Below are 130,134 nucleotides of genomic sequence, written 5' to 3' on the forward strand. Positions count from 1 at the left end.
TATCTCGCTTGCAGGCATACTATGGGAATTAAAGCACTCTAGATTATACTTGAAAATATTTTAAGTCATTTGCTATATTTGTTTCCTACTAGCAACAGAAGATAGCAAGATGAACAGAAGTCTCACTCTTGGGAGGAATAAAACAAGCATAAAATATGAGATGGCAAAACAAAAAAGCGAGATAGAATAAATAATAGGAGACAAAGTCCTACAGGGTTCTACTAAATTAAATCCAGAATAGACCTTTACAAAAATGTGACCATTTAAGGTAATATGTAGAGAAAGGTAGTCATTCATCCATCCACTCACTCATCCTTCCATCAATCAATCAACCCATCCAATTTTGTCCTCATGTAGCTTCTAGTCTAGGTAGGAGAATAACTGACAACACAAATGGGCTGAATGGGAAATGATGGGTTCAGTAGTAAATTAATAGGTGTAAACTACAAAATCTGGAGTGGAAAAGTCCTAAGATGAGTGGAAAGGCAAAACAGAGGTAGGGATTGCTTATATTACTAGAAGGCTCTTATTAAGAAGGCAGAGGAACTGCCATTATATTTGGGGAACAGAAACCAGGTCTCAAAGATAAAACATTTAAAGGAACCATCTGGAATAATGGAGACATTGTGTGTTCCATATACTTGGTCATGCCTTCAAACATCCTTCTCAGAGCTCTGGAAGAAGAGCACAAATGACACTGCATACAAAGCTGTAGACTTATAAATTACACAGTTGAGTTTCCTTTCTTCTTTTTTTTTTTTTTTGTGGTAAATCTTAAGAGTCCTCCTTTCTCTCCTGTCCCTATATATCCTTGAAAGCTGATCATCCAAGGGCCGGGAGTTTGGCCTAATAGTTAAAGTGCTTGCCTAGCATGCACAAAGACCTGGGTTCGATTCCTTGGTACCACATATATAGAAAAAGCCGGAAATGGTGCTGAGGCTCAAGTGGTAGAGCTCTAGCCTTGAGAAAGTCCAAAGATAGTGGTCAGGCCCTGAGCTCAAGCCCAGGACTGGCAAAAAAAAAAAAAAAAGGAAGCTAATTATCCTTACATGAGGAAAACGAGTCAAGTGCATGAAGAGTAATATGGGGCAACACTCATGAAACCATGTTCCTTAGAGGTGTGGAGGAAGAAAGCTAAGAAGGAAAAATGGGCTGATGGCATTGACTGGCTTTTACATACAAGAGAGCTGTGGAATGTGAAGGGAAAACTATCTGTACCTTTCATAAAAAGTTCTGTACCTCTCATAAAAATAATAACATGAGAATTAAAAAATGTTAAAGCTAGCTGGGTCCAGTGGCTCACGCATGTAATCCTAGCTACTCAGAAGGCTGAGATCTGAAGATCGAGGTTCAAAGCCAGCCAGGGCACTGAAGTTCATGAGACTCTTATCTCTAATTAACCACTAGAAAAAAAAGTTAAAGCTTAAATAGGTCAGGAAGCATGTATTATTCTTCCATTTTCCAAGAAAGTAAGGAAAAAATAAAATGACCATATCCTTCTTGGGGCCTAATTCAGCCTTCACTTCTGTACTTTTCCTCTGAGTAAAGAATAGAGAAATGAAAGCAGTTTTACCTCCTTATTTGGTCAATCACAGATGTCCTCTGCAAGCCAGGGATAGTGCTTTGCACATGTAACACTAGCCACTTAGAAAATTGAGGCAGGAGAATTGTGAGTTTGGGCTATCCTATCCTATATAACTAGAACTTGTCTCAAAAGAAGTCCCCTACCCCATCCCCTGGGACATAAAGGTAAATAATTCCCATCTAAAATCTCATTATCTATCAAGAGAAATTAGTTACTTGACTCTACAACAGTTCTCCTACCCTATCCTTCAGCCCAACATGCTCCTTTTTTATTAAAGAATTTATTAATATTGATTTTTACATCATACTTCAAATGTCATGTTCAACAAACAAGTATTCAAGAAGGGAATCTCTATATACCATCCTCCCTTTTATTCTATGCACATTTTTTAATTTATTTTTCCTTAGAAATAGCTTTAAAACAGACTGACATATCTGATAACAGGTTCTTGACCAGATCAGAACATTTCTAGACTCATGTTTCAGTTTAAATATGAAGTACTGCTACAGGCTCCCATGTTGAATCCTGGCCTCCAGTTGGCATGTTCCCTTTTTAACCGAGGTCCTTAAATCAATCTTTGAATTTTAACATACCTATATCTCTTGTTAGTTCATTACCCTTCATGATTCAATCATATGGCCCAAAATACATACCCTATGAAAACTATCTGCAGTGCAACTCAAAAGACTCAGGAATGCTTAGTGGGACATGATACTAATTTGGAAGAGTGATACAGTAATTTTGCAGAGATAATGAGTTTGAAGACCCAGAGATGAGGAATTACCCTGAAGTAGCTATGGTCTAATCTAGTAAGATGAGTCCTTGAAACTATACATCTTCCTCCAGCTATAGTTAGAAAGATGTGCTGGAAGATGGGCCAGAGGAATGTTATGCTATTTGCTTCGAAGATGAAAAAAAAGGCACAATTTGAAGAATAAATGCAAGCTCTAGAAGATGAAAAGTCAAGGAAATTCAGTCTCTTGTGTTATATTTCTAACCTAAGTAACTCGTTTTTTGTGATTTTTTAAAATTGAGATTAAGTGGTTATATGTTTTACAGTGTTGTGGCATAGCTAATACCATAATCACTATTTTTTTTTGTCTGTCATAGGACTTGAACTCTGTCCCTGAGATCTTCAGCTCAAGGCTAGCACTATACTCCTTGGGCCACAGCGCCACGTCTGATTTTCTGGTGGTTAATTGGAGGTAAGAGTCTCACAAACTTTCATTTCTAGACTGGCTTTGAACTGCAATCCTCAGATCTCAGCCTCCTGAGTAGCTAGGATTACAGGGGTGAGCCACTGGCCATAATCACTTTTTTACATTCATAGTACCAACCATCACCATTCTGGTCTACAAAATTTGTAAATGTTAAAAAAAACCCTCTAGTCTTACATAGAATACAAGGTTTAACTCTTTGAATATTACAATAAAACCATTTCTTCCAAATCGTGTGTTATGTACATTTCTTCCCTTTGCGAGGGTACCAGTTGTTCCCTCTTTCTCTCTGATGCTCTCCCTCTCAAAACTGCCCTGGCATTGCTTAGTTTCTTTTCATCAATGTCTTGTGCCACTGATGGGACCCACTGCTGCACTTTGTCACTTGCTTACCTCTGATTCTTTGTCCTCCTCTCATCATCCCTTAGGTACACTCGTGTATACTCTATATATGAGTTACCCAAATATACGGAGTCATCTAATAGCAATAAGACAGATTAAAGAGGGGTCCTTTGTTTCCTTGTTGTTGGGTTTTTTCACATTCTGGTATATTATTTTGTGTTCTGATGGAGAGTTGTTTGGGTCTTACACTTCGGTGCTTTTCTCCTGAGAATGTCTTCCTTTGGTTTGATTGGCTACGGGCATCTAAGTCCAGTTTAGTTTGTCTTGTGAAGTTTTAAATCTAACACTCAGAGAGACCATGTGCCCATTTGTCTCTTTGGTCTTGGATTTATTTCACTCAACATGATTTGCTCTAGTTCCATCCATTTCCCAGTGAATGACATTATTTTATCTTGTTTAATGGCTATGTAAAATTGACCTAAATAATTCTAAGGTGATAAATTTTCATTGTTTTAAGCAATGAAGTCTTGGTAATTTGTTACAGTTACCAGTAAAAAAAATACAGGACATATATCCCAGTTTCTGTATCCAAAACAAATATACACATTATACAAAGTTCAGAATTGTGATTATTTATGAATAGGGGTGTTCTAATTTCTAAGCTGAGGCCTCATGTATGGTTAAAATAATACAAGCCTTTCTTGTATTTTGGAATGGTCAGAAAAGTAACCAAGCTTCCCTTTACCCTGGTAGGCAATCTAGGAAGAGGTGAAGATGATCTAATCCATCTCACCTTCACTGAGTACAATTTTACAAATATAATCTGCAGGTGAATGTACAAAGGGATTTCAATGTCCGTTTATGAGTATAATCCATCTTGATCAATGTCACCCCGTTCAGCATTTTCCCCCATTTCTCCCAAACCTATCCACCTGAATGTGATATGAAGGACAATAATGTTACATTTTTAAATTACCAAACAAGAATGTGATTCAAAGAACATTGTCAAACAAACAAGACTTAAAAACAATTTAATTGCAAAATTAGATGGCTCCAGCCAAGTGAAATACTAGTTTGACTGTTAAACAGAGCCTAAGCTTTTCTCAAATTAGAAATTTGAATTTATTGGTTAAATTGGACGTACAAAAGCTATTCTTTTGACCAGAAGCTAATATAAGAGTGGGAAGTGCCAAACAGAAAAGCAGGCATGGAATGCACACAGTAAAACTTGCCACACAGAGGAAAGAAGCCAGTCTTCTAACAAAGCTCCAAGTGACATTTCAGAGAAAGGATATTAGAGGGTGTTGGGAGGGGATTATGAAAATCCCCACGTAGAATCTGAAATTCCTCTGGCAACAGTCATGGAAAGAGGAAAACTGCACTAATGGTACAGTCATTATTGTTAAGCATGGTAGGCTGAAGTTTACTGCCAAATCTCTGCAGGTTTGTATGGAGCACGATGAATAATATATGTAAATTCCATGCTTAAAGTTCCCTTGTTTAGAAATCTGGCTTGCTTGATTTATGTCTCCTTAATCTACTTAGGCAAAGACCTTTCCTTGTGTTTTAATATCAAATAGGCTTTAGCTTAGACAGCTCTAATGGGACTTGGCCATTGGTGGGAGTTTAATAGGGCATCAGGAGAATGTAAATAAATTTCATTAAGGGACTACAATCTCTCTACCTCAAGAAAATGTGTGTGTGTGTGTGTGTGTGTGTGTGTGTGTGTGTGTGTGTGTGTGTCTTCAGTATGTCCCTGAGATCTGTTAGAGCAATATTCTAAAAATAATCTGCAGAGATCATCTGTAATTCTGTAATGTCCCTTCAACTGTCTACTTTTAGTCTTTCAAGCCACATAGTGCCAAGATCAATTTGGACAACTGAGGTTTCCCACATTTAAACCAACAGCTGTTAAAAAAAATATACTTACTGGGGCCAGGAGTTTGGCCTAATGGTAGAATGCTTGCCTAGCATGCACAAATGCTTGAGTTCGAATCCTCAGTACCACATATATAGAAAAAGCCAGAAGTAGTGATGTGGCTCAAGTGTGGTTCTAGCCTTGTGAAAAAAAACCAAGAACAGTGCTCAGGCCCTGAGCTCAAGCCTAGGATTGGCAAAAGAAAAAAGTACACTTACTAAGCTAACTATAACAATAAAACAATGCGAAATTTATAGCATAAATAATATAAAATATAAACTCACAAAATAATACAAAGCTAAATAAGCTAAGGGTAATTACTGATTGCACATGGATTATGACAGAAAATAAAAGGGCACATGAATTGTCTTTGACCAGTTACTGTGTGTGTAGAATCCTAAACTTCTATCTGATTGTTAGGAAAGAATTAAAAATACAGCTTATCCCAGAGAAAGGGAAGCATTCTTAGTTTGGCAGGAAAGCAAACAGGAAATTTGTTCTTTAAAACAAATTGAAAAAGGCTTCTTGAATTAAATATAATTTTAAAAAGCAGATACAGTTAAGAGTTTTATGGTAAGTTCTTTATTCAGTATAATGTTTTGACTGAGTAGGAACAAGAATTAGTTGAAATTAGTCTTAAAAGGCAAAGAGGTATCATTCTGACTCAGACTATCACTGTAATATGAATAGGGTAAGACTCAATGAAGATGGCAGATTGCCCAGAACTGGGTGATAGAAGCAGCATCTCAGGACAAGGACATAACACTTAATCACTCTCCGTGAAGGGGATTCAGGTATTTCTAGAAGAGAGATTACATAGAAACAGCAGAAATGGAGATGGGAATGTGGCTTGGTGGTACAGTTCTTATCTAGCATGCAAGAAGCCCTGGGTACCATTTCTCAGTATATAAACAGAAAAAGCAAAAAGTGGTACTGTTGCTCAAGTAGTAGAGTGCTAGTAGCCTTGAGCAAAAGAAGCTCAGGAACAGTGCCTGGTCCCTGAGTTTAAGCCCCAGGACTGGAGAAAAAATAAAGAAACAGCAAAAATGCATATTGCTCATTTATTTACTTAAAAATAAATAATGCCTTCTTGGGCCTCAAAATCTCGATAGCTAAAGAGGCATAAATTTTTTCCACTCACCAGCTCCCTTCTTTACAGGTAACTAATATTACCAAATCTTGGGCTAGGAGCATGACCTGATGGTAGGGTACATGCCTAGCATACACGAAGCCCTGGGTTTGATTCCGCAGTACCATAAACACAGAAAAAGCCAGAAATGATGCTGTGGCACAAGTGGTAGAGCACTAGCCTTGAGAAAGTCCAAGGACAATTCCCAGGCTCAGAGTTCAAGTTTCAGGACTGGCCAAAAAAAATTACTAAATCTTACACAACTTTCAATGTAATATGAACAAATATGAACATAATTTTCCTTTTATTCATGTAAACTTTATGGAGCTCAGAGAGATTCTTTATTCTATGGACTCTGAAGTTCTTTCTTTTACTAAATTATACTTCAAACATATGATTCAGTTTTTAAAAAAGAATGCTTTTTTCTTCAACAGCATAATATTCCATAATAATTTATTCAACCAGCTCTACAGTAATGGGACATTCAAATTATCTGCATCTTCCATTTTTATGAAGAATATTTCAAAGACTTGTTTTGTACATTGAATATCATTTTGCATATCTTATAAGTCATCTACAGATAATAGGATACATTGATTCAAAGAAAATGTATTTATAGTTTGAGTAAAAAAGAAATCCCTTTTATGTTTTTTTCCAAATTGATGAGTTAACCATGTTTTAGTTTTATTTGCATTTCCCACTATGAATGACATTGAGCATGCTTTCATATATGTTTCAGGGACAGTTATATACTTGTTAATATAAGCTGTGTATATCTTTTATTCATTTATCTTCCTGGCTATATTGGTTTATTTGGAGGTTTTTGGGGGGGTTATTTTTTTTTGCTGCTATTTGATTTCGATTATTTGTTGTGCTAGTTTTGATAGTTTGACATGTCACAGTTGAACTGCAATTGCAGTCTATTTTTTTTTTTTTTTTTTTAGAATTCCTTAAGCTAGGCAGGCACATGGTTGCTCATGCTTGTAATCCTAGCTACTCAGGAGGCTGAGATCTGAGGATCAAGGTTCAAAGCCAGCCCAGGCACAAAAGAACCTGAGACTTTTATTTCCAATTAACCTCTAGAAAATGGGAAGTGGGGTTTGGCTCAAGGGTCAGGCAGAATCCTTGAGCTGAAGAGCTCAGGGACAGCGCCCAGGAGGAGTTCAAGCCCATGACCCAACAACAACAACAAAAAAAACGAAACCAAAACCAAAACCAAAAAACAGAATTCCTTCAATATTTTAAATCTAAAAATACAATTGTAAATTAAGCATTTGTCAGGTGCTGGTGGCTCATGTAATCCTACCTACTCAGGAGGCTGAGATTTGAGGACTGCAGTTCGAAGCCAGCTGGGACAGGAAAGTTCATGAGACTCTTACCTTCAATAAACTACCAAAAAGCCAGAAGTTGGACAGTGGTAGAGCACTAGCCTTGAATAACAAAAGCTCAGGGACACCACCCAAGCATTCACTCAGTTCAAGCCCCAGGATTGACACACACCCCAAAAATGTTATAGTCTTGCTATTTTGTCCAGGCTTGTCTCAAACACTTAGATTCAAATGGCTCTCTTGTCTCCCAAGTAGCTCTACCCTTCCCATTTCTCTTTGGTATAAGAGGGTGAGTGGCTAGATCTAACCAGAGACTCCTATAGTTTGGGCCATCAGTTCTAAAATTCCCACTGTGAGAACATGTTACACTCACCATTTTCTGTATCTGTGTCCTAGGACTGACCAGTCATTTACAAATGGTTCACAAGTTGGAAATGCCAGAGCTACGTATCAGGCTAGCAGCCTTAGGGCTGTCAATTAAAAAATGAGGGTTCAAGGAAGTAGCACTGTGAGTCAATGTGCTAACCTTGAGCTAAATTTAAATTGCTCAGGGACAGTGCCCAGACAAAGAGTTCAAGCCCCAGGACAGACCAAAAAAAGAAAGAAAAGAAAGGAAGAATAAGGGTTCATTAAACTGTTACCTAACCATAATTGACAGCAATAGTCAGTTTCAAGACTCATACCACACTATTTAATCCTCTGCTTTATCAACAGACTTTTTTTTATGGGTCAAGGGGCTTGAACTCTGGGCCTGGGCATTGTCCCTGAGCTCTTCAGTTCAAGGCTACTGCCCTACCCCTAAGCCATACCACTTCCCCTTTTCTAGAGATTAACTGAAGATAAGAGCCTCATGTTCTTTAGTGCCCAGTCTGGCTTTGAACCGTGATCCTCAGATCTCAGCCTCCTGAATAGCTAGGATTATAGGCATGAGCCATTGTGCCTGGCTTTCAACAGACTATTTCTTAAATAATGGTTTATCTGATCACTTGTACTCAGAACCAGTGCAATGCACAACTAAATCTACGTGTTCTGTTGCTGTTAAGACACAGGAAGTTGTGAGGTCTGCATGGTAGTTATGGGCATCTGCAGATTGAATCAGCCCTCTTTGGGATTTGCATTCACAGACATGCTCTCATTTTCCCTTTCTATTTGTGGCTTAGAGTTCATTAGGTATTCTTCTTTGAGTTTCTGTTTCTCATTTTTCGTAGGGAAGAGAGGAAATGCCAATTGTGCTCCATTCTTTTCAAATTCCATAAAGTATATCATTTTCAAATACAGGTTTTGTTGTTTCTAGAAACCTTCAAGTTAGAGTTAGAGAATATCTCGAGTAATATTATGAACATCTGGAGTAATTTTATGGATATCTGACCCAAGAAGGGTGAGACAGTGATTTGTCTGGCTATGGCCATAGAGAACATTACAGAAGAATGAGAAGCAAGCAGCACCTCTCAAAAAAGGAGGTGTGGACCAGTTTACTCCTAGTTGTGTACATTTGTGTGCAGCATCAACACTCTCTGGTTTTCTGATCACAACTACCTTTTCTTTTCTTGTTTTATTTTTTTGGTGGTGGAGGTTGAACTCTGGGCCTGGGTGCTGTCCCTGAGCTCTTCAGCTCAAGGCTACCACCCAACCCCTTGAGTCTCTCATTTGTTCTTTAGTTCTTTAGTGTCCGGGCTGGCTTTGAAGTTCCAACCTCAGATCTCAGCCTCCTGAGTAGCTAGGATTACTGGCATGAGCCACTGCACCTGGATCCTGGATCATCCATACCTTTTCTAACACACATTCCTTCCCACAAGTAGCTGACACTAGAATTTTGACCTAAGAACTCCTTTTATCCTGTTATATATAATTCTCACATAGCTTTTATATTTGTGCGTGTATAGCAGCATATTTTCATTGTGGAAAAGATACTGTGGATTCCACAGGGCCCCAGAACATACCTATGATGTATACATTATATGTGAAATTCCATCCATAGCAGTCAATGTATTTCTGTTAGTAGGGCTAGCAGGGATGCTTCTTCCCCTCCCTCCCCCTCCCCCACCCTGTCCCAGTATTAAGGCTTGAACTTGAGCTTGGTGCTGTCCCTTAAGTTTTTCACTCAAGGCTGGCAGCTCTCTACCACTTGTGCCACAGCTTCACTTAAGACATTTTGCTGGTTAACTGGAGATAAGTCTCAGGGGCTTTTCTGCCCAAGTTGGCTTTGAACTGGAGTCCTTAGAGCTCAGTCTCCTGAGTAGGTAGGATTACAGGTGTGAGCCACTAATGCCTGGCTTGGACTCTTAAGAAGCCCCAGTTTCTTTGAAATAAAGTAAGTTGTCACAAAGATCTTCCTGTACAATATTTTAAAAATGTTATTAGCGGAAAGAACACTGAGAAAGGGCAAAGAGGAAATGTAAATGAAGGAACACCCAAGACAAATATTGTACACTTAACAAATTGATCTAGCTCACCTGGTATAAAGAGAATATGTCAAGTTATTACCCATATTATTTTCTAATACTTAAAATTGCATAACTATACCTGCAGGGAACCCAAAACCTCATGATACATAAACCATTTCTTAAATGCCTATATGTAAGTTCCTATGTTCTTTCCTTACTTTATGAAATTTTTATCCTTTCCATTCAACATTAAGACCAGTTGACTTTACTGTTCTTTATAGAGCTCTGTGGAAGCTTAGCTACAGCTCTGTTTATACCCTGGGAAGCAATACTGGCTGTACTAGCTAGTTGAAGGGAAATGAAAAGGAACTCCACCTTGAGATTTTGCAACACCTACAGCATTTATTTCATCTGAAGAGTGATAGTAGGATTACATTTAAGCTTTCCTGTATTAAGTTGGCATGAATAATAGTTGCTCAAAGATAGAATTATTCAATCAGTTCATATTTAGAAATGGACTTTTAAAAATAAAGTGTAAAGGAAATATGGTCATTGAACATTATTTAAACTCAGCAAGGATTTCAACGTTAAAAAAAGTTTTGCACATTGGAAGCTATCTCTTGACAAAAAAGTTATTTTGATTGACAGCCTCATAAAAGTATAATATAATCATCCATACATTATATAAATTTGCCATCATTTCCAAAGCCAAAAAGAACACATTGTTACTCTGTCTTAAAAGTACTCTTAATCCCTTGGCTTATGCACTGGGGTGATACTGCCAAGACAGTCATTTTAATTTCTTGTCCCATAAACAGAAGCACTTAAACACAAATACTTGCTATAAGAGTGCATTTTAGAAGACACTTTATTCATCATTATGGCTTGGGAAATAGTTACCCTTAATAAGAATTGTGCCTATATTGGGGCTGGGAGTTTGGCCTAGTGGTTAAAGTGCTTGCCTAGCATGCATGAAGACCCGGGTTCGATTCCTTGGTACCACATACATAGAAAAAAGCCGGAAGTTGTGCTGAGGCTCAAGTGGTAGAGCTCTAGCCTTGAGAAAGTCCAAGGACAGTGCTCAGGCCCTGAGCTCAAGCCCAGGACTGGCAAAAAAATAAATAAATAAATAAATAAATAAATAAAAAGAATTGTGCCTATAGTGAATATTAGTTTCTAATGTATCCAGTGACTATTGAGGATTTTTCCAATATTCAACACTTTTTTTGTTGTTGGTCATGGGGCTTGAACTCTGGGCCTGGGCGCTGTTCCTGAGCTCTTCAGCTCAAGGCTACCGCCCTAGCCCTTGAGCCACATTGTCACTTCCTGTTTTCTAGTGGTTAACTGGACTTTAATGACCCAGCTGGCCTTGAACCTTGATCTTCAGATCTCAGCCTCCTGAGCAGCTAAGACTACACTGGAGCCACCATGCCAGGCCCAATATTCAAAACTTTTTTCCCTCATTTCTTATCATTTATGTTTTATATTTTTTATATATTTTTTTGTAATTAATAGAAGGGTTACATGATATTTGCCAGATAAATGGTGCATTAATTCCCATGTCTTGGTCCCCATTTCCCTTCCCCCCTCCCCCACCCCTCATCTTGTTTTCCCCCATTCCCTATCCAATTTCACATAACCAAATACAAATATATCCGATATATCAAGTAGTGTTTTATATTTTAATACTAAGACCAAGAAAAACAATATCCCTACTGTAGAAGTAATGCAAATTTGATATATTTATTACAATGGAATATAATTTGGTACAAAAAATGAAGTACAGATATAACACCTTGAAAAGCATTGTTAGTGAAGGACACTATGCTTCCATTTATAGACAAGGTCAGAATTGGCAAATTCATAGTGACAAAAAGCAGATTAGCAGCTACCTAGACCTGAGGAGGGGAAAGGGATTGGAGTGATCACGAAGACACAGGGTTTCTTTGGGAAAATGAAAATATGTTCTTGCTAGGCGTTGGTGGCTCATGCCTGTTATCCTAGCAGAAAAGTCCATGAGGGGGCTGGGAGCATAGCCTAGTAGAAGAATGCTTGCCTAGTATGCATGAAACCCTGGGTTTAATTCCTCCCGACCACATACTCAGAAAAAACTGGAAGTGGTGCTGTGGCTCAAATGTAGAGCTCTAGCCTTGAGAAAGTCCAAGGACAGTGTCCAGGTCCCCAGCTCTAGCCCAGGACTGGCAAAAAAAAAAAAAGAGAGAGAGAGAGAAAGTCAAATGAAAAAATAAATATGTATGTATGTACGTGTGTACGTGTATACATGTGTATGTATGTATTTTTTTGCCAGTCCTGGGGCTTGAACTCAGGGCCCCTGTCACTGAGCTTCTTTGCTCAAGACTAGCACTTCATCATTTGAGCCAAAGCATCACTTCCGGCCTTTTCTGTTTATGTGGATTACTGAGGATTCAAACCCAGGGCTTCATGCATGCTAGGAAAGCCACTCTCTACCACTAAGCCACATCCCCAGGCTCAAATGGAATTTTTTTTTGCCAGCCCTGGGCCTTGAACTCAGGGCCTGGGCACTGTCCTTGGGCTTTCTCAAGGCTAGCCCTCTACCACTTGAGCCACAGCACTATTTCTGGCTCTTTTCTATGTATGTGGTACTGAGGAATTGAACCACGGTCTTTGTATATGCTAGGCAAGCACTCTACCACTAGGCTAAACTCCCAGCCCCTCAAATGGAAAATACTTTAAAAACTTATTTTATTGTGTAGAAAATAAATAAGTTTTGTTCAGTATAATAAAGGCTATTTCTGACTTTTTAAAAATACATTGAAGCAAATCAAGCCAATCAAACAATAGTGTTTATGAAGGAGGAAATTTTTTTTCTTTTTCTTTTTTTTATTGGTCCTGGGACTTAGGCACTGAGTTTTTGTGTTCAAGGCTAATGCTCTACCACTTTAAGCCACAGTTCCACTTCCAGTTTTCTGGTGGTTAATTGAAGATAAGAATCTCATAGTCTTTCCTTGGCTGGCTTTGAACTGCCATCCTCAGTTGGGATTACAGACATGAGCCATTGGATATGGCCTACATTTTTCTTTTGAATGAGATCATGGTTCTTATACTTACAACTGCTAGTCTTGCGTTCAACACAGGAAACAATGCTTTGCTTTTCTCCCCCAAACACTGGTATCTGATCACATTACACACAGATATTTTGTACATGATTCAAACAAGTTGGCAATTAATTTCTACAGTAAAATCATTGGTGAGATGGTAGTACTAGGGTTTAAACTCAGAGCCTACCATCTGAATCAGGACCCTAGCTCTAGTGACAATGTTTTATCTTAGTTATAAAGTTCTGTTAATTTTAGAATGAAAAATATGAATACATTTAAGTTCCTGATCTATTTTGAGTTTTGTATACGGTATATGGTAGGAGTCCAATTTTATTCTTTTGCATATAGACATCCAATTATGCCAAGAAACATGTTTTGAAAAAACTGTTCTTTCCCACTGAACTGTCTTGGCATATTTGGTGAAGATCAGTTGACGGTAAATGTGAGAGTTTATTTCTGGACTCCTAATTCTAGTCTATTGATCTACATGACTATTCTGCCAATGCTTTTAGTCCTTTTAATCAATGTCCATTTAGTCATGTCTTTGGGTACATTTCACTGCACAAACATATGTTTTATTCCAAAGCAATTTTTCTGCCTGTTTTCCATTCTAAGAGGAACAAAATTAAGTCAATATCCTCATCTTAAGACAGGGAGGACTGCAATCTATGAAAGACAATGTCTACTACTTCAAATGAATAGAAACTCTGCTGGATACCAAAAAGAAGGAATTGGATGGCTTTAACCAGATGAAAAGGAAAACTAAAATTATCATTGCTTCATGTGGATCCCATATGTGGTAGCTACCTCCTTCTAAGAAAAAAAAAAGGAGAGAGAGAAGGGGACAAAACATTGTAATGAAAATATTTATAGACATTTAGAGTACTTAGAAATAATGATGGAAAGCTTTAATATCTTGATGAAAATTAATATGATTAGATCTCCTGCCTTTCTAACAAAACAAATTACTGTTTTTAGGATACTATGGTGTTATATTTTGCCCAAAGCTTTCCACCACTCCTACCTCACTACTCTCATGTCCGGAGTTCCATACTGGCTCTCATGTGAATAATTTATGTTGGTCAAAAGAATTGCTTTTTCAGCTAGGCACTGGTGGTGCATGCCTGTTATTCTAGCTACTCAAGAGGCTGAGATCTGAGGATCAAGGTTTAAAACCAGCACAAGCAGAAAGTCCATGAAACTCTTATCTCCAGTTAAGCACCAGAAAACTGGAAGTGGTGCTGTGGCTCAAAGTGACAGACCACTAGCCTTGGGATGAAAATCTTAGGAACAGTGTCCAGGCCCTGAGTTCAAACCTTACAACCCACACACCAAAAAGGAGGAAATAATTGCTTTCTCTTTTATCCCAAAAGATAATGATTTCAAAAGCATTAGCTTAATTTTTGTGAAAATCGAAATACAAAAGGTCTCATGTAGTTTTGGACCTCATCCTCAAGTAATCTTATCAAAGCATAAATATGTTATGATCAGTCAGAGAACTTCGATGGATAGTACTTTAGAATCTAAGTGGTGCTTTTCTTGTTTGGAGATGCACCATTTCTTAAGTGTCTTAATTCAGTCATACACAAGAGACTGTTTTTCCAAGTAGATTTTTATTTCAAACCATGTGTTATTTACAGAAAATAGGATTCATGTGTTTTTCATACATTTACACTTTACTCATTAAAAAATTTCTGTTAAGCCACTTGGTATTCAAGGACTTTTCAGTTTTCTAAATAAGTTTCCAAAAGCATTCATAAAGATATGAAATGGTGTTAAATAAATATGTACATGAGTTTCCAAACCATGCTCATAATTTTTCTTTAGAATTTTGTGTCTTTAATTAGTAAAATGTGCTTTCCTTCTAGCCAGGAAAAGATTAATGTGTGAAACTTTATCATTTGTCAAAGCAAGAAAACCTAAGTTTATAAACACGTTTTAAATATCTATCAGCAAATAATTTAATTTACATATGTAGTTTATTTTTACAAAATAAATGTCAGATATCCATCACAAATTTTAGAAGATGAAAGTAAATTAATAATGATGGTCACATCTTGGGTGTTAGATACAGGACTTAGTTCCTGATATATGTAGAACTTATTCCTTACAAAATGGGTATTTGCGTCCAATTTCCAAAGACAAGAAAACTGAGGCATAGAGAAGGTTAATATTCTCTCCAAAGTCATACAGTTAATAATACATATCCAAGATATAAAGGTAACTATGATTCTCAAATCCATATTCTTCTACCCATAAATATTACTAGATTTGAAATTTGAGAGACCTAATTTAAAATTGCCATAGTCCTGGTGGGTTGTGAACTCATGATACTCCTGCCTCATCCTCCTTGTGGATTACCTTCATGAGCCTCCATGATCAGTTAAGTTTATCATATTTTTAACAAATGCTAGTAACAACAAGGTGATAAGCCTCAATTTTCTGAGTACAGAATAGAAACAGTAATAACTACTTAATAAGGTTGGTATTAGAGGAAATGAGATATTGTGCATATGAACAGACCTAAACTGAAATGAGTTTGTTTTCTTCCAATTTCGTTCTACTTCAGTATGTTCACACAACATTAGTTAGTTAATACTTTGAAATTACAAATGTAATTTGTATTTTACCTGGCTTCCTCACAATGATTTTCCAAGACTTTAAAAGTTTATACTTATTTTTATTTTGTACTTACATATCAACTCATTTTCCTTTTATTTTTTCCTTAATGAAACTTTAACTTACATTTACATCTTCATCAAAAAATCAACATGTGTATCACTCTACCTTTTTTTTTTTTTTTGCCAGTCCTGGGCTTGAGCTAAGGGCCTGAGCATTGTCCTTGGACTTTCTCAAGGCTAGAGCTCTACCACTTGAGCCTCAGCATCACTTTCGGCTTTTTTCTATGTATGTGGTACTGAGGAATTGAACCTGGGTCGTCGTGCATGCTAGGCAAGCACTCTACCACTAGGCCAAACTCCCGGCCTTCACTCTACCTTTTTAACACTTATATCAAATACATATGAGATAGTTTACTACGTAAACTTTTTTTTTGCCAATCCTGGGGCTTGAATTCAGGGCCTGGGCACTTTCATTGAGCTTCTTTGCTCAAGGCTAGCATTCTGCCACATGAGCCATAGTGCCACTTTTGACATTTTCTGTTTATGTGGTACTGAGGAATCGAACACAGGGCTTCATGCGTGCTAGGCACTCTATCACTAGGCTACACTCCTGGCCCCTATTTAAGCTAATTTTAATCTTGAAATTTAATGGCATTACTAAACAGGATATTCACATTTTGTGGTAACTATCACCACTATTATATTTTCCCAAGTAGTTTGGGCTATACGCCACACGGAGACTTTTGTGCCACTTCTGTTTATTTAACTCAGTCCCTTCTTGGAACTGACTGGGATCTTAGCATTTATAAAAATTTCCCTTTAGCCAGATTGGCCAAGAAAAAAAGAATAACCAAATTAACAATATCTGGATTAACAAAGGTGCTATTAATATAACTTGTTCTTCAGATGTTAAAAAGTTAAAAAGGAAATATTATAAACGAATTCATGAGAATAGATCTAATAGCTTAAATAAAATGAATGCGTAACTTGAAAGATAAGTTTCCAAAGATTAGCCAGAAAGCAGTAGATAATCTACACAGATGTATATTATTTTGAATTTGCAAAGCAATATTCATGCCCAGATTGTTATTACTGGTGAGTTTACCAAACTTTCAAGAAGAAAATAATACCAATTCTAAATAAACAGTTCTTTAGAAAAGATCTAAGAAGAATGCAGCCCTGAGCCTGTGAATCCTAAGTACCCAGGAATCTGATGATTTGAATTTCTAGCCATTTGGGGCCAATATTATATGCAAAAAGTCAGGTGAGTTTCAGGTGGGTTATTCCATATGAAATTAACCTTGTGATGCTTTATGGATATTTTAGTATAGATTTTAATGGCAAAGAGTGGTGGTGATAGTTAACATTTTCCAGACGAAATTACTGCTGCCCTGATTTATGGGCTAAAACTCTACAATATCACATTTACCCAGTTGTATGAAGTTTAGAGGGGACACACAAATTACTTTCTGAAGACATTTTCATCCTTATTCCTGTTACTTTATTTCTCTGGCACAACTCCAAGTACTAGGTGGAATGCCTTTCTAGCCAGTTGGCTTTATGTATGTTTTAATATTCACCAGAAAATGTCAGTGCTACCCCCTAGCTCTGCTGATTATTAAAACATAAGGCTCTGCACTTAATTAGTGACAATGAATCACCACATTCTAGGTTGTTCTCAGGAGAATCATCTCAAATTTAGGGCTGTTCACTATTTCTTAAAAGTTCAGCTAAAATAGCCAGGTGTGCTGGCTCACACTGTAATCCTAGCCACTCAGGAGGTTGAGATCTGAGGATCAAGGTTCAAAGCCATCCTGGGCACAAAAAGACCTGAGACTCTTATCTCCAATTAACCTCTAGAAAAGGGGAAGTGGGGCTTGGCTCTAGGGTAGGGTGGTAGCCTTGACCTGAAGAGCTTAGGGACAACATCCAGGCCCAGGGGTAGTATGGTAGCCTTGCGCTGAAGAGCTCAGGGACAGCCACAAAAAAAAAAAAAAAAAAAAAAAGTTCAGTTAAAAGTAACACTAAAGGACTTGACTAAAGGACTTGTCATTCACTCATTTTTCTTTTCTTTTCTTTTTCTTTTTTTGGCCAGTCCTGGGCTTGAGCTCAGGCCTGAGCACTGTCCTTGGGCTTTCTCAAGGCTAGAGCCCTACCACAGTAGCCTCAGCACTACTTCTGGCTTTTTATTACTATGTGGTAATGTGGTACCGAGGAATCGAACCCAGGTCTTCAAGCATGCTAGGCAAGCACTCTACCACTAGGCCAAACTCCCCGTCCCATTCACTCATTTTTCTAGATACACTGAACTCTATCCTTGGATAGAAGCAATAATCACTACCCATAGGAGAAATTATTATTATTATTGAATGTCCTAGGACTTGAACTCAGGGCCGGAGTACTCTCCTTGGGCTTTCTCAAGGCTAGTGCTGCCAGTGCTATACCACTTGAACCATAGCACCACCTCTGGCCCTTTCATGTATGTGTTACCGACTCAAATCTAGGGCTTTGTGCATGCCAGGCAGGCACTCTACCACTAGACCACACTCCTGGCTGGTTTTAATTAACATATAGCTTTACTTTCTTAAAAAATAATTTTCTGGTTTTCATTCAGACCTAGTTTTTCTTTCCTAAGAAATTAGTTTGCTTTGGTACTGTATTTGAGTAGATCTTGTTTCAGTACCGTACTCCTGGTATAGGACTATGGCTAAAACGAGGGAAACAGAACATACATAGAGCTTTGAATTCTGGTTTTGCCATAGCTACCTTTGATGTACTTGTTACTGACTGATGGAAATGATCATGGCCATGACAAAACATAAACTCACTTGTTTTCTTTATGTTTTATATCATAATAGGAGTATTTTTTTTTGTGCCAGTCTTGGGCTTTAGCTCAGGGCCTGAGCACTGCCCTTGGACTTTCTCAAGGTTAGAGCTCTACCACTTGAGCCTCAGCACCACTTCTGGCTTTTGTCTATGTATGTGATACCAAGGAATAGAACCCGGGTCTTCGTGCATGCTAGGCAAGCACTCTACCACTAGACCAAACTCCCAGCCTCATAATAGGAGTATTTTTGTGCAAACTTTTGTGGGACTATTACTTTGTAAAGGACAATAAAAAGGTAAAAATATCATGTTTCCATAAAAATTTATAAAAAGTTTCATTTTTCTATACTTACCTTGAGGCACAATGGAAACATCTGGTAGAACAACACTGGTTTATTAATCACACTGTCAATAGGACTAGTGCATCTTGAAGAAGCCCCATGCTGCCACCTGGATGTAAAAGGTCTGTAAATATTCAAAGAAAAAAACAAAGCTAAATGATTTGGTGAGCACAGAATATTTTCTTTGCTTCAGCCCATCCCTGTGATCCATCTCTTTTCTCCTCTTTCACACTAACCTACCTCCAGGGTATGTAAGTCACTGTATTTAGCAAAAAATCCCAGGGGGTATACAGACCTCTCCATGAGGTCAAGATGTTACTTCTCTTGGTCTGGTAACTGCTGATGTCCCCTAAAACCCCAACCTTTCCCCAATGCCCTATTACAACTCATACAAAGTCTACAATAGTTGAGGTGAAGGAAAAGAATTACTCCAAAATGTGTTTGTTAAGAAAGAAGAGATGTTGGTGTTGGTGGCTCATGTATGTAATCCTACTCAGGAGGTTGAGATCTGAGGATAATTATTCAAAGCCAGGACAGGCAAAAAGTCTGTAAGATTCTTATTTGCAATAAACTACTCTAAAAAAGCCAGAAGTGGTGCTATGGCTCAAGTAGTAGAGCACTAGCCTTGAGCACAAAAGAGGCCCAGGGACAGCACCCAGGCCATGAGTTCAAGACTCAGAACTGGAAGGAAAGGGAGAAAGAAGAAAGGAGAATGAAAGAAAAAGCAGTCATTTCTCCACAGAAATTCTGAAACATTCTGGTTAAATTTTTAATTTAATTTTTATTAACATAAATTGTACAGTTAGGTTTCACTGTGATAGTTACATACATGCATATGGTATATTTTGGTCAAATTCATTCGCTCTATTAATACTTATCTCCTGTTTCCCTTTAAAACATCCTTAGTGGATTTCATTATGTTATTTTCATACATACACACACTCACAAACACATGCATACACACACATATGTAAAATAGTTTAATCATATTTACTCACCATCACCCTCCTTCTAATTATAAGACAGTAGAGGTTTCTAGATGGCATGATCACGTATATTCCTCAAATTCTCAAAGTTTAAAAAAACCACAGATAGGCTAGGAGTTTGGCCTAGTGGTACCACATACATAGAAAAAGCCAGAAATGGTGCTGTGGCTCAAATGGTAGAGTTGTAGCCTTGAGAAAACCCAAGGACAGTGCTCAGGCCCTGAATTCAAGCTCCAGGACTGGCAGAAAAGAAAGAAATAAAAAAAAAGAGTCAGGCTTTTATGTTAGGTGATTACTATTTCAATCTAGATCCAGAAAAAAGTCAGGAAACTTAAACTGGAATATGAGCCTCAGGAAATGTGGGTTTGCTGGATGCAAAAAGTAAAATAAGGCAGGAAATATGTATCAGTGTCTATCATATTTAAGATACTCTCAGTAGGTGGTAACAGAAAACTAGTTTTTGTTCTGTTGTTGTTGTTGCTCAGGGCCTGGGCACTGTCCTTGGACACTTTTTGCTCAAAGCTAGCACTCTGAGAACTTTTGCTCAAAGCTAGCACTCTGAGACATGAGCCACAGAGCTACTTCCAGCTTTTTCTGAATATGTGGTGCCAAGGACTTAAACCCAGGGCTTCATGCATGCTGGGCAAGCACTCTACCACTAGGCTATGCTATCAGCACTAGTTTTGTGGGAGAAGAAAACCTTCTTTACCCTCTTAGGTTCAATTATTAAGGACCTATCTATTGACACATAAGGAAGATAAAAAGATTTTAATTACATATTTACACACAGGCCTTACAAAGGCCTCAAAGTTATGATTAGAACTTGTAGTTAATAAATGATCCTGAAAGGGAAGGGTGAGGGAAAAGAGAATACTTAGAGGAAAACCAGTAATTTCTTAATGGTAGAGTCAATACTTAAAGGAAAGTAAAATGATGTGTAGGAAGGACAAACCGGACCTTTGGAGAACAGACAATGTCACAATGTGCTGATGATTCTCATTTTCTCTCAGAAGAAGAGTCAATCTTCTCTGGTTCCTCCCTGGAGGGGGTTTATACCAAATTGAGTTCTTCTGGATTCTTTTGAAAGGTTTTGCTTTTAAACAGATAAGAGAGATTTTCAGGAACTCAAATGCATTCAGTTCAAAATAATTGTTTTGCCACAATCACATAATCTGGGCCCTTGGAGTCTAAGCAAAAGGGAATTTATTAACTCAAAACAGGAGTCTAGTGTTAGTATGGGATTCAGAATGGGTTTGATTTCATAGTTTATGACCCTCCCCTCAAAAACTGACTTCTTTTTCCCACTATTGATTCTCCTATGCATCCTGTTAAAACAAATAAAGCCTGATAGCTTTATTTGTAGTTGACTTTCCTTAGTAGCAGAGAAAAAAAGAGAGATGGAACTTTTAATACTGACATTGAAGAAAAGAACTTCTATTTTTCCTCTGAAATCAAACAAAAATCCTGACTTTTACTGTAGCTGGGGGTGGGGGGAACAGAAAAACAAAGGTGAGGTAATTTCTAGTTTGGACCATTTGTGGACCCATTGTGGATGTTAAGGATTCATTCTGGCTAAATTAGAAGGATGAACACCAAAGACTAGTGGAATAGAAGCTGGGAAAATCATCCCTATTTGTTAGAATCTGTCAAGGTTACCGGAAAAGACGATCTCTTTTAAGGAGAGTGTGCTATGAAATAAAAAGGGCTGAACTGACAACAAATTGGAGGAAGGGAAACAATAAAAAGACAATAGGATGGTATGAACAGTAAATTGAGAGAATCAAGAGAGAGATGTTGTAGAAGCTAATGAAGCGTTTTTAGGGTTGGAATAATCAAAATCATTTAAATGACCTTCTATGTGATTTATTCATTTATTTACTTACTTATTTTGCTAGTCCTGGGGCTTGAACCCAGGGCCTTGGCACTGTCCTTGGGCTTTCTCCTGGCTGGCACTCTGCCACTTGAGCCACAGCATCATTTCTAGCTTTTTCTGTCTATGTGGTACTGAGGAATTGAACCTGTGGCTTGTGCATTCTAGGCAAGCACTCTACCACTAGGCCATGCTCCCCGTCATTTTTTAATATTTTTATGTTTGTTATTTTGATTTTTTTTGGTCTTTCTCTGAAAGGCTTATTTACAGGATCAGAAGGAAAGGGAAATCTGTGAAGAGAATTCTATGAACACTGTGAGGACAAGAGTAAGTCATGGCTACTGTGAGTTAATAGGTATGAATATCTCATATCTGCCTCTTTGACATATATATATATATATATGTATGTATTTTTAGCTAAAATCCCATAAGGAGCAGTCAAAAAAAGCTTTCTCTACTCTTCCATATAAAGACAGTGCAAATTCTCTTATATACATAGTTCTTCTGACTGAACCAAAGGAATCTAGAAACAAACCTTACTCTACTTTCTCCCCCTTCCCATGTTTGGAAAGCCTAAAACGTTTTTTTCTTGTCATTTCCCCCATAAATTTATTTATTTTGTTTAAGATCCTATGCAAGCTAGACATGGTTTTGTACACCTGTAATGCCATCACTTGGGAGGCCGGAGCTAGAGAATTTTTGAGTTTGAGGCCTACCTGGACTACATCATGACATTTCCCCCCCCTAATTATTTTTTTTTGCTATAATTAACTTTTGCTGTTAAAAAACAAAGCTTTTATTCAAGTTTCTCCTATATGACCTACTCTGTATATATTAGTAACCTTGTTTTTTGTTAATTGATCTTGTGTTACAAGGCTTTATCCCGAGTGACCACAAACTTAACAGAGGTGAGAAATTATTTTCTTCCAGGACAGCTGTAGCTGTGTCTAGTCATTTCAGATTGCTCCAACTGCCTTCTGGGGAAGATTGTTCTTGAAAGATAATCAATAGAGAGCCTACAAGAATGATAATCATCTAAGCAAAGCTAGGGCTGACTGAATAAGAAGTTTGAATCAAGTAAATAAATCAGGGAAGGCAGAGTTCATAAAATGGGTAGTTGAGAGCTATGTGTGTGCAAGTGGACGAGTATGTGTGTGTATGTAAAAAAGTTTTCAAGACTTGGTCTCTCTTGACAGACGGCCCACACTGACTGCCATTAATCCTGAGAGGACAAAGGTCAGAGGGAACCTGTCCCTAGATGCCAGAATACAATGCTTATGAATTGTTCATGTCTGTAGAACCTCAGAAAGTCTTCTTCTAAATGCAATGGGGTTTTTAAATTTCCAAGTCATTCCAGGGCTACCCATCCAATATGGCAGAGTTAGAAATTAAAGGTAATGGTACGTCTCAAACAAATCTGGCAAAAATGAGTCTATGACCGCAGGAACCTGACTGGATTCCTCCACCTCGGATGGAGGTGACCTCTTCCCTTCTCTTCCGAGCAAGGCCTTCCTTCTTCCCCCATCTTTGCAAGGAAGTCGGCCGAGCACTCACCATTGCACACCTACGAACTGGGGGCAAATGCTTATTTCCGGACAGCGGGCCTTGGCTGGTGTTGCCGCCAGGGGCCCGCGCGTGGTTAGGCGAGGCGAGGCGAGGCGGGGCGGGGCGAGGCGACGCGCGCGGCACCCGGTCTTCGAGAGCCAGCGACGCCTCGCGCACATGGCCCGGAGCCCGCCTTTTGTGTGTGTGGGAAAACCGGGAGCCCGGATGTAGTCGGGAGACTGACCCGGAGCTTTACCCATGAGGCAGCGCGCGTCCGCGCCAGCTTTCTCTCTCTCCCCCCCCCCCCCATTCCCTTCCCCCCACTTCCCACGGCTCGGGCTGCGGGCACCGCTATGGGAGCCGCAGCCGCCGCTGCCGCCGCTGCTGCTGCCGCCGCCGCCACCACCACCACCACCACCACCGCTGCTGCTACCGTTACTGCTGCTGCCGCCGCCGCCTGGTAGTTTTCCGCGCTCCTCCTTTTCCTCCTCCTCCTCCTTTTTCTCCTCCTCTTTCAGGGGTCCAGTCAGGCCGAGCCGGCTCCGCTCACGGTAAGCGCCCCCCGCCCGCCCTGCGCTGCAGCTGGCGGAGGCCTTCCCGCGCGGCCCGCTCCAATCTCACTTCGGGGGGCATCGGGCTCGTGGGGGGTCTCAGGCCGGGGCGGGCCGCCGCCGCTGCCGTCGTCGTCTGAGGCGCCTTGGCGTGAGGGGGGGGGGAAGGGACCGGATGCGCAGTGGGGTCGGACCGCCATCTTGCGTCGTCGTAGCCGTCGGCCCTAGCGCGCGGGACGGACACCACCACCGCCGCCCCCGCCCGCCCCCCCCCAGCCAGCCCCGCGCTGGCGGCCGGTCCGGCCCCGCACAGGCCGCGGCCTCCGCCTCCGCGACGGCTGGTTCCCGGCCTCGCTTTTTTTTTGCATTTGCACCCTGAGGCGACTGCCCTTGATGTTTTGTGTATTTTATGCGGGGTGTTTGGCGAAGACCCGTGTCCCTGACTCTTTCCCCCTCTCCTCGCCGCCCCGGTCACCCCGTCTCCTTAATTTTGTAGGGGGTGGGGGGAGAAAACCGAAGGGTGTTGGGAACTTGTAGGCCCAGGCTCCCTATTTTTGTCCAGCTAACCCTGTGATTGCAAACTCGCTCGCAGCTTCTGGTCAAAGGGACTCTCCTCTCCCCCTCCCGCCTGCCATGTACTAGTCCCGTTATTGTCTCCATGAGAAAGAGGGCCGAGATGATTCGGCTTGGTGTACACCCCCGTCTGCACTCAGCCAGAAAAGAGTGATCCATTGCATTCAAGAGTGTAGACAGATGAAAAGATGCTAGAGATGTCTACCAACTTATCTAAAGTGGTTTTTTTTTTTTTTTAATGCTTTTAGGAATAAAGTCTAGAGTCGGTGGGGAATGGGGAAAGCCAACCCGCTTCTACCAGCATGGGAGAACTTTGGCTAAGGGATTCTCTTTGTTTGCAGAGATTTGTTCTTATTTATTTTAGAAATGCTGCTGTCAGTTTAAAAACCTGGCTCTATTATTTTCAGGTTGGGACTGTGAATCTTAAGCATATGATACCTTTCAGTGCCTTTAGGTGTGATAGTAAAAGCAGAAAGGAGAGTTTGAAAGTCTACAGAAGCCTCTTTGCATTTGTAGTGTTTTGCTTCCAAGCATTGGTGCCATATTTAATCAGATTCTTTATGAGCCTGGGGAGGCATTTGGTTAGAGGTTGTGGTTCTTAATGTGGCTACAAATTCCATTGTGATTGTATCTTGCATTTGTGTCTGTGGTTGATAACCACATAATCTGTACCTATCACCTATTTGAAGTAGTCAGTGCTGGTGTTTGAAGTGGTGTTGTGCAGGCGAGGAAACAGTTTCACAGATGACTTCAATAAGATGGCCTGGGCTAAGTACAGCCAATGGTCCCTGTCCAACTGAATGTCCAACTGAATGTACCGGTGAGAATGCTCCAGGAGACTTACCCTTCAACATTGGAGAACTATAGCTCAATTAGCTTTTCTTTTACATCTTCATTTTTTAGTTCATTTCTTGACTTGGTAGCTTTTGCAGTGATCATGTTATATATTTTTTTTCAGGCATATTAGTCACTTATACTTACCACACAGTTTTAACACTTGTCACCATTTTTGAATTCAAGTTCTGTTGAACATTTGAATGTAAGTTGCAGATACCATAATTCAGTATGTATCTCATAAGATTAACTCCATTTTGGGCTGGAAATGTGGCTTAGTGGTAGAGTGCTTGCCTAGCATGCATGAAGCTCTTGGTTCCATTCCTTAGTACCACATATTTTTTTTTTAAGCTGGAAGTGGTGATGTGATGAACAAAAAAGAATCTCAGGGGCAGTGCCCAGTCCCTGAGTTCAAGCCCCAGGACCAACAAAAAAGAAAACTAATTAACTGGATTTTTTGTATACAGTGCCCTAGTCAATCAAGCATGTTCTTTTAAGATCTGTCTGCAGTGTTGTCCACATTGGCATTTTCCCTGTAATCCCCAAAACATCATTTATGTTCACTTTTTGGTCCAACTATTTTTGAAAAAATATTTGCTTCATTTATTTGTTTGAGAGTTGTGTGTCTTGAACTCAAGCACTGTTCCTGAGCCTTTGTGCTCAAGGATAGCCATCTCCTTGAGCCACTGAGCTACTTCCCATTTTTGAGTGGTTTATTGGAGAGTCCCTTGAGGACTTTTCTGCCTGACTATGCTTTGAACCACAATTCTCAGATCTCAGCCTCCTGAGTAGAATTGCAAGCATGAGCCACCAGTGCCCCACTACTCTCTTTTATTGGTTGTGAGACTTGAACTCAGGACCTGGGCACCATCCCTGAGCTTTTTCACTCAAGGCTAATGCTCTACCACTTTGAACCACAGTTCCACTTGTGGTTTTCTGGTGATTAATTGAAGATAAGCGTCTCAGGGACTTTCCTGACTGGGCTGGCTTTGAACCTAAATCCTCAGATGCCAGCTAGGACTACAGACATGAATCACCAGTGCCTGGCTAATTTGGGGTTTTTTAAATGATCATATTAACAGTCCTGAAAAATATCCCCCATTACCTATTTTGCTAGTGGCTATAAGGCTCAGCTGAAAGGAGAGCTCCACATGATTCAGGCAGATAAAAGAGTTTATTAGGGGAGAGCATACTGCAGGCTTGCACAAAGTGGAGATGCGTAAGGGATGTAGGGAAAGGGAAAAGGAAAAGTAAGGGGCAAGGGAAAGGCTTCAAGGGGCTCGAATTAATGATGGAGACTTATATAGAGAGGGCAGAGGGGAGGTGTGGCTGCAGGGAAAACCTCGGAGCCTGGGAGGCTTCTCATTGTCCCCAGATGTGCCAGTTACCTGGATTACCAGTGCTGGGCAAGAAGGTCTAGGGAAGGGACCATATGTGCACCGAGGAAGAACAATGGAGAAGGAGGGAGGATACCTAACAGTGACTATTCTCATTTTCTTTTTTAAATTTTATTTTTTGTGAGTGGTGGGCTTCAATTTGTGGCTTAGGCTCTGCCCTTGAGCTCTTGCTCACGGCTAGTGTTCTTTCACTTTGAATGACCATGCAACCTCCAGTTTTCTGGTGGTTAATTGGAGACTGGGCTTCTCTGCCCCTTCTGGCTTCAAACCCGAATCCTTAGATCTCAGCCTCCTGGTAGCTAGGATTAACAGACATGAACCACCAGCATCCAGCTTCATAATATTTATAGTTTTATTTATTTTTTTGTCTTTTCTGTACACTTGAAGTTAGAAAGATGAGTAGATTCAAGCTTATTTTTTGTATGTACAAATTATTTTTTATTACCTTTCAAAAATTGTACAGATGGATTTACAATTCATTATGCCCATTCATGTGTACAATGAATCTTGATTAATGTCACCTCTTCCATCCTTTCTCATCTATCCCAATCTCATCCATCCCATCAAGTATTCTAGTTTAGTTCCATATTTACATAAGTACATTGAGTATTATGGTTGTATTCATTCACCCTTCCGTATTTACATATGTTCATTGAGTATTATGATTGTATTCATCTATCTTTCCCCTTTCTCATATGTCTGTCTTTACTCCCTTTAACCCCCATCCTTTTCAGACAAGATGTTTCAGCTTCTTGGTTTTTATTTGTTAAACTGTCAGTTAATTGTTCTAAGATGATACATCACAGAAATCTACCCCTGAATATACCATACTTTAATCAGTTTGATAATGTATATATGCATATGGTCCTGCGGGTATTTTCACTTTTTCACAAGTCCATTCATTTCCCTCACATTTTGTTGATCCATTGGGATCAACATTTTTGTTGATCCAATAACTTGGGTCTGGTCAATGGTTGGCACAAACAGGAATGTGCAGGTGTCTTTGTGTTTTCTGACTTGCAGTCATTTTTTATAAGAATGATATAGCTGGATCATAGAGTTGTTCTACTATTAGTGTTTTGAGCAATCTCCATACTATCAGGCTTAATATTTTTGAGAAGACTATTTCATAAATCATTCTGTATACTTCACGTTTTACAATACTAGAATACATATAAAGTTGTTTATTAGTGATCCTCATTTTGATCTGTTAGAGAAGATGAAGTATTTCTCTATTGATGCATTTCCTTTTTCATTTAACAAGTATGAACGGTAACATTTTAGCTTATGTACTTGGTATGAATTTATCTACAGTTACTTGATAAACATTGGTGGGAGCTGTTTTCCAGGAGTGAGTGGTTGAAAGTTAGGAAGGAAAAAGGGGGCCGTTTTGCAGAGTAATCTGCCTAGAGAAATGGAAAAGGCTGTTACCTCTTGATATTAGAAAGGAGAATAGAGAGGAAACAAAGTCAGAAAAACTCCTGTGTTTGAAAGCTTGCTGAGGGCCTTTGTAGTAGTAAGGAGGCATAGTGAATAGTGAATAGCAACTTCTGAGGTGGTTTATGCTGGAAGACTGTAAATGTCAGAACTCCCACTCTAGTCCTTCTGTCCTGTGCTTTACTTCTGGAGCAGTGACATTTTTAGTAGAGGTGAAATGCCAAGGGAAGGAATAAATAATTTTAAACTCGTGTTTCATTTATTCAAGAAAAATTAAACATTACCAAGAATTGTTTTTGATATATATTTAAACATATATTTATATTTATTCTGATTATAAAAAGTTAACAATACTAACAGCATTGTTATTTGAAAAGTAACTTTTGAAAATTGAAAAATATTTAGGACATTCATTATAATTAAATTTGTAATCACAAATAGCTTTTCTTTTTTTCTTTTGAGAAAAACAAAAAGGTGCTTTTCCCTCATTTTTGTTATCTTGTTTTTCTGACTAGCTTTGAACTCATGATCCTCCTGCCTCAGCCTCCTGAGTGCTGAAATTATAAGCATGTACCATTATGTTTAGCTTCAAATTGCTTTAAATAATGATGTGAATAATAACTTGAGTTACTCCAACTCATACTACAAACTGAATGTTTAGAATTTTGGTTCACTTCTACAAAGCAATATGGTTTTTTTTAATCTGTATTTTTTGGCTTTTTTTTTTTTTTTTTTCCTTTTTTGGTACTGGAGTTGAAACCCAGGACACTTGCTAGGCAAGCACTTTGCCACTGTGTTACATCCCAGCCCTTTTTTTTTTTTTTTGCCAGTCCTGGGCTTGGGCTCAGAGCCTGAGCACTGTCCTTGGGTTTTCTCAAGGCTAGAGCTGTACCATTTGAGCCACAGCACCATTTCTGGCATTTTTCTATGTATGTGGTACCAAGGAATTGAACTAGGATCTTTGTGCATGCTAGGTAGGCACTGTATCACTAGGCCAAACTCCTGGCCAGCAATACGCTTTTAAAGTGTTCTGTTGATCCTCATTATACTAGAAAAAGTTAAGACTTTTTTTTTTTTTTTTTGCCAATCCTGGGTTTTGAACTCAGGGCCTGGGCACTGTCCTTGGGCTTTCTCAAGGCTAGAGCTGTACCACTTGAGCCACAGCACCATTTCTGGCTTTTTTCTATGTATGTGGTACCGAGGAATTAAACCAGGGTCTTTGTGCATGCTAGGCAAGCACTCTACCACTAGGCTAAATTCCTGGCCCAAGTTAAGACTTTTAACTTGGAAAGAATTGTTGTTGTTTTTCCTAGTCCTGGGGCTTGAACTTAGGGCGGAGACCCCGTCCTTGAGCTTTCCTAATGTTAGTCCTCTACCACTTGAGCCACAGCACCACTTCTGGGTTTGTTTGTTTGTTTTTTGTGAAGGTCATATCAAGGAATCAAACCCAGGGCTTTGTGCATGCTAGGCAAGCACTCTGCCACTAGGCCATACTCCTGGGCCCTGGTTTTTTTTGGGGGGAGGGGTGTGGGGGGAGTTGTTTGTTTTTTGTGGATCGTGGGGCTTGAACTTGGCCTGAGCATTGTCCCTGACCTCTTTAGCTCAAAGCTACCACCCTACCCTTGAGCTAAGCCCCACTTTCTGTTTTCTAGAGGTTAATTGGAGATATAAGTCTCAAGTTCTTTTTGCCCAGGCTGGCTTTGAACCTTGATCCTCAGATTTCAGCTTTGTGAGTAGCTAGGATTATAGGCTTAAGCCACCATGCCCAGCTTGGTTTTTTTTAGTTTTTACATTATAAGCTATTTTATATAATTTATAGAAATCAGAGCAAATATAATGTGAAAAGAACGAAGACATAAAACTACTTAAGTTCTTAATAAAATGTAAATACAGCAAACTTCTTTGTACATAGTTAGAATGGTGAAAAACAAAAAATATATTTTATGCATTTTATACCACTGGGCTTAGGCTTAGGGTATGATCACTGTCCTTGGGTTTTCTCAAGACTAGAGCTCTCCTCCTCTTCCTCTTTTTCCAGTCTTGGGGCTTGAACTCAGGGCCTGGGCACTGTCCTTGGACACGTTTTGCTCACTTGAGCCACAGCGCTGCTTCCGACTTTTTCTGTGTATATGGTACCCAAGGAATGAAACACAGTTCATGCATGCTAAGTGCTTACTCTACCACTAGGCTACACTCCTGGCCACCAATCATAGCTACTTCTGTTTGGACTGGACAGAGGGCTAACTTTGATGTCTAACTCAGCCAGTCACCTTCAGAGAGTGCTAGATTTTTGAGTATTTGGCTTATTACACCTGTCACTATTGTAGCTTGGAAGCTTCTAGCATTTTATGAAGTTGTTAGTCTGAAGGCTCTTTTTAATGAATTGTTCTGAATAAGAGTTCATGTTGTAGTATGTACCATCAATTGAGTTGTTATCACTTCCTAAGTTATTGCAAATATAGAATTAATTTTTGAGGGGGAATATATATGGTTTTAGAATATTGAATGAGGTCAATTTAAGCATCCAGATACCAACTATCAGTAGTGACATGCTAGGGATTAAAATTTAATTAAAATGTGAGGATTGGAGGTTAACATTTGGTGACTATATGCTACTGTGAAAAAATGATAGCTGTGACTCTGGAGTTTATTAGATCTGCCCTCTAGGGAGTAGTTTGAAGGCCTAAAATGCATGGAAAAATGTCTTTGTATGACAAAGGGGAATGATAATTGGGAGGATCTAATGATAGGGAGCAGATGAGTAGAGAACCAAACTGAGCACATAGAAAAGTACTAAATAGACTATATCAAGAAATGAAGTTAAAACAGCTGCAAGATAAGCAAGCAAAATTATGAAAATAAGGTAATTTTATTTGGCTATGAGGAGGATTTAGAGGTTGTTTTAGTAGAGTACTCTAAAGTAAAAAAGCCCTATATGACAAAGTAGCAATAAGAGCAAATGGCTTGTAGGGTGGATCAGATTTGCAAGGTTTATGTTGGATGAAGAGATTGCCTATACTGTTGTGAAGAGGAAATGCTCCTTTTATAAAGAAGCTTTTAATAACTTATGATTTAGATCTTGATTTTTTTTTTTTTCCTGGACCTGGGCCTTGAGCTCAGGGCTTGGGCTCTGCCTCTGAGCCTCTTTGTGCTCAAGGCTGGTGCTCTACCTACCACTTGAGTCACAGTGCCACTTCCAGCTTTTTCTGTTTATGTGCTACTGAGGAATTGAACTCAGCTTCCTGCGTGCTAGGCAAGCACTCCACCACTGAGGCATACCTTTCTGAATCAATAGGAAGTAGATTTTGATATTGTCTTGAACAGCTAGCTGGGAGCGTCTTCTGGTTCTGTTTAGATGAAAATTACACTTAGGCAGGCATCTTCAGTGCTGGTAGCTCTGACCTTCTGAGTGTTACATGTTTGTGGGTCAGGCTTTCAAACCTCAAAGTTAGACCTCTAAACCCTGAGAAGAGATGACTTACAACCAAAATCATTCAAAGCTTATGCTGTTCTAAGTGTGCAGTTTAGAGCAAATCTGGGCCTTTGTCCCAGCATCTAATGTTATAGTACCTGAACTTTGGGTGTTGGAATTTGTGGGTCTTAACCCTTGACAGCACTGTAGAACGCTTTCAACTCTTGTCTTTTTAAGTACTCCTGCAGTCCTTTGGAGTCTTGTATCTGGTCTGTTTATTGAAGTTTTTGGGTTTGGTGTTTTGTTTTGTTTTGTTTTGTTTTTTAATCTGATTTCTAGCAGCTGAGTGCTTACAACGCAGGGAGTCCTTGTGGTTTTAATATCTCAGTAGTTACTCTCCAGCTGCATTATAGCTATTGTTGCTGTTGCTGCTGGGGGACTGGAGCTAGAGAATTCTCAGGATCACAAATAGAAAATCAAAGACTGTGAGAAACCTTTATTGGGCCTAATATTGCAACGAGGGAGTGGACTGGAGTTGGGGGGGGTACTGAAGAAGCCTTCCAGATTAACCTGACAAGAGTGGGAAATAGCCTGCTTATATTGCTAGAAATGTGTGCTCAGACTGTAATTCCACCAAATACAGCTTTACATATGCACGGCTTCTATTTTTGCCAATCACGTGACTTAAATATGCACCACTCATTAGTCTTACTTTGGATCCAGTCACAACCTCACACCTTCCAATCTCAGACATTGGGAAGGTGTTCTCACCCATCTCCAGTGAGAATGCCATGGAGTTAGTAGAAAAGTTGACATGGAATTGTGGGATATTCAGCTTGCAGATGTCAGGATAAGCTGATTGAACAAAACTTGCCTCCGACAATGAAATGGGGGAACAGGGCTACAAAAGAATTCAGAAGTAGAAAGAACAAAAGAATAAGGAATAAGGATCAGACAGTAAGTTTTTGGCATCACAACTGTACAGGAAACAAACTGGAAAGCCATCCAATTCTTATTAACCCAAGGCCGATCAATCTCTGTAATTAAGACAGTTGAAGACAGCCCAAGATGGTAGAGAGGTACTAACAGCTGTCATCCTGTAGTATATCTGTGCTTTGTTCTCTTTCTTTGTTCTGTTTAGTAAACATTCAGTGACCTATTTCCTACATTTACATGCAGCCTGAATGTGTCTCTTGAAATATACAACCAAGATTGTTTTAAACTTTCTGTTAAAATAAGTATTTGGTGCTTTTTCTTGGGACGTTAGGGACTAAATCAGTCTTTTTCTAAAAAAGATCTGTACTGGCTATTCAAGAATAGCTACAATCCTCTAAAGTTGAAGAAGACACTGGAAGGTTTAAAAGCCAGTCCAGGTTGCCTGAAACAGACATAACTAGGACAAGTCCTTCTAAAATCAGTGTAGTGTCAGCAGCAGCTTTGGTTTGTAGTAGTTCTTGTGGCTGGAGTGGAGTTCCATCAAAGTTCTGGTGGAATTTTAGAATAGCCAACTGTCCTGGGGGCATTTTTTTTGTGTGTGTGTGTGGGTCATAGGGCTTGAACTTGGCCTTGGCACTGTCCCTGAGCTCTTCAGCCCAAGGCTTACCCTTGAGCCAAGCAAGCCCCACTTCCCATTTTCTAGAGGTTAATTGGAGATTAGAGTCTCAGGTCCTTTTGTGCCTAGGCTGGCTTCGGGTTTGAACTTTGATCCTCAGATGTCAGCCTCCTGAGTAGCTAGGATTACAGGCATGAGCCACCACACCCAGTGCTCCTGAGGGCATTCTTAAGGGTTGCCAAAGAAGAGGCTGCTTGGCTTACTGTTCAAAGCGCCCAGGGAAAGTCTGTCAGCTGTCATTCAAAGAGCCGAACTATGAGTTCCCAACTGTTTTGTTATTCATGCTCAGTAAAAATTAAAGGAGGCTTAAAAAAATAAACATTCTCAGCAGAATTTTTTTTTTTCTTTTTGCCACTCCTGGGCCTTGAACTCCAGTCCTGAGCACTGTCCTTGGACACTTTTTGTTCAAGGCTAGAGCTCTACCACTGAGTCACAGTACGACTTCCAGCTTTTTTTCTATGTATGCATGCTAGGCAAGCCCTCTGCCACTAGGTCAAACTCCCAACCCTCTCAGCAGTATTTAGAAGTGCAAAGGATCTTTGTCATTGGGAGTTCTTTTCTTACATTCTTTCTTTTTTTTTTTTTTGCCAGTCCTGGGCTTGAGCTCAGGGCCTGAGCACTGTCCTTGGACTTTCTCAAGGCTAGAGCTCTACCACTTGAGCCTCAGCACCACTTCTGGCTTTTTTCTATGTATGTGGTACCGAGGAATCGAACCCGGGTCTTCATGCATGCTAGGCAAGCACTTTAACCACTAGGCCAAACTCCCGGCCCCTTCTTTATTTCTTTTCTTTCCTTTTTTTTAACCAGTCCTGGGGCTTGAACTCAGGACCTAGACACTGTCTTTGGACACTTTTTGGTCAAGGTTAGTGCTCTACCATTTGAGCCACAGTACCACTTCCTGCTTTTTCTGTGTATGTGGTACCAGGGACTCGTACCTGGGTCTTTGTGCATGCTAGACACAGCACTCTACCATTAGGCTACGCTCCTGACCCTTTTTACATTATTTCTTTGATAACCTATGTCCATTTTTTTCCTTTGTCTTTCTGTGAATTTTAATTGGGTAAATGTTGTATCTTTGCAATTTATTTTTTAATAAATCTTGTCTTGCCTAATTTATAATGGCTCTCTTTGATATCAACTTCTAGGGATATATACTCAACTTTGCATTTTGGTTATATTTTTTAATCTTGATTTTCTTTTCTAAATATTGCTTTTTTATAACATTTATTCTTGTTTTACACCAATTTTTTTTTTTTTTTTTGCCAGTCCTGGGCTTGAGCTCAGGACCTGAACACTGTCCTTGGACTTTCTCAAGGCTAGAGCTCTACCACTTGAGCCTCAGCACCACTTCTGGCTTTTGTCTATGTATGTGGTACCGAGGAATCGAACCCGGGTCTTCGTGCATGCTAGGCAAGCACTCTACCACTAGGCCAAACTCCCGGCTCAAACACCAATTTATTTTCTTATCTTGCCTTGTGTTATCTCTTCTCTGGGATTTTTTTTAATTAAAGAATTTATTAACGTTGATTTTTACATCATATTTTAAATGACAAGTTTAACAAACAAGTGTTCAAGGAGGGAATCTATTTACAGTCACTGGGACTTAGTATTTAGAACTTAATCAAAATTAGGCTAAGGGTTTGTATGTCATAGAAACATATTAAGTTATGAAATAAAACATTATGTCTATAGAGTCATAGGTTTTTATGTCTATATAGTTATGTTTATATTTCCATTACCATGTCCATAGCTTTGGGTATGCAGTTATTGAGTCCTCGTTCTTGTACTCTTTGGATTTAATAGCCACATATTAAGGATACCATGCGCCTTTTGATCCTTGGGTCTTGACTTGTCTCACTCAACATGATTCACTCTAGATTCATGCACTTCCCTGCGAATGCCATTATTTTATCTTGTCTGTTGGCTATGTAGAATTCCATTGTGTATATATACCACATTTTCTGTATCCATTCATCTGCAGTAAGGCATCTGGATTGTTTCCATCGCCTGGCTATTGTGAATAGTGCAAATTTTTTTTTTTTGGCCAATCCTGGGGCTTGGGCTCAGGGATTGAGCACTGTCCTTTGGCTTTTTCCAAGGCTAGCACTTTACCACTTGAACCACAGCACCACTTCTGGCTTTTTCTATGTATGTGGTACCGAGGAATTGAACCCGAGTCTTCGTGCATGCTAGGCAAGCACTTTACCACTAGGCCAAACTCCCGGCCCTTCTCTGGGATTTTTAAACATATGTTTCATTAATTTTTAATGTTTTAATTTGGAGGCTTTGCTAACATTCTCGGTGTTTATTGGTTGTCTACCCATATTTAAAAATAAGGAATTAACATGCTTCTTAGGAAGTCTGTCCTTGGTCAGAATATCTTAAGAGTGGTATTTATACATTGTTTCTATCAATTTCATTAGGTAAGAAACATCTTATTTCACTTAATAGAATAGGTTTCACTCACATCTGGTATTTTATTTTAGCAACTCATTCCTGCTTTGCTTTGTATCTGGTATTCCAGAATCTGGTTTAGTAATTCTAATTTGGGAGCAAGAAGCATGGCTCAATTGGTAGAATGCCAGCTAGTGAGCAAGGCATCAAGTACCTACTTCAAGTCTGTCTTACAACAGCAGAAGGTGGGAGGAAAGAAGGAATTGTAGTTTCACACTGGTTGCTTCTTAGTCTTTTAATACATTTTTTTTTTTTTTTGCCAGTCATGGGCTTGAACTCAGGGCCTGGGTACTGTCCTTGGGCTTTCTCAAGGCAAGCATTCTACCACTTGAGCCACAACACCACTTTTGGCCTTTTCTGTATATGTAGTACAGAGGAATCAAACCCAGGGCATTTTGCATGCGAGGCAAGCACTCTACCACTAGGCCCTATACCTGTTTGTTTGTTTTTCCAAGACAAAATTATAATTGGATATAATCATATCCAGTCTCTGTAGAGATAATTGTATTCTTTGTAGAGATAATTGTGTTCTAGATGTTTGACTAAAAACTGGGTTTTCTGTCTACTATTAAAAAAAAACTACTGTTATTCTTAATTTTATAGTTTTATCTTTGCTAGTTTCTATCTTTCAGATTGATGTCCCAGTTTTTTTTCTGTTAATACCGTGTACAGGTATTAATCCAGAAATTTCATTAGGATTATTAAATATATGATATTATTTTAATACCATACTATGATACAAAGCTTTTTTATCCTTAACAATAAGGTTTGTTTCTCTCTTTTGGAAAATTAGACAATTCAGACATGGCAGAACTTTTTATGGAATGTGAAGAAGAAGAGCTAGAGCCATGGCAGAAGAAAATAAAAGAAGTTGAGGATGATGATGATGATGATGAACCAATCTTTGTTGGAGAGATAGCAAGTTCAAAACCAGCAATTTCAAGTAAGCATTTCTTTTAGTGAAGCCAAGTTTATAAAGGTGTTTATTTTAAAGGAAAACTTTGCAATTTATCTTTAGACTATCTCTGTCTTTCAGCAGCTCCTACTTAAATTCATGAAACAGGTGCATTTCCCATAGCCTTCGTACTTGATGATGTAGCAATTCTTTTTTTTTTTTTTTTTTTTTGCCAGTCCGGGGCTTGAGCTCAGGGCCTGAGCACTGTCCTTGGACTTTCTCAAGGCTAGAGCTCTACCACTTGAGCCTCAGCACCACTTCCGGCTTTTTTTTTTTCTATATGTGGTACCGAGGAATCGAACCCGGGTCTTCATGCATGCTAGGCAAGCACTTTAACCACTAGGCCAAACTCCCGGCCAATGTAGCAATTCTTATACTTAAATCCTTCTCCCTTTTTTTTGTAACAACCACCTCTGGATCATTAGTTTTCAGTTAGAGTGATTGGAGTTAACATTGTTATATTGTGGCAAAGATACCAGTGCTTTTTCAGATATCTACTCAAAAGTATACAAATTCGAAGGGGAAAGAGAATTTTACCCCATTTTTGTGTTTGTTTGCTTTAAGGCAAAAGAATTCATTAAAAAACATAAAGCATATAATTCTTAATAGGGCAGTGATTGAAGGCACAAGAATTGACTTTAAAATTTTCCAAACGCTTAGTGTTCACTTTTCTTGCCCATAACTTGGTGGTAGTTTTATTAGAGGAAGAATTAATGTAACCTATTGAAATTTTAATACTATTTCTTGTGGCAGGTTAATCATCTTTCATAGAGTGCTATGTGACTTATAATAGGAATTTGCCATGATAGCATTCATATTGATAATATTGGTATACTGCTGTACTTCTGGGTTTTGTATGTTATAGTGAGAGAAATTTTATTTACTGTATGATACACAAGGCTAATGTATAAGATATATATGTCCTTATAGTCAAAGGATCTTTTTGTTTTCAGATCATGACTTTTAGTCTCTTAAGGTATATTTCATATAAATAATGAATTTTAAAAAGAATTATCATTTTTTATAGATATTTTGAACAGAGTTAACCCCAGCTCATATTCAAGGGGAATAAAGAATGGCGCACTCAGTCGAGGTACAGTACTATTATACTACTTGAGCTTAAAAGTGAAATTTTTTGACAAGATTCACTATGTAGAAATATATTTAATTTATTGTGTAATTTTAAAATACAGGTATTACTGCTGCATTCAAGCCTACAAGTCAACACTACACGAACACAACATCAAATCCAGTTGCTGCCTCGACAGTAAATTTTCATCCTGAATCTACATCTTCAGATAGCTCTATTATTGTTCAGCCTTTTTCTAAACCTGTAAGTGTTTTTGAAACTACACAGTCAGCCCAGAGATACATTGGATATTATTTACCAATATAAACAATACCCAGTTAAAAATCTGAACTGTCATAAGTATTCATCCTGTAGAAGCACAGTTGGTGAATCAGAAAACATGACTGTCTTTATGATAGCTTCATTGGTACTCAAAGCAATAACTACAGCAATTAAGTCCTCAACCTAGTAGCAAGTCAGAGAATATATTTTAATTCAATAGCTACAATATCAAAACACTGCTGTTAAAACATGAGTAAAAGTATTTAATGAATGTTGCATAATAACAAAATATTTTAAGATTTCAAACTGGGCCAGGTGTTTTTAATAGTCAAAATCATTGAGAGACCATCATAGCTTTTTATTCTGAAAACACAGCTTCCTGGTTTAGTTTCAAAAACCTTAATGTATTATTATTTATTTAGCTGTTATTATATGTAAGGATTTGTGCTAAATGGTATATAAAAATGAATCATTTAATCTTTAATATCCCTGTAAAGTTGACTTTGTTACTTATAGTCGAGGAAATTGAGGATTATGGAGGTTAAATGATTTCATTTATGATCACGTAGTTGGCACATGATGGGGCTAGGATAAATGATAAATTTTATGCATATCCACACATACATATATTTATGTCATGTATGAATATGTACTTTTTTTCTAATAGGGGCTTGAATTCAGGGCTTTGAATTCACCTGGCTTGCTTGCTCATGCCTGGCACTCTTTAGCCCTGTTGTTAGCCTGGCTGTTTGCTTGTTAATTGGAGATGGGAGTCTCACTAGCTAGTTAGTGCGCTACCACTTGAGCCACAGCACCACTTCCAGCTTTTCTATGTATGTGGTACCAAGGAATCAAACCTAGGTCTTTGTGCATGGTAGGCAAGCACTCTACTACTAGGCCAAACTCCTGGCCCCTAAGTCTTGCTAATTTTATTGCTCAGGCTGCCTTGGAACCTCAATCCTTGAGTACTAGTGTTATAGGCAACCACCACTGGTGCCAATATGAATATTACTTTTGTAAAAATGAAGTATTGCCTTAGTTCAACAATTCTCAAAGATGATCTGTGATACATTAGTTCTCTAAGACTTTTTCAGGGGTTTGGGAGTCAGCACTGCTATCATTACAATTAAAGACACTGTAACTGGTACAATTGTAATTGGTGAAAAGCTGCTGATGCCCTGCTGTGGATGAAAACAGGAACAAATCTGTACTAGTAGTTTACTAGTTCTACTCGCCATGTGCTCACAGGAAAAAAATTCCCATTGTACTCTGTGAAGTATTAAAATGTATCAAACATTGATTTGCATATTAATCACAAATTTGATGTCATTAATTGTATTAACTCTGCCCATTGATACAAGTCTTTTAAAATATTCTGTGATAAAGTCGGTAGTGTACATAAAGCACTTCAAAGTATGATGGTTTCCTTTAGGGAAAGCACTTAGATAACTGAAGTGAAAAGCAAAACAATCTTGACTTTTGTTAATTGAACATAACTTTTACTTGAAAGGATTACTGACCAACTATGGTATGTTTGTTTGTTTACTTAACTATTTTACTATTACCACAGTATGTTACCTAAGACACAACGTATTTTACAGTCTTAGTAAGTCAAGAGTCAGATCATAGCTTAGTTATGATCCTCTGCTTCAGGATTATACAAAGCTGTATCTAAGATGTCACTGATATTGCGTCTCATTTGAAACTCTACTGGGAAAGTATCTATTTCTAAGTTCACATGGCTGTTGGTAATACTTAGTTCCTTAAGGTTTATCAACCTAAGGTCTCTTCAAGTGCTGGTTCCTCACTTCTGTAATTCTAGTTAGTCCTAGAACAATTATTCAATGCTAGCCCAAGCAGAAAAGTCCACTTGAATCTTATCTCCAATTAACCACCAAAAGACAGATGTGGAATTGTGTCTTAACTGGTAGAATACTAGCCTTGAGTGAAAAAACTCAGAAATAGTGGCCAGCCCCTGAGTTTAAGCCCCAGTACTGGCACTAAAACAAAAACAAAAACCAGCTAAGAGTCTTGGAATCTTGCTAGGTCTGGCTCATTCCTACCCAGCACAGCTCTTTGTCTTGTCAAAGCTGTCAAGGAAAGTCCTTAACAAGATGTCATTACACTTTTAGGTAACCTACCAGTGTACACAAGGTCTTGTACATCCTGTCATCTGTGCCAGATTCTGTTGCCTAGAAGCAAAACAGAGGTTGTACCTGTGCTCAGAGCAGGAGGATCAGAGAATATGAGTATCAGGAAGTGGCAATTATAAAGGCCACTTTATAAAGTCTCTCTGCTGCATGCACTTAACTTAGTGTTGAACTTAGCTAATATTTCCTCACAGTGATGCACAGTGCACCTGCCACTTCAAGGAAAAAAAATACTGGTATCTCTGCAAATGACAAAATCTCAAATGATAAAAATCAAAGAAGCAAAAATAGAATTTTAGAATGTTTTTATCTTTCTAATCCTAGCTGCTTTCCTGTATCTCAAGACTTTGCTGTTGGGAATTAATAAGTATGATTTTTTTGATAGTGTAGAATGAGTGTTTATGAAATTGCTCAATGAAACCAAATTTTACAAATAATCAGTGCTTATACAAATAATTAGTGTTTATACTAAAAAAATGTGTGAGTTAGCCAGGTGCAGTGGCTCACACCTGTAATCCTAGCTACTCAGGAGTCTGAGATCTTGATTTAAAGCTAGCCCAAGTCCATGAGACTCTTAACTCCACTTAACCATGAGAAAATCAGACGTGGTGCTGTGGCCCAAGGAATAGGGCAGTAGCCTTGAGCTGAAGAGCTCAGGGATAGTGCCCACGCCCAGAGTTTAAGCCCCATGACTAACCCAATAAAATGTGAGTAAAAGATTCATTGAAGTATAAGATGATTGTAATTGAATGGAACAGCATACAAAAAGTTCACAGATAAAGTTTTCAGGTTTCATACTGTAATAAACCCTTATGAAAGTACTGACCTGGTGAGTTTTGGCATAGGATCAAAATAACATTTTTGCAATTGTTTTAAAATTCTACCAATACACTTCTTTTCTTGATTACATATTGTCATGAGGCCAAATATTCTTCTTCAACTAAAATATGTCCTTCCATATTAAAAGCATAGCAAATCACAGGCTATCGTAGCTTTTGAGTAAGGTAAACAGTAAAGAAATATTCAAAAATGTAAAATAATACCACTCTTCTGTGTTTTCTAGTCATTTTTATAATGTTATTATGTTGCTCTGTAATGGGTTTATTGTTATTTTTAAATAAATTAATAAATACATATTTAAATTTTTTTCTCTGTTTTAATTTCTAGTATGGTAAATATCATAGATATGACTAACTTGAGTTTTAATTTTTGATGTGTAAAAGGATCTTGAAACCAAAGAATTAGAGTGCTAGTGCCTTAGAGAAATGGCAAGAAATTTTCTTAAAATGTTTATTTTTCAGACAATATAAAAAGTGTAGAGATCCACTGTGTTTCTTGGATCCTGTAAGAAGCTTTTATTTATAATGTTTTAAAAACATATAACAGAGGGTCCTGAAGTAACATGAAAAGCTACTCAGAATGTAAAGCTTCTCTGATGAGTTGATATTAAGCTTCTCTGATGAGTTGATATTAACTTAGTGGTTCTCTTCTGTTTGTCATAAGCTGCTTGGTGTTTAGGGGAGGAAACCATGGAGACCTAATTATTTATTGTAGACGAAAATCTTTATAACACTGGACTTGGGAACAGAATAACAAACCAAGTATTGTGCTAAAAAGTTAGAAAACTAGAGCCTTTTATGACTCAGAATGTTTCATTTCTACAGTTATAGTTTTAAATCAAAGTACCTCAATTGGTGGCTCCCAGTCCTGGAATTCTTTTAGGAAAAGAGCAATCTTGACCCTTTGTTTGGGTGTAGTCTCAAAATTATGTGTTTTTAATAAAGCTTAGAGATCTACTGTACAAAGTTTCAAATGATAGAGTTGTATTAAGGAATGAATTGACAAGACTTTCCCCCTAAATTTTGGAAACCACTAGTTTTGATACATTACAATGAATAAGTTTACATTTTATTTCCTTTTCTGTGTGTGTATGTATGTTGTGTGTTTTTGTGGATTGTCTTTGTATTAGCACCTCTTACAGATACGGGTAGGATGTTATTGCCATTATTATTACATATAACATCACTATGACATAGCTTAAGGGCATGATAATACTTCATTCCCGATGCTTATTTTATGTCTAGTCTTAGTTTACCTGTTCATAAAATGGGCAATGCTGTTTTTATTAGTACTGTTATGATAACTGCTGATGTAATGCATTTACTATAGCGAGGAGCAAGTACATTTACCATACATAATTGTGGCTATAGTCATTTCAATTTGAAGGATTAATAACTTGAAGTACAGAAGTGACTTGACATATGTTATGTAATTTTAAAAAATGTGCAAGTCTTCTCATTCCTGTAAAGTATTTCTTTAGCCATTGTTAATTACTATGTTTCTGTGCTCTTCTCAACTTAAAAAATTCTCTATTGGAGCATTATTTTAGCAAATTGTTTTACAATGGGTTACTTGCTTTCTAAAATTTATAGTAATTAATCAGAACTGTTTTATAGGAAATGTTTTAGCAATATTTATAATAGTTCAGTTAATTATTTTGGAAAATACAAGTGAATAGTTTCCAGTTTTAAGGTACACATACTTAGAGGAAGTATTTACCTTGAAGTTAGTTGAGCTTGATTACACCTTAAGCATATGGTATGACTCTTTTTTAACCAAGGTCTTTCAGGCTTCAGTTTCTAGTAGGATTTGGGTTATAACAATAACTTGGTTCCATAACTTCTTAACAGTCTCATGTCAACTGAAAAGTTGGTAACAAAACAAAATGCTTGAATTTTAATTATCCATCAGATTATAAACATATGACAAAACCATTTAATATATATTATTAAGGGAAAGAAAAAAATTGAGAATGCAGGAGAGTATATCAATCAGGACCTTGTTTATTATATGTGATAGTATACACTTACATTTTTCATTGAGAATTCTACTTAGAACATGTCATTGGAACATTTTCCAAAGCTTAATATTCATGGCTGCATGATAGTCTAAAATTTTAACTATTTCTCTGTTAGACATACAAGTTATGGATGTTTTGCTATGATAAACAATTTTCTATCAAATTCTATTTCCTTATTGTGAATTCTTCAAAGTGTAATAATTGGATCAAATGAACCTTTTAGAGACTTTGGAAACTACTGATGAAACTTTTAGATAGACAGATCATGCCAGAATATCACCTATCATTATTTTAGGGGTTTTTTTTTTTTTTTTTTTGCCAGTCCTGGGGCTTGAACTCGTGGTCTGAGCACTGTCTTTGGGTTTTCTCAAGGCTAGAGCTCTACCACTTCACAGCACCATTTCTGGCCTTTTCTGTGTATATTGTACCAAGGAATTGAACCCGGGACTTCATGCATGCTAGGCAAGCACTCTACCATTAGGCAAAACTTCCAGCCTCATCATTTTAATTTTAAATTTGCTTATACTAATATTAGTCTTACAGGAAAACAGTACAAAGAGTTTGCATAGTTTCATCTTCCTTCCTGGGATCCTGTTCATGATCCCATCTTACAGCTTCTTATTTTAAAGTGTTTTTTTTTTTTTCTTCTGTTGATTAACACTGAAGAGTAATGGCTAGTTATAGTACACGCTTTTTTTTTTTTTTTTTTTTTTTTGCCAGTCCTGAGATTTGATTCCAAGGAATTGAACCCAGGGCTTTGTGCATGCTGGGCATCACTAACTAGGCGAGATGCCCAGCCCTACACCATTGTTTTTTAAAGTTTCATTTCAGGAATTAAACAGTGCTGTTTTGTTTTTGCCAATCCTAGGCTTGAACTCAGGGTCTGAGCACTGTCCTTGGGTTTTCTCAAGGCTAGAGCTCTACCCCTTGAGCCACAGCACCACTTCTGGCTTTTTCTATGTATGTGGTATTAAAGAATCGAACCCAGGTCTTCATACATGCTAGGCAAGCGCTCTACCACTAGGCCAAACTCCCAGCCCCTAGTGCTGTTGTTTTTATTTGCACTTCTTTAACAAGTTGAAAAAAGGTGTTTTATGTATTGGTAGTTTATAATTTCTTTAAAATTATGTCTTTTTGCTCATTTTTTTCTTCCTCAGTGGGTATGTCTTTTTTTCCTTTTTATTTTTAACCATTTTTTAAATTTTTTGGCCAGTCCAGAGGCTTGAACTTAAGGCCTGGATGCTGTCCCTGAGCCTCTTTGTCCTCAAAGCTAACACTTGTGCCCTTGAGTTACAGTGCCACAGGTTTTGAGTAGTTTATTGGAGATAAGAGTCACAGGGATTTTTCTGCCTCAGCTGGCTTCAAGCCTCAATCTTCAGATCTCAGCCTCCTGAGTAGCTAGGATTACAGGTGTGAGCCACCAGCATCTGGCTACCATTTTTTAATCTTAAAACTTGGTTTCATGGTCTAATTCACAGAGAACTTTTACTGTCCACAATGGTTATTCTTTATAAATAGTATTGAGAAATAACATTTGTCTATCAGTATACATAATACATAAGAGTATTAGAACATATATTGATCACACTTTTTATAGTTATATCAAATATGTGTATTCTCACATATGAATTCACACTGTTTTATGGATCATTTTTACCCCTTCACCTCTTCCTTTTAGCTTGTGCTATCCTGTTTGCTAATGAAAACATTGAACTTCCATTGAGCCCCAGTCCTGAGATGAGGCCATTGGCTCAGATCATTCCTATAAATAGCTTTTTTTGGGGGGGTGGGATCATGGGGCTTGAACTCATCCTAGGCACTGTCCCTGAGCTCTTCAGTTCAAGGCTACCACCCAACCCTTGAGCCAAGTCCCACTTCCCATTTTCTAGAGGTTAATTGGAGATAAGAGTCTCAAGTCCTTTTGTGCCTAGGCTAACTTTGGACCTTGATCCTCAGATCTCAGCCTCCTGAATAGCTAGGATTATGGGCATGAGTCACGGCATCTGGCTAAATAGCTCATATTCTAAACCCTATCTGCCTGACATTCTTAATTTTTACCCCTACTGGCCCAGTTGCTATTGTATTTGTCATAAGAGATAGGAACATCTCTGGCCTGGGAGTATCAGCTTCCTATGGGATGGTTGGAAGAGTAAGGAGCCCTCTCTTTCTCTTTCTCCAAAGAAGGTGGTTGCAAAATTTTAACAGTTGATATATTCATCTTAATGCTGATGTACAATACCACAAGTTGATTCCAAATTTGCCATGATATTTTGGATATGGGATTTTTAGAAGTATAGAAGCTTTTATTTCATATTTGTATCAGTCATGTTTTCTATTTTTCTTTTTGTTTTATGCCCAAAGGATCTGCTGAGTTTCATCATTTCCTTCATGTTAACATTGCATTTTTAAAATACTTCAGTTTGTCCAACTTACTGAAATAAAGTTGAATTAAAATTTGTTCCCCGTAAATCCCCTTGTGTTTTTAACTTACGTTGTGTTTTTAAGTTATGAGAAGTAATCTTCAGAATACTGGTATATGATTTTTTAAAATCAGAGTTTTGCACCAAAGTAACTATAACTGTTGAATAAATGCAATGTTCTTCCTTTAAAATATTTTAACAGGACTATTTAACAAAGTCATCCCGAATTGTATCTAGTAATTCTTCAGAGTTACTGTTTGACTTGACCCAGGATACAGAATTACCACAGTACCAAGGGGTACCATCAATTTCTGTAGCAGGTTGGTTTTAGTAATTTTTCCTTAAAATAAAAATAAATTTGAGGAGTATGCCTTTGGCATTGGTTTTCTGGTTTGAATCCTATTCTTGCATGTGAAAGTTTTCATGTATTGTTATATTGGCTGCCTTTTGGTTAAAATCTTGGTTAAACTATATTAAATTCATTCCTCTTTGGAGAAAACATAAAAGAAAATAACCTTAAAATAATTTGTGTGAATTAAAGAATAACCTTAAGTGTTGAGTTTCAACAGTAGTAATGTGAACTAGTATATGGTAATGATTGATTTCTTAATTAGATTAATGTCCAGTCACTAATTCCATATAACAATTAAATATGATTTTAAAGTGTTATTGAAAAGTGGCTGCAATGAAGAATGATATGTACATAGTGGGCATTCATTAAATGCCTTTTGAAGAAATAATGTGATTTACCTATTGAAGATTTAGAGTTCATTTATTCTGTTGTGAAACATAGTACTTCATTAAGTTGTAAAGAAATTTTGTCTTACTAGAAATTCCTTGTAATTCAGATAGTTTAATTCTTGTACAGTAGCAATTCAGATATATTTGGAAGATTTAACTAAACAGAGAAGGGTGTGTGTGTGTGTGTGTGTGTCTGTCTGTCTGTCTAGGTGTGTCTTTTTTTTTTTTTTTTTTTGCCAGTCGTGGGCTTGACCTCAGGGCTTGAGCACTGTCCTTGGACTTTCTCAAGGCTAGCACTCTACCACTTGAGCCTCCACACCACTTCCAGCTTTTTGCTGTGTATGTGGGGTACCGAGGAATAGAACCTGGGTCTTCGTGCATGCTAGGCAAGCACTCCACCACTAGGCCAAACTTCAGGCCCCTGGTTGTGTCTTTAAAACAACTCTGGAAAATAAAATCTTATAACTTGCTGTATAAAAGAAACTGAGGCTCAAAAGAAGTAAGCTGCGAATGCCTAAGTAGAGTGACAGAATCTGGATTTGAATTTCTGCTGTCAGATTTAAAAGCCTGGAATGTTTCTCACATTCACTTTTTCTCCTTTTATTATATAATTGGAATATATAAAATGCAATGTGTAGGCCAGGTGCCAGTGACTTATGCTTGTAATCATGTCTGCTCAGGAGGCTGAGACCTAAGGATTAAGGTTCAAAGCCAGACCAGGCAGCAAAGTCCATTAATTAATTGATAGGAAACTCCAATTAACCACCACCACCACTAAAAAAAGGAAGTGTAGTTGTGGCTGAGGTGATAGCATACTAGCTTTGAGCGTAAAAATTCCAGGGACAGCCTCCAGGCCCTGAGTTCAAGCCCCGGGGCCAGCAAGAAAATAAAAAAGTAAAATGTAGTGCACAAAGTACAATGTGTGATTTTTTTTTTTTAAAGAACTTTGCCTGGTCTGGTTATTGCCTAAAGACCCTCATCAGCTAATGCTGTGAATAAGGCTAAAACCCGCCTTTTAAATGTGAAAGCATTTTTAGGAAAGAAATTTCTATTCAGATACAAGTTTATGCCAAAGTCTGATAAATAAAATGGAAAAGTTTTCTTGTTAAACATACCCAATATATTTCCTGCTAAACTGTGAGGAACATACATAAAAACCCCTATATATTATTTCTATTATATACCTTTTTTAGGAATGAGCAAAATGTTATTCAAGATTAGTTGTTTTCTTTTAGTCCAAAACAGTAAGTAGGTAATACTCTGTGAAGTTATGTGAGGAGACCACTTTTCAATTTGTTAGGTAAGAAAGGACTAACATATTAGAAATTGAATAAAAAAGTGTTTTAAGGGTCTTGAAACAAATATTATTGTCATTGTATTTTGTGTTTGTTTACAAATTCAAGCATTAAGTATCTAAAGATAACTAATTTGTAGAAACTTCAGATAGTCTCAAAGTTTTCATTCCTTGGTTTATATGGACCTGCCTGTTTTTAAACTATGTTTCTGTTTTTTGTTTTTGTTTTTTTTGTCTTTTTTGTAACTGAGGTTCTGCCTGTTTATAGAAAGAAATAGTTATTTATATTTTTATTTGAAACATTGAGAACATTCTTGCATAGAATGATTATTTTGCAGATTTCAATATTTGAATACATGTAGCCCATCCTACATGCTTGTGCCATTTCTTTATCCTATATGAGTATATATAATTGAGTTTTTATTCTTCTGTGATTTAAGTCAATTATATTCTGTATAATTTAGGTCATACTATTTTACTGAGTTATAATCAGTTTCATTAAGTATCTTAAAATATTCCCACTACACTATTTAAATCATTCCAGGTATGAATGAAAATTTGTTTTTATCAAAACGTCCTTCTGCTTCTGAAGTAAACAGTGTAAACCCAAAAAAGCCCAAGCCCGGTGAAAGTGTCTCTGTAACAGATTCCTCAGCCGTGTTCCCTGTAGTTAAATCTCCTTCACTGATGTCTCCCCAAGCTATGCCATCAAAAGGTAACTATGGAACTTAACGTATAAAAAGGAAATTGAGATACATCAATTTTGGAAATTGTAAATTTAAACGTTTTTCTTAGAAGATTTTTTTTTTTCCATGGGAGTGTTGGTATTGGGGTTTGAAGTCAAGGCCTCTTGTTTGCTATGCAGGCACTCTACCACAGAACCAAACCTGTAGCACTTTTTTGTGTTCTTTTTAGTAGTATGGGGGTGTAACGTACTGGGGCTGTCATGAAACCACTGAGCCATTTCCTCTTTTTTACTGAGACTGTTAGGATAGATTCTTGCTTCTACAGCTCAGACACACATTCAGCCTCATTCTGCCTACATTTAGACTTCCCAACATCACTGGGATCACACGTATGCATCCTGAGACTCTTATATATAGGTGGTAGTTGCTGAACTTTTCTGTCTGTCCATGATCTTCACAATGTCAGCCTTCCATATGGATTGAGATGTCAGGTGTGTGCCTTAGCACCCAGCTATGAGTTGGGAATAGGTCTTTCAAATTTCTGTCTGGTGGGCTGGGATCATGGCCTAGTGGTAGAGTGCTTACCTAGCATGCACGAAGCCCTTGGTTCGATTCCCTGATACCACATACACAGAAAAACCTGGAAGTGGTGCTGTAGCTCAATTGGTAGAGTTCTACCTTGAGAAAGCCCAAGGACAATGCCCAGTACCTGAGTTCAACCCCCAGGACTGGCCAAAAAAAAAGAAAGAAAAAAGAACTCTATCTGGGATGGCCTAAACAGCAATACTCTCATTTTCAGCCTTCCAAATAGCTAGGGTTGCAGATGTAAGACACTGGTGCCTAACTGTATTGGTTATTTTGAGATAAGTTTTCCATTTCTGCCCAGATTAATGCCTAGACTATGTTCTATTTTACATTTACCATTGGAGCTGCCATAACAGGCATATGCTACCATGCTCTCCCTCTACATTGAGATTCAGTCTTGTGAACTTTGTTTCCTGGACTGGATTGAAACATTGATCCTCCCAATCTCAGCCTCCCACATAGCCGGAATAGTGTGAGCACACATTACCCTACCTGCCTATTGTTTGGAAAGTGGTCTTGTGAACTTTGTTTCTGGGCTAGCCTTGAACCATACATAATTCTTCTGAGTAAGGTGATAAATTTTGAATCATAAATATTGTGAATTTATTTTAGGTGAAAGTACTTCATCAAATCAGTCTAAAGATGGAACACCTTTTCCACGAGCTTGTCCAAAGTGCAATATTCATTTCAATCTTCTGGATCCTATGAAAAACCACATGCAGGTAAAACTCTTCAAATTTTAGTTTTTAAAAAGTTTCAAGGGCCGGGAGTTTGGCCTAGTGGTAGAGTGCTTGCCTAGCATGCACGAAGACCCGGGTTCGATTCCTCGGTACCAAATACATAGAAAAAAGCCAGAAATGGTGCTGAGGCTCAAGTGGTAGAGCTCTAACCTTGAGAAAATCCAAGGACAGTGCTCAGTCCCTGAGCTCAAGCACATGACTGGCAAAAAAAAAAAAGACTCCAGGATATTGAAACAAAAGCCATATAATGAACAATTGTTGTCCTTAATGCACTATGTTATCTCTCATCTCTTTTGCTGTTCCTTGGTTATCTCATATTGTTACAGTAGCTCACTTTGTTATCTGATACATTGGATTTATTTGTATTTGATTATTTGAAATTGGATAGGGAAGGGGGGAAAAACCAAGATGGGGGGAGGGGGGGGCGATAATGGGGACCAAGACATGTGAAAGGGTATCAATATATGTGAATTAATGCACCTTCTATCTGGCAAATATATAACCCTTTTATTAATTACAATAAAAAATATATATTAAAAGAAAGTTTCAAAATCAGCTGGGAAGGTGCTTGCCTAACCTGTATGAAGCCCTGGGTTCAGTTCCTTAGTACCACATAAACAGAAAAAGCTGGAGGTGGCGTTGTGGCTCAAGTGGTAGAGCAATATACTTGAGCAAGTGAAGCTGAGGGACAATGTCTAGGCCTTAGGTTCAACCTCCAGGACTGGCAAAAAAAAAAAAAAAACCACCTTAAAAATCATTGAAAATATTGATTGATTGATTATGGGTCTGACATTTGATTGATAATGGGTCTGGTAATTTTGATAAGTCTTGGGGTTTGAACTTAGGGCCTGAGCACTGTCCTTGGGCTTTCTACACTTTGAGCCACAGCACCACTTCCTCAGGAGTGAAGCACTGTTGCCAAGTTTATTAAGTCTTTTTTATTTTTCTGATCTGTTTACCAACTACATGCCTTTACCTGATCTTGGCTACTTTTAATAGTACTTTTATGCGCTATGGTGTCTTTGTTTTTTATCTGGATCTTAGTTTCAGTGAAAATCAGATTTGTGAAATTTGGTTTTCATAGCTTGTGAGTGAACTCCAGAGGAGTCCTAAGTATTGACTTAGGATATTTACATGTGAAATTATGTATTGTTATTTAAAATTTGTATTCCACTGAGGGTTAAATGGCTCATGCTTATAATCCTAGCTACTCAGAAGGCTGAGATCCGAGGATTAAGATTCAAAACCAGCCCAGGTTGGAAAAGTCTGCCAGACTGGTATTTCCAGTTAACCACCAAAAAAGACAGAAAGGTGGAAATAGAGCAGTAACTTAAATGTAAGAGCTATTCAGGAGATTTGAGATCTGAGGATCAAGATAGCCTGGGGAGAAAAGATCCCACTAGACTTAATTATTGAGACTCCTATTTCCAATAAACTACTCAGAAAAGCCAGAGCTTGTAGCTCAATGGTAGAGCCCTAGCCTTGAACACCGATACTCAGGGACAGCACCCAGGCCATGAGTTCAAGCCCTAGGCCTCAAAAAAAAACACCTCAAAAGCCTCATGGCCTTTCCTGTCCTGGCTGGCTTTAAACCACTGGCTTCAAACGCATTATCATCTTGCCTGAGTAGCTAGGATTACAGGTGTGAGCCATCAGTACCAGCTTGGTATTCGTTTTTTGTTCATTAAGATAATGTGTAGTATTTGAATTGCATATATTAGCATATGCCCAACGGCTTTTGGTGACTGTTTTTCCAAGTGTATTACCAGCCATAGTTTTATATGGTCTTACCTTAGTTGTAAACACATAATCCAGTTTTGCTATCTTCTTTCAAGTAAGAAAAGTACCTGTTATTTTCTCCTCCAGTATTGTTGTCCAGATATGATAAACGACTTTTTGGGACCAGATAAAACAGAAAACTCAAATACAGTAAATAAAACAATGACTGTTGATTCAGAGAAAGGAAAATTGATCATGTTAGTTAATGATTTTTATTATGGAAAACATGAAGGAGATATCCAAGAAGAACAGAAGACTCATACAACCTTTAAATGCTTCAGTTGCTTGAAAGTTCTCAAAAATAACATTAGGTATGTTAATAATTTTTATTTCCATTTGAAACTTGAAGTACTACAGACATAAATGTTGTATCTATCTCACCTGATTCTCTGCCACTCTAGATGATGAAGTCTGATGTTCTACTTAAGAACAAAAGCAGATTTTCTTTTGTTGTTGTTGGCCATGGGGCTTGGATTCTGGGCATGGGCACTGTCTATGAGCTCTTCAGCTCAAGGCTACCACCCTACCCCTTTGAGTCTCAGCACTACTTCCAGTTTTCTAGTGGTTAATTAGAGATAAGAGTCTCACGTTCTTTAGTGCCTGGGCTGGCTTTGAACTGTGATCCTTCAATCTCAGCCTCCTGAGTAGCTAAGATTACAGGCATGAGCCACTGTGCTTGGGCAGGTTTTCTTTTTTAAAAGCCCGCTTGCCCTTTCTTGTATATTGTAATTTGATTACTGACTACTTATTTGTAATTCTTTCACATAGCTTTAGAAAGAACGGAGTTTAAGACAAAATGAACTAATTTTTTGAGTAACAGTCTAGATATTTTTACGTTTTTTTCATTTTTTACACTTTTCATTTTTACACTTCTGTTTTAGAGTCTAGGTTGACCTCCTCTATAGTAATTTTAATTAGTGCTTAAATCTTTTAATTCATACTTGTAAATTTTTGAACCTATATCTTGTGAGAAAAAGTTATGTTTTAGATTATTTATTTATTTTTGCCAGTCCTGGGGCTTGAATGCATGGCCTGAGCACTATCCCTGGGCTTTCCTCAAGGCTAGTACTCTACCAATTGAGCCGCAACACTACTTCCAGCTTTATTCTATATATGTGGTACTGAGGAACCCAGGTCTTGGTGCATGCTAGGCAAGCACTCTACCACTAGGCCAAACTCCTGGCCCTCTCAGTAGAATTTTCAAGATCATAATATGCACAATTTTTTAAAATTTTGAGTTGATTTATATATTAAGGAAGATAGCATCTTATATAAGTGAATCGAGTAACAAGTCGTACTGAATTATATTTTCTTCCTTTCTTTCGGCCAGTCATGGGGCTTGAACTCAGGGCCTGAGCACTGTCTCAAGGATAGTCAAGGCTTTCTCAAGGATAGAACCCTACCACTTGAGCCATAGCACCACTTTCACCTTTTTTTATGTATGTGGTACCTAGGAATCGAACCTGGGTTTTCATGTGTGCTAGACAAACACTCTACCACTAGGCCAAATAATTTGCATTTATATTAGCAAGGCTGTTCTTTACTATAAAAGTTTTCAAATATTCATCAAAAATTTAAGTTTTACATTATACACTTAATACCTTAATTCTGCCTATAATATTTTACTATATTTATTTTCTCTTTCCTGTTTTGGGGCTGAATTTAGGGCCTTGTGCTCTTGCTTAGTATTTTTTTCTCAAGGCTGGCACACTACCACTTGAGATACGTATCTCCACTTCTAGCTATTTGGTAATCAATTGGAGATATTCTCTCAGATTTGTCTACTATGGCTGGCTTCCCTAGGCTGAGTGGCAATCCCCAGATCTCAGCTTCCTGAGTAGTTAAAATTATAGGCATGAATCCCCAGCTTTATATTTTATTGATTACTTCCAAGCACCAGCTGATTAGGTGCTTGCATTTTTTTATTTCCAAGTAAATTATTGTACTTCCCTTAGATAAGATATGTGTGTGTGGTGTGTTTTATGCAAAACTGTTACTTTAGGAGACTAACTCCAGATGTTTACAGCATTAGATTATTTGTAGATTTTAAGCAGACTAAGTTTGATATCTGGGAGTTTAGTACTTAAAATTTTATTTGGTAAGTGTAACCCTAATGGTAAACAGCTTTCCTCATAACCAGGTAAGTTAAACACATTATGTAATGTTTTGTCTTTAATTGCTGAAAAACTGGGAAGGCAAAATGTTGTCTTTAAAATGTTGAATAATGTATCAAGATCTTTACTTATGTCAACATATGATACAGGCTTTTTGTTTTATTTCCCATTAATAGACAAAACCATATTCATGTTGTGTGAAAATAACTTTATTTTTAAGATTTTATTAACACTTATTTTTAAGTCATATTTCAGATGTCATGTTTAACAAAGAAATATTCAAGAGGTGAATCTATATACAATCACTGGCACACAGATTTTAGAACATAATTAAAATTAAGTTGAGGGTTGGTATGTCATAGGTACATATTGATGTATGTAATAGACATTATGTCTATAGAGTATATAGCCCATCATAGCTTTTTATATCTATGTAATTATGTTTCTATCTCCAAGACAATGTCCATAACCTTGGATACCCAAATACTGAATCATCGCTCTTGTACTGTTTGGATCTAATATCCACATATTAAGGATACCATGCGCCTTTTGTTCCTTTGGTCTTGACTTATCTCAACGTGATTCACTCTAGTTTCATCCACTTCTCAGCAAATGCCAATATTTTGCCTTCTTCGTTGACTATGTAGAATTCCATTGAGTGCACGCGTACGTGTACATGTGTATACGTGTGTGTGTGTGTGTGTGTGTGTGTGTGTGTGTGTGTGTGTACTGCAGTTTTTGTATCCATTCATCTGCAGTAGGGCATCTGGATTGTTTCCATTGTACTTATCATATCCTGGGTTATGATTCTCAGGGTAGATTCCCCAGGAGTGGTATGGTGGGATGATAGGGAAGGTCTATTTTCAGTTTTTTTAAGAAATCCCCAAACTGCCTTCCAGAGTGGGTAAACTAGTTTACATTCCCACCATCAGTGGAGTGGGGTTCCTCTTTCTCCACAACCACACCAGCATTTGTTGTCTGCGTTCAGAATATTAGCGATCCTAATTGGGGTAAGGTGGTATAGTAGGGTTGTATTTATTTGCATTTCCTTTATGACCATGGATGATAAGCATTTTCTCATATGGTTTTCTGCCATTTTAACCTCTTTTGATGTCTCGCGTTAGTTCCTGTGCCCATTTAGTGATTGGTGTGTTTGATTTGGGGGGGGTTAGTTTCTTGAGCTTCCTGTAGATACTGGTTATTAAGCATTTGTCTGATGTATTATTGGTAAATATTTTTTCCCAGTTGGTTGGCTGTCTTACTACTTTAGTAGCTATGTTTTTATCTGTGCAGAAACTTTTTATTTTTAGGTAGTCCCATTTGTCAAGTCTCTTCTCCAGTCTGTTGTGACCCTGGGACTATTCAGGAAGTTTTGCCTGTGCCTATGAGTTCTAGTGTCTCTCCTACTCTGTCATGCAACATTTTCAAGGTTTCAGGTCTGATATTGAGGTCTTTGATCCATTTTGAGTTAATGCTTGTGCATGGCAATAGGCTGTAATCAATTTTTAGTTTTCTGCATGTGCCTGCCCAGTTTTCCCAGCACCAATAATTGAAGGGGCTGTGTTTGTTCCACTGTATATCTCTGGCTCCTTTGTCAAATATAAGTTGACCATAGGTATGTGGTTTTATTTCTGGATCTTCTATTGTGTTCCATTGATCTTCTGGTCTATTTTTGTGCCAGTACCATGCTGTTTTTGTTATTATGGCTCTATAGTAGAGTTTGAAGTCTGGTATTGTAATGCCACCTTCATTGCTCTTTTTGCCTAGAATTGTTTTGGCTATTCTAAGTCTTTTGTTCCATATGAACCTTTGGATTACATCTTCTATTTCAGTCTTTGGGATTTTGATGGGGATTGCATTGAATTTGTCTATCAGTTTTGGCAGTATGGCCATTTTTACTATATTGGTTCTCCCTACCCATGAGCATAGCATGTCTTTCCATTTCCTGGTATTCTCTTTAATTTCTTTCTTTAGGCTTTTATAGTTTTCATTAAGTAATTCCTTTACATCTTTGGTAAGGTTAAATTGTATGAAAATAATTTTTAAAAATGCCCTTTTTGTCTTTCCCTCATTTCTAATACATTGTCTTGAGAAGTATATGTTATAGATAGGGGCTCATATAAAAATTGAGAACATTTCAGTTTAATAGTTAAGGGACTCCTTTATGTAGATTTTTACTGAAATACATAAAGTTATGAGCTGAGTGTTTATTGACATATGTTACTTTATATGTAAATATTCTAAGATTTCCTGTTGGTGTTTGTTGAGCTATAATGTGTTAAAATCAAAGGAGGAAAAAATAATTTCAAGATGTAGTGTTGAGGAGATGTTAAAATATTGATGATTGTTACAGATTGCTGACATGAAGATTTTAAGATTTTTTTCCCTTTAGGTTTTCAAAGTGAGTAATTATTAGAAGTGATTCAGTCCACAAAACTACTGTTTTGTTTGAATAACTTTACCTTCAGATTTAGCAAAAATCTTCAGCAAGCTCTTTCAAGTACATATGCACGTTTATATTGCACTCTTGGCTGCTGAAGATCATAGTTCTGCTCTTAAGAATCCTTTTAGGGAAATTGAAATAGTAGAATATAAAACTGAAAAATGGACATTGCCTACAAAGGGTACAGCTTGCTTGTTGAAATGAAGTCTGTACTAACAGTAAACTGGTACCATTAAATAAAACAAAGGCATAAAATTATTATAGGCAATGAAATTGCTATTACATGCATTTAAAATCAAGACACAATTATGAATGCTGGAAATGTGCCTTTTAATTAAGCATCTGGAATCTATTGTATATCTTCAAGGCCTTAAAAGATTTCTCCCATTATCTAGCTGCTTTTGATAGTAGGATTTCTTTCTTTTTGGTACTTTATTTTAAAATATAAGTAGCACTTTACTGTTTTATCTAAAAATACATTTTAATCCGGAATAATGATTATGAGTTAGATAAATTAGTGCTACTTCAGATTGTATTAATGAATTATTTTAAAACAAAGATGAAAAGAATCATTTTGCTGGACTGTGTATATTCTATATTTTGGAGAATTAGATAACAAATACTTATTCCTGAGGTTTTCTTTTTGTTTCTAAGCTTGAATGTTTGCACCTGTTGCTGATCACTTACAGGTTTATGAACCACATGAAACACCACTTGGAACTTGAGAAGCAGAGCAGTGAGAGCTGGGAAAACCACACCACCTGTCAGCACTGCTACCGGCAGTTTCCCACACCCTTCCAACTGCAGTGCCACATCGAGAGTACACACACTCCTCACGACTTTTCTAGTGAGTTTCAGTTGCATTTAAGTATTGAATATTAATTGACTTTGAGCTGTTAACAGGCCTTAATTCTGCTTTTTAAAAAAAGTACATTTTGGGAGATCAAAAATTTTAAAGGTAAATTTTAACTTCTATAAATTTTTAAATAAAATTGGTTACAAAAATTAAAGTCCCTCTTGCAAATAAATGTATTACAGTAATTACCTTGACATAAGTTATATATTATATATAAGGGACTAAATCAGAGACCTCAGGTAGTTTTCAAGTATGAAATCAGTGCCCTTAATTTAAACTTTAATAAAAAAGATAACAATAGTACTAGTTAAAATTACAGATGTTGAAGATAATCAACTTTAGTTAAAACTGAATGGGGTGCCAATGGCTCACACCTGCAATCTTAGCGACTCAGGAGACTGACACCTGAGGAACAAGGTTCAGAAAAGCCAGTTTGTACAGGGAAATCCATGGAATTCTTATCTCCAGTTAATTGCCAAAAGCCAGAAATGGAGGTGTTGTTCAAATAGTAGAGTACCAGCCTTTGGCAAAAAAATCTAAGAGATAGTGCCAAGGCCCTGAGTTCAAGGCCAAGTGGCATGTGTGTGTGTGTATGTGTCTGTGTGTGCTTACCTGAGCACTTAGTTAAAAATGTAACTGTTTACTATCACTATTATTTTTAAGTATATATTAAAATGTTGTACTAACATGTTCCTTCTCAATTTTAGCTATTTGTAAAATCTGTGAATTGTCATTTGAAACAGAGCATGTTCTTTTACAACATATGAAGGACAATCATAAACCCGGTGAGATGCCATATATCTGCCAGGTACACACATCTTAATCACTTTGCTTAAAAGATTTCAGAATATTAGCCAGGCATGGTGGCTCACACCTGTAATCCTAGCTACTAAAGAGGCTGAGATCTGAGGATTGCAGTTCAAAGCCAGCCTGTTCACTAAAGACCATGAGACTTATCTCTCCAATTAACTACTAGAAAACTGAAGTGGCGCTGTGTCTGAAGGGGTAGGCATTAACCTTGAGCTCAGGGACAGCACTCAGGACCAGAATTCAAGCCCCATGACGAACCAACAAAAACAAACAAACTAAAAAAAAAAACAGATTTCAGAATAATAGATTAGGAGGCAGTGGCTTTTGTTTGTTTCTGTAAAGGGTCAGATAGAAATTACTTTAGATTTGAGAGTTTATGATCTGTGTTGCATCAGTTATGTCACTGTGCTCGTAAGGAACCATCAGCAATAAGTAAATGAATGTATATGTTTTGTGTTACAAGAAAACTTACTTATAGATACTTATTTTTAATTTCACATAATTTTTATGTATCATGAAACATTTGTTTTAATCATGTGATAAAACTGGTTACTAAAATTAATATTTTTCCTGTAAGTAACTTACTAGTGGAAATTATCTTGGTATTGCCCAAGATATTATTGTGTAAGGGGAAGGTCATGAGCTGGCTCACTACACTCACTAGATTGAACAGTACTGCTAAAGAGACAAACATGAACTTGCCACAAAGAGAATATAGCTAGATTACAAAGAAGTCTTCTCAAGTGCTTTGAGATTATTTTTCCAGAATTTAGAAGAATTGAAAAGCAAGAGAAAAATAAATTACCACTGCCAAATCCTGGAAACTGTTTATAATTTTAAAAAGAGTGCTTATTTTATGTGGTGGAAAAAAAAAAACCCAAAAACCTATTTTAAGATAAGAAGTTCCAGCCGGGCACTGGTGGCTCACGCCTGTATTCCTAGCTACTCAAGAGGTTGAGATCTGAGGAGCAGAATCCAAAGCCAGCCCAGGCAGGAAAGTCTATGAGACTTATCTCCAGTTAAACACTAGAAAAGTGGAAGTGGTGCTGTGGTTTAAAGTGGTAGAACACTAATCTTTTTTTTTTTTTTTTTTTTTTTGCCAGTCTTGGGCTTGAGCACTGTCCTTGGACTTTCTCAAGGCTAGAGCTCTACCACTTGAGCCTCAGCACCTCTTCTGGCTTTTTTCTATGTATGTGGTGCCGAGGAATTGAACCCGGGTCTTCATGCATGCTAGGCAAGCACTTTAACCACTAGGCCAAACTCCCAGCCCCGGTAGAACACTAATCTTAAGTGAAAGAGCTCAGAGACAGTATGCAGGCCCCAACTTCAAGCACTATGATCAATTCCCCCCCCCCCAAAAAAAAAGAGGTTCCAAAGCTTGAAAATTGATTACTAGATAGGGAGTAATAGATTAATATTAATTTTTAAATGTAGGACCTAGTTATATTTGGGGAAGCATTCCTTTAAAGATAATGTTTTTGTCTCTTGTAGTAATTTTATTGGTCAGATTCTTTGTTATACAAGTAATGTAGGACCTAGTTATATTTGGGGAAGCATTCCTTTAAAGATAATGTTTTTGTCTCTTGTAGTAATTTTATTGGTCAGATTCTTTGTTATACAAGTGGTAGAGCTGGATTACTAGTGTATAATGCTCTTTTAAATAAAAGATCGGTTATTGTTACCATTTGCATATCAGATAAAAATTTTCAGATGAAATCTTTCTGTTTCTAGGTTTGCAATTATAGATCATCATCATTTTCTGATGTGGAAACTCATTTTCGATCATCTCATGAAAATACTAAGAATTTACTATGCCCATTTTGCCTCAAAGTTATTAAAATTGCAACACCCTATATGCATCATTATATGAAGCATCAGGTGAGATCTATTAACTTTTTATTTCATTTTTTAGTGAAACAATTATGTCTCAAGAATGGTAATTATACTTATCCTACAAGGGAGCAGAGTTGTACAAATATCTATTTGTAAATACATATTATGTTGAATTACTTGTAAAAATTTCACTTCTTTCCCTTGCTTCCTTTCTAGTGATGGCATGGCCTATAAATAGTGAAAATTCTGAAAAATAGGAATAGGAAGCAAGAATATAGAAAAGATAAATTGAATGTATAAAAGTTGGTTATTAGTCGATTGCCAGTGGTTTATATCTGTTATCCTAGTTACTCAGGAGGCTGAGATCTGACAATTGTGGTTTGAAGCCAGTCTAGTCAGAAATATCTGTGACTTTTCTCTAATAAAAATTACCCAATGGCGGGAGGGAAAAGCGGGCAAAAACATGAGAAAGGGGTATTGATGTGCGAGAAGTAATGTACTTACTACCTGATGAATGTAACTGTAACCCCCCTATACATTATTTCGACAATAAAAATAAAAACAAAAACTACCCAAAAGCCAGAAGAGGAGTTGTGGGTCAAGTGGTAGAGTACTAGTCTTGAACAAAGAAGCTCAGGGACAGTGCCTGGGCTTTGAGTTCAAGCCCCAGGACCAGCACATAAAATAAAGTTGGTTATTTCTGAATCTAAAAGTATGTATGGGACTGATTTTGGAAAGAATTATCAGGTAGAGGTAAAAAAAAATAAGTTTGAAATGATAAAAAGATGATTGAAGATTTATAATCTCATTTTCTTCTTTTTCTTCAAATTCTTCCCCTTCCCCCATACACACTTTTATTTTTCCTTTTGCTATTTCTAGGGCTTGAACTCAGGGCCTGGGCTCTGTCCTTGGGAATTCACAAGGTTAGTGTGCTCCACCACTTGAGCCACAGTACCACTTCCAGCTTTTTTTGGGTATGTGGTACTGAGGAATCATGGTGGGCAAGCACTCTACCACTAGGCCACACTCCAGGCCCCCCATACACATTTTTCTAACCCCTATTTTATAATATGTGTTGTCATTATTGGTCCAAAGTGGCCTTTCATAGGGACACAACAAAGGAAACAATTGATTAGTCAAAATATGAACTCTGGCAGAGAATTACATTTGTGTCATGGCTTGTTTCCTGGATAATTGTTGCTGTTTGTGCTGTGTTAGTGCTTATGTTCTTCCTTCTGATATTATACTTATTGGTTCTTTTCCTGAGCAATTCAATTGTTGCTTTATTGAGATAAAAAGTCTTAATGCAACACTAATCCTGCTCTTCCGTGCCACAAAGAGCAACAGTGCTGCTGTCAACAGCAGCAGTGCTGTTAGATTGGCACATCAGTTTATTTACCTTTTGTAGGAAAGTTTTCACTTTCCAGTGTTAGCTAAATCCTGAATTCAAGTTGTGGTTATTAATTGGAAAGATCAGAAAAGTGCAATTTCCAAATAAATTTGGGATGACCTAAGTTGTGACAGATGGCACCACCTTTGAGAAGTTCTGACAGTATCTTGTATTTTAAGCTGGGCGAGGTGGCTTAAGCCTGTAATCCTAGCTACTCAGGATCTGAGGATCAAGGTTCAAAGCCAGTCCGAGCACAAAAGGACCTGAGATTCTTAATCTCCTATTAACCCCTAGAAAACAGGAAGTGGGGCTTGGCTCAAGGGGAGGGCAGTAGCCTTGAGCAGTCTGAAGAGCTTAGGGACAGCACCCAGGCCAAGTTCAAGCCCCATGACCCACCAAAAAAAAAAAAGATCTTGTATTTTACATTTGCCCAGCAATGTGTAAGTAAGGGTTCCCACTAAAATGTTACTCGTAAATAAGTCTTATAAATGCCTGAACTTAACAAAATTAAACAGTTTTGTTTGTTTTTTAAAACAGGACTTCTCAGAACTTTTAATATGCTAATGGACATTGTTAATCTCCAAGCAAAAGATATAGTATGTATGATCTCCCAAACTTGTTTGACAATTGGACCCTTTATTTGAATAACAGTTTTTAAAATTTTTTGAGCAGCAGTTTGGGAAATACTATTCTAAATGCTCAGTATTTTATCTTGGGACTTTAATTTTGAAAGAGAGTAAACTGTACAGGAGTAATTCTGTTTCATTAGGAATAATATAATTTCCCTAATTCTTTACTAAGATGAATATGAGAAGAATGATAACTAAATGAGGTGTGTGAACCTAGTATGTGGGCTGTGCTATTTGTAATCAAATCTTTATATTTAGAGTTGTCTTGTCACAGGTGCCCAATTTTTTATTTCTGTTTGAAGAGATAGGAAGACATCAGTAAATAAGGGAAGAGGGATTGTCAAGCACCCTTCAGTATATTTACAATTTGTATAATTATGAGAGACTGGGCATAACTGAATGGAATTATAAACTTAATCAAGATGACTTTATTAGTACATTTAACAGAATTGCTAGTTCTATGTATCATAAGCTTTTTTTCCCCCCAATCCTGGGGCTTGAACTCAGAGCCTAGACACTGTCCCTGATCTTTTACTCAAAGCTAGCACTCTACTATTTGAGCCACAGCACCACTTCCGGCTTTTACTGTGTATGTGGTACTGAGGAATAGCATCCAGGGCTTTGTGCATGCTAGGCAAGCACTCTACAACGAAGCCACATTCCCAGTCCCACCTTCTTTTTTTTTTTTGCCAGTCCTGGGCTTGAGCTCAGGGCCTGAGCCCTGTCCTTGGACTTTCTCAAGGCTAGAGCTCTACCACTTGAGCCTCAGCACCACTTCTGGCTTTTTTCTATGTATGTGGTACTGAGGAATTGAACCCGGGTCTTCATGCATACTAGGCAAGCACTCTACCACTAGGCCAAACTCCCAGCCCTCCTCACTTTTTTTTTTTTAAACATTATTTTCTGGGACTTGGAGTATGGCCTAGTGGTACCACATTCACAGAAAAAGCCACATGTGGTGCTGTGGCTCAAATAGTAGAGTGCTAGCCTTGAGAAAACCCAAGGATAGTGCTCAGGTCCTAAATTCAAGCCCCAGGACTAGGAAAAATAAAAATAGAAAATAATTGTCTTAGTTTTTCGATAATTTTAAAGTTAACCTTCCAGGTAATATGACTTTAAAAGTAATGGAAGAGCCAAGTATTGATGAGGCTCATGTCTGTCCTAGCTACTTAGGAAGAGTGATATCTGAGGATCAAGGTTCAAAGGCAGCTAAACCAGGAAAGTCCTTGAGACTTTTCTCTCCAGTTAAATACAAGAAGCTGTACTGTGGCTCAAAGTGGTGGAGTGCTAGCTTTTTTTTTTTTTTTTTTTTTTTTTTGACAGTCCTGGTCTTGAGCTCAGGGCCTGAGCACTGTTCTTGGACTTTCTCAAGGCTAGAGCTCTACTGCTTGGGCCTCAGAACCAATTCTGGCTTTTTTTCTATGTATATGGTACCAAGGAATTGAACCCAGGCCTTCGTGCATGCTAGGCAAGCACTGTACCACTAGGCCAGACTCCCGGCCTTGGAGTGCTAGCCTTAAGCATCTTAGGGATAACGCCTAAGCCCTGAGTTCAAGCTCCATGACCAACAACAACAAAAAAAAAGTAATGGAAAAATTTTAGATGTGTCAAATAAGCTTGTTAGGTAATTAAAAAGCAAGCAGTTAACATGAACCAATCAGTTACCTTATAGTAGCAGGATATTTTAATGTTTGCAACCACTGTGTCTATATTATTATTTCTATTTTATAAATGAGGAAAGAGAACTCCACAATGAGAGTACATCTTTGATTTCTTTTTCAACATGTTATTAAAAATTCCAATTCTGTTATCTTTATCACTCTTAGAACATTGAGATTGCATGCATGTATAAGAGAGACTTGAGTTCAACCGAGAGACTAGTATTGATGTGTTCTATCTTAGGAATGTAGAAAAACATTCATTAAGTGAAATGAACATATTTGAACTTACATCTTTACTTCAAAATATTTTTCACTATCTGCTTTTTGTCTCAATATTAATTTCTTTAATAAATGCTTATTTATAGGGCCAGGGGTTGTTTTATGTTTTATTTTAGAATTCACATTATAGTAGACAAAAGTGTGCATGTGTGTGTGCACGTGCGCACATGTGTATGTTTGTATGCACATACTAGAGATAAGTACTCTGTGTAGAAACTGTAAAGGTGAGGAGTGCCACAGATGGAGGAGGTGGTAGAAGAATGGTTACTCTTTTGTATACATGGTTGGTCATAGAGGAGCCTCTTTTTTTTTTTTTTTTTTTTTTTTGCCAGTCCTGGGCTTGAGCTCAGGGCCTGAGCCCTGTCCTTGGACTTTCTCAAGGCTAGAGCTCTACCACTTGAGCCTCAGCACCACTTCTGGCTTTTTTCTATGTATATGGTACCAAGGAATCGAACCCGGGTCTTCATGCATGCTAGGCAAGCACTTTAACCACTAGGCCAAACTCCCGGCCAGAGGAGCCTCTTTAAAGGAAATGAAGGCGTATGTTGTGTTGAAATGTGGAAGAGAGTGAGTTGCATTGATGTCAAGTGAGTTGTACCTGAGCTACTCAAAATTTGGCAAGGAGACCATTGTGGTTTCAGCAGATGAGGAACAGTTCTTCTAAGCAAGAGACAGGAAGGTTATATATTTTAAGAATAACTAGTTAGTTCTGGGGGAAAGACATAAAAGGAAGAAGATAGAAGTGGTTTGTTTTGTTTTATGATAGTCTAGATGAATTGCTTGGAGAAATATTTTAGCAATTGTTGGAAATAAGCTTTGCAAGTAGAGCTGACTGGTTGCTGGGTTTTTTATTCGTTTGTTTTTTATGTGTTAGATATAGAATGTAGAAGACAATTAATGAATTTATTTTGTCCTAAGCAGCTATAATGATAAAGTTCTGTTATTCTAAGCTGTTGGGAAATACCAAAGAAGTAACCTATTTGACTGGGTGGGAGAAGCAAAATACATAGAAAATCCAGAGATCAGATTTGTCTACATGGATTTGAGAACCATATTAGACATAAATATTTGACTGGGTGGGAGAAGCAAAATACATAGAAAATCCAGAGATCAGATTTGTCTACATGGATTTGAGAACCATATTAGACATAATAGTAATGTAGTAAGGTAATATATGCAGTTGGGTAGATTCTATCCCAAGTCATGAAACTAGATTTGATAGCTAGAGCATTATTATAGAGGACAAAATTCCTGGAACTGAACTCTGGTGAACTTTTTTTCTGTCCTGCTATAATCTTCCTTTGTTTTCTTTTTTTGGGCCATATTTTTCTCTTCCTCCTTTTATGACCACATGTAGATGAATTTGTTTATGTTACTTGTACCTGTGATATAATCCAATGTACACACTTCTAAAGTAATCTTAAAATGCAGCTAGAATTTTAACATGTTGTTCTTCTGTATTGCTTTGAACATTTTAGTGAATTTTTGTGCCTTTTAAAATAATGAGTTGAGGGGCCAGGAGTTTGGCCTAGTGGTAGAGTGCGTGTCTTACATGCACAAAGACCCATGTTTGATTCTTGGTACCACATACTTATAAAAAAGCCAGAAGTGGCGCTGTGGCTCAAGTGGTAGAGCTCTAGCCCTGTGAAAACCCAAGGACAGTGCTCAGGCCCTGAGCCCAAGCCCAGGATTGGCAAAATAAAATAAAATAATAAATTGAAAGATAGTTTTACACATTTTTCATTTACAATGTGATAATTCAATTCACATATATATACGCAGTGTTGAAATTTGAGTAATTAGTATTTCCTTCCCCTTAAACATTTATTATTTGTGAACAGTAACCACGTGTGGCTAGACACCACCTGTTAGACAGTATAACTCTAGAATCTCTCATCATTGCAGAAAGTATTACTTTTAGTTATTTTATAAATTTGTTCCTTCTTTTCTTTTTCTTTCTTCTTTCTTTCTTTCTTTCTTTCTTTCTTTCTTTCTTTCCTTCCTTCTTTCCTTCCTTCCTTCCTTCCTTCCTTCCTTCCTTCCTTCCTTCCTTCCTTCCTTCCTTCCTTCTTTTTTTTTTTGCCAGTCCTGGGGCTTGAACTCAGGGCTTTCTCAAGGGTAGAGCTCTATCACTTGAGCCACAGCACCACTTCTGGCTTTCTCTATGTAGATGGTACCAAGGATGAAACCTGGACCTTTGTGCATGCTAGTCAAGCACAAACTCCTGGCCCCTTATAAATTTCTTTGAAATGGCGGATATATATATATGTGTGTGTGTGTGTATATATATATATATATATATATATATATATATATATATATATATATGGCATTACCAACCTGTCACCCAGTTGGACATAGAAAAAAAACCTTAAAATAACTTTATAAGCAAAAATGTAGTGTAATTTATTTTCTCAGTGTCATGTCTTTTTAGTACTTCACATTTAAAATTTAAAGACGTTTCATCACCACAGTTGTTAGGACTGCTAGTAGAAGTTTCATGTCCAGCTCCTGTATAATTTCAAGTACTTCTGAAACTAAAATCATAATACAAGTTTTAAAATATAGTATGATACCTTTGTATCATTTATGATGATAAAGTATAAAAATTGTTACAGCAATTTCAGGAAATAATATTTGTGGTTATAGAAATTATTTTCCTTCCTTTTTGCTATTTTCCAACAGAAAAAAGGAATACACCGTTGCACAAAATGCAGACTGCAATTTTTGACATGCAAGGAGAAAATAGATCACAAGACTCAGCATCATCGAACATTTATAAAACCTAAGCAACTGGAAGGATTGCCTCCCGGAACAAAAGTGAGTTCAAGTGTTGCATACAACATTTAAATAATAAAAATTAACACTTGTCTAGTTTTATCTATTGAGTATAGTATTTTATAGCAATGACCTCATTTTTAAGACCAATTATAGATTTTTTTTACTAGTTCTGTGGTGGGATCTATGTTATAGTGGAATCCCACTGCATAAAAATGCAGTTCCCTGGATCATTGAATTGTTTCAGTATTAATAGACTAGTTTTATGAGCTCTACATTGCACAGTATATATGCTGGTCTTAGAACATTAATTATCAAATGTTAGATACAAGGAATTACCTTCTTTTCATCTTTGTAATGTGATTTGATTGCTGTAAGTTTTCAGATGTTGAAGTTGTTATTATTGAATCTACTTTCAAAGAAGCACATTCTGCTGCTGGACTGCATTGTGTTTTAAGTGAGCAAACACATGTCTGACTGCATACTGATGAATGTAATTTACTTTTCCCTTTTGCCTTATATACATCTGTTTTCTCTAACTTCTTTACACACAGTCAGCTCTTGAATATTTGCTCCAGTGGAGGGAAACAGAGACATGGATAATCCAAACTGAAATAATCCCCAAAACATTTATATTTGGCTTTGGGTACTTACCTTTGAATGTGGGTATGTCTGTTATTTGAATTAACTAAACAATATAAAGCCATGCTCTGAAGACCTAGAGCAAGAGAAGCTGTCCAGCATCCTTCCCTGCAATCCATTCATTTCATGCTGGGACTAGACATGCAGAACACTAATGTAAGCAGAGCGGTCCTCTCTCATTTTTTCCCTTATTAATAATAATATTAATGATAATGATACTAAATGTTTTTATAGCACCTTATAATTGCTTGATTCTAAGTGTACTTTTTCATACATTCTGTTATTTAATTCCTACAACAGTCCAGTAATTACACTAGGGAAGTATTGCTTTATGCTATAGATAATGAAAAAACTTAAAGAAGATGTGACTTACTCAAGGTCACATGTCTAGGAAGGGATAGTCCTTTGATTCCTAATTCAGTGCTTTAGTATAATACCCAGCCATATGTATTTCAAAGGACTTCATCATCATAGACTGTTCCTTAATACATGAGGAGAATATCGTCAGTGATTAATGACAGTGTTGGTAGGTAATTGTGTTCTCCATTGTCAGAACAGTACATAATGAACTTTGGATAAGTTCCTTTTAAGGAAATTCTAAATTTTAAACTCTCCACATTACATGGCTTGATGTAACACCTCTCATAAATTTGTAAGCATAAATCCTAGTTAATGAACTTCAAAGAGAAGAGGTCATGTTTACTGTAGATGGGTTTGTTTTATAGTTGTCAGAGGATAATACAGACTTTTTCTAGAGTTATTTTCCAGTCTTTGTTATTTAAGTTTTGAGCTCTACATTTGTACATTTTGTAGTTATATCAGAGCACAAAAATATCTATGGTATGTGCTCTTTACTGTTCATACAATTGCATTAACTCCTAATTATTCATTAATAACTATGTTAACATAACTGACAGCAATATGAAATATATAAATGAATAAATATCAAATTTAATTTCATTTAATTGGCTTGAACATTGAGAGTAAATAGGAACTCAGTATATCTGTGCTTTTTTCAAAATACTTGATGTTTCTTTCTGTACAGTGATATTTTAATATTAATTTAATGGGTTTTTTTTTAGTGAAATGTTCACTTTACTTTTGTAGGTTACTATTCGAGCTTCAGTTGCACCCCTTCAGTCAGAACCTTCAACCACACCTCCCATAAGTACGAGTAGCTCCACTCTTCAACTCTCTCCTCCAAGGACTGAAAATACACCTGCTAAATCCCCCACCAAATTGAGTGCCAGTAAACCTGATACAACCAAATCTGATGCAAGTAAACCTAATGGAAGTAAATCTAAATGCAAATCAAAAGTTTCTAATATACAAAAGAAACAAAGCACATTGGTTAATAGCAATAAAAAAAGTAAAGTCAATACATCATTGAGGAACTTAAGGTAATGTTTTCTTTTTGATATATAGTACCAATTTAAACTCAAGTGTAAAAGCATACTTTAATAGAGTAATAATAGTTTTATTTTTGTTTTAAAACATGTTTTTTTATGTCTCTATAAGGTGTAATCGGGGCGTTCACAAGTGCATTGAATGTTCTTCTGAAATAAAAGATTTTGCAAACCATTTTCCTACGTATGTCCACTGTGGTTTTTGCAGATACAACACTAGCTGTAGCAAAGCCTATGTAAATCATATGATGAGGTAAGATGAGTTCATCTGTAAATTGCAATTAAGGTTATAGTTGAGGAAGTTTTTATTTTGAAGACAGTTACTTTATTAGCCATTTCTTCTCTTCAAGATGCTAAAAAATACTGTCTGGTAGTATTTATTTTCAAGTATAGCAATTCAGGAAATTGCTATAATGAATTTTTAAGTACAGCTAATTAAACTAATAAAATTAAATAGGTTTGTTATAGAGAAGTAATTATTCTCTGGGGTTTAATTTTACCCTAAAATTGTTATTTTTTAAACAAAAATTTAAATATTTTAAACATGTTTGCCACACAAACATATTTATTCTCCTGAGAGTTATCCTCAGAGCTGTTGCTTAAAGGGACTTCAGGACTTTCAGTGATGATGGTGCCTTGAGTCTATTTCTTTTTTTTCTTTTCTTTCCTTTTCTTTTTTCCCAGTACTGCCCTTGGAAATCAGCCTCAGACTTAGTAGGCAGGCACTTTGATTCTGAGTCACACCTTCGGCCCATGGGTCTGTTTGACAGAAACAGAGACATTTCTCTGCTATCCATCTTTCAGACTGTTTGGCCATTCAGCCATCTATACTTAAATCTATTCAGTGAAAATCAGAAAATCTTCTGGCCATGATGTCAGTATTGGAATTCTTCTTCATTAATTAGTTTACTTTGAACTGTTAGAATTCCTGTTATTTATGCTATGGAAACTCTAGAGCACATATTAGTGTAATTTGGATTTTACAAGTAGGAGAACACTTCATTCCTTCAGGGTAGATTTTTATTAAGTTATCAAAAAGGTTTTCAAATATAAATCTGATATGCTGCTTATTCAAAGTGAGGTTCCAGTTATAAAAAATAAAATAAATATATAACTGAGTTTCGTGTTGATCATAATATGTTGAGTACAAGCTGGAAATAATTTGTTGCTCTGGTTTCTGTTACTTCTTGATCATTAGGGGATGCTGCGTTCTAAATTTCAGTACTTCCCTCACAGTTTTTTTTTCCTCTGTGATCAGCCTGACCTTCTGGTATCTTGACTTCTTTAGTGCTAGCACTTGACATCCACTTGGAAAATTTTAGTACCCTCTTTCTTACCATCATACCATTTTTATCTCATCATATACACTTTTCATTCCTTTTTTTTCCCCTATTATTCCATCTCATTCACAATTTTGACCTCTTTAGTCATCTAGCAGCACTCATGTAATTTAATAGTCACTTCTTCACTAGAATCAATTTTGCATATTTTGCATCCTCTTTGCTATTCTTCAGTGGCATAAAGGCCAACAACATAAAACTTGAACCTTGGGGCTGGAAGCTTGGCCTAGTGGTAGAGTGCTTGCTTAGTATGCACGAGGACCTGGGTTCGATTCCTTGGTACCACATGCATAGAAAAAAGCTGGAAGTGGTGCTGAGGCTCAAGTAGTAGAGCTCTAACCTTGAGAAAGTCCAAGGACAGGGCTCAGGCCCTGAGTGAAAGCCAGGACTGGCAAAATTAAAAAAAAAAAAAGTTTGAACATACAGATTTCAACTTCCTGAGTAGCCAGGATTACAGCCTAATCCACCAGTGCCCAGCCATGATTCTTTTGAGTACCATCTCTACCAACTAACACTGCTCCTTTAAGATTATCTGTCCTGTGTTTATCCATATTTTTCTTTTTAAAAAAATTTTTGTTGCTGTTATAAAGGTAAGGTAGAGAGAGGTTACAGTTACATAAGCTGGGTAAATGAATACACACATTACCTAGTGAGTACCATTGCTGTATTTGTTCACCCTTTGTCCCTCCATTTCTGTTCCCCCTCCTTTCACCCTCCCAAAGACAGATAAATGAACAAACAAAATAAAAAGAAAACCAAAACAGCAATGAAAAAGCAAAAACCTTGTTTCCAATTCCTATTCATGTTTTTCTTTCTCATTCCTCCTTGACATTGTTGTCAGTTTTGAAACTGTTCTTTTCAGCCTCCAGTTTTTTCTTTGCCTTGTCCTTCAACTCTTTGCCTTCTCCTTCCTGGTAAGTTTACAGCTCTCATTTTAGCTTTCAACCTTTAGTCTTCCATTTTGTGAAATCCAACTGTGTACATTCTGTTTTGTAGGTATTCTAGATGTACTGACATCTCAAAAGAAGTAAGCCAAATAGTACCATCCAGAACTTCACATGGTGATCTTGACTATCTATTTCTCTCAGATATCATTTTGTGTGAATGTTGACTACCAGTTGGAAATAATCCCCTGAAGCACTTTTATATCACTGTACTGTACATCATGGCTTCCTAAGACTATACACCCCTCTCAGCTACTACAGTGGCCTTAGCTCATAGCCTGAGTGCCATAAAGCAGGCCCCAGGGATTTTTTCAAATAGTGATTGTGTACAAATCATTGGTGGATTGTTGATCTCTTCTTAAATGAATCTTTTGCTTTTTTCTTTTCTTAACCAGTTCTGGAGCTTGAACTCAGGACTTAGGTGATGTCTCTGAATTTCTTTGTGCCTAAGGCTAGCACTCTACCACTTGAGCCACAGTGCCACTTCCAGCCTTTGTGTTTATTGGCGATACAAAGTCTCATGGGGAACTTTCCTGCTCAGGCTGGCTTCCAACCGTGATCTTGAGTAGCTAAGAATACAGATGGGAGCCACCAGCCCCTGGCTCCTAAGTGAATCTTTTATTCTTCCCTTCATTTATATGAGATCAAACAAAAATGGTTTGTATTTCATAAACCAAGGGTCATTGTACCCTTTCCTCTTGCATTTATCACAGGATTTCTCCCCCCCCCACACACACACAACCATAGGACTTCTAAATCCATTATTTTTAAATCATTCTTAGTTGGCTCCAGATGCTCCTTCTAAACCCCTGTTTATTATGTGTGTTGGTGTGGTCTGGAACTTGAACTCAGAACCTTACACTATCACTTTGTTTTTTTACTAACCCTTAAACTTTGCTCAAGGTTGTTGCTCTTATCACTTGAGACACATTTCTACTTTCTACTTATGCTGCTTAGTGGTAAAAGTCTCATAGACTTTTCTTACTGATCCTCAGAGCTCAGGCTCCTGAGTAGTTAGGATTATAGAAGGCAGGAGTTGCCACTCTTGGCCTGCTTCTGAACTCTTCTCTAAATCCCAGTGAACCCCCAACCCTGCAATTAATGATTACACATAGCTCTTACTCATTGTTATCCTTACATGAAAAGGTTTTATTGCCATAGGTTTGGTAAGTCTGGTCTGCTTGTTTCTCTTACTGCCTTAGATGCTTCATACTGAATAGTATATTTACTTCTGATCAGTGTGTATTCTTGTTCTGTGCTTGAAGTCTATGTAAGAAAGCTTCATTTTCTAAAAGGGTAAAATTCAATATGAACTCAGTAGCCTCTCGAATGATCTTTTATTTTCTATAGTGTCATGCCTGTTCCTATCCATTCTATAAAGATTCCTAGCCCCATAAATTGATTAATCTTCTTCAAAGTGCACTTTCTCTCATACTTACCTTTTCTTTTTCTTTTTTCCCCCCGAGTCATTGGGCTTGAACTCAGGGCCTGGGTGCTGTCCCTGAGCTTTTCTGCTCAAGGTTAATGATCTACTACTTTGAGCCACAGTTCCACTTCCAGTTTCCTGGTGGGTAATTGGAGATAAAATTCTTAGAAGCTTTCCTGCTTAGACTAGCATTGAGCTATGATTATGATCTTCAGATCTTAGCCGCCCAAGTATCTAGTATTATAGGCATGAACCACCAGCTCTGGCCCCTGTATTCATCTTAAGCAGTGGCTTTTTCCTTTTTCCCTTACCCCCCAGAATAACCTGTCCTTCCTTCGTAGTGCACCATCTTGGACGTGTCTGCTCACAACTATTCTTTCCATTGTTCTTCATTGTATACCATTCATCTGTTTCTCTACCTATAAAATATATCTGTCTGTCTGTCTGTCTGTCTATCTATCTATCTATCTATTATCCCTGAGAAAGGGCTCTTTGATTTACCATGTCACCTAGTACATTACCACATCACACACAGGTGAACATTGTTCGATTTAATTATGAGATTCCCTAAATACCTCAAAATGAGATTTTAAAAAATCTTGAAAAAAGCTGGATGCCAGTGGCTCATGTCTGTCATACTAGCTACTCAGAAATCTGAGATCTGGTCATTGTAATTGAAAGTCAGCCTGGGCAGGAATATCTGAAATTCTTATCTCCAATAAACTACCATGAAGCTGGAAGTAGAGCTGTGGCTCAAGGATAGAGTGCTATCCTTGAGCAAAAATGGTCAAGGACAGTGCCCACCCCAGAGTTAAAGCCCTGGGACCAGCAAACACCCCAAAGAAATCTTGAAACAAGCAGGGAGCGGTGGCTCGTGCCTGTAATTCTAGCTACTCAGGAGGCTGAGATCTGAGGACTCGGTTCAAAGCCAGCCTTGGCACCTAAAAGCTGTGAGACTCTTATCTCCAGTTAATGTCTAGAAAATGGGAAATGGGGCTGTGGCTTAAGGGTGATATTCTTGAGCTGAAGAGCTCAGGGAAAGCACGCAGGCCCAGGGGTAGGGATGGTAGCCTTGAGCTGAAGAACTCAGGGACAGCGCCCACGCCCAAAGTTCAAGCCCCATGACCTCCCCCCCAAAAATCTTTAAATCAAGAAATAATAAATAAAATGGCAAAAAAATCTTGAAATTGCTGGAGCATTGTTATAGTAAGTTGTTCAAAGAAAACAAACTATAATTTGAAGTGATTTTTCTGTTTAAGTAGTAATATTTGGGCTGAGTTTAAATTACTGTACCTTGTTTGCTTATAGTTTGTAAGTCTTTATAGACATAATCTAAAAAAGTGAAGTGAATCATCCAGGTGATGGTGACTCCTGCTTATGATCCTAGCTATTCAGGAGGCCACGATCAGAGGATCACAATTCAAAACTGTCCCAAACAGGCAAGTCCAAGAGATTTATTTCTAATTAACCACCACAAAGCTGGAAGTGGAGCTTTCATTCAAGTGGCAGAGCACTGGCCTTGGGCAAAAAATCTAAGTGACAGTGTCCAGGCCCTAGAGCACTGGCCTTGGGCAAAAAATCTAAGTGACAGTGTCCAGGCCCTGAATTGAAGCCTCTGTACCAGCACTAAATACATAAACTAATAAAGTGAATTACTAAATAGTACAATGATTCCTCAGAAAATTATATATCAGCAAGCTTTTTTTCCTACATAGAAGTAATTGTTTTAAGTCTCCATTCTATAGTATAGTTTATTTCATCCAGATACACTTTAACAGACATTCATTGTATACTTATTAGGCAGGTACAGTGTGCCAAGAGAACCAGTTGTCATTATTGGATAGTAGGGGAAAAGTCCTTTACTAGGTTTCTTGTGTTAGTATAGAGTTAGAGGTAGGAACCTAAGTAAATGTCATGAACAGATGACACTCGGGGAACACAAAGGCAAGGATGTGCATCCTTTAAACAAAGGAAAACATCTTACTTGAACTTAGAAAAATTGTGTTTTCAGGGCCAGGAGTTTGGCCTAGTGGTTAAAGTGCTTGCCTAGCATGCATGAAGACCCAAGTTCGGTTCCTTGGTACCACATACATAGAAAAAAGCCAGAAGTGGTGCTGAGGCTCAAGTGGTAGAGCTCTAGCCTTGAGAAAGTCCAAGAGCAGTGCTCAGGCCCTGAGCTCAAGCCCAGGACTGGCAAAAAAAAAAAAAATAAGAATTGTGTTTTCAATTTCAAAAGAAAACTAGTATAAAAATGTTCCTACATGGTAGACCAGAAAGTGCAGGATTTTTAAAATATCTGAGTTTGTGTTATATTTTACATATTGGCACTAAAAGTTACTAGAAGAATAGTTGATTTACTCTCATAACATCATAGTCAATCTAGTAGCTAGTTTTCCCCAATTCCTTTTATTTTTTCTGGTGATAGTGTAGATATATCTGATCACATGACCACGGATAGTTATGAGTTGTTTTTGGAGACTATAAAACCTTTCAATATCTAATGCCTAAGTAATTTTCAGCTCTTTCATCTTTCATTTCCTTATCCTTTCATATATTCGTAGCTGCAATCTTAGTTATGCTTGGAGTGAAGTAGTTACCTATTTTTTCATTGTTGATACTTAAATTTTCTTTAAGTTAACACACTAACCGGACATGGTAATGTGATTTAATTGTGACATGCATACAGTGAATTAAAATGTATACTTTGACCATATCTTTCTATCCTGTTTTTTTTTTTAACTGAAATGAACTAATTGTTGGCTGGCTTCTAGTCTGTCTCCCTTCTGCTTTCTCTCATGAAATCACAGAACTCTTACATGTCACTGTGGGTTTTTATCTTTAATTACTCAGGATTATATTCATTCATTGCTCAAATATGTATTAGACATTTCCTTTGTGCCAGGTCCTTTCTCCCTTGCCTCCTACTCCCAGACATAGCTCTAGGGCAGGCAGCTTGCCTTCTTTTGACCTCTAGTGTCTTAAATGACATGTGTGCCATACATATTGTTGAACTTAGTTTTTTGTGTGTTGTTTAGATAAGGAAATTATTACATAAGACAGAATCAAGATTATTAAGAAAATACTGTCAGGTAGGGCATCAGTTTTCTTCAGATATAATTTACACATAATAAAGTTCATCTGTTCATGACCAATAGCTTAATAACTTTCAGTAATATCATATAATCATGTAACTCAGCAGTAATTTTTTTTTCTTTAAGACAAAAATCTTTCCCTATGTACTCAGGCTGGTCTTGAACTTTGACCTTCCTACTTTAGCATCCTGAGTGATGAGATTATAGACCTTGTGTCAACCCATGCCTGGCCTAGGAGATTTTTTTAAAATACAGGTCTTAATATTAATGTTATTATAATAAATCTTTTTTCTCTTTTTCTAGATTCATTTCTGTATTGCTATTAACTTTGTGGAGCTCTAATAGGAAGAAGAAAGGTAGTTTGTTGTTTTTCCCCTTTTTTTGTTTTTGGAGACAGGGTCTTGCTAAATTGCCCGTGCTGGCCTCAAATTCACAATATCTCCACCTCTGTGCTAGGATTATAAGCATGTACCACCACATTTGACCTTTTTGCATTTTTCTTACTACATAAAACTGTAAGTTGTGGAATTTGTAAATTAAATCTAGATAAGCTTATCTAGCTTTATCTAGATTATTGTAGTAAACTTTTTGCCAGTAGATAAGTAGAATAAAAATAATATGCTTTCTTGAAGAGACTAAGCTTTTGAATCTCATTCAAAAGATAACATTGATATACATTTTTTGTGTGTATATATGCTAGAGCTAGAGCTTGAACTCAGGGACTGGGTGCTGTCCCTTACCTTTTTCATTGAAGCTTGGTGCTTTGTTACATTTTTTAGAAATAAGGCAAAATCTTTGACTCATCTAAGGAAACAATATATATAACAATAATGTACAAAATTATAACTTCTACATATGAAATTGTTATGTTTTATAACAAATATAACTAGTTTATCTAGACATGTATAAAATTTTGCAGTCTATATATTTTATTGTATTTTTCTTTTTTCTCTTTTTCCATTTATAAATGTTTATATGTAGAAGTTTATATTAAAAATTACATGTGCAAAATTTTGGTATTTATTTCAGGTCTTCTCAATCTGTTGACCTCTTTAAAAAAAAAAACTTTATTTTTTTAATCCTGTCTTAAATTTGTAAACTCTTTGCAGCAACTATTTTACATTGAAGGAATGACTATTTGGTACCTTCTGAAGATATTTTTTAGGTATTATAGTTAGCCAGAATATTTTTCTCTGTACACCTGGGCTCCTATGATGTGTGTAACAATTTATGTAGTGTATTGGCCAGTGATTCTCAAATTCAGCCTTGCTAAGAATAGCTGAAATAAAACTTGTTAAAATAGATTCCTGGGCCCTACTTCCAGAGATTAATAAAGTTTTTGTAAGGAAGTTCCAAGATTTTGTATTTCTGAATAAGCTCTCAAGTAGTGTTTCTATTACCTGCAGCTTTACTCATAGAAATACAGAGGTTATCCAAGCACAGTGGATAATATCTGTAATCGTACCTATTTGGGAGGGGGGAGATGAGAAAGGTCACAGTTCAAAGCCAGCCTAGACCAAACATTAGACCTCATTTTAGAAAGTGGGGTACAGTGGTATGAATTTGTCATCACAGCTGCCTGGGATCATGGTCCAGGTTGACCTGGGAAAAAGAAACTAAACCCTACACGCACACACACACACAAGAAAATTAGGTAAAAGGCTGTGTGTTTCAAGAAACTAAAAATTTTAAGAAAATAAAATGCCTAAAACTTGACTTCGGCTTCCAGTATAGGAAAGCTTTCTTTACTGCACTGCCAAGATTATATTAATGCTATTGTCATGGGTTACGAAGTGCCGCTAGTGGTTTACTGTCCAGTGCTTTTTAACTTTTTTTTAAGTTTGTTTTTGCTTTTTAACTTCTACTAGTAATTGTAGAGAACTCTTGAAATGTTTAATTTTAGAGATACTAAGTAGTGGTATTAGCTCAAGTAGTATTCATTTCCTACATCATTTAAATTCTATCTCTTTCCCTGTGTGTAAGTATACTAAGATTTGAAAGTGACTTTTAATGATTGTTCAGTAGGGCACGATGGCTCACACCTGTAACCCTAGCTACTCAGGAGGCTGAGATATGAGGACCAAGGTTCAAAGCCAGCCTGGCCACTAAAGTCCATGAGACTCTTCTCTCAGTTAACCACTAGAAAACCGGAAGTGGGGCTGTGGCTCAAGGGGTAGGGTGGTAACCTTGTGCTGAAGAGCTAAGGGACAGCCCAGGCCTAGAGTTCAAGCCAAAAAGACCCACCAAAAAGAAAAGGGGGGGGAGGTTCTCATAACTTTTATTATAGAAATACATTGTTTGGTAAAGTTTAGTTTTTTTTGATCATTAATAGATAATATGTTTGTCTGATGATCTTTACTTTGTTGGATTTTTTGTTAACTCTTTAATAAATGCATTGTTTTATATATGCCAGGGAAAATGTCATTAGAAAATGAAAAGATAATAGCAAGACTTGGTGGGGATGCCTGTAGTCTAAGCTACTCAGCAGACAAGCAAGAGAAGTGGTTGCTCATGAGTTGTAGACCACTATCAGGACCACTCTTCTCAAAAACAAAAGAATAAAATGTTGCATTAAACAGGGATGATAAACATGTCAGCAATAACATTTTGTTAAAAACTAAACTGTTAAATGTATTCTACAAATACAGTTATAAATCAGTAAGACAGCTCTATAGTAAAATTATTGAAATCTCTTCTCTTTCCAGCTTTCATAGTAATCGTCCAAGTAAAAGGTTTTGTATATTTAAGAAGCACTCAGAAAATCTCAGGTAATTAATTAATTTTCTATTTTTTTGTTGCAGAAAAATTATTTTTGTGTCACATGTAGTTTTTATTAAGATATAATGCCAGTGACATACAACTCATTCATTTAACATATCCAACAAATAGATTTTAATATACAGAGTTATTCAGCAGTCACAAAAATTAGTGTTAGTACATTTTCACTTAGTTTAATTAGGAAAACAATACTACTTTTAATGTGGTTGAATAAATATCTCTAGGCTGCCCTGTTATTCATTGTGTGTATAGTAAAATTATAAACAACTTGCATATTTAAAGTTTTAATACACAATGATATTTAAGCTGACTAAAGAATTTGATTGCTAAAAAAGAAAGAAACTCTGTACTCACTCATTAGTAGTGAATTACATCATTTTTATGATAGTCTTATATAATTAGGTAATAATTATTGCACTTAACTTTTCAGGCTGTTTAATGAAATAATACGTTTAAATTCAGCCAAGCATAAAGTACCCCATACATAGATAATATACAATGCTTAACATAGTGAATGCTTTGTTTTGTGCTGGGGCTGAGGCTTAAACTTAGGGCCTAAGCTCTGTCTCAGATCTTTTTTCCTCAAGTGTTTTATCACTTGATTCATAGCTCTACTTTTAGCTTTTTTTTTTTCTTCTAGTTTTGGGTCTTGAACTCAGGGCCTTGGCACTGTCCTTGGACATTTTTTGCTCAAGGCTAGCACTCTACCACTTGAGCCACAGCACTATTTCTGGCTTTTTCTGAGTATGTGGTACTAAGGAATCAAACCCAGGGCATGACAAGCAAGCACTATAGAACTAGGCTATGCTCTGCCAACCATCTCCCTTTTTAAAAAATTTTTGGTAGTTAATTGGAGATAAGAGTCTCAAGACCTTTCTTGCCCAAGTTGTCTTTGATCTACAACCATAAGATCTCCATCTCCTGAATAGCTAGGATTCCAGATGTTAGTCACCAGCACTTGTCCCATAGTGAATGTTTTAAGGAAGAAGAAAGAAATAACTAGTTTGAACTTTAATGCCAAGTTAAAATATATACTAAGAAAGGTCAAGCAAGAATAGGTAGATTGGGGAAAAAGTTGTTATTTCAGTTTAGACATTCCACTGCTGCCTATAACAGGTCCACAGCAAGCTATTAGACTAGAACTCAGGTAGAAGTTAGTCCAATACATTTAATTTGTATTTATATACTTATAAAAAAAAGTTTCTAACTATGTGATGAACTTCAAATGTTTGCTCTATGTTATTAAGCTGACTAACAGCAATCCCATTGTATGATCATATTTTTTTCATTATGAATTTGAGAGATTCTAAAAAATTTTCTAGATCTCTAAAACTGGAAAAGCTATAGCCAGAAAAAATGGAAATCATCTGGTGAATATAATGTAACCCTTCTATTAATTACAATAAAATATATATGAAAAAAGGTAAAAAAAAAAAAAAAGGAAAGCAGAACCAACCTAGATCTCTCTAGTTTGATCTGCAAACATAGCACAATATTTTTTTCTCCTTTCCAAACCATTTTTCACTAGTAAAGACCCAAATATATGCAGCCTCCTACATTTTTAAATCAGTAAGCTGAATTATAAATTTCAAGTACAAATGTTTAGTGACTGCTTGAATTAGGCATTTCAGCCCTTTTCCAGTGAATGGTGTGCAGTGAAATAGGCATTAGCCTATTCTATCAGGGAGGCTGTTTTAGTGTCTATGGGGGTGATTTGTTCATAGAAAAGACTGTAGCTAATTAAGCTAATTAATTAAATTTTAACTTTGCTGTGCTTCCCCTCCCATCTTTTATTAGCCCTTTTCCAGTGAATGGTGTGCAGTGAAATAGGCATTAGCCTATTCTATCAGGGAGGCTGTTTTAGTGTCTATGGGGGTGATTTGTTCATAGAAAAGACTACAGATAATTAAGCTAATTAATTACATTTTAACTTTGCTGTGCTTCCCCTCTCATCTTTTATTAGCATACATTAGTTGTATAAGAGAGAAAATTCTTTTTGACTTGGTATTCTACACACATACCAAGTATCCTGATCAAACTCACACTCTCTATGGTTCTCCCTTAACCTCCTCCTCATTCTAAAACAATTCCAACAAGTTTAATTGTTCCGTTATCATACATACATAGTAACTACTTGAACCATATCCATGCTTTTTCACTGTCTCTGTTCACCTCCCCAACAGAGCCTGTTTTATTTTCTACAAATATTTATTTCACTGTGTATTAATTATACCAAGAAGTTGCATGACGGTATTTCAAATTTTAATCAGCATAACTTCACACTTCAGGTTAGATTACAGATACTTCTTTTAGAAATCAAGACTTCTTAGCAATTGCTTTTCAGATAGACATAAAGTTCATTTAAAAGGAACAGACCAAATATTTTTCAGCAGTATCATTTACAGTTCAAATTAAACAGTGTAACATCATTTACACTATTACACTTGATTTTCCTTTAAGCAGAACGTCAAATGCTTAACCCAACAAATCCCCAATTACTTTATTATTACAAATTTAATGTTTTGTGGCTTTCTGAGTTCTCTGAAACAGCTCAATATTTTTATAGCCTTAATATATTAAAATAACTTACCAACAAAAAAATTATCACTACACTGGACACATTTTTAAATTAAAACCTTAAGGTCAGAAAGATGTACATTTAATATATCAGCTATTATACTGTGCTTCAAATAGAGTGAATGTAAAAACTATTCTGTACTCAGCAAATTTTTTGATGACCATGAAAATAGTTCTCTAAACTCATTGAACACTTGTCATCATTACATGTTTCAACATTCTAGAGTTCAGTTAAGAGAAAGAGTAGTTGAACCCCCAGCATATGAGTTAGCTCAACGGCATGGGATGATGGGGAATGCAAGCATTCATATTCCAATATTTTATTAACTATTTTGGTTAGTGCATTGTTAAAATAATACTAGCCTGGCATGATGGTGGTGAGAACCTTGATGTGCAGTTGATGGCGGCTATCATGTGTTTTTATAGCAGTTAGCATTCTTTTCTAATTTTTTTTTTACCAAATAGTGACTAGATTGCTGCATTTGATTTGTTGCTCACCATTATTTGTAATTCCTAGTAGAGTGTCTATAAAAATAGCACCAAGCCAAGTGCCAGTAGCTCATGCCTGTAATCCTAGCTACTCAGGAAGCTGAGATCTGAGCATCATGGTTCAAAGCCAGCCTGGGCACAAAAGTCCTTGAGACTCCTATGTTTGATGAAGCACCAAAAGACTGGAAGTGGAGCTGTGGCTCAAGTGGTAGAGCTGAAGAGCTCGGGGACAGTGCCCAGACCCAGATTCAAGCCTCACAACCAACCAAAAAATAAAAACAAAAAAAAAAGCACCAATAAATGTATACTAAGTGAATGAATGCTAAGCCACACTTTGCAGGTGAGGATGTAGCAAAAAATATGTAGATTTGCCTCCATTAATGAAGATTGTTACTGGAGCCAAAACTGGCTTAGTTCTCTAAATTTATAACTTTCATCAGCTAATCTAAGAGTTGAATATTTATAAATAAAGCATAGCTACTTTCTGTAAATAAAGTACATGTCTGTGCCCTTTTCTAGAGAATTATTTTAATATACTATATTTATCTGACAAAAATTACAAGTGACAGTTACAACACAGCAAATCATAAAAAATGATCATTGAGGGACTGGGAGTTTGGCCTAGTGGTAGAGTGCCTGCCTAGCATGCACGAAGAGCCAGGTTCGATTCCTCAGTACCACATACATAGAAAAAGCCAGAAATGGTGTGGTGGCTCAGGGTAGAACACTAGCCTTAAGGAAAGCCCAAGGACAGTGCTCAGGCCCTAAGCTCAAGCCCAGGACTGGCAAAAAAAAAAAAAAAAAATGATCATTGAACTTGTATGTGAGTGTCATAAAACATAAAACCTTTTATGCTATTTTTCTTTAATAGGGGCATTACGCTAGTGTGCCTTAATTGTGATTTCCTAACTGATGTTTCTGGCTTAGATAATATGGCTACACACTTAAGTCAACATGAAACTCATACTTGCCAAGTTGTACTGGAGAAAGGTATGTACATATGATTGTTATTTTAGATTTTTGATATTCCATTGTTTTTGGTCAACCACAATATGGGCTCTTTACTAAATCATTTTTCTCACTCATCATAGTTCATATGCTCTTGTCAATGTAAAACTTTTCTTCTAATTTCAGTTTCTGTTTGTATCCCAACTTCTGAACATCTTTCTGAGTAAGTTTAATTTTTATTCAGTGCATTTTACTTTGATAGGTTTTTAGCACTATTACTTTTTAAGAATGTGTCATTAATAGGAATGAAAATATTAAAGTATTTTGTTTTTTTTTCAAAGCTGCTTGTTGAAATAGGTTCCTGCTCTGTGGAGCTCGTGACCTGGTGCAAGACAAGTTGGAATTTCCTAAGTTCAAAGTTCTGAGATGTTTTCTTATCCAAAGGTGGTTGAGCAGCCAAGTTCATGACATTAGTCCTCATTATTCAGCTTTCACATGGGTCTCTAGATTCTACTCCACCTTATCTCTGTGTCAGGTTGATAGGTCTTAATATACATTTTTTTCTTCTAGTTGGTTTTCCCTTAAAAAAAAAAGAAAGAAAGAGAAACTTTTGTTGCTGTAATCTTTTCTTATTTTGCTGAAAAGAATTTGTTTTTTCTCTACTGCTCTTACTTCCAAATGATATGGCTGCTTGTCTATTTTCTGTTTTATCTGCTTTCTGCTTTCTCTGTTTCTTATTTTATGTTCTTAGGCCTGATGATTGTCTCTTTCCTTTGTTGTCTGTCATTGTGCTATTTTTTTCTTATTTTTCAGATGCAGAAGCAGCCCAGAGATTTCAAAATATGTCCAGGGTACACCTGGACAGTGTCCCCCTCCGATGAACACAACTGATGACTGTTCTCTCTTTCCAAGGAATGTGAATAATTTGACTATGCGACCTGCTGTAGGTTGTGGCCTCAAGAGTATTTTAGGCTGGGCACTAGTGGCTCATGCCTGTTATCTTAGCTGTTGGGAGGATCATAGTACCTGGATAGTCCAGGCATAAATGCTAGACCCCATCTTAATTAGTAGCTGGATGTGATGGTACATGCCTGTCATCCTAGCTATGTAGAGAACATAAATAGATGGATCCAGGTCCACCCAGACATGCATGCAAGATTTTATTTTGAAAAAAAGTAGTGGGTAGGCTAGGGACATGTCTCAAGTGCCTGCCAACCAAGAGCAAGTGCAAATCTCTGAGCTCAACCCCTAGTACCACCAAAAAAAAACCCCAAACAAACAAACAAACAAAACCTTATATTGAGGTGACTTTCTCCTACATGGCTGACCTCCCATCAGGCTGATACTGATTTGGCCAAGGGTAACCTTAAAGCCACCCATTGAGCATACTTCCCACTGGCTCCTGATCTTAAGTGCATGGGCCAATTATGACCAAGAAAAGCCCATTTCACAGGTGCTTCAGCGTCCAAATTGAAGTTTGGTCACTTTGGCTGTTGCCTTTAAATCTTTGTATACTATGGATACAGTCCAAGCAATACAGAAACTCGGACTACATTCATACCTTTAGGTCTCTGTAATTATGTCCCAGAATTTTAGTTATTTTTCTTTAAAGCTTATTGATCAGTACTGACTTTTTTCCCCGATAATATCAATTCTCAGATTTTTAAAATTTTTTTAATTTTAGTAACCCAGGTCTCTAAAATTTTATGCCTATTTTGTGATGTCTGATTTTTCTATTCTTTTCTTTGAAGCTAGGGCTTTTGTTGTTGTTTTTTTGTTTGTTTACTCTTAAGATTCCTTTAAGTTGCCTGTTAATAGCTTTTCAATCTGACTGTTGTTTAGACCATTCTCTGTGCTACCTCATGGTTGTTAGCATCTTCATCATTGTCAGTTCAAAATGTAAAGAATTGGTAAGAAGCCTGGAGTGGTGGCTCTTGCCTATAATCCTACCTACTCTGAAGGCTAAGATCCAAGGATCAAGGTTCAAAGCCAGCCCCGGCACAAAGGAACCAGAGACTCTTATCTCCAATTAGCCTCTAGAAAACAGGAAGTGGGGTTTGGCTCTAGGGTAGGGCAGTAGCCTTGAGCTGAAGAGCTCAAGGACAGCGCCCAGGCCAAGTTCAAGCCCCATCACACACACACACACACACACACACACAGAATTGGTAAGATTATATTGCAAACCTTTCAAAAATTTAAAGTAACATTTATTTATCTAAAATGTAATATTTACTTAGTCCTTAATGTGTTTTTTAGGATAAAGCTAACGTATGATAATCAATAATGTTTATTTCCTTCCTGTAAATTTTTAATGTCATTTATTTTAATTATGTTGCATACAGCTCTATTAAGTAGTTTTGATCTACTATTTTCTTTTAATAAAAATGTTTTTAAGTGTCTCAGGAATTGTTTTCTAATGAATAATTTTATATAAAAACCCTGTGTATCCAATAAATAGGAACATTGGTTTATTGACCAGAAGCTTTATTATTTTGTATGTGAAATAAGAGCTATATCTACTTAGTGTACCTTTCACTTTCACTCCTGGCACAATTAAAAGATAATCAAATATTTTTTATTTTAAAAATTAGAGCATCATTTATGATTTTTTTAAGTAGGATAAGGATCAGCAGGCTCTGAAATTATTGAGCTTTTTTTTTCACTCCTAATACTTCATTTGTGCTTTGGAGCAAAGATAAGCTTCTTATACCATAAGTTTTGGGACGGGAGTTTGGCCTAGTGGTAGAGTGCTTGCCTGGCATGCACAAAGACCTGGGTTCGATTCCTTGGTACCACATACATAGAAAAATAGCCAGAAGTGGTGCTGTGGCTCAAGTGGAAGAGTTCTAGCCTTGAGAAATCCCAAGGACAGTGCTCAGGCCCTGAGCTCAAGCCCAGGACTGGCAAAAAAAAAAAAAAAATTCTTACAATTAACATTAATTTTTCATTTTAAGTTTCTGAGCCAACTTACATTAATGGAAAAGTTTCTAAAATCTTGGAAAATGGCGTGTTTCCTAGTAGTATATTTGATAGCACACTATTTACTTCTTAATCTGTTTCTAGAAAGATTTTTCATCTCTCTAATTTTTTTTGGGGGGGGGGTGGGTCATAGGCTTGAACTCTGGGCCCGGGCACTGTTCCTGAGGTCTTCCACTCAAGGCTAGCACTCTACCACTTGAACCACAGCGCCACTTCTGGTTTTCTGGTGATTAATTGGAGATAAGTGTCTCACAGACTCTTGGTGCCTGGACTGGCACACAAATGTTATTAGCACACATAAATGTAATTAGCATATCAGAATCACTCTGCAAATGTAAAGTTATATTATTATTTTATCTACCCACATTTTATTTGTTTTTTTTATTGTAATTAGTAAAAGGGTTACATGATATTTGCCAGATAGAAGGTGCATTAATTAACATACATTGATACCCTTTCACATGTCTTGGTACCCATTTCCCTCCCCTCCCCACATTTTATTTGTATGCAGTTGCTTTCATATTCAGCCTATTTTACATTCTAGCCATCCCATATCATTTTCACTAATTATTTTTTCTAATTTTCTCTTCCTGTTACTGTTAATAGTATGTTTCAGTTGTTTTCTAATTGTCTAAACTACACAAAATTTATAGCTTTAGAAAATGTTTATAATTCATATTAGTCATCACTATCTTGTATCTACTTAATCTACATTTCCCTCTTGACTACACTGTGTTTCATCTCATACTTTCAACTCCTGATTTTGAGGTCCTTCTGGAGTCTTACTTGTCAATTTAGAATTTGACCTTGCCGAAAGGCTTGCTGTCCTTTACTTAGAGAGGCTTCTGTGCATTTCCTTTTGGATCATTTATTGACATAGAGACCCTATACTGAGAGTCTTTTTCTGTCACTGTGAGGTATGGTGCTGTGAAGTATTGTCGCCTTCAAATGTGGCTGACCGAGGTTTAAATCCAAGTTAGTTTATGTTTTGTTGTTTTATCTAACCAGGTCATCATTAACTAAATGGTATAACCTTGCCAAGTTCCAACTTACTTATTGAAGGATAGATAAAAATTCCTGAAGATAATATGTGGAAGTTAAGTTACAGATTAAAGAAGTTAAATATTTCACTGAAATTTTTTACACTGACTTGGCAGAGATTAGGCACTAAATAAATACACATTACTATTACTGCAGCTCTTGTTCTTGCTCTCCTCTTACTGCTACTACTGCTACCATGACTGTTCTTCCTGCTTCCTCCTGATGGCCAGAGGCTCTGGGACCATTTATCTATGGAATCTTCTCATGATTGGGACTTGTGATGGCAGTCCATCTACATTGATATTTGTCATTTTGATATAGTTTGATCTTACATTCTTCTGAACTTACCTTGGTTAATGGCATTACTCTTCTCTTTCCATTGCAGGCAGATATCTGGGGTGGGTCACATTTGCTCTCCCTCTTGTTTCCATATCAGATAGATAGATAGATAGATAGATAGATAGATAGATAGATAGATAGATAGATAGATAGATAGATAGAAATATCCTCTGTTCTAAGCATTTTGTAGAATCTTGTTTTCTCCATTGACACTGTAGTATTTTGGTTGAGAGAGCCACTGTCTTAACAAGACTAAATGAAACCTTTTTATCATTTTTTTTCTGATATACAAACCTGATGCTTTTAGCACGAACAAATTAGCATGGCAATCAAGAACTTCCCTGAAATTATCTGTGCATGTCTTCAATTTTATCTTCAACTGCTTTTTTTCCTGCCCTACATTTCATTGACATGAGGACCATACAATGTTGGTCATATTATTCTTATCTAGTTTTGTGTTTCTGTTCTGCCTTGGCTCCTTTACCCTGCTTTGCTAGTTTCTGTTCTTCCTATAAAAGCAAGTTCACTGTACTGCTTGCTGCTTTCTTGCCTCTTTCCTCATAGTGGGTCAGTCAAGTAGATACCTTTTCCTTAATTTTATAGTTCTCTATAAACATTTGCTTCAGTGTATATCTTTGATAACAAAATACTTAAGAGGAGAAACTGTTTTCAACTTTGGACTAGAACACTTAGCTCACTGGTGCATGTACAGCATGCCATAGATTCTGCCTAGACACTCAGCCCACAATCACACATCCATCACCACTGCTCAAAGAAAATGATCAGAAATAATGTGATGAATGTTTACTGTTCTAAATGTCGAAGTAAAAGCTCTTGAGTAGTGGTTTCCTTTACTACTAGTTTGTACAGCATCTATTAAGCTTTCATAGTATGTTTACAAGTATTCTTAAATTGAAGACTATATCTTTTTAATTACCATTGAAGTTTTTTAACTAGCTGAATATGTACCTGAATAGTTTTCTCCTTACCGATTTCCCCCATCCCATTGATGTTCGTACTATAAATAAAATAACATCTCAAAGACCATATCAGTGTAATTAAATCACAATTATTTATTTCCTGTGTAGCTCTAAATTTTTATGACTAGCCTTGTGATGTCATGTGACCTGTAGAAAAATGCTGTTAGGACTTTTGATTCTATTTTAAACTGTAGAGAAAATGAATTAGCCTTTAGAAATATACCAGGCACTTGTTTGTTTCAGTAGGTTTCCTTGGAAAAAATTACTTATGTGCAGTTCTTTTGCAATTGGTCATTTGTCAGTGCCTCTGTTGTCTTTGCATTAAAAAGTCAATGTTTGCTTCAAGTCCTACACTACTTTTTTCTATAAAAATGATTCAAAAATTCACAAGTGAAAATGTTAATTATGTAATAATAACAGGTTATTAGAGCAGAACTTTGAGCTTAGCAAATTCGACTGTCTTCTCCAGAGCAGTTGAATATCTCCAATAATAACTATTTCATCCGGTAGCTTTATGAATAAGAATTAAAGCTACAAAATTGGCAGAGGGCAGTTTTCAAAAAATTTTAATCATGTACAAGTAATTTTATAAAATTTTATTAATCTTAAAGTATACCTTTGTAATTACAAAGTCTTAGTGTGCATTTTAGTGCCGGATTAATGATGATGAAATTATTAATATACATACCTAAACATTTTTTAGCTTTTCTTGAACTTTTTTTCTGATTATTATAAGTCTGTCCTTTAAAGAGAATACTAGTATGATAAAAGGCACAAAGAAAAATTGGAATAACTAACCTCTTCATACTAGTTATCTCAATAACTTACTTGTTTGCACCTAGTAGGTTTCTTAGTAAAATGAAGCATAATAATAAATCTGTCACCAACCCCCATTGCCGAAAACTTGCTCTTCCCAGTTGAGAGTCCAGCAATAATGATGAAACATTCTTCAGCATTTGTTGCTGATTAAAATAATTTATGGTAGCGATGTGAAAATAATTAGCATGATACTATTTCTTTTGTAAGAGTGTAAGTCCTTAAGCTGGGTACAGGTGGCTCATGCTTATAATCCTAGCTACTTGAGAGCCTGAGATCTGAAGATCTGTTTGAAGCCAGCCTGTGAGAATTTTTTTCAATTGATCACAGAAAAAAATGGAAACAGATTTGTGGCTCAAGTGGCAGAGCTCTAGCCTTGAGTTAACGGAGTTCAGGTTCAGTACCCAGTCCTTCAGAGTTTCCCTAGACTGGCAAAGTAATAATAATAATAATAATAATAATAATAATAATAATAATACCTTTGGTAATATTTCAACACTATACTGCAAAGAAAATGTTTTATAAAATAATTTTAAATATATTCTCACCATTCACAATCTTTCAGTTGTAACAAATTTATTTTATAATTTAAGTAATACTGGGGGCCGGGACTCTGGGCTAGTGGTCCAGTGCTTGCTTAGCATGCACGAAGACCCAGGTTCGATTCCTCAGTACACATACATAGAAAAGCCATAAGTGGTGCTGTGGCTCCAGTGGTAGAGCGCTAGCCTTGAGGAAAGCCCAAGGACAGTGCTCAGATCCTGAGTTCAAGCCTAGGACTGGGGAAAAAAATGTCATTAACATATGTACTTTTTTCAAGTACTATTTTGTTTTCTTACTTGCATATGCTATTCTTAAAACTTATTTTTTCTATATATTTATTTAAAGCAATGATGCTTTCATATAATCTCTATAAATACCATCTTTATGACTACTGTTGTTTACATTTAAATACTTCAGATGATTACCAGATCTTTAACCCAAAAAAGCTGAATTTTTGTGTAAATTTTTCTTCATTCAAATATTTTTACACCTAATTAAATTGTTGTATTATACTAACAATGGAATGGGTTCACAAAAATAATCTATGAGCTGTTCTATTTCTGATTTTGTGTAACTTTGCACAGTTAATTATTTTTATTATCTACTAAAGCAGTATCATTTAAAATTCCAATGTTTTAAAAAAATGTGGTACTGGAAATGATACCCAAGACTTCCTGAATGCTAAGTACATACTGTTCCACTGCACCCTATGCCCCCAGCCATTTAAAGTCCTCACTTGAAAAAAATGAATCCTTAGAGAATGAGTGAGGAAAGAGGATGTTTGTCAGTTCCATGTGTCCTTATTTAATCACAGTAGCTTTTAGGATGGCTGACATTTTTTTCCTTTCTTTTCATGAAATAAGGCATGGACTTAGGTTGATAATACTGTTTCTTATTTGTAGTTCTTAAGACTTACTGGACCACTTAATTTTTGACTCACTGTGTTTCAGATTAAGAGAACATCCTAGTTTTGCATATTAAAAGTGAATTTAATATGCACTAACAAATAATACTTGGTCATTAACAGTTTCTAGAACAAAGATCCTCTAGAAAAGTTTGACTTATATTGATTTCATAAGACTTTTTAGATGCAATAAACTATTGACCATGTAAGTTATAACTAACATTTTTTATGAGTCAAGAAGTTTAAAAATATGCAGCTATTTTCTTAGTGGTACTTGAGAATGTATCCTTTAAGTTTTGGTGCTGGAGTGTGGATCTAGTGATAGAGTGCCTGCCTAACAAGCACAAGGCCCTGAGTTCAAACTCTGTTAAAATAACATCAGAAAAAACAAAACAGTTTTTTAAAAGCATTCTATGGTTTTTCTGTGATTTTTACTGGATCCAGATTAAGTTCATTCAAATGTCAAAATGACATTGAATTTCACACTAGATTTTTTTAAAAAAAACTATTTTTATATCCTGTGGTAGTAAACTGATTTATACAATTTTATGACTTGCTTTTGTTATTGAGTAATTCTTTTTGAAGTTGTTTTACTAATATATTACTTCTTTTATCTGAATTTACATTTAACAAAATGGTATGTTTCTGAGTTCTCTCTTTTTAGAAAAAGAAATATATGTCTTTTTTTCTTTCTTTCTCTCTGCAGTGCTGGGAATCAAACTCAGGGCTTCACACATGCTAGGCAAGTGCTCTTCCACTGAGCTACACCCCAGCTTAAAGTATATGTCTTTATTCACTAATTTAGCCCTAATTTATTAAATATGTTTATTCCTGTGTATTGTATTTTTACCTTAAAATATGTATAGATACTATTATGACGTTTTAAAGTTTACAGTGGTTTAGATTTACATTTAGTTATTTTAAGCATGCAAAAAATTAATTCATATTCACAATTATAAAATAATTGCTATTTTGTTTTCAAGATTAAAACATGAAGCTCCTACTAAGGAAGAACCTATGTCTAAGGTAAAGTGTATTTTATCTTATAATTTGAAAGGTTGTACATTGGAAAGTATTGTTACTGTGACTTTAAATTTCAGGGGTTTTGTTTGTTTGTTTTGTTTTGTTTTTTGCCTGTCCTGGGGCTTGAACTCAGGGACTGTGTACTGTTCTTAGACTTTTCAAGGCTAGTGCACTAAAGCCACAGCACCACTTCCAGCTTTTTTCTATGTATGTGGTACCAAGGAATTGAATCTGGGTCTTAGCACTCTACCACTAGGCCAAACTTCCAGCCCTAAATTTCAGTTTTAAAGTGCATGTGTTGGAAAAAATTATTGGCATGTTGTAAGAAAGAAAAGAGTTGTTTTTTGTTGTTGTTTTTTGCCAGTCCTGGGCTTGAGCTCAGGGCCTGAGCACTGCCCTTGGACTTTCTCAAGGCTAGAGCTCTACCACTTGAGCCTCAGCACCACTTCCTGCTTCTTTCTCTATGTATGTGGTACCAAGGAATCGAACCCGGGTCTTCGTGCATGCTAGGCAAGCACTTTAACCACTGGGCCAAACTCCCGGCCCAGAAAAGAGTTTTTTAACATCAGATATTTTATTTTTTTTCTTTCCTGGAGCTTGAACTCACGGCCTGAGCACTGTCCTTGAGCTTTCTCAAGGCTGGGGCTCGACCACGTGAGCTACAGCACCATTTCCAGCATTTTCTGTGTATGTGGTATCAGGGAACCCAGGGCTTCTTGCATGCTAGGCAAGGCAAGCACTCTGCCACACTCCTGGTCCAACATCAGATATTTTAAAGTCACTGTCAAAAAGTTTTCACCAGGCTGGGAATGTGGCCTCTACCAAAAGGCCACACATTGTTTTGTTCTTTTTGGAAACCTTAATAATTATCTTAATATCTGATGTTTTGAAATTTCACTTTATGTTTGACCCTTATCCTTTATATCCATTATATTATACTGTAAAGATACTTCTTGTCTTATTTCTTTGATAATTTTTTACTTTTTTCAGTTTTCTCTCTCTCTGCTTCTTTTTTCTGACATTGGATCAGCTACTTCATTACATAATGGCTTTTATTGCTTCCTTAATTATCATACTTGTAATTTTGAAGAGCCTTTTAATATTTTATTCTTCAATTGTACTTTCATAAATTTTGTTATTTGTGTACTGGGTACAGTAGCGTACCTCTTTTGGTATATTAAGTATGTATATATTTCTTTTGCTGTAAAGTTTGGTGTTCCATTCCCTTTATTCCTCTTTTGTTTAGTTTTATATTTTTCATAATAAGGGATATCTTTAGTTATGTGATAATAACTTTGCATATATTGTGAGGCTACAGCATTGACAGCCATGTGTTGTTTGGATAAGTAGGGGATTAGCTTCCATAGATACAAGTTGTACATGGCTGAACTCCAGAGGGCACTATTTACATACAGCCTTTTGTACTCTTGAAAGTAATAAGTAGTTGCAGTGTTAGAAATTAGAATTATGAAAAGTTGAAGTGCTTATTAATTGGCTTAAAAATAAGCCCACTATCAGTTGACATAAATGACATATTTTTTGAAAAATTACTTTAAAAAACTTTTTGTAAAAACAATAGTATTGTTTTATATTTATGCATACCTCTTTAATGTCTAGCTTCATAGAAGAAAACTGAATTCTCTACCACACCTCCAGTTCTGGCTTTCTGCTAATTAACTGGATATGAGTCTCTCGGATTTGTTTACCTGGGCTGCTTTGGAACCATGATCTTCAGATCTCAGCCTCCTGACTAGCTAAGATAACAGGCATGAACTACCACTCTTCAGCAATACTGCTAAGTTATTTATCACTCCTCCACACACATTGCACATTCTAAAATTTTATTTAAATCTCTTTAGCAATTAGCATTAGTGTTTCTTGCTCTATATTAGTGAAGATCTTTTATTTCTTTTTCTTTTTTGCCAGTCATGGGGCTTGAACTCAGGGCCTGGGCACTGTCCTTGGACACTTTTTGCACAAGGCTAGCACTTGGCCTCTTGAACCACAGTACCACTTCCAGCTTTTTCTATGTATGTAGTACCAAGGACTCAAACTCACGGCATTGTGCATGCAAGGCAAGCACTCTACCACTAGGCTACACTCCTGACCCCAAAATCTTTTATTTCTTTGCCCTCATTTTAACAGAGTTTTGGAAGATGAAAACACAAATGTGTGTGGGTAGTCAGTCATAATTATTTTGCAAGTTTTAGTTAGTCTGCTCTAGGAGGTAACAGCTAGACCTAGATTTCAGTCTTGCCACTTACGTTATTGCCTTAGAGTCCTACTTAACTCACTTATTCTCATCTGTAAAAATGGCATTTATGATACTGTGACTATCAAGTTCTTTACTATTTCACACACCATGTCTTCAGTAACAGGTGTTTTTTACAGAATGTTGGTCTGCCCTTTAACATACTAAGGTTTTGCTGTATTCTAAGTATCTGTATTTATAATGTAGTTATATAAAGTACTGTGGTTACATTTTGTTATTCAGATGCAGATTGATATTCTTAGTTTTCAGTGGAAGTAATTATAGAATCCAAATTTGTGAGTTAAAGAAAATATTAACTGTTTATTTTGCCAGTCCTGGGACTTGAACTCAGGATTTGAGCACTGTACTTGGGTTTTCTCAGGCCAGAGCTCTATCACTTGAGCCTCAGCACTGCATCCAGCTTTTTCTGTGTATGTGGTACCCAGGAATCGAACCTTCATGCATACTAGACTATGCTCCTGGCCGAGGAAAATAGATTTTTTTTTTGATTGGTCGTGGGGCTTGGACATTGTCCCTGATCTCTTAAGCTCACAGCTACTGCCCTACCCCTGGAGCCACAGCACCACTTCTGGTTTTCTAATGGTTAATCGGAGATTAGAGTCTCACAGACTTTAGTGCCTGGGTTGGCTTTGAATCATGATCCTGAGATCTCAGCCTCCTGAGTAGCTAGGTTTACAGGTGTGAGCCACCACACCTGGCAGAAAATAGATTTTTGACATAATTGGGTAACTTCTTTTTTACTTTGATTCAGAAACTTTGATATATTCAAATTCTTATGGATTTAAAACCAATTGTTTAAATTATGAGAATTATTTACAGTAAAAGGTTGCTTTTCTGTTGGTATACTAGGTTGTATACTTAAGTTTTTTTTAGAACATTGATTATAATAAAAGTTTTAAATTTAACCATGAATATAAAATTATTATTAATAATTTCAGGAAATTGCAAAGCATACTGTGGCTGAAAGAGAAACAGAAACATCAAGTTCTGAAAGGTAAGGAAAGGCTGAGTTTGTTCAAATTCAAGAATTCAGAGTAACATTTGATTACATTATTTATACTCAGCTGGCCAGAAGCTGTGTAAGTTGCATGCTTTCTTATTAGTAAATAAAATGGTAACATTAACTATTTAAAAGTACTAGCAAGTCATATGTTAACATTAACTCTCTCTCCAGTGTAAGTAAATTTGTATAATTGTGAAGAACTGAACTGTGCATCCTGAGCAGTGGTAGTTCTTCCACTAGAACAATTAGAAACCACATACTAGGGAATTCCAGGCTTCTACTGTGTAAATGTTTACATAGGGCAAAAGGGAAAATGAATTTTTCCAAATACATTTGATAGCATAGGCACTCTTACAACGTGATTTTTTCAACTTAAGTTTTAACTAAAAGCAAGTGAAAGTAATGATAGCCAGTTGCTAAGTCCCACAGATATCCTTTTAATATGTGACTCCAGAGTTATCAGCCTTGCCTAAGAAAATAGCCTCCTCCTAGATTGTATTATCATACCACGAACTATAGACCTGAATTTGTTTTCCTAGTTTTTTTTGGTGGGCAAATATGCATGTCTTTATTTTGAATACTGTTCAAGTATTATAAAGCAGGTAATAAATGGTTTTATTTTTCAGTAAGCAAGATGAAGATTCTTCATTAGAAGAAAAAAATGAGTGTGATGCAGATTTATCCAGAGGTTTATCAGCAACAAAAAAAGAAGAAAACATGACAGACAGAGAAAATGATGCCTGTCTTATAGACCAGGAAAGTAGTTCAAAGAAAGTCTTAAGTCATGCAGATAAAATGGAAAAGGAAAAACAAATGCAGCACTATTTTCAGGAAAAGAAACAGAAGATGGCCCGAAGTTCAGAAAACATAATTTCATGTGATCAGATTAAAGATCATAACTCCAGTGGAGCTAGATTTTCCTCAAAGAATATTAAGAATTTGCGGTTAACATCCAGTGATATGAGCATTGATCAGTTTTTGAGGAAAAGAGATGAACCTGAATCTGTTAATTCCGATGTTAGTGAGCAAGGCAGTGTCCATTTGGAACCTTTGACACCATCAGAGGTGCTGGAGTTTGAAGCCACAGAAATTTTTCAGAAAGGTAGTGGTGAACCTTCAGCCAAGACTGATGACAATATTCCCAGAGAAGTCAATCCTAGCGTACCGGATGAAACAGTAGAGACAGCAGGTAAAAAAGAATGAGATTATTTAATCATTCTTAAATTTAGTGTACCAACATAAAAAAAAAAAAAAACATTTGGCACAGTGCTGCCGGGTGAGCTCACTAGCGATGTAAAATTCAGAAGCACAAAGATTTGAGGGAGGTTGTTGACACATTTCATTATGGTGTTCAGTCTGCTACTAAGCAAGCTAACTTGCCGAGAACAGCATGATTGTGTGGATTTCTAACTTTTAAAAAAAAGCAAATTTTAATGAAAACTAATTTATAAGAAGGTCTGATTTAGCACTTTTTGAAGAAATGGAATAGAGTTGCTGATGAGGTGATTTTAAAAATAGTTAATTATATTACTAATACTTTTATATTAGTCAAACTTGCCTCAGACCTAAGCTTAAAATCTTTATTACCTAAATAGTTTCAGTTAACTTCAAGGAAAAGATCTGAAAACTGTACATCCTTTGAGAATGACTGATTTAAAATAATGGCTGATTGGCATTGTTAATGACAGCTTTATTTTGCATCTGATGCTGGTCAGTGGAGCATACTTAGAGTACTAAATTGACCTAATGAGAATTTGGTTGATCTTAAACTTAATTTTGAATTTAATACAGCATTCCAATCTGTCAGGAGCATGTAAACAGAATATCTGAATCTGTGTACCTCCATACAAGTGTTAACCAACAGGCTGTAAGCTTACCTTTAATTAAACTTTCAGTGAAAGTGTAATTATTAAAATATAAATTTATATTTGTGCATCTAGTCAATGTATAAGCTATTCTGAAAGCCCTTACTGTATTAGTTGTATAAAATAGAAATCCATTGTTGAAACTCCTGTAGCACTATGCTTTTAATACAGTTTTAATGATCTTCGTTAGAAATAGACCCATAAGAATGGTCTAGAAGCCAAGCCAAAGTGTGGTAGAATGTAGATATTGTAAAGCACTTAACGGAAAACATGTTCCGGCATGGACTCAGCTGTCTTTAAGTGACTTTTCTCTAATTGTAAAATAGTAACTTCAATTGGGACCTAAAGCAGTAATGTAATTTGTTTTGAGAATTTAGCTTAATTTATCTCTAAGTTGGCTAGTAATTTGGTACCTCTTTTTTATCATCTAGAAGGTATTAAATATAGAAATGAATAATATGAAGAACATTAGTTTGCTTTGGAGTACTAATAAAGTTTTATTTTAAAATGCTACCTTTTTACTTTTCAAAATGTGTTTTAAGTTCTTAAATATGTTTCAGTGAATGTAAAATGTTTTAAATAGCTGTTAAAATTCTGCTGTATATAGTAGTTTTTGAGTATTTGCAATAAAAATCTGTCCCTGACTAACTTTATTTTTCAGATCACTTCTTGATTTAGATTGCCTTTGGTACTGTTAGAAATAGTATACTTTTTTTTTGCCAGTCCTGGGCTTGAGCTCTGTCCTGGGCCTGAGCACTGTCCTTGGACTTTCTCAAGGCTAGAGCTCTACCACTTGAGCCTCAGCACCACTTCCAGCTTTTTTCTATGTATGTGGTACCGAGGAATCGAACCCGGGTCTTCATGCATGCTAGGCAAGCACTTTAACCACTAGGCCAAACTCCCGGCCCCTAGAAATAGTATACTTCTTGAAAGAAATTTATTTTTGTAGTAAGATTTTATTGTTGCTTTCAGTGGTAAGTTTATTTTAAATTAGAACATAAAACACAAAGGATAATATTGTGAATATGTGCAGGGAATAATTGCTTTATAAATCATTTTGGTTTAAAAGAAATACAATTTAATGTTATACTTAACCTGCTCACCATGGTAAAGATGATAAATAGATAGAACACAATTTTTTTTAATATTTTCACCTTTCCTGTTTCCAAGAAAATAGATGACTACTTGTCATCCTTCACATTGTTGAAAAGTAAATGAATAGTAGGAAAAATTTGGAATAGTACATACCTCTTTTAGAAGATCAGGGAATAAAAAAGTCTGTCTATATTTGAGTTTTATTCAGTTTCCAAGCCTTATGCTACAGAACTCCATAGTACTGTACCATAATAAACCTGTGCAAAATCCCAACTTGGGATTTTGAATTTTTCCTCTGCACTCATGCCTTTTGAATAGTGATATTCAAGGAAAGTGGTTATTGAACTGTTTGTCCCTGTTCACTATGAGAAAGGGAAATTATACTAGACTAATCTTTCATTGGGAGAGTCTGGCAATAAAAAAAATAGTTGAAATATGCATTGTTCTTGATAATAGTTGCATTCTCCCACAATATTCCTACCTTATCTCCAGTCAACAATATTCCTACCTTATCTCCAGTCAACATCTTACATACACAAGCCAAATCTGAGTAGCGATAAGGAGTGATCTGCAACTTTAAAGAGCCAGACAGTAAATAATTGTGGGCCTTGTGGTTGCAGTTACAAAACTGCATTATAACATTAAAATAGCAAATAATGAGCCTGTTTTTGTTCCAGTAAAACTTTTACTTACAAAACAGGGTGTTTGGGGGAATTGGATGGTAGACTACAGTTTGCCTACACTTTGCTGAAGAATGTTTGTACTCTGAAAAACTGGGGATATATTCTAATAACTGATGGCCTTTGCCCATCCAAGATGTCTTAATGTGTTCAAATTCTCAATCTAACCTAACAGAAAACCAGAAGTGGTACTGTGGCTCAGGGGATAGGTCAGTAGCTTTAAGCTGAAGAGCCCAGGGACAACTCCCAGGCCCAGAGTTCAAGTCCCATGAATGACCAAAAAAAAAAAAAGTCATGTCCTTTGTGAAGGATTTTAGAATTATAAAGTATACTTTTAAATTTTACAATCTCTTAAGCTTCTATTGATGCCTAAAATTTTTATTTTTTTTGTCAGTCATGAGGCTTGAACTCAGAGCATGGATGTTGTCTCTGAGTTCCTTTGGCTCAAGGCTAGCACTATACCTTTGAGCCACAGTTTCACTTCTGGTTTTTTGGTGGTTAATTGGAGATAAGAGCCTCACAGACATTCCTATCTGGGCTAACTTTGAATTGCTTTCTTCAGATTACAGCCTCCTGGGTATCTAGAATTATAGGCACAAACCACCAGTGCCCACCCTAAAAATATTTTAATTGCTGTTTCATAGGCTACCAAACTATGACTGAACCACAGATGGACATTTTTTCCCCCCAATATTAGGGCTTGAACTCAGGGCCTGGGCACTGTGCGTGAGCTTCTTTTTGTTCAAGGCTAGCACCCTAGCTACTACACCACTTCCTACTTTTTCTGTTTGTGTGGTACTGAGGAATTAAGCCTAGGGCTTCATGCATGCTAAGCAAACATTCTTCCACTAAGCTACATTCCCAGCCCATCATCTTTATTATTATTATTTTGTTAGTTCTGGGGCTTGAGCTCAGGGCCTGAGCACTATTCTTGGGCTTTCTCAAGGCTAGCACTCTATCACTTGAGCCACAGCACCACTTCCAGCTTTTTCCTTGTGTATGTGGTACCGAGGATCAAACTGCCGTCTTTGTGCATACTAGGCAAGCACTATCCCACTAGGCCAAACTTCCAGCCACCATCATCTTTTTTGGGGGGGAGGTAGGCTTGAATTCAGGGGCTGAGCACTATCCTTGGCCTTTCTCAAGGCTAGAGCTCTACCACTTGAGCCAAAGCACCATTTCCTGCTTTCCAGCTTTTTCTGTGTATGTGGTACCAAGAAATTGAACCCAGGTCTTCATGCATGCTAGCCAAGCACTCTGCCACTAGGCCAAACTCCCGGTCCCCATCATCTATTTTTCATAAGCAAAATTTTATTAACCCAGTGTATATCATTTATTTACCTATTGTCTGTAGCATTTTGTTTATACATTGTTATGTACATAGTTCAGTTATATATGACAGAGACGATATGGCCCACAAGCCTAATATATTTACAGTCTGGGCCTATAAACAGTTTACCAATCTGTGCTATATATTTTTATAGGCATATTATACTTTTATGGCCATTTCATTTTTGTTATAGTGAAAATATTTTTTATTTTTGTTTGAGAATTCTACATGTATAATTCATTAGACTACAGAGTATTCAATTAGTTAATTATAAAAAATATTTACTTTGTTAAAGTAACTTAATCTTTATAGAAAATACCAAAACAATAAATTCATTTGTAAGATAAAGCTTGTGGAAAGCTGCCTATCCCAGCATAAACTCCTAAGAATTGATGATTTATTTACCTATATATTTTTTCAGCTTTTAAAACCCAATATCTCTTTTTCTTTTTTTTTTTTAAATCACATTATTCACAGAATATTTCTGTTGTGTAACAATGTGACTAGTTCCTAGCTAGTGAGTTGTAGGTGCTGGACTTCTGATAGAGAGTACTTACTTTAGAACATTTACTTATTGATGTGAGTCTTCAAAACTCTTTCCCCTACTACATGTGTCTGGTCCCATTTAAAATGATGACTGCTGAGATGTTGAAGGAGTAAGGGTGATCAAGATGTACTGCATTCAAAAACTGCTCTGGTAAATGGCAACTCCTTTGTACAAATAAATTAAGATATTCAAAAACTGATGGCTGTTCCATCAGGCTGGGTTCTGTTCTTTGATCAGAGCCTGTTTATTCAAATAGGTATGTGAGGGAGCATTTTTTGCTAAAACCTATTGCAATAAGAGAGTTTTTGTTTTGAACTGTAATCTAACTTATCTTGACAAATGCAAGCATTAGTCTTGAAAGTGGATTACTGCTATTAAAAAATAAGGCAAATCTGAATTAAACTATGGCATTAGCTTAGGTAATAGATATGGAGACCACATTTTTTGTTGTGAAAGATTGATAACTATTGCCCATAACACTGGGAATACTTGGAATATGTGCCTAATGAATCAGTATCTCTAATGGGGGAGTTTTGGATAGCTGAAATATTAATATTAATATTAGCTGCATTAGACAAGATATTTTTAAGAAGGAAAAGACTCAAAGGAGAATCGGTAGAAAAAAATCTAGAAATTCAGATATTTGCAGGGCTAAAAGAAGCAGTAACTTCTCATCTCCAATCATTAAAGGAGAAGGACTTTAAGCAACAAAGCTTAATTATAAAGTCAACAACATGGCCATAACAATAAGTGTTAAAACTTCTAACTAGTTTAAAAAGAGTGCCCATAGTGTTTATATGCCAGAATTTCTTCCAGCCTCTCTTGACAGATTTATATATTTTCCAGATCTTAAGACCATCACTCAAGGAATTATTGAAATAGGAGGGTTTTGCTGTTCTTTGAGATTGTAGCTTAGTAATCAACTTAGAACCATTATTATTTGAAAGAATCCATTGAACTCAAACCCCAAAGCAAGAATAGGGAATGCTAACACAAGGAGTTTTAGGGCTAAGGTCAACATTACCAGGAACAAGAACATGGTGTGGGTGGGGGAGAGCGGGAATCACGGTCTAATCATACTGAATTTCTTGTAGCTATTGCTATGTTGTTAAGTACATGTTCATACCCTTATCTGCTGCTAATGGTGAGTCACTTTGGTAAAGTTAATAAATATTAATAGGTTTCTTTGCACAGTGTGCTTTATACAAATCCTGTCAAAAAGAGAAGTTAAAGGAATACTTAATTTGGCAGTTTTGACTTATGAATCTGTAGTGCTGGTTAACCTTGCTAAAAGACCCAAATGTTACATTATTCAGATACTACCAAATAAATTTGTTGACACTTCCTGCTGTTTGATTATTTGCTAGCGGCTACTGTTCTTTGCAAATACTTTTGACAAGAAATGCAAAGAAAAGATGTGAATGTTGTCATAAAGTTCAGAAATAAATAGGAAGCTGATCTAAACTATCAAAATTAGTATCCAAGTTCAGAAGTAAAAGAGCAGTCCTGTAAGGCAACATATAAGCTAATGCTAACTTGAAGATGCTGTTAGCTTATAACCCTCACCACCACTCAAACATTAGCAATGCAAAATTAAAGAATATTTTTATATATGTGAAATATTTGTTTAAAAAATAAAGTGATTATTGGGTAGGTCAGCTAATGATTTTGTACACTTTAAATTTTCATTTTAAGAGTATCTTTTTCTTTTTTTTTTTTTTTTTTTGTCATGAGGTTTGAACTTAGGGCCTGAGCTCTTCTGGTCATCCACTTTGAGCCACAGCACCACTTCCAGTGTTCAGGTGGTTAACTGGTGATAAGGGTCTCACACTTTTTTGCCCAGCTTGGCTTTGAACCCTAATCCTCAGATCTCAGCCTCCTGACTAGCTAGGATTACAGATGTGAGCCACCAGCACCTGGCAAGAATATCTTTTTTTTTTTTTTTTCCTTTGGCCAGTCCTGGCGCATGAACTCAGGGCCTGGGTACTGTCCTTGGGCTTTCTCAAGGCTAGAGCTCTATCACTTGAGCCATGGCACCACATCTGGCTTTTTCTGTATATGCGGTACCGAGGAATGAAATGTAGGGCTTCGTGCATGCTAGGCAAGCACTCTATCACTCTCCTGGCCCTTAGTACCAGTCTTTATGTTTGTAATCCTAGCTACTTAGGACACTGAGACCTGGAGGATCATTCTTTGAAGCCAGCTCAGATAGGGAAGTCCATCTCGAATAAAGGGCTGAACTAGAGGTATGGTTCTTCACTAACCAGGAAGAAAAATTCAAGTGACAGTTCAGTACCTACACACACACACACACACACACACACACACACACACACACTGTCCAGGTTTTAGATAGTACACACACACACACACTGTCCAGGTTTTAGATAGTACACACACACACACACACACACACACACACACTGTCCAGGTTTTAGATAGTACCAAGCAGGGATGGGATTACTAGGAAAATAAGTAAAGGTGAATATGGTTAGAGCAAATGGTTTGCTTGGATGAAATCGTAACAATGAAACCTGAAGAAATTGTCTTAGGAAGGAAGCCTAGGAGGGAAAGTAATAGAGAGAGAGATATTGAATGAAATATGTTGTACCTATAAATGAAAATGTCACAATATAATCTCCTTTGTGTTTAACACTTTAAAAAGTTACTAAGTGGGGAGGTAGGAAGAGATTTAATCTAGGATTCTATTCCCAGCAAAATGTTTTACAAAAGTGAAGACTTTAAGAATTTATCACCAAAGTTCTACACTGAAGAAATATTCAAAGTAGTCCACTGGACAAAAGGTAAACACCTGACACAATTATATTATTCAAGTTTTTTTAAATCTTTCCTCCCATCAGTTGAAAAAAAGGTTTTTAAATTCCTCACTGTTGTGCATTTATAAATTGGTACATCTTCTATTTTGAAATTATTACATTCCTATAAGTTTAAGTTTCCTAGTGAATTGTCATGTGGTAACCTACTTTGTCTCTAGGTATGTGTAAAATTTAATTGTGTTTGAGATAGTCTTAATTTTATCTTCTTGATTTCTTTTAAAATATCTGTTTCTCTAATTTTTTTTTCATTCTACTGGTTTTGGCTGTTACCTACTCTGTATTCTTTTTTCCTTTTTGAATGTGTTTCTCCTAAGAATTATGTCATAATTTTTAACTTGTTAAAATCTAAATTAATTGTATCTACCCTTTCCCCAAAGGCCTAAAAACACTTAAATTCCACCTGAGACTGTACACTCACTCTTCTGCTACTTGTTTCTATTCCGAGAAAGATAATCAGAAATGTAGACTCAGAATAAGAGGAAATCTCTTGATTTTTAAATGTTGCATAAAAAATATGTAAATGAAACAAAAATATATTGACATTTTAGTAGTCTGAAGCCTCTGCCTGTCTAGAAAGTTACATAATGACTTTAAGTTGTAGATAAAGGTATTATACAGAAAGTCTAAACAGTCTCCTGTTAACATGTGGGATGTGTTGTTTCTGTTATAGAAGAGAACTGATAGCCTTTGCTTACCATCCATCTTTAATTTATTACTACCTAAAATTAACCAGTTTTTTTTACTTTTTTTGATGCCAGTATTAAGGCTAGAATACAGGACCTAGGCACTGTCCCTTAGCTTTTTAACTCAAGGCTGGCACTCTGCCACTTAAGGCACATCTCCACTTCTAGCTTTTTGATAGTTAATTGGAGGTAAGAGTCTCACAACAGACTTTTCTGCCCAGGTTTATTTAGAACCACAATCCTCATATCTCAGCCTCCAGAGTAGCTTGTAATACAGATGTGAGCCAACAGCACTGGGCTGATAAATTACTTTTAATCTTATCCAAAAGAGAGAAAAAATACAATCCCAGTTACATATGGAACAATACACACCCCTCCACAGGGAGGTTGAGCTGTGAGTCATTTCCAACTGAAAATAATTCCAATGCTTGCTATGAAAATGCCCTTGAGTTTTTGGGTTCTTTTTGCTTTTGTTTTAATATGTTGTTGGCCAAACAGTTTGCAAACTGTAGTGACTGACTAGCAGGCAATCAGTTATTAGCCTCTACTATGAACTGAAGAGTTCTTAAACTTGGTATCAGTTGCTCACACTTTACAATCCTAGCTACTCTGGAATCTGAGCTCTGAGAATTGAGGTTCAAAGTCAGCCTGGGCAGGAAAATCTGAGACTTTATCTCCAAAAAGCCAGAAGTGGAGCTGTGGGCCAAGCTGTAAAGCACTAGCCTTGAACAAAAATGCTCAAGGACAGCATCCAATACCCAAGTTTGAGCCCCAGAACCAGCAAAGAATAAAAAACATGGAGAGGGAGCCATGAATTTAGCATAGTGATAGAATGCTTGTCTAGCATGCACGAAGACCCAGAGTCAATTCCTTGGTCCCACATACATAGGAAAAGTCAGAAGTGGTGCTGTGACTCATGTAGTAGAGCTCTAGCCTTGAGAAAGCCCAAAGACAGTGTTCAGGGCCTGAGTTCAAGCCCCAGCATTGGCAAAATAATAATAATAAGAAGAAGAGTTCACTATGAAATGGGTTTGATGATTTATGCCTGTAATCCTGGCAACTCGTATAGCAAAGATTGGGAGGATCTCAAGTTACATAATCACCCTGGCAGAATTGCTGAAGGCTCCATCTCAGTCAATACAAAGCTACGGGTAGTGAAGTATCCCTGTCTTTCCAGCTTTATTGGAAGCATAAATGAGAGGATGACAGTACAAGCTGGCTCAAGAAAAATGTGAGGGGCCAGGAGTTTGGCCTAGTGGTTAAAATGCTTGCCTAGCATGCATGAAGACCCGGGTTCGATTCCTCGGTACCACATACATAGAAAAAAAAAAAAGCCGGAAGTGGTGCTGAGGCTCAAGTGGTAGAGCTCTAACCTTGAGAAAGTCCAGGGACAGTGCTCAGGCCCTGAGCTCAAGCCCAGGACTGGCAAAAAAAAAAAAGAAAGAAAGAAAGAAAGAAAGAAAGAAAGAAAGAAAGAAAGAAAGAAAGAAAGAAAGAAAGAAAAATGTGAGACCCTGTAGAAAAATAAAAGAGTTCTGGGAGTATGAGTCAAGTGGTAGAGTACCTACCCAGCAAACCTATGGTCTTGATTTCAAATCTTAAAATTGGCAGAAAGAGTTAATTCTAATAATCAGGCATTGGCCGCCATGCTTATAATTTTAACATCCTGGGATACAGAGGATCACAAGTTCAGGATCAATTTGGACTACATAGTGAGACTTTGTCTCAACAACAATAAAAATTAATTTGAATTTATGCCCACCGTTCATTGTTTATTGAGCCCCTTTCATTGTAAAGAGTTTAAATTCTTTGTTTTAACTGCTTGGTAAACACTATGGTCTTTGCAAGCACTTCATAGACCTAATTCTTTTCAGAGGAAACTATTTCATTCCTGCCTAACTTTATTACTTTATATTTAGTTAAATATTTGTGACTTTGCTCTCAAAAAAATTAAAAGTTCCAAAGCCCAGTAAAAATAACATATACATGTCTCTGTTTTGTAACAAATGTCATAAAAGCTATTCTTAATTTGCAGCCTAAGTTAACATCAGGCAAGTTAACTGCTGGGACCCATGAACTATGGTTTACCAAGTACTTGGGTATGTGGTACTTTAGGCTAACCATTTCATCCATAAATACCCTTTCTTTATAGACACTAGCAGCCATACACTGGAAGAGAAGCTAGGAGGAGAGGTGACAAAGCCATAGGGCCAGAACCATTGGGCTCACAAACACAAAACCGCATACCCAGACACTGGACATTTTGTTACATGATTTACTATCTCCCCTGTTGAATTTTAGTCTTGATCAGTTCCAATTCCTTGCTGTGCTATACTAGTCTCCATTTTGATACGGAGACTTTGACTCTTGATAGGTTGTATCTTGGAAGCACCTAACTTGTTTTGTGTTTTACAGGAGCTCAGAGTTGCCTTAAGTCCAGAAGAGCCTTAAATCTGGACTTTTTAATGGAGTTGGAACTGTGAACTATGAGCTTTGTGAACTCTTGGAGATGGGCTAAATGTATTTGACATTATGAGCATTTGGGGGGGGGCGGTTAGGAGTAGAATGTTATGGTTTAAAGAAATGTATTTGGAGCCAGGCGTGGTGGTTCACGCCTGTAATCCTAGCTACTCAGGTGTCTGAGATCTGAGGATTAAGGTTCAAAGCCAGCCCAGGCACTACAAAGCCACTACAAAGCCATGAGACTCTTATTTCCAATCGGTAGGTAGACATTGGAAAGTGGGGCGTTAGCCTTGAGCTGAAGAGCACAGGAACAGCACCCAGGCCCAGAGTTCAAAGCCCAGACCTGCAAGAAAGCAAGAAAGGAAGGAAGGAAGAAAGGAAGGAAGGAAGGAAGGAAGGAAAGAAGGAAGGAAGGAAAGAAGGAAAGAGAAATAAAAAAGGAAAGAAAAATAAGAAATGTATTTGGGTGTCTGGTCAACAGACACCCAAGATGGACTTATAATGATTAATTTTCATTATCAACTTTATTGGATTTAGAAGCACTCGGGAGAATAGTAAGCAAGCCTCCGAGTGGGTCTGTGAGAATATTATTTCCAGAGAGGATTATCTAAAAGACTGCCCTGAACATGGGTGGCACCATCCCATAGCCTAGGAGCCTGGATAGAACAGAGTAGAGGAAAGGAAAAAGCCAGGCCAGTGTAGTTAGTCTCCTGTTATGCATACGTTGAACAGCTCTCTACTCTCACACCTTCCTCTTTATGATGGTCCAAAATACTGCACTAAATAAATCTTTCTGCCTTAAAAATAAGTCATGATAAAGATTGACCAGTTTGCCTACATTGTAATTAAAATCTTCTACTTATCCAAAATCATAAAGATAAGGAAAAGGCAAGTAAGCTTTAGGATTGAAATGATCAGTTTGACTGCAACCATAATTCTAGTGCAGCCCTTCTAATTCACATTCCATTAGATAGAAAATGGCAACGCCAGAGCTCAATGTATAATGCTAATTTTCAAATGCAAGCTTATCAAGTGTCACATAAGTGACTCAATATTATTACTACTAAGAAGCATTCTACAAACAGTGATGGTACTAGAATTGAGATTTTTCAAATACGTTACAATAATTTATTAGCTATATATGTATATATATATATATATAAATAATACCAGCCACAACATGGATAAGACTTTGGTTCTATTACATTCAGAAGTAAACCTAATTAAATTGAAAAGAAAAAACTCTGTAATGCCATTATCTATATGTATGATTATCTTTTATTTTAGAGCCTTCTCTTCACTGAAAAAATTATGAGAATAGTAAATAAACTTCAACATATCCAGTGAACTATTTATGTAAGTAAATGCACTAGCTTTATCACTGCAGCTGTTGGGCAAGCACAACTGGACAAAACTCATGGAGGATGGACATGTTTCACAATGAGATGTTTTTCTATCCTTTAGCTGCTAATATAGGGACCAGCAACAATTGAGACCACATTTAGTTCAATCTGAATGATGAATACCAAAATTTTAATTTAAGATTCCAAGCTCAGTAATAGAATCCACAGACAAATGTTAACATTGCTCAAATAGTCCCATGCTTTTCATACATAACTGCAAAGACTAACCATCTCAGAAATACAGTAGAGGTCATCAAAAATTTCTTTTATGTAAATTAAACCTTCAAGCTAAACAAAGACTTTTTGTGTGTGTGTCATGTGGCTTGAACTCCAGGCCTGGGCATTGTCCCTGAGCTCTTCAACTCAAGGCTACAGCCCTACCCCTTGAGCCACAGCTCCACTTCCAGTTTTCTAGTGGTTAACTGGAGATAAGAGTTTCATAGTCTTTAATGCCCAGGCTGGCTTTGAATTTCGATCCTCATATCTCAGCTCTCAGCATCCTGAGTAGCTAGGATTACAGGCATGAGCCACCACACCCAGCTTAAACAAAGACTTTCTTAAAAAAACATTCTTCATACAATATAACTTTCGAGCCTTTGCATTATATCTTGTGTTGGAACCTAACTTTCATTTTGACATTCAATAAAGGATCATTGAAGATTTGGAAGATTGTGTAGACTTTTTTATCCTCGGGTATAGGGCTTAAACTCTGAGCCTGGGCATTGTCCCTGAGCTCCTCAGCTTAAAGCTACTGCCTTGAGCTACATGACCACTTCCAATTTTTTAGTGGTTAATTGGAGATAAGAGTCTTACCAACTTTAGTGCCTGGGCTGGCTTTGAACAGGGATTCTCAGATCTCAGCCTCCGGAGTAGCTAGGATTACAGGCACGAGCCACCTCGCCTGGCTTCTTTAGAGTTTTTTTTTTGATCAGAGGCTAATAAAGACTCTTAAATTTTCGCAATCTGTTATAGACCAAGAAGACATAAGCAGTATGACCCATTAGGGAAGACGTGTCAAATATTAAAACTTTGTAGTGCATGCTCCCACCCTTTGTGTACGTAAATAGATATGCACATTTAGTTTCATTGAATACAATCACATGACTTGTATCATTTTGTATATTCTAGTCTACTATAAAATACAACTTGCTAAATACATCACCATTTCACTACTAAATGGGAATGTCACCTTAATGATAATCATCCATAGGCAGGCACACAGTGCCTATCTATACACCAAGTAGGCTGTAAACTATGGCGCAGCCTCTGGTTCTGCATCATAAATCCCTTCTTATTCTGGCTGCTGAGCCTCCATATTTCTAAGACTGTTCTCCAGTCTTCCTGGAAATACTGTCAAGAATGTAGAATATGTTACATAAAGTTAACTATTTTAAGTGCTTATCCACAGCAAGAACCATTACAGCTGATTTTACATTCAGCAAAGATTGACACTGCTCTCATGGCAAAAAATAAATACATAAATAAAGCTTCAGACTTAGAACAATCTTCAGGGAACTAGCAGTTATCTAAAGGTCCTATAGTAAATGCCATCAAAGAATATTTAAATAAATCAGATACCAGTGACTCATGTCCTAGCTACTCAGGAGGCTGGGATCAGAAGATTATGGTTTGCAGCTAGCCTGAACAGAAAAGCCCACGAAACTCTCCAGTTAACCAGAGAGTGAAAATACGGCTTAAGTGGTAGAACACAACTGTAAGCAAGAAAATCAGAAGGCCCTGAGTTCAAGCGAAAGTACTAGGGGCAAGAGGGATGAGAATATCTGATCATCTTGGGATAGAGAAATAGGAAGAAGTGATAGTCCAGCAAAGATCTGCTTTATGTATATCTAGAAATGCATTCCCTTTCTATGTCCTCATAAAAGGAAAAGAGATTCTAAATACCTCAACAGGGACCTTGATCCAAGCAACAAGAGACTTTAGATTTCTAATACAGTTTTGATACATTGAACAAGAAGGATGACTTTAATTTTCTAGCATAATTTGAGAAGTTGCCATTCAATTACTAAATATTTTAAAACTTTTCAGTATGTTCCCACTTGTACTCTTATAAACCTTTTATGAGTTGGGGGAAAATCAGTGGCGTATTCATAAATAAGTAAGCACCAAGACTAAGTAGATGCAAATACAGGGCTTATCTTCTTTTGTTTTGCCATTTGGCAGCAAGAATAAACATCTACCCATAATCATCATTGAATTCATGAAATTTCTTCTGCAACCCTGAATTTCGAAATACAGAGTGTGAATCTATTTCTCTATCACTGTTCATATAAGAGGCAAAGCTAAGCTGTGGACCGTGAATCCTGTTTCCTATTGGCAAAGCATAGTCCTGTTCTCTGTTTAGAGAAGCATTTGGGGCATGTTTTTTGTTAAGTTTGGAGTTTGTTTGTTTTGGTAGTACCAGGGTTTAAACTCGAGTCTTATTCCTTTCTGGCGAGCACTCCAACAGCTGAACCAGGCCCAAAGCTCTTTTTGTGTTTGCTTATCAAGTAGGTTTTTTTTTTTTTTCAAGGCCAGCCTTGGATATGGTCTTCCTATCTCCCCATCCCATGAAGCTAGGATTACGATGTGAGACATCTATATGTTTGTTTCAGATGTATGTATAGGTTGGTTTCAGATATATGTTGGTTTCAGATTATTTCTGATTATAATTGTTTCACATACTTAGTAACAACAGAAGATAATATCAGATTTGACAGACCAGCTGAGTTCCAAGTGCTTTCTTATTTTGTATGCCTTAGCTAAATTAGATACTGTTTCAAAGCTTTTGTAAAAAGAACTCACCTGTCATGTGCTGGTGGCTCATGCCTATAATCCTAAGTATTCAGAAGGATGAGATCTGAGGATCGTGGTTCAAAGCCAGGCTGGGCAGAAAACTCTGTAAGACTCTGATCTCCAACTAACCACCCCCAAATTGGAAGTGGAGCTGTGGCTCAAAGTAGTAGAGACCCTGAATTCAAACTACTACCACCACCACCCAAAAAAAAAAAAAAAAAAGACTGGTCAAAACAAGGAGGAGGAAGAAGAGGAGAAAAGAACTCACTTAAGATTATAACTGGCATAAAAACAATAAGCTGGGAACTTGTGGCTCATGCTTATAATCCTAACTACTCAAAAGACTAAGATCTGAGGCTTGAGGTTCAAAGCCAGTAGGGCAGGAAAGATCCTGAGACTCTTATCCAATTAATGTACAAAATGCTGAAAGTGAAGATGTGGCCCAACTGGAGCAAAAAAGTCAAATGAGAGGACAAATTCCTTAGTTTCTGTAACACACACACACACACAAACACACACACACACACACAATGATAAGAACTTGAAGCCGATACTGTGACCAAATCCATTGCACCATTTTGGGAAAACAGTCTTACAAGCATTATTCTTCAGTGTTCAAGTTTTCACATATTTGCTTTCTAAAGACCAGAAACATGATCCATTCTGTACTTAAAGAAATAACAGATGCCAGGAGTTTGGCCTTGTGGTATAGTCCTTGCCTACCACGCACAAAGACCTGGGTTCAGTTCCTGGATGCCACACATAATAGAAAAGCTGGAAGTGGTTCTAGCCTTGAAAAAGCCCAAGGATAATTCTCAGACCCTGAGTTCAAGCCCGAGGACTGGCAAAAGAAAATAAATGAAATGACAGGGCCAGGGACCAGGAGTTTGGCCTAGTGGTAGAGTGCTTGCCTAGCATGCTCAAAGACCCAGGCTCAATCCCTCATTACCACATACATTGCAAAAGCCAGAAGTGGTATTCTGGTTCAAGTGGTAGGGCTCTAGCCTTGAGAACGCCCAAGGACAGTGCTCAGGCCCTAAGTTCAAGCCCCAGAACTAGCAAAAAAAAAAAATCAGAAAAATATGTACATTATTTGAGATAGGGGAAAGTTCATTATCATTTTACTTGAATTTACAGGACTTTTTTTTTTTTTGCTTGAACTCAGAGCCTGGGTGGTGATCTTGAGTTTTCTCAAAGCTAGCACTCTACCACTTGAGCCACAGCACCACTTCCAGCTTTTTTCTGTATGTGTAGTACCAAGGAATCAAACCCAGAGCTTTGTGCATGCTAGTCAAGTGCTCTACCACTAGGCCACGCTCCTGGCCCTCCAGGACATTTTTTTTTTTTTTTTACTATCATTCAAATGCCACTTTAAAAGAAATCCTCTCACTCTCTATACCCAGGATCAAACCATCTTTGGTATAATCCTATTAGCAATTCAGAGCCCTGGTGATTTTCTTTCTCTAATTAGTATTCTTGATTTTTGTTTGTTTGTTTTTAGCAGTCTGTGTGGCTTGAACCCTGGGCCTGGACACTGTCCCTGACCTTTCCAGCTCTACCATGTGAGCCACAGCCCCACCTCCAGTTTCCCTGTGGGTAATTGGAAATAAGAGTCTCAAGGATTTTAGTGCCCTGGCTGGCTTTGAACCATGATCCTCAGATGTCAGCCTCCTGAGTAGCTAAAATTACAGGCATGAGTGTCCAGTGCCCAGCATAACTTGGCCCATATTTTTAAAACTTTTCTTCTTTAAAAGGTAGGAATGGGGACATAGTTCAAGTTACAGGGAACTTACGTACCAGTGTGAGGCTTGGGATCATTTCCAAGTAAGTCAGGTAGTAAGTAAATCAGGATTGGACAGGTTGCTCATTCTGATGATCCCAGCTACTTGAGCGGAATGCAGTTTGGGGCCAGCAAAAAGTTCAGAATACTTCCTTACTTTGCTGGAAAGGTCACATCTGTAATCCTACCTCTGCTGGAGTTGTTCCTGGGAAAAATATGAGACCCTATTCAAAAAAAACCCAAAGCCATAAAGGGCTGGTGTCTAACTCAAATGATAGAGCACCTACCTAGCGAGCATAAAGGCCCTAAGTCCAAACCCCAGCGTTACCCCCTCAATCTAAAAATCTTTCTCCCAAACTGACCTTTAGTAGAAGGGAAACAGGAAGAAAAGTAATAGACATAACAAAACTTTAGAGTACAGGTGAACTGCCTTTACTCATGTCAAGGAAGGTGAGAAGTGGCCTCAGATGGCGGGGGTGACCTTCAGCTGTGAATGTAACCTTGGACTGTGGTCATTGCTGACCTTCCTTTCCCAGGAAAGCTAAGAAAGCTGAAATGGTAAGTAACAAGTACTGTAACAATCTCTTGTGTGTTTTCAGGATAAATGAAGGCTCAAAGAAGAAATTAACTAGTGGTGCTGGCTGAAGGAACTGCAGAAATTTCCCAGTAAAAAGAGCAGCGTGAAAATCTAAGGACAGGAATGTTTGCTGGGACACGACAGAGTGGAATATTCAATCCAGTGTGGCCCGTGGGTGTTCCCACAGCACAGAAGTACAGTTTTGACAGGCAAAGCTGGAGATTTCCCCGTCTGCTAAGAAATGCAATTCCAGCCTGGCTGGTAGGGAAACAGAGGATCTGCACCTGATAGTTTGGAGGGTTGGAGGAATGGGAATGTATAGGAAGTAGGAAGATAAGTGATCTCATAGCTGAGAGTCTTTGGACTGAAAAACACTGGAGAGCCATGAGTGCCAGAGTCCTCGGTGTCACAGAATATTTTATCATTGTTGTTACTGTTTGCACCAGCTATACAACTGTACATAACACTTTCCCATGTTCTGTGCTACTGGAAATGGTGTCTGGACACTGGCACCACCATGCATCCTGATAAGGAAAAAAGTAATAACAGCAAAAGAGGTTCCTACTTTTCCGGGGGGGGGGGCGGTCATGGGGCTTGAACTCGACCTGGGCACTGTCCCTGAGCTCTTCAGCTTGAGGCTATAGCCCTACCCTTGAGCCAAGCCCCACTTCCCATTTTTTTCTAGAGTTTAATTGAAGATAAGAGTCTCAGGTCCTTTTGTGCCCAGGCTGGCTTTGAACCTTGATCCTCAGATCTCAGCCTCCTGAGTAGCCAGGATTATAGTTGTGAGTCACTGTGCACACCCAGCGAGGCACCTACTTTCTACAGAGGGAAAGATGCTTCACCAAATCACACCAAAACACCAAGTACTGGTGACTCATTCCTGTAATCCTAGGTATTCAGAAGGCTGAGATCTGAGAGGCATGATTCTAAACCAGCCTGGGCAGGAAAGTCTCTGAGACAGTGCCCAGTCTCTGTAAGCCCCACAACTAGAAAACTATATATATATATATATATATATATATATATATATATATATATGCATGCAATCTTTTATTTGTAATTTTCAGAACAATTCTGTGTAGTCCTTGATAAGATCCCTGCTTTATAGATATGGAGAGGAGTTTAATGATTCATAGCCAAGTTGATTGGCCAACTTAACTGTGCTGTGAGCCCCAAACCCTCATTTCCCACCTTGCCACAGCTATAAGCTCTCCAACTTGGAAATGGAGAGTTAAACTGAGGTGAGTCACAATGTATCACCCAAGTGGGAAGGTACACATCTTTGTTGCTTGTTTGTCACCAAAAAGTGTAATAAAGCTTTGATATATTACTGATTCTCCAAAGAAACCTTATCTCAGAGACTCAGGGTTTCTCAGAAACCCTTATCTCTAGAAATCTTTTTTTTTTGCCAGGCCTGGTGCTTGAACTCAGAGCCTAGGCACTGTCCTTGGGCTTCATCAAGGTTAGCGCTCTTCCATTTGAGCCACTGCACCAATTCTGGCTTTTTCTATATATGTGATACCAAGGAATCGAACCAAGGGCTTTATGCATGCTAGGCAAGCAATCTACTACTATGCCACACTCCTAACCTCTCTAGAGACTTTAAAATATAGCATTTCATTCTGAAAATTTTAAAATGGCAGGTAATATTTATAATGTACTATTTAAAAATGTGCAGTGGTTATGGAATTGTAACCCCTTTGTACAATTACTTAATAAAAATAAAATAAAAAATACAACTAGGCCCTGGTAACTCACACCTATAATTTAGCTTCCCATGAAGTCGAGATCCAGAGAACAATGGTTTGACATCAACCCTGAGCAGAAAAGTCAGCAACTACACTTAAATAAAAGCAGCAGAAAGCCATCTGGAGGCATGGTTCAAGTGGTTCAAGTGCCAGCCCAACAAGGATATTGAAGAAGCACCAAGCTCTTATACCAACAAAGAGAAAAGAAGATGGGGAAAGAGGAGGAGGCAGCACGAATGATATCAGATAGATTCATCCACATATGATGTCCACCAGTATCTGAGATACACCAGCCTGAGAGGTTGGGGAAATCACATATACAGTGCATCAAGACAACTCTGGGAAAGGAAACCATTTGCAGATTTACACATTCTCTACATTTTCCCTTTCCATTTTTGTATTCAGCTATACCTGTTGATAATCAAGAGAGATTACTCGTGTCCAAGGGAAAGGAGGAAATGCAAACCAATTATACTAACTGAGGGGTCCCATTCTGGGGACTGGAAATAATGCCTAGGAATGACAGTGCTTTGTTTATTGTTCCTACAACTGATTGATGTTGAGAACATTTCCATTCACTGATTCAGCCATAGACTGTTTCTTTTTCCCTTCAGTGCTAGGCACTGGGAAGTGTGAGACAAAGAATGTATAGGCCCCGGGAAATCCGAAATCTTAGCTACTCAGGACACAGAGATTTGAGGACTGCAGTTCTCAGCTAGCCCAGGCAGGAAAGTCTAGAAGACTCTAAAGTTAACCACCAGAAAAGCAGAGGTGGAATTGTGGCTCAAAGTAGTAGAGTGTTTGAGTGCAAGAGCTCAGAGACAGCACCCAGACCCCAAGTTCAAGCACCATGACACCCCACCACCACCACACACACCAATGAGTAGGATTTCATTCTTCCCTCATGAAACTACCAGTCCAGGCAGCACGACAATCACACAGAGGGCATAACAAGGATAGGATGAAGACAGGAATCAACTGCATCAAGACCCATTGCCTGGAAGGACTACGAGACTCGCAGCTGCCAAGCACGGTTAGACCATTGTAGCAACAGTCAAGAGAGCAAGACAAAGCCCGGACTGGAGACATCAGGGCTATGGTTAGCAGGTGTTAAGCAGGTCTGAAGTGGGTATTCAAACAAGTACTGAGAATCCAGGATTTTCAACTAAAAAAATAAAAGCTGTAAGAAAGATGGCAGGGATTTTGTTCTTTTTTTGTTGGTTGTGGGGCTTGAACCCAGCGGCTGGTGGCATTACACAGGCCCTCATGACAAGAATCACCAGCTCGGTTTTTGGTGGTGAGGAAACATTGAAAACTCATTGCCCTAGGTGATAAGCTTACCTCCACATAGTTATGGGGGAACAATTGTTGGAGGCTGGTGGAACAGACACTGGAAAATTCCCTCCATGACTCTCTTCCTCCTGGGCTGAACTTCTCTCTCCTTATTTGACAGTTGTTATGTACAAAGCAGGTTAACCCAGTGCCTTGGGTAAAGGAAAAATCCAAACTGAGGGCTCCCAGCAACATTATCCATCTGCAACTCGGGCAGAGTTTTGGCATATTAGTGCGGAGTTCCGTGAGCAGCAAGAGGGTTGTTTGTGTTTGGGTTATGTCTGCTGCATTCCCAAACTAAGGTGGAATCTGGCCTTCGATTTCCCCAAGGCCTAACTAATCCAGTAATGAACCGAGACGGCTTGACAAGCATTGCTTCCAACTCAATTCCCAGATGCCTGTGTTCTGGAAAGATTATTTTCCAAGTTGGGAAATGGGGAAAAGATATAAAGAGCCTGACTCAGAAGTGAAAAATCTCATTATAAAGTCATCTGTGAGTGAAGCAAGATGACAATGCTTTCAAATAGTCTTCCATGTCCTAAAGTGTTATTTAGGAATCTTATTGTCAGGAAAACATGATAGGTTTATTAAATAAAATACTCCATAGGATACTATACTTGAGGTGTCTGCTTTATCTTCTGCGATTTTTTTCTTCTGTTTAAATCTGAGTTGGATATATGCAGCTACAGCATCAGAACATCTGGGTACAGCCATTTTTTTTCTATCCTGCACCTGCAAGGATAAGCACACACATAAACAGAAAGAGAAAGAAAGAAGGGGGTGGGAAAGAAAAGAAATTAAATCTTCTACAAAGCTGCTGGGGAAAAAAGAAATCCAACCAGCCATGAAGCTCAAGGGAGCGGTCTGACAAATACTGAGCTGTAAACAAGCTTGAAAGGGATTTAATTCTTATGACAAGTGCCAGTGGTGGCATCTCACATGGACCCAGCATATGTACACATTGCACAGAGGATCCACACAAGACTTCACTCAAATAGAAAAGAAGAAAGGGAGAAAAAAACACTAGGGGGAAAAAAGGAGAAAGAGAATCTCTCCGTACATCAGCATCTTCTCATCTATAAATAGCCAAGCAAAGTAGGATGGGCTGGTGTTGTAATTAATTTGATTTTTTTTCAGAATTTTTGCCACTCAGAATTTGAGTCTCCTCCCTGCTCTTTATAATTATAGCTGTTGCACTAACCGCTGCCGAGGGTTGGTGACTGCCATGTGATGTCCGCCAGGTGGCTGTTTCCCAGCAGAGAAAATAAACCCAAGTTTCCATGGTTGGTTCAATGCTGTCATTTAGGATCCAAATGAAGACTTCAGAGGGTCACACCATTTATCATCTTTTGACAGCTAGTTCTTCACTTGTGTTTGTCATTTTCTAGACTCTGGCACCCTGGGGCCTCCTGCACTTGAGCAAGTGACGTGACTAAGATAGCAGAGGAGCTGTGTTCATTTTTCATGGATTCAATCATGGACACTGAAGTTGGGGGATGGAGGGGTGGCTGGGGAACATGATTTAATCAAGCTCAGAAACCAGATCTTTCCCAAATGTAGAGTGCCATATTTGCTGATCAACAGACTGTTCTGTGTTCCAGAACAAAAAGTCAGGGTAGGGAAGAGACATGGAGAGTGAGTCTCAAAACCAAATGGAGCTGGCCCTGGTCGCTTGTGCCTGTAGTCCCACCTACTCAGGAAGCTGAGGTTCTAAGTCCATGAGATTCTTATCTCCAGTGAACCAGCAAAAAGCCAGAAGTAGAGCTGTGGCTCAAATGGGGCAGAGAACCAGCCATGCATGGAAAAAGGTAAAGAACAGTGCCCAGGCCCTGAGTTCAAACACACAGGGTATTCAAGGACATAATAAAAGGGGGAAAAAGCACATTGTTTTTCTTTTTGGTGGTCCTAGAGTCTGCAATCAGGGCCTCATGTTGGCTAGGCAGGCACTATACCACTTGAACCATGCATCCAGCCCCAATTATTTTTCCCCTATGTATTCCATTGTGAGTGCAAGGAGAAGTGTGTAAGATAACATCAGAAAAGCAGCCTCTTTCTAAACAGTTATGCATTATCTTTTATTCAAATCAGAGTTGAGCACTCAACTCCCTCAATGGATGTGGTTCCTAAAGACTGGTCTGCATGCTATCCAGTCCCAGAGCTTCCCTACTCCAAGATGTCAGGAACATGAGCTAGCGGCTCTGGGGCTCTTTTAAAAGAGGGAGTGTGTTTGCAGCAAAGGGAAGAAGTTGGACATGAAGGCCTTGTAGAACCACACGCCCATCACTGCATGGCCTTTAATGGCTGGGAAGCTGTGCAAGTTCCTTACTGTTTCTGAGTCTTTAGCAGTACTGGGGACTGAACTCAGGACCTTATACTTGCTCTATCACTTGGGCCACACCTCCCCAGCCCTTTGGCTTTTAGTTTGCATTTCAGATAGGGTCCTGGGCTTTGGCTTAGGCAGGCTTTGGAATATAATCCTCCTCCCTCTTCCTCTCAAAGTAGCCAGGATTACAGGCAGGCAATACCACACCACACCTTGTCTTATGTTCCTTACTTTTAAAAATAACATACAAGGGCCGGGAGTTTGGCCTAATGGTAGAGTGCTTGCCTAGCATGCACAAAGACCTGGGTTCGATTCCTCAGTACCACGTACTTAGAAAAAAAGGCCGGAAGTGGTGCTGAGGCTCAAGTGGTAGAGCTCTAGCCTTGAGGAAGTCCAAGGACAGTGCTCAGGCCCTGAGCTCAAGCCCAGGACTAGCAAAAAATAAATAAATAAATAACATACAAGCTGGCACCAGTGTCTCATGCCTGTAATTCTGGTTATTCGGGAGGCCAAAATCTGAGGATCAAGAATTGAAGCCAGACTGAGAAGCAAAGTTCATGAGACCTATATCTGATTAAGCATACAAGAAAATCCAGAAATGGAGCTGTGGCCCAAGAGGTAGAATGCTAAGCCTTGATAAAAAGAAAAAAAGGAAGGAGGGGAAGGAGGGAATGGAATTTGGCCTAGTGAAAGAGTGCTTGCCTAGCATGCACAAAGACCTGGGTTCGATCCCTTGGTACCACATACATAGAAAAAGCCGGAAGTGGTGTTGTGGCTCAAGTGCTAGAGCTCTAGCCTTGAGAAAGCCCAAGGACAAGTCTCAGGCATTGAGTTCAAGTCCAGGACTGGCAAAAAGAAAAAGAAAGAAAACCTAAAGGACAGTGCCTAGGCCCTGCATTCAAGCCCCAGGACTAGTACCAAAAAAAACCAGTCTCTTGGAGACCAGTTCTACTGGGATACCTACTTCTTGCTGCCTCTTCTTTCTTCTTTCTTCCTCCCCAGTCAAAGCACTTAGTTACTGCAGAAAAATGAATTACTGTGAGCTTGCTAGGAGGAAGGGTGATCCGTTTGAATCAGAGCACCATCTACTGGTACAACTGCCAAAGCACTAACAAAAATCATATATGCATTTCTAGACAGTCCACCTCACCATTTGGTAATAAAGATTCTGTAATCAATACTTTGCTCACACTTTATAAGCTTTTTTATGATACAACAATGAAATACAGTAGATCCTTGGATCTACCCTGCGACTCAGGTGATAGAGGGCTAGCCTTGAGAACAAAGAGGCTCAGGGACAGTACCCATGCCTTAGGTTCAAGCCCCACAACTGACCAAAAAAGACAATTAAAATAAAAATAAATGGTATGCAATAAAGTAACTCCTAAACAGGATCCAGTGGCTCACACCTGTAATCCTATTCAGGAAGATGAAATCTTGAGGCTCACAGTCCAAAGCCAGCCCATGCAGAAGAGTCCATTCAACTCTAATCTCAAATTCACCAGTAAAAGGCCAGAAGAAGAGCTATGCCTCAAGTGATAGAGTGCTAGCCTTGAGTTAAAAAAAATCTCAAGGGGCCGGGATTTTGGCCTAGTGGTAGAGTGCTTACCTAGCACGCACGAAGACCCAGGTTCGATTCCTTGGCACCACATACATAGAAAAAAGCCGGAAGTGGTGCTGAGGCTCAAATGGTAGAGCTCTAGCCTTGAGAAAGTCCAAAGACAGTGTTCAGGCCCTGAGCTGAAGCCCAGGACTGGCAGAAAAAAAAACTCAAAAGATAATGCCCAGGTCCTGAGTGCAAGTGCCAGGACCAGCCAAAAAGAAGAAAAAGAAAATGAATCCTAAATGAAACCATCTCCAAAAGATAGGTGGATAGGTGTAAATTCGTTAATTTGTTTCTATTTCTTGAAAAAAATATGAGAAGTTTGTATATCATTAAGTTCCATGTATATACATTGCCTTATGAAGGAGGCTATGTTTTGCTTTTGCCTTTGTCAGTCACTGTCGGTGCATGCCTGTAATCCTTTCTACTTGGACTGTTATTGGAGGCCAGTCTTGAGGAAAAAGTTGTCAAGACCCTATCTCAAACAGCACAGTGGCATATACCTGTCACCCTAGCTACAGCAGGAAATATAAGCAAGAGGATCACTGTTAGGTTGGCCTCAGCAAAAAGCAAGACCCTCTCTCAAAAATACAACAGAGGCCCAGTGTTTAACCTAGTGGCAGGGTGCAACCCTAGCATGTATGAAGATATGGGTTCAATTCCTCAGTACCACATACATAGAAAAGGCCAGAAGTGGTGCTGTAACTCAAATGGTAGAGCTCTAGCCTTGAGAAAGCCCAAGGACAGTGCTCAGGCCCCAACTTCAAGTCCTAGGACTGCCCCCCCCCCCAAAAAAAAACAACAAAAAGGGCTTGGAGGCTTGGCTCAAGTGATAAAAAGAGTACCTGCCTACCAAGCACAAAGCCTTGTGTTAAACTCAAGTATTGAGTTAAATCAGATACTGTTAAAACCAAATACTGTCACTTTTTTATTTTTTAACGTTCATATTGTTCAGGCAACATTTTTAGTCTTATAAATATTTTCTGAAATCTAATCTTTCTACCTATACTAAAGGATAGCCTAATGAGTGAGTTTCAACATAATGCACAGAAGCAGGTCCATAAATGAAAATGGAACTTTGGGTCCCTCACACAGGCTGGTCAGGATAGGACAAGATTATTAGCCACCAAGCAGATGTCCCCATGTGCAGCCCAGAGACAGCTCTCAGCCTTCATTTCCAACTGAGAGGTGAACTCTGAACACTGAGTTGTGTACCCTCTTAATCTTCCTGTTTATTCTGTGCTTCATTAAAGTCACTCTCAGCAGGGCTGGCTGTCAGCCGGGCTGGGCCTGTCCTGACGTCTGCTCTCCAGAGAGCATCCTTCATCCTGATAAAATGGGCTCTGAGCCTGTCATGTGACTGAGCTCCTTAAGGTAAACAGATTACACAGAGTGGCCCCTCACCCCTCAATGACACATCTCAGTTTGGTAAATAGGATAACTGACAGAGATAGGGGCAATCTTACCACCACAGTGCCCTTCCAAAAGAAGGGGGGGATCAGATTAACTGTGGTGATTGGTAGAGGGTATTTAGGTTTATCAGTGTGTCCTGGGGTACCTTTAAGGCTGTGCTGGCTATGTGTTATTCATCTGTCCTAATTACATTGCACCAGACCCCATCTCATAAAGGTTCCACCACCACCCAACATTGCTACATGGGAAACAGTGATTCCAAACCATGGGGTACACACTCAAACCATGTAATAACCAGACATTAACCAGACTCTGGAGAATAAAACTCTGCTCTTCCTCCTGGCAGTGGGAAAAGAAGGGAGGCTGGCATTTTGAATCCTATGATGGCCAGCAGGATAGTGGCATCACTTCATATAACCAGATGAGATGAACTACAAAAAGACTTCTTGTGCCAGGAGTTTGGCCTAGTGATTAAAGTGCTTGCCTAGCATGCATGAAGACCCGGGTTCGATTCCTCAGTACCACATACATAGAAAAAAGCCAGAAGTGGTGCTGAGGCTCAAGTGGTAGAGCTCTAGCCTTGAGAAAGTCCAAGGACAGTGCTCAGGCCCTGAGCTCAAGCCCAGGACTGGCAAAAAAAAAAAAAAGACTTCTGAAGCCTAGTACTGGTGCTCACACCTGAAATCCTACCTACTCAAGAAGCTGAGATGAGGGTCACGGTTCAAAGCCAGCCCACGCAGGAAAGTCTATGAGATTCATATCCAGTGAATTATCAAAAAGCCAGAAGTAGAGCTGTGACTCAAATAGTAGAGCACACTTAGAACAACAACAACAACAAAAAGCCTATGGACAGCACCCAGGCCTTGAGTTCAAGCCCTAGCATCAGCATACACACCATTCCTATTCGAACTTCAGTCTCTTTACTTTTCTGAGCTCTTCTTAATCATATACAGGTGAGTAGTTCATTCTATTCAGTATCAAAAATGAATTGTTCCTTCTTTGTGTGTTGTGTTATCATAACAAAATCAGTTGTGACTTTCAAGTCCGAGACACAAGAAACACTCTGGATCAGATCTGCTGCAGGTGTTCATGACTTTGTCTACATGGAGGGAATTAGAAGTCTGCATTGATGTTAACAGGTTTTAACAGGAGAAACACATCCAGAGAATTGCTGTTCTAGGTCCCAAGAACCCAGTAAGGCTTGGAAGTCACTGGTTTGTAGGAGACAGAGGCTTCAAAGAGAAGGGTCCAGGTCTCAAGGAACTTTCAGTGTGATACAAAAAAGGAGATGAGTGCATGACAGACCAAAGACGGGAGGGCACAGGGAAATCTGAAAATCCCAGGCCTGGGCACTGTCCCTGAGCTGCTTTTGTTCTACCACTTGAGACACATTCCCAGCCCCTCAGGGTGGCTTTATGGCGACTCCTAGAACCAATCCTGAAGAATTTGCTCTGTGAGGGAAGGAAAGAGGACACAGGTGTCAGTGGATTCGGCCTTCATCAAGCTGTAAGCCCCCATTCTGAATGAGACAAAGGCCGGGCACTGGTGGCTCACGCCTGTAATCCTACAACTCAGGAGGCTGAGATGTGAGGATCATAGTTTCAAGCCAACCAGGCCTAGAAAGTCCGAGAGATTCTTACGGCCAATGAACCACCAGAAAACAACAAGTAGCGCTATGGTTCAAGCAGCAGAGAGCTAACTTTGAGCAAAAGAGCTACAGGACAGCGACCAGGACCTGAGTTCAAGTCCCAGGGCCTGAGTTCAAGTCCCAGGACCTGAGTTCAAGTCCCAGGACCAACTTCCCCACCCTCACCTCCCGCCAAAACAAAAACAAAACAGACCAATGTCTGTGGAGTCGGCTGAGCTGGAGGCTACATTCATGCGAGGGGGCTTCAGGGTGGGCCCAAAAGCTCTGTGACCCACCAAGGCAGCGAGGAGGACAGGCAAGGGCTTCAGGACTTGACTGGGGATCGTTGCCGGTGGCGCGAGATTGAAGGCCACGAAGGTGAGAGTTGGTGCGCTATCGCGAGAGCTGGCTACCTATCGCGAGAGTTGGTCTCCTATAAAAAGAAGCTGTTTTTTTTCCCCCCCTTCCGTGGTCTGAGGGGGTTCAGCTGTGTTCAGGGTAGGGCGTTCGTTTCTCCGTCACTAAAGTTGTGAGAAATACAGATTATTCGGTCTCGGGTATTCTGTTAGCAACAGGACAAAATGGACTCAGATTCCTGCCCAAGGACACGTCGGTCTGCTGGACCCACAGCTCCTCTGCATATGGCCGGCCCAAGGTACACCTCCAATCCCTCACCCCCAGGCCCATCCCCAGCCCCTCGCCCTCTGCGCCACACAACCCCACATCCACAGCCCCTCACTCCCAGGTCCTCAACCCCAGCTCCTCACCCTGCACTTGCAGCCCTCTCACCTCCCGCCCCTCCACTCAAGTCCCAGCTCCCACACCCCCGACCCCAGCCCCACACCCGCCTCAAGATTTCTTGTCTCTTTGAGTTTCTTGGTTTCCTGTATTCCCTCTTATCCTTCAGCCCTCAGGTTAAAGGAAGCTTCTAGTCCAGTTTGGCTTAGGAGAGTCAGGTGGAGATGAGAATTACCCCATGTGGTACTGGCCCACACATTACACACACACACACACTGCTTCCTGCTTCCTGCCACACGCATGCTCCTGCCCTTTGCAAGGTTCATGTTCTGCCCTTGAAGAGGAAGCGGGCATACTGCTACCTCTTCCTATGGAGGGAAGCCTGGTTGGACCTATTTCAGAAAAAAAGCCAGCGGGGTGAGCCACTCAAGGAAACAGACATGGGACTGCAAGGCTTTCTGCTTGTGCCAAGGACAAGCCCTCTCTGACCCTTGCCTAAAGTTTTGATTTTACCCAGTGCCAGCTTTGTCACAGGTCTGGCTTCGTTCTGGCCTGCTCACCTGTCTGGAGACACCAGGCACTTTGGTCAAAGCTCACCTGGCCGTGAGCTTGACAGGAGCTTTTGACTTCCTTTCCATATTACCCTTGGGGTTATGGGGAGAGGGACACTTTGCTTTGCAGTGCCTGCCCACAATTTCCTTCTGTCTTCCTTCCAGACCCACTCTGTCTCCTTCCTACCTTCAGCCTCACTAGAATCTTGGTGACAGCACTGCGGGGGTTGAGAATGAAATGGGAGTCTTCCTGGTGCCCTGTCCTCGTGCTGAGCTCAGCAGGTGCTGGTGCGGCCATTTATTTATTTGATTAATGATTATCTTCAATTTTACAACAAATGGATTGAACAACTCAGTTTATAAGAGCACTGAATCTCCACCAGTGTCACCCCTTCCATCATTTTCCCCATCTCTCCCAACCCCACCCATCTCCTCAAGGAACCTGGTTCCATCTGCACATCTGTACATTTTGTACTATGACTGTCTTCACTCCTCCATCCTCTCTCCATCGGTCTGCTCTTCTCTTAATCTCCCCAACACATTTCAGCTTTCTGACATTCATTCTGTCAAACCCTTAGTTTTTAGAAGAGTTAACACCACTGGACTCCTCCCCTGAGTACAGTATACTATAGTCGGTTTGTGTGTATATGCCTATGACCCTGTCTGTTTTCTGCATCTTTATAATTTTAGTCCAGTGGCCAGGAGTTTGGCTTCATGGTAGAGTGCTCACTTAGCATGCATGAAGACCCGGGTTCAATTTCTTGGTACCACATAGAAAAAGCTGGAAGTGGTGCTGTGACTCAAGTGGTATAGGGCTAGCCTTGATGAAAAAGCCCACAGACAATACTCAGGCCCTGAGTTCAAGCCCCAGGACCGGCAAAAAATAGTAAATAAAATTATTTAAGTCTAAGTTGCACATATGAGAGATTATGTGCCATTTGTCTCCCTGAGCCTGACTTAGTTCACTTAATTTGGTTTTTTTCAGGTCCATCCATCTCTCTGCAAATGACGATATTATCTCCCTGATGGAGAAGTAAAATTCCATATTTAGTTTATACAACATATCTATATGTATATATACACAAAAATGTGTGTATACATACATATATACATATACACATATATGGTCCATTTATCCATTGTAGGGCATCTGGGTTGTTTCCATAACTTAACTATTATGAAAAGTGCAGCAATGAACATGGATGTGCAAGTGTCTTTACAGTATCCTGACTTGTAATGTTCTCAGCAGATGCCCAAGTGTGGCTGTGTTTAGTTTTTCAGGAATCTCCAAACAGCCTTCCAGAAAGGTTGTACTAGTTGACATTCCCACACAGAGTCCTTTTTCCTAATATCCCTGCTATATTTTTATACTCATATTCTTTTTGATAGCTAATTTCTGGTAGTTAATTGGAAATAAGAGTCTTGTGGACTTTCCTGTCCAGACTGGCTTTGAACCTTGATCTTCAATTCTCAGTCTCCTGAGTAGCTAGCATTAGCAGTGTGAGCTACCAGCACCCAATCCTGAGTTCTTTAATCTTAAGTTCCTGTGTCCCAGATTTCATGACCAATCAACAGTGATATGCAGCAAAATGAGTCCAGAACTTTAGTAGATCTTTAATAGACATAATTTCCTGGCATACTGTTTGAGATAAGGCATTAAACCAGGATTTCTCCTATTTACTTTCTCTCCTTTCGCACCTGCCTTGTAACCTAACTGGAGGCAAGGCCTCAGCCTGCAGTGTCCACTGAAACTCCTGAGTACTCCTGGCCAATCTGACCTACTCTGCTGTCTGAACATTTGGTTTGTTTATTAATTTGTGAGTGTGAGTGTGTGTGGTGGTGGTGGTGGTGGTGGTGGTAGTGGTGGTGGTGGTAGTGGTAGTGATTCTGGGGAATGAACTTAGGGCCTGGACATTGTCCCTGAGTTTTGTTTTGTTTGACCAAGACTAGTATTCCACTGCTTAAGCCATGACTGCACTTCCAGCTTTTTGGTAGTTAACTGTAGATAAGAGTCTCATAGGGGCCGGGAGTTTGGCTTAGTAGTAAAGTGCTTGCCTAGCATGCACAAAGACCCGAGTTCGATTCCTCGATACCACATACATAGAAAAAAGCCAGAAATGGTGCTGAGGCTCAAGTGGTAGAGCTCTAGCCTTGAGAAAAATCCAAGGACAGTGCTCAGGCGCTGAGCTCAAGCCCAGGACTGGCAAACAAACAAACAAAAAAAGAGTCGCACAGACTCCTGTTTGGGCTCACTTCGAGCCAAGATCCTCAGATTTCAGTCTCTTGAGTAGCCAGGATTACAGGTGAGAGCCACTGCCACCCATCCAGTCCTGAGGCCAGGGCCTGAGCACTGTCCTTGAGCTTTCTCAAAATTAGAGTTCTACCACTTGAGCCACAGCACCACTTCCAGCTTTTTTCTATGCATGTGGAACCGAGGAATCGAACCTGGGTCGTGGTGCATGCTAGGCAAGCACTCTACCACTAGGCCAAACTCCTGACCCCTCGATTCTTTTTAAAAAATTGCTTGCCCAGAATTTTTTCTGTGGTATTGGATGGAGTGTGAAGACTGGCAGGTATCGTCTCTGTCATTTTCAGCCCCAGGAGCTTGAGATTGGAAACTGTAGGGAGCCACTTCTAGACCCTGGACCTGGCAGGGTAAGGGCCCAGGAGCCTGGGAACTGGAGATCCTGGAGCAGCCCATCTCTGGGTCACTTCAGATGGGCAATGAAGGACCAGATTTTCTCCTCCTTCCAACTCCTAAGGAGATAGCTGTGGGATGTCAGATGAACTCACAGTTAAGACTCAGAAGCTATCCATTACAAAACTGATGAGAAATGTGTAGACATGTCATGTAGTTAATGTTTAACTCTTTGAGTAATTACTCCAAGAGTAATTTCTGGAGGTAGACAACAGCTCAGGGCTGTGGACAGATAGTGCTTACAGCATCTAGGAAAGTAAGGCCTCAGACTCAAGATTTGTATCCATTATATGTGTTTTTATAGTGACATCACTTCTTGGTTTCTAACTTTATCCAGTGCATCTACATCTAAGGCAGAGAAGTTCTCCATTGAACCTCCATCAAATTGGAATTGTTGCTAGGGAATCCTTTTAATACTCTGCTCTTGAACACTTTGCCTTTTGCTCTCTCTGATATGTGCTGTAATCATGTGCAGATGACAGTGGTTTTTTTTAAATTTGTTACTTTATTTTATTTTTGCTCTTTGTGGGTTTTTTTGTACCTATACTTAGGCTTGAAATCAAGGCTTCATGCTTTTCTTGCTCAGTTTTCTTGCTCAGTTCTGGTACTCAAATCATTTGAGCTATGTCTGTAGTCCTACATTTTGCTAAGATAAGAGTCTTGCAGACTATTCTCCCTAGCCTGGCTTTGAACTACAATGCTTCAGTCTCAGCCTCCTGAATAGCTGAGATTACAGATATGAGCCACCTCTGCTCATTTACAGTGTTGTTTTTAATGTTATTGTTGTCCCTGATCATTCTTAATGTTTTGTGGCAAATTCATAGGATGTCCTGGGGTTGTTTCTTAGCCATCTGCAGTGGCCAGTCTGGCTAATTAAAAAGATGAAATCCTACTCTCATTAATGTTGCAGACTCATCAAAATCCCATGAGTTTTCTTTGAAATAAGTGAACAAAACCCCTCAGCTTTGATAATGTTACAGGATCTAATTATTCAGACTTCCCATTATAGTTTTGCCTAGGTAAGAATCATAGATTGAAGCCCTGAATATGCAAAATTGAAAATTAATGTGCTCTGTATGTAGCTCAGAGGTGGGAAATAAAACTGAAACAGCCCATAAGGGGAAAATGGATTCTCATTGTGCCAGTGATATGGTAAGAACTTGATTGTAGGCTTTATTTTAGTTTTAATTTTTGTTGTGCATGGGGCTTGAACTCTGGGCCTGGGCACTGTCTATGAGTCCTTTAGCTCAACGTTAGCACTATACCACTGTGAGCCACAGTACCGCTTCCGGTTTTCTGGTGATTATTTGGAGATAAGAAGCTCATGGACTTTCGTAGCCAGGCTGGCTTTGAACTACCATCTTCAGATCTCAGCCTCCTGAGTATCTAGGATTATAGGTACGAGCCACTGGTACCTGGCATGGGCTTTATTTTTACTTTTCTGTGCCAGTCCCAGGGCTTGAACTCAGGGCCTTGGTGCTATCCCCGAGCTTCTTTTGCTCAAGGCTAGTGTTCTGTCACTTGAGCCACTATACCTTCCTTTCCAGCTTTTTGGTGGTTAATTGGAGATAAGAGTCTCAGAGACTTTCCTGTTCAGGCTGGTTTTGAACCACAATCCTCAGATCTCTGCCTCCTAAATAGTTAGGATTACAGGCATGAGCTACCAGCAACTGGCATTGTGGGTTTTATTATTCAGGCCTGGCCAGCAGATAGCACAAACAGACCCACTTTGTTGTACAGTGATGTTTCATCATAGCAAGTTTCATCTCTGAAATAAGACTATGCGGAACCTCATGTTGATTATCTTTCTGCAAACTCACAGCCATGAAAGAGCAAGGAGTTACATTTAGTAAATTCTACTCATATCTGAGCAAACATCTGACAAATCAGATTCTTATCAGAACTATTTTTGTCTAAAATTCTAATGTGCTTGGGACTAGGTTCTTTTGGTCCCAATTCTGTGTTCTTCAGTACTCCTGGCAGTTGACAGTGCTGAGAAAAGCTTAACTCTTATGTCTAAGCCTTTAATCTATTTTGATGTAGATTTTTGAGGATTTTTTTTGCCAGTCCTGATGACTGAACTCACGGCCTGAGCACTGTCCTTGGACTTTCTCAAGGCTAGAGCTCTACCACTTGAGCCACAGTACCACTTCCAGCTTTTTCTGAGTATGTGGTAGCGAGGAATCGAACCTGGGTGTTCGTCGTGCATGCTAGGCAAGCACTCTACAAGTAGTCCAAACTCCCTGCCCTTAAGGATTTTTTTTTTTTATGTTGTAAAGTAAGGGTCCAACTACAATAACCTTTTGCAACTTTTACTTGAAGTTGCACAGATGTTCCTGGCACTGAGAATTGCTATATCATGTCAGTGATATCAGATGTCCATGTGTTAAAGTGGTTAAATGGCCATGCACAGAGACAAGTAGTTGTACAAAAATCACATCTGCTAACCAGATATGCTTACTAACTTGTGATAATTGTCATGCATTCTGCTTCTGTTCCATACTTTCATCACTTTCTCTCAATCTACCGATTTTCCTAGAAATTTCAAATGAACAAAAAAATCAGGCCTAGGCATCAGCATTTAGAAAGCAGTCCTGAGTTAGTTCCATGGCTGTATCCTAAATCACCACCGTCAAAAATTTCTGGGGAAAAAAAAAATTTCTGGGGCAGTGGCCAGGAGTTTGGTCTAGTGGTAGAGTGCTTGCCTAGCATGCATGAAGACCTGGGTTTGATTCCTCAGTACCATAAACGAAGAAAAAGCCAAAAGTGGTGCTATGGCTCAAGTGGTAAAGCCTTAGCCTTGAGAAAGCCTAAGGACAGTAATCAGGCTCTGAATTCAAGCCCTGGGATGGGCCAAAAAAATTTCTGGGGCAATGTAAGCACAACGTAGCTTCACAGTGTTCCCATAACTAAGCTTTTCTAAAGATGAGCTCACTGTAAGAATTAGAGCTATCTAAAGAAATAATCGCAGAAAAGCAGACAAGAGCAAAATCAAATCCCTAAACATTGTGTCCAAGAGAATATCACGTACAATGAACTGTATGTTTATTAACAAGCACACAAAAGATAAGATTAATGCATTTTTTAACTTGCTCTGTTTTAGTGTGAGAATACTGAATGTTTATTAGTTTATTCTCCAGGTTATTAACCCCCCACACCAGAACTTTCCCAGATAATAACGTGAAAATGTTGTTAGAACTGTTCTTACTCATGCCAGTAATCCTAGCTACTCAAGAGGCTGAGATCTGAGGATCAGTTCAAAGCCAGTCTGGGCAAGAAAGTCTGTGAGACTCTTACCTCCACTAAACTCCCAAAAACAAAAAACAAAAACAGAAGTAGAATTGTACTTCAAGTGGTAGAGTGCCAACTTTGAGCAAAACCACTCAAGAACAGTACCCAGGTCCTGAGTTCAAGCACAAGGAGGAGAAGGAGGAGCAGGAGAAGAGAATGAAGAGGAAGAAGAAGAGTGGTATTTGGCATTACCATTTGTCTAGCAGGTCTCATTCCTTACCCCCAAAGCTTTTTTGTGAAAGCATTAATTTGCAACTCTTCAAAAACAATGTTGAACTTAGAAATTACCATGAGTTGGTGCAGATGACAATCTGTCAGTTGCATCTAATTTTCTTCTGAGGCAGCTCTGCTAAAGGGCAGCGACAGTGTAATTAATTGCTCCAGGCTCAGAAACCCAATTAATCTCCAAGCTGACTTTTATTTCATAGAATGGTAGTGCTTAAGAGGCCTGGAGGATCATCCAGCCTGCTCTCTTCATTTTTACAGAGGAAGAAGGAAGTGTCTGAGAGGTTAAATGACTTCTTCAAGGTCAATGATAGGGTCTATCTTTGTCACTGTACCCTGTAAATTGATTCAGTATTGCATTGTAAAGCTTTTATGAGTCTCCGTGGGTTTTTATTGGGAAATGTTATTTGAACACATTGTCCATTCATAAAACACCTATTTATTTCAGGAATATTTTCTTGCAAGAAATTTATAATCCTCAGCATTCAAATCTGAGGTGTTTTCTGTACTATCGTCTCCCAGTGAATGCTGCAGAAAGGGAATGGTCAGGAACTGTGCCCTGATTTGCATACCTAACCAGGAAACTCTGGGAACTGGGCTACAGCTGTGTGTGGACTCCTCAGAACTGGACTTGTGGATTGGCAGCAGAGTGCCAGCTCTCCAGGACTCAGGCTAAGACAAAGGCAGAGCAAGGTAGTGTGTGACACATTTCTAGGAGCTTTGAACAGTAATCATAACAACGGTGACATCTGAGCAGATCAGGGGGAATGACAGCCAGTGTACAGGTGGGAAATATGATGATATGTTTGTGGCAGCTCCCCAGTGTCCTGCTTAAGTCTGCCCTAAAGTGAACTAGCTGCACATCAGGGATTCGCTGAGACCAGGCTCTCCCTGGGTGTCCCTCAGTCACTGCACCAGCACAGTCAGTGGGTGAGAGCCAGGAATCCTGACCCTGTCTAAGACCTTTCTCATGGGAAACTCCTTGGGCAGAAACATTCTCAGAGTTGTACTGCAGGCTGAACTGCCTCCTCTTACAGGTGTCAAACCTCTGTGATCTTCTTGTTTCTTCTCCCTTTATCTCTCTATCACCAATGTGATCTGGCATTCCAATTTCAGAAAGAAGACCCTAGCTGATCCAGAGTGCAGTGACTACCCCTCTTGATGCCAAAGAAGCAGGGAGGGGTTCTTGAG

General features: G+C 38.1%; 1 protein-coding gene and 1 long non-coding RNA gene across 10 annotated transcripts; one reads left to right on the forward strand and one right to left on the reverse strand.

Moving 5' to 3' along the window:
* Positions 1–23,486: 23,486 nt before the first annotated feature.
* Znf280d (zinc finger protein 280D) lies at positions 23,487–95,842 on the forward strand. 7 transcript variants are annotated; one of them, XM_090358339.1, is made up of 21 exons: positions 23,648–23,723; positions 36,236–36,385; positions 37,425–37,490; positions 37,591–37,730; positions 45,381–45,498; positions 47,758–47,928; positions 49,097–49,206; positions 51,091–51,314; positions 56,250–56,407; positions 57,124–57,224; positions 58,958–59,104; positions 65,704–65,838; positions 67,546–67,838; positions 67,957–68,097; positions 74,950–75,002; positions 77,352–77,414; positions 81,418–81,480; positions 81,625–81,661; positions 90,024–90,066; positions 93,274–93,329; positions 93,965–95,842. In XM_090358339.1, exons 2-21 carry the CDS (start codon positions 36,247–36,249, stop codon positions 94,539–94,541), a joined length of 2,835 nt encoding a protein of 944 aa, XP_090214465.1. In that variant the 5' UTR covers positions 23,648–23,723; positions 36,236–36,246; the 3' UTR covers positions 94,542–95,842. The 7 variants fall into 7 exon arrangements, with proteins under 7 accessions (XP_090214466.1, XP_090214467.1, XP_090214465.1 ...); XM_090358340.1 differs by lacking the exons at positions 23,648–23,723; positions 74,950–75,002 and adding an exon at positions 23,487–23,632 and having other exon boundaries at positions 81,362–81,480; XM_090358341.1 differs by lacking the exon at positions 74,950–75,002 and having other exon boundaries at positions 23,639–23,723; positions 81,362–81,480.
* A 15,026-nt stretch (positions 95,843–110,868) lies between these two features.
* Positions 110,869–121,793, reverse strand: LOC150046431 (uncharacterized). Of its 3 annotated transcripts, none has more exons than XR_016539617.1 (5): positions 121,737–121,793; positions 120,709–121,264; positions 117,762–117,815; positions 115,092–115,206; positions 110,869–111,019 (listed from the first exon to the last, which is right to left on the reverse strand). It is a non-coding gene; the product is annotated as an uncharacterized LOC150046431 (long non-coding RNA). The 3 variants fall into 3 exon arrangements; XR_016539615.1 differs by having other exon boundaries at positions 121,655–121,780; XR_016539616.1 differs by lacking the exon at positions 120,709–121,264 and having other exon boundaries at positions 121,655–121,780.
* Between the last annotated feature and the right edge of the window lie 8,341 nt (positions 121,794–130,134).

Source organism: Megascapheus bottae, chromosome 25 (genome assembly GCF_031878675.1).
Source record: "Megascapheus bottae isolate mThoBot1 chromosome 25, mThoBot2.hap1, whole genome shotgun sequence".
Taxonomy (NCBI): Eukaryota; Metazoa; Chordata; class Mammalia; order Rodentia; family Geomyidae; genus Megascapheus; species Megascapheus bottae.

What these genes read in the sequence shown, in the direction of transcription:
- Znf280d (XM_090358340.1), top strand. Translation starts at nt 36,247, where the DNA reads ATGGCAGAACTTTTTATGGAATGTGAAGAAGAAGAGCTAGAGCCATGG. An exon ending in CCAAGCTATGCCATCAAAAG is followed by an intron (nt 47,929 to 49,096) that starts GTAACTATGGAA and finishes AATTTATTTTAG; the next exon opens with GTGAAAGTACTTCATCAAAT. An exon ending in ATCATTATATGAAGCATCAG is followed by an intron (nt 59,105 to 65,703) that starts GTGAGATCTATT and finishes ATTTTCCAACAG; the next exon opens with AAAAAAGGAATACACCGTTG.